This window comes from Manacus candei, unplaced genomic scaffold (genome assembly GCF_025592945.1).
Source record: "Manacus candei isolate 608988 ecotype Guabito, Panama unplaced genomic scaffold, ASM2559294v1 h1tg000088l, whole genome shotgun sequence".
NCBI classification, from domain to species: Eukaryota; Metazoa; Chordata; class Aves; order Passeriformes; family Pipridae; genus Manacus; species Manacus candei.
The window spans coordinates 2,666,819-2,801,393 of NW_026138136.1; the positions used below are offsets into that span (position 1 = coordinate 2,666,819).

General features: G+C 41.9%; 3 protein-coding genes across 3 annotated transcripts; all 3 read left to right on the plus strand.

Moving 5' to 3' along the window:
• The first annotated feature begins 22,152 nt into the window (after positions 1-22,152).
• On the plus strand, positions 22,153-88,429 carry PARD6G (par-6 family cell polarity regulator gamma). The gene is made up of 3 exons (XM_051812801.1): positions 22,153-22,298; positions 34,897-35,119; positions 85,246-88,429. Exons 1-3 carry the CDS (start codon positions 22,227-22,229, stop codon positions 86,103-86,105), a joined length of 1,155 nt encoding a protein of 384 aa, XP_051668761.1. The 5' UTR covers positions 22,153-22,226; the 3' UTR covers positions 86,106-88,429.
• An 805-nt stretch (positions 88,430-89,234) lies between these two features.
• Positions 89,235-95,490, plus strand: BLOC1S4 (biogenesis of lysosomal organelles complex 1 subunit 4). Its single transcript, XM_051812833.1, has 5 exons — positions 89,235-89,476; positions 89,801-89,872; positions 91,017-91,118; positions 91,785-91,919; positions 94,471-95,490. Exons 1-5 carry the CDS (start codon positions 89,261-89,263, stop codon positions 94,567-94,569), a joined length of 624 nt encoding a protein of 207 aa, XP_051668793.1. The 5' UTR covers positions 89,235-89,260; the 3' UTR covers positions 94,570-95,490.
• Positions 95,491-106,797: 11,307 nt separating this feature from the next.
• On the plus strand, positions 106,798-131,425 carry GLIPR2 (GLI pathogenesis related 2). The gene is made up of 5 exons (XM_051812839.1): positions 106,798-107,441; positions 118,773-118,881; positions 122,716-122,819; positions 128,680-128,757; positions 129,822-131,425. The coding sequence occupies exons 1-5, from the start codon at positions 107,429-107,431 to the stop codon at positions 129,980-129,982; spliced, it is 465 nt and encodes a 154-aa protein (XP_051668799.1). The 5' UTR covers positions 106,798-107,428; the 3' UTR covers positions 129,983-131,425.
• The last annotated feature ends 3,150 nt before the right edge of the window (positions 131,426-134,575 follow it).

The following is a 134,575-nucleotide window of genomic DNA, read 5'->3' on the forward strand; positions in this document are numbered from 1 at the left end:
TTTGGTGACGCAGCCCACCACGGTTCAGCAACAAGAACTTTGGGGTTTAATTCTGCTTCTTTGACTGGTTCAGATTCATGTAGCAGTACCAACCACCAATACTGTAAATAAGAGGGAGACATGAAACTGAGTGGGTTTTGGGTGCTACCATAAATGGTTATTTATTTTCCTTTATTTTGTGGTCTCACTGGCATGCTGCCTGTCTCATTTTACAGTTAAGAAATGTGGAGCTCCATCACATGGTGCTTGTTACCTAAGTCCAGACAAGCTCTGATATCTCCTTTTGTTACTTCTAGATGAATAAAGTAGAAGAAATGGCCGATGTATATGGAGGAATTACACGTCTTGTGATTTCAAAAGAACAACAACTTCATCTGGTCTTTATGGAGAAGAAGTTTTGCTGCTTTGGGAGTCCTTGGACATCTTCCATCTGAGGCTTGGTGGATCCTGGCAACATCCAGTGCCTCCCTGCTCCTCGGTGCTGGGTTCTCTGTCTGCTGAGTGAGTTTTAACAGTGTGAGAAACTCAGAAATGGTAATTTATGCTTACTCATGGGAACAAGCAGTGCCTGCAACAAGAGCACTTGCTCCTGAATAAGACTTTCCACTTTACAAGGTGTTCAGTCCTGCCCATCCTTCCTTCCTGCACTGTAGTATAGTTAGTACCTGATTTATAGTTGCCAGGGAAATTCTAGTTTGAAAGTTTGCACTGTGCTTGGTGGTGGACCACTCCAAGCCCTTTGATGCATCAGATGAAGGAAAAGGATTAAGGCTTGTGCAATAACGCTCTGCTCAGCAAGGGCTGTAAGTCCCAGCAAAATCAAGGATACATGCTAAAAGTTAGTTAGGTGCTTCCATATGTTATGGAGTGAAAGACCAGTCTTCACTGTCTGTAACAAAGTGCAGCAAGTGCCTCATGGCACTTGGGGATCAGTGAGAATGTGGATAGAAACTAACTACTGGAGGAGGTAAAACAGGGTAATCTTAGCCTCAGAGAACAAGTCCAAAGGAAGAGGTAGTATTTGTTTTTTAAATTGTTATTTACCAAATAGGCCACGTGTCTATTTGAAATTAACAGCAGTGTTGGTCAGAAAATCTGTTTAAATCTGTTGGAGGCAACAGAAAAGAGGGTCAGCCACTGAAATATCTCCCAAGTCAGAATTCACGCCTGAATATGAAAGTAGATTTGAGATTTAAAAGGACAGTGTGTACCAAAACAGGGTAGTCCAAATGCCATATTAAATGTATGTTAAATAGAATTTTCTTTTTCTTCCTGTCCCCACTCTTGCAAAAAATTGGTAGGTGGGTAAATAATGTATGGCTCTTTTCTCCCTTGGATACTACTTCTGCTGGCTAAAGACAACACTCCTCAGATGGCAAAGGCAGGAGGAATTCCTTTCGTAACATTTGCCTACGTGAGGGTCCTGGAATTCGCATCTTCCCTGAGCCTGCTTTAGCTCACCTCCCTGCCTTCTTGACATGCCCCTCTTGTCCAGCAGATAAGAGCACATTTTCAGAACCAGTTTTGCAATTACCCATCTTCTCAGTTTTCTTTCCTGACCTTTAAAGGGGATGCACCAAATAAATACCTTTGTACAAGTGCCAGACTTTCTGCAGGGTGGCTATTTCAAAGGAGCAAATATGATCTTTTCATAAATACCATGTCAGGCTCATGTAACTCACAACTTATTTATTACAGTCCTAATGCACACCGTGGAAGCCGGGGCTAGCGTTGCACAAGAACATCCATCTAAAGCATTTCAGAACTGCAGAGCAAGGTAGACAGCTAAATTTTTGTGCAAGCTGCTTAGCCATTGCTGAATTTAGCTTTTACTTGAGTTTCATGAAGCATTTAGAACTATTCTGAGTTTAGATGAAAATGATAAAAGTACTGCAGCCTGTGAACTGTCTGTTAGGCATCTGATCTTGGCATTCAAAACTCAAACTGGTCACCTAGCTACAAGGACAGAAAACTATTCTGTCACATTGAGTGTATCAGTTTGTCCCCACTGATTAAATATTACACGTCCCCACGGGGCTCATCTGAACTGGACAGAAAGCAGTGTTAATTAAAAGCTCACCCATCTTTCCCATCCTTTACTGTCAGAATATCCTCAAGAAGAAAAAATGGCCCCTTTCCTTTCTTCGGTGTGTATTGGCTCCACACTTGTGTCCAAACCTGGGCAGTGGGAGGCCAAGAGGAGTTCCTTGTTTTACTGAGAAGCTCAGCATGGACCTGGGGTGCCCTTACCTAGGTGGCAATGAAAAAGTAATATTTTTGGGAAGCATGGCAGGGTCACAAGCGTCATCGCTTCGGTTAACCCCTTCACTTCCCAAATACAGCAGTGTATGGGAGGATTTCACACAGTATGGAAGAGCCATGAATTCAGAGCATCACACCCTGTGTTTGACTTTTCTGCCATGCACATGCAGCATAAATAGCTAAATCTTCCTCCACTCATCTGTCTTCCCCTGGTGCACACATGCCTGGTAGATTGTGAACCTTGAGAAGGTGGTGGGTCCCTGTGCTTCAATGCAGTTGTGTTCAATGCTTTTGCTCACAGTTTCTGCTGTGAAAACTTAGCATGTATTTCTAACACATTAGGGACAAATATTTTATATTTAGTAAAAGCAAAGAAACTGAGGCATAAACCAATGCCTTGGCATTTTTACAGGGCTGGATGCTTCTTGTGGCTCTAAGACCTTTGGTGGAGGCAATTTGTCCTTAAGACGCAAAAATGACCAAGGCCATTTTTGTCTGCTGTAATCCCACACAAAATCAATAACATTTGATACATCACAAGACAAAGGCTGGCATACCAATAGCAAATGCATGAGACAAAAATAGTTAATGAGCAAATTGCATAGCACTTGCCTTGTTTTACTCTGTGCTTTATGGATAGCCATAGACAGATCTTAGTCTAAAAAGCACTGATGTAACATACAGTGCTGTCAAGGGTGAAAACACTTGTGTACTCTTCATCTGACATGGCCTGATTTGGTTTATCAAGACACAGTAGGTATCAGCACTGGACCCTTAGCTTTCACCTTTAAATATGGCTTTCAGAACTAGTGGCCAGACTCCCTCCACTGTTTTGGTTTGAATTAAACATCAGTTCTTTTTGGTGATGAAAGTGTTTTAAAAGCAGAAACTCCTCCAAGAGTTTTCAGGAGGCTCGAGAGTTACCATTCTTGAGATCAAGTATAATAAAATTGTGAATAACTGCACTTTTTTCCTGTAATTTTCAGATGGGAAGAATAAATCAGAACCACAAAAGGGATGTTAGCAGAGCCAGAGTCATTTAGAGTTTAGCCTTCATTGAGCCATTCCTTCTATTCTCTGGCAGAGTAATGTATTTTGTGGCTCTATATCAACCTTTTCATGAATAATCCAGAAAGTTGTATTATCTACTGAACCCAGGGGTAACTTCATTAGTACTCACCACATCTTATTTGAATTACACATTCAGTTGGGTATTTAAATTACAGGAAGGCTTTGTGTTTAAGAGTTTCCGCATCATGCCGAGGCTTGGGAAAAAAATCAGGTTTGACACATAATAGGGATTGATGTGCTACTTCAAATGCTGGTGTTACTGGAAAGGAAGGAACTTCCACAGGAAGTGTAAAGGAAATTATACAGGAATCAATAAAGGATGCTAAAAATAGTGCTTGACTTTTCTTCCATGTGAGTCAAAATACCCTACCGAAGGGATACACATGCTATGTCTTGGCTGGTATATCCAAACTGCTCTTACTGGTGTACAGGCTGTCAGGATTTCCTCATAAGTCAATGGAGAAAGGCAAGCGTCTCTAGAGGACAGTTCATCCCAAATACATAAGGAATTGCCAGCAAAAAAAGAGAGTGCTGCAGAACCTGCCGTTTTCCTAATTGCCATCAGCTTCACATGCTTAAAGTCAAGCATGTGCCTAATTAATTTCATGGAGAGCGCTCGGGGAGCTGAGCACCTGGCAGGACTCAACAGCTAGCTTGCAGGAAAACTAAAAAATTTGCAAATATTCTGGATAAACTTGATGAACAAAACCGGGAAACACGGAGACCTTGCCTGCAAGGATGACTAAGTTACTAGCTCAGAAGCATAATAGGTCCCAGGAGAGAGAATATGATTAGTCAAGTAATTTACAGGTAATAGTCTTTCATCATTTTCTACTTAGCATTAATTTTCTAAAACACTGGGCAGGAGCTTGCTCAGAAGGGAGGAGGGAAGTAGCGGCAGAGGAAGAGGCCAGGGTGGCACAGCCCTGGAGGCTGTCATAGCATGCCATGCCTGGCATGGAGCAGAGCTGCGGTCCCTGATCCCCACCGTGCCCAGCCTTGTGCTGGCTGTGCTTTTGCTTAGAAAGAAGCTCTCTGACAGCATCCATGAGCATCCTCTTTCCATCCACCAGGCCCCTCTGACAGCATCAGCACAGAGCAGTTGTGCTTGGAAAGGGGAATCACGACAGCCATTTGCCTACACATTGGAAAAGGCTTGATCTTTTGGGACTCGAAGAAGAAACTTCAGCTCAGGAATTCACAGGGATTTTGGCTGAGCAAAGCAGAAGCAAAACTGAGCAACATGAGTTGGGAGATGCTGTTGTTAACCAAGGCACTAACGAACAGTGGATATTGTGCCAGGGAAAATGACGGGTGTACGGCTAATTCTAGGGGGGAGGATGTTACTCGTCCCTCTTCACATGTGGGATTAACCTTTCTACACTGTAATTGCTTTTATATCTGACAAGGAAACTGGTCAGATCTATGAGTTAGATCTGTCTTAAGCCCATGTTTACATGATTACTCTTAAAGGACAACAGATTATATGAGGGTAAAATACACTAGTTCCCAAAGTCCTTCTGTAAAATGTGAGAAAAGATGGTGTGGGCACAGTTGAGAAGGAGATTTTTGTTTCTTAGATGCTATTAAAGCCTATTACACAAACTCCTCAGGGCTTTCTACACTCCTTAATGGGGATTGTGTGACTAGACTGAGAGCAGTACAAGGCTCTAAATTTGAAGATTATAGCCTGTACCATGTCACAGAAATTTTTTAACATTGCCCCTGTTAATAAGCACCAGGCAAACATGTGCAAGAAATAATATGCTCCCTGCATGCCCCCCACCTCCAACCTCCCCATCTTGCAAACAAAAAGCTGCAAAAGCCAACAGAGCTGTTCTGGCTTGTTTTAGTTCACTTTGAGCTTATTAAAATGCTGCATTTGCAGTTTATATTTCTTGGCGCATTGTTATTTCAACGACACTTAAACAAGAACTGCATAAGCAACAGGCAGACAGAGCTCATTTTATTCCATATTTTGGAGGGATCTTATGTAGTCTTATAGTCTACAATTACATAATCTGTGATATTTATTTGCTTTTGATTTACTAACTTTAGAGGATTAACACAAGCTCAGTTGTTTCCCTTTGTTTTCTAGTAGTTTCCGCTTTCAGTTTCTCAAGTACCAACATGACAAATAGGGAACAACCAAGTTAATATGAAGCAAATGTTTACAACCCAAAAGGACTGTCTGTGTCAATGTTTCAACTAAATAAAAAAAAAAGAATCTTTATTAAAAGCAGTGTTTGTAATGTGCAATTTCACTTCCTTCTCCTCCATATAGCCAGAACTTGGTATATCTAAACTCCCTGGCACTGGTAAGTACTGCTGCAGTGACTGGCCATCCCCCAGCTGACAGCTGCTTGCTTTTCCGCATGAGTTTTTGACAGAGCAGCAGCAAAGAGTGCCTGTGGCCCTTCGTGGGTTGGTATCATCCAGCACACTGCTGCAGACCTTTGTTTTGGCTTGATAAACACTTCTTTTTAAATTACTACTCGTTCCCAAATAGGTTGATCAGAAGCACTCAAATCAAGCTTTGTTGCCTTCTCCTCTGTACAAGTTGTAGCTATGTCTGTACGAGTAAATTTATTGTGCCCAGCTCCACTTCCTGGCACTAAGTGTCCCCTGATCATATATTCAAACTCTCCTATTCACCAAAGGGTGTTCCTGTACTCAAGCTACCTTCTGGGAACAGACCCTGGGCCAGGAGTTCTTTGGAAGATGCTCTTTGGTAGGAGCTATGCTAACAATTTAACAATACTTTGCAATTGTTCAACAATTTGAACAAAATTGTTGAACAGTAGAACAATCAAGTTCTGCCTCCTGGGAATGGTCCCAGCCATGGTAAGTGCTTGTGTGCCTGGACTAGTAAATTGTGATTCCTCTTCCCGCTGCTTGGCAAATCTTGGCTTTGTCCCACCCTGAGTTCCAGCCTTGTGCTCCTTCATCCCAGAACTGCATGTCCATAGCCAGGCAGCACAAACTTGTTGTCATGCAAAAACTGCATAAACTTCATCCCCTTGTCATGTCTTTCAAGCAGTCATCCCATCAAGTGGGACTCTACTTTGAATATCCTTAATAAATGAGCCTTTTTTGTGAAGTACTGAGCTTATGCAATTCCCAGGTGATCCATACAACTTTTTCCTGAACTCAGTTCAATTGACTTCGCTGGTCCGCAGCTAGTGTCACAGCTCTGTGGATCCTCTGCTTCCCTGGATACACCAGTGCCTTCATATGGTAAGGAGTCGAGCTCCAGTTAGAAAACATCAGTTGTAGGATAAGCAAATTCATCTTCTGTGAGCTGCATAAGGCAGCTTTATCTTTGTCTGTCTGCGGAAACCAAGCTGAGATGAGAAGGCAAAACGCTTCCTTTCCTGTAGCCTAGCAATGATAACATTTTTCATATCAGGTTCTTTTAGGAAAAAAATATATTATGCCTGTGTATACAAGAAATTATTTCTTCTGATTATTTCATCTCCATAATTTCTTCCCTCTTGTCAGCTTCGTTTTTTCCATAAGCTCTGAGAAATGAGCAATTCTTCCCTCTTTGTCACTGGAAATAAGCAACTGTTCCACATAAGCTTTTGCTTCAGGAAGCTAAGCTGAATCTACTATTCCCCTACACACTGATTATTGATTGTTTGGTCTCTTGGGTGTAATGGAGCTTTCTCTGCCCTGTCAAGGGTGACTTCAATGGTGAAACATCTGACAAAGGTCAGTGAAAGTTTGAATCCTGTTATATATATACAAGCCAGCATAATTCCAGGTCAGGCTTCATTGTCTATCAAGATCTCCCTCATCCTCATTGGGAGCCCTGAATGTCTTTCCTGTTCTCCACTGGGAAACATAGGCTAGCTATCTTCTAATGGTTAAGGAAGATGGAGTGACAGCTAAGTGCTCTGCAGTGGACCTGATGTAGGTTAGCATAAAAGTGCTAAAATAAGGGAACACCTCGTTCTGCAGAAGAACTTTGCCTTCCTCTTAGAAACAGAATGTTTTATACCAGATTACCCAGATAGGCAAGGAAATGGGAAAAATAGTTAGAAATCGTTAGGACTTGGTGCAATGAACACAAGATGTTTGGACAGTGTGCTGGGTCTGGCTGAGCTGGAATTTATTTCCCCATAGTAGCCCAGAGAGAAAAAACCAGCAGCTTCTTTTCCTGTACTGGGGCCTGGCCTGTGCTTATTGAGCCACAGTTCAATACCCTCAGAAGACTGTAGTGGAGGCAGGGACCCAAACCGTAATGGACACTCTGGGTGAGACAGGGACTCGGACCATAACACCTACAGTCATTGCTCCAGTAGTGAAAAGGAAGAAATGGATAAGGCCAGCTACAGGTCCATATCAGCGATTAGTAAGAGAGGAAGAGGAAGAAGAAGAAGGAGAAGGATTAGAAGGAAGGGAGGGTGGGGGGAAGGTGTTTTTAAGACTGTTTTATTTCTCACTCTTTGGCTCTTATCCTGTTAGTAATAAATATAAGTATTATCCCCACTTTGAGTCTTGTTTTGCCCATGAAGGTAATCAGCCACTGCCCTCTTCCAGCTCTTATCTCTACTCATGAGTTCTCAGCTGTTTTTTTTCTCTCTCCTCTGTCCAGTTGCAGAGGGGGAGTGAGAGAGTGGCTTTAGTGGGGTACCTGGTATCTGGCCACGGTCAACCCACTACAGACAGTAAGTGGTCTATGGCCTGAAGGAAAGAAAATCTTGTATCAGGAAATGACAAGATGATATGTAAATGCTGATGAAGAAGGAATGATGAAGTTTAGGGTAGCACGTTCTTAAAGGCTGGAGGAAAATCTCATCATGGAGTGAGGTCTGCTATCAAGGGCTCAATCTGAAATCTGAGGAGGTGAATGCAGTCCAGTCTGATGTCTTGCCACTGAAAAGGCAGAAAAAAACATTTCCTACAGCCTTCCTTTCTAGGAGGAAGTCCTAGCAGTATCACAAAGTCACTGGGTTATCCCCAGCTGGGGAAACAGGGAGGTGAATCAGGCTGTCATATGGAGAAGAACAACAGTGGGGAATGCCAAGGTAAAAGCAAGGAGCTGCTCCATGCTATGTTGGACTGTGCCTCAGCTATGATCGTCACTTCAGTGCCATCATCAACCTCACAATAAAGTGATGGTGGGTAGCAGAGGAGGAAAAACGCAGGGCATCTGAAAGGTGCAGTTGTCTAAAGCTACCTATTTCCATCATCAACAGTTTTGAAGTCCTTTATTCAGAGGTGGGATGATACTGGATGAAACCTGAAGGCATCAGACAGCAGTGTACTAAGCAGCTTCAGACAAATTCCTACAGGAAGAAATAGGCAAACAAGAAGGACTCCCGGCCTCGTTTTGATGTTCTTTCACTCATACAGGTTCATTAACCACCAAAATCATCCTGCAGGCAGCACAGATTCTTCTTCATCACATTGCTTTTCCAGCTTCTCTGACAGGAGATAATGACTTGCCAACTGTTTTAGGCTCACTAGCAGCATAATTTCACATGTTTTAGCTTTCCTACTACTGTGTTTGAGACCCAAATCCTGGCTTCTCAGTGCCTGTGAACTAACTCTTCCTGTTGCAAGAAAGCCCTTGGCAGTGTATTAAAGGGGAAAGACACCTTTGGAGATTTTTTCTCTCTTTTTTTTATTTTTTCCAGGAACACTCTTCACTCATTCACTTTGAAGCTGATTTAAACTGGGAGACCTGCTTCTGTAATCTAGTGACTGGCTTAAAAACTAACAGCTTCTAAGGTACTGCTTCTCTTCTCAGGAGTATTCAAATTGCACGTGACAAGCTCAGTGACACAGGGTTCACCATTCTTCCTTTATATTTATGCCTGTCACCTACTCCTGTACTTAATCTATTTTCGGAACACCTACAACTGGTAGCACATTTTTCAAAAAATAATTTAAAATAGCAAAACTAGACATTTCCTATGAGAATCCCCAGGAAGAAATATGTACGTTTTATCAGGATTAATTCTTCACTGGCACTTCCTCCCGAGAATTATTGTTCCCATAAGAAGGGATTTTGAGGCAACTATGCAGCATAACTTAAAACATACTGCACATTACTCCATCTCATCCTTTTTATGAAGAGAGAAGACCAGCATCCATCCAAAGCATACTTTGTATTTGTCTTGTTTATGACTATATTATAGACTGTAACCTTTATAAAGAAGCACAGTCCACCAAACCTAACTGGAAAGACTAGTGTTCCAAGCAGTTATTGTAGTTGAAAATGAACAGTAAAAATTGATCCCTGATGTAGTTCTGCTGATGCCACATTAATGAACATCCAGCCCAGAGAACTTCACCTTGGCCACGTTGCTTTCCCCAGTTGCCTCAAATGATAGATGGTACATTTTCATGGCTGTTGCACTGTAAGTAGAACAGCCACCATATGTGTAATGCCACTCAGCCTGTAGTCTCTGAAAAAAGTTAGGATTGCATACAAAAGGAATAAATTTAAAAAGAGAAAAAGAAGAAGGATTAGGACCAGCATACAGTGCTGCTCCTCCTGGTGTGTTATTCTGGCTTCTAGCAGCTGGCTGACCAAGGTTTCTAGAATCAAAGAATATATTTGCATCTCTGTGTTTATTAGCCCTGATAGCCTTTCTTCCATAAATCTAAGTGCTTTCAAACTAATTTAATCTTTTAGCCTTCACAGCATCCAGTGGAATCTCACTGTTTAATGAAGCACTATGAGAGAAAAAATACTTTCTCTTCTTTGCCTTAAACCTCCATCTGAAGCTTCCTAATTTTTTTCTTGTGACAAAGTGCTAACAACTACTCCTTATTCACTTTCCTGTCCCCAGCACAGGAAGGACATCGACCTGTTGAAGCAAGTCCAGGGCCACCAAGATGATTAGAGAGATAGAACACCTCTCCTACAAGGAAAGGCTGAGAGAACTGGGTTTGTTCAGCCTGGAAAAGAGAAGGCTTAGGGGTGACCTAATTATGGCCTTCCAGTACATGAAAGAAGCCTACAAGAAAGACGGAGAGGGTCTATTTACAAGAGTATGTAGTGACAGAACAAGGGGGAATGGTTTCAAACTGAGAGTAGGTTTAAATCAGATATTAGGAAAAAATTCTTTATTGTGAGGGTAGTGAGGCACTGGATCAGGTTGCCCAGAGAATTTATGGATGCCCCATCCCTGGAAGTGTTCAAGGCCAGGTTGGATGGAGCTCTGAGAAACCTGGTCTAGTGAAGGGTGTCCCTGCCCATGGCAGGAGGTTGGAACTGGATGATCTTTAAGGTCCCTTCCAACCCAAAGCATTCTATGATTCTGTGATTCATTCACCTAATGATTTTATAGCCTCTCCAGTTTCTCATCTCAGTCATCTTTTATTCCAGACTGTGGAACTTCAGTTCATCTTCTATATTAGAGAAGCTGTATCACACTTCTGGTCAGCTTTGTTGGTTCTTTATGCACCTTTCCAAATTCTGCTATGCTATCTATGAGACATGGTGTTGGAGCAAGACACTGGATAATTAAGAGAGATGCTCACTGTGGGTTTATACAATGGCATTGCTGAAGTTTGCCCTCCCACTCCTAATAAACCCAGGAGTTCATTTGTCTTTTCAACTACTACTGAATTAATGTCCCAGGAAACTGTTGTTTTAGAAACTGGGTACTAAATCTCTGCATAGTGATTACCCAAACAAATGACTACTCATGTAGTCTTTACTGCTTCCCATGATTCATATTGCTTTCTGTTTAAAAAAAAAAAAAAAGAAAAGAAAAAAGTCGCTGGAGCTGCTTTTCAGGTGCAGGCTTGCCAGCAGGAATCCATAATAGAGGCTACCTGCCATACACAGCCAACGCACCCAGAATGCAGTGCCAAGTGTCCAGGCCAGCTCAGCAGGCAAGACAGGTAGCCCGCCTCAGATTCAGGTTGCCTGGCATTTCTGGCATGAGATCTTGCCTTTGCTTCCTTACGGCACTACCAAAAGTGAGCGAGCTGAAATCTTCTCTGGGTGCCTACCTCAGGCTAGTTTAGTCTTGTTGGGAGTTGATTTCAGTTTGGGATTTTTGTGGTTTTGAGGGGGTTGTTTGGGCTTATTTTGTGTTGTTTCTCCCAGGCAAAACAGCTCCACCATTGCCAAGGAAGAGGCTAGGGAATGTACCTCTTATCTATACTTAAAAGAAAAATTGTGTGATCTTTCATTTGGAAATTACTAATGTTAGCAGGATTTGAGAAAAGATTGCATTCATGCAGATGGCATTTGTGCAGTTTTGCTGAGTAGGAGACTGACAACATTGCCACTGACATGTACCTAACATTTTCCAAACATGTGAGGAGTCCTAGTTCGAACAACTTTCAGAGACTTGAATGCTAAATCTGCAGAAAATCTTTCCTGTGTGAGCAACTCATAGCTCGTGTGGGTCACATTAGGCCAGGGTACCCTGGCAGGGTAAAAGCCCCATCAGTCCTGTGAACAGCAGAGACCCCAGACTTGATGGGAATCAGGTCCAGGCTGCAAGAGTAGAAACAAACATCTGGCTAAGGAGGAGAATGCAATGAAGCAAAGGAGGCAGGGGAACTTTGAGGAAGCAGTAGGGGAAGAGCAGGAGAATCAAGCCTCACCTTGATGCAAAGGACTGACCTGCTCTGGAGAGGAAAGAGAGTAATGAGGGAAGTTGTTTGCAGGATCCTGTTTTATCTGTGTCCTTCAGCCTAGCTCCAGACCAGGAAGCTTCCAGCCCCCACCTAGCGTACGCACTTTCAGTTTCCTTCTGTCTGTGTATGTCACTACCTCCAGCACCTCAGATACCAACAGGCTGGATCCCTGCTCTGTAGGCAGGCATTCTTCTAATAAGTTTCAAGTTTAAAATATGGAACTGCCAAAAACAAATATCATCACCTCTCCCGACAGACTAAAACCAGACTGGGGCGCATCAGTGTTTTGCTGACTCCTCCCAATCACCCACTCTCCAGAGACTGCTTTCTCCTGGCACCCTGGGGAATAACATCAGACCCCAGCCAGTTACATGGCGCCAGTGCAAAGGGAACAAAAGCCAAGGCAGTTGTGGGGAAAAGGCCATTGTTCCAAAAAATTTAAATGATGTCACTCTGCTCCCTAACGGCATCAGTAAAACATGCTTTCCAATGGCAAGTGCCTCTCTCCACAGTTGCCTACAGTGAGAGTAGAAGGCATGGAACAGATTAATCTGCTTGTCAGAGGCTGGATGATTATAATAAAAGACCATTTTTTAGCATAATCTGCCTTACCCTCTGGACAGGGAGTTAAGTGGCACCATGGTGTGGGGCCAGGTGCCTTGAAGGGACCTCACCCAATGTGAGGGTGTGTGGACAGCAGTGATGGCATGAGCATACCTGTTTTCAGAGGGAGGAGAGCTGCTCGTGCTCCTCATTATGGTACTCCCACTTACTAGTCATCACCATTTGCATTGTGACATCTGCTAGAAATCTTAATCATGGGTTGCAGCCCCAATGGAGTAGTCCTGAACAGATGTAGGAGTTACGTTTCTAATTATCTTAACACCTTTTCAGCAGGGTATCATAAACACAAGTTAATTAAGCCTTGTACTAACCCTGTGATGCAGAGAAGCATCTATTTCTTTTCATTCTGATTTTTAAGTGAAGAAGCTGAGGGACCAGCTTATATTTGCTACTCAGTCCTGGAGCCCAAGCCCTCCCCTGGCCTCTCCACCTTAGCCACTAAGTGCTGCCCCACCTGCCAGAAAATCAACACATTTTGACCTATTGCTGATAAAATTAAAAGACTACATCCTGTGCTCCTGCCAAATCCTAGGAAAGTTTTCTTACAAAGATGAAAATCATGAGGAGTTTCAATATTTGTTACTTTTCCCTACAATGGTACCTTGCAAGGTGCCTCCAGCCCAGGCTGCCCCCTTTCAAAGACCTGAGGGCCAGTCATAGCCTCATCATGGATGCATTCCTGAAAGCACCCATACCATATGAGCCATTTATCAGGCAAGGGATGACTCTTGATTGTCCATAGGTCATATCTCTCTGTCATTGCCCAGCACATGGCCCTCACGACACTTGCAACTAAGGATGAACCCAAGGAGTGAAAACCAGACCTGTCTCCCTTGCACCCTACAAAATGCCCACGCTGAACTGCCTCCATCGTGGCAGAACCCAGACAGCATGAAAATCTGTGGGATGTCAGCTGCTATGTCTTGTGAGAAACATCTTGGGCCATCAGGATGCTGACACCCTCTGGTGATACATCCCAGAGCTATGTGTATAAGAGGACTACAGGAAAGAGTTGGCTTGGCTGTAGAGTCATGCTGGTGCACCAGAGTGCTCAGGTGGACTTTGGGCAGGAAAGGGTGGAATAGGGCTTGTTAGATATCCTGCCCTCCCTCTGAACTTTCACAGGAAAGGAGAAAACATCTTCAGCTCCTGTCTTGGAAGACATCTCCCTTCCAGCCCTCTTGCTACTACCCATGAGCTGCGTACAAACATTTCCAGGCTCCTCCAGCCATAGGAAAAGGGCTGGAAAGAGGGAGGTTAGGACAAACCAGGTTTAGTGGGCATCGTTCCCTGCCCACACGCAAAGCATGTGTACCAGCAAGGCTGACTTCCCAGACAAACAATGATCCCTCTCCATGGGCAAGCATTGAAATTGCAATTAATTTCTCAGATCAGTTTCTGTAAGAAAAAGCACAAGCAGAGCTATCAGGGAAATCTCTAACAGTCAGATGGAGTGATGTTAAAAGAACTTTAAGGTAACTCAAAGCAGACACTCAGAAATGGACACATGCAGAATTAAGCAACTATAAAACCCTTACTTGGAGTTCTCAGAAGTCCTTCATTGCATTTGCTAAGAAAAACTCGGTTATGTTCATGGTGATGATAAAAATCCCACGCACCAGCCCTCAGTTAGAGGAATCTCATAAAGTAAATCCCCTCTCTTTTATTATTATCTCTTTGTTGTAGAATCACTGTGGTAAACTAGCCTAAACCAAGAGGGCTGCATTCAAGTACCCTTTGTTCAAAACTCTTCAAGCCGTCAGGAAAAAAAGTAAAACAGTCTATTTCAGCCCAATTTTAATCCATCAGCTCTGAGGTTAATGCTTTTATTATTTATTGCAGATTTAGAATAACTGGAAACATTGATCACAGAGAAAGCTTAATTTAGGAGTGATTGCTGTAGCGCTATACTACTCTGCAGTGGCCTTTCCAGTCAAAACAGTATTTAAGAAAATACATCTTGGCATATGTGCAAATTATTATGAAGCCCTCTCTAGTAGCGTCTTGTATTTTGAAAAAAACATTATCATTTAAAACTGAGGCTTCTTTGTTTAACTGCTTACACTAGTGAGATACAGGCAGAACTTAGTGGGAATGCTGTTGAACAGATGGGATCCCTGTTTTGCACATGATTCTGGAATGCAGTAAAATTGTTTGGTTCTGGGAAACAGTTTTTCCTCCCATGACACTGTCAAAATGACCAAAAGGTCTGATTCTGAAATCCATACTCCCATGAGTAATCTTCATTCATGTTTCAGGAAGATGCAAGTTATGAAGGAAAAAAAATTACAGCAACATCCCCTCTGCTTAGAAATATTCTCATTTCCTGATCTTAAGAGGGTGGAAAAGTTAACTTGCTTTGGGATTAAACAGATAAAAAGAACCTATGTACACTGCTAGCAGCAGAAACACAGGAAGGAAAATAAGTAAATGCATCACAATCAAAAACCTGTGTTGACTTCAGCAAACTGGCCTGGAGAAGTGGCATCAGGAATCTTCTGAGAGATTTCTCTTTTCAGCACCTTCAGTCAGCAGTCTTGAACACTTCCCACCCCTTCTCACCTCACAGAGAATGTCAAGGCCAGATGAAGTTTAGACCAGGGGTTACAAAACCATGCTCTTCAGCAGCAAAGGTCAAGGAAGTCAATTGGCTGAAACACTTAGGGTCAGATTCTTGGCTGGTATAAATCATTGTGGCCCCCCAAAAATTGTCACACTGAGACTCTGTCACTTTACACCCACTGAACATCTGGCCCTCAGCCTGTGGGAAGAGAATATAATGTGCCTCATGCTTCATGCATTTCTAAACAGTTGCTCTGAAAGACTTCTTCAAGCCTCACATGAGACTGTTTGCCCTCACCGAAAGCTCTGGAAAGGATTGATTGTACACAAATGATTTAAACTGTAGTGTTTGCAGGGCACAAAGGCATGCTGAAGGACATCTCCAATGTAGTAAGCTGCTTCTTGGCAAATTTCTTTGCAAATCAGGTGGGTGAGGAAGAGATTATGTCCAGTCCCAGACAACTAGAGCTTTACAGTGCCTTTCCATACAGGAGTTTGCTTCAGTAGTTCTGACAGGATCAGGTGATTTCAGCCTGGTACAGCTATGTGCAGAGGTTTGGCAAACATCAGATGGAGTTTGCTATGTGAATATGTGACCTTTCCCTCTAACCTTTTATTATTATTATTATTATTATTAATTGGGAATGACATCTTTGAATCTATCTTTATCTTAAAGCTGCCTCTGGTCTAGCAGATCTGCCAAAGAATTCTTGCAAAGAGCGAACTTAAAAAGTCATCTGACAATTTTTTTTTTACTAAGAAGCTTTCAGCTGAAGCTTTCAGCTGCAGTGTTACATTTTTTAATAATTCAAGTTAGCAAGTGAACAGTCAACTCACATGGCTAGGACAGTTTCTTATTATTTTCCCTTATTAGCAGGTGAGCCCACAAACCACCAGTTCTGGGAGGGTTTGACTTAATAGCTAGGTATAGTGCCTTACAAATTGCCTAAAGCTGCAATTCAAGACTGTTGGGGTTGTTTATTTAAGGTGACATTTAGTCACTTCCTGAATGTAAGTTGTCAATGAATTACATCCTCATGAAAATTCTCATTGCTCCTTGCAGTTAATTGCATCCTGTGAAAATCTAAAAACCTCTCTGTGCTTTTGGGACTGAATTAGTCTAGGCAAAAGTTGTATCTCTTACCCTGTTATCAGATCCCATGCTTCAGCTGTCAGGTCTAACAAAGATGGTGGACGGCATTCCGATGAGTTAAATGGTTGCCCAAAAGAGATTAAAGCCAGTTTGTGATTGAGAAGAATGGCAGGTTTCTCTGTTCACTTTGAAAGTTAGATAAGCACTTGAAAGGAAGGCATGATTATATCTTAATGATAACAGCTTTCTCTTAAAGACATTAACTTTGCAAATTAACAGTACTACTTTTCAGATCTGGTCAGCGTAATTCCATTAGAAAATTTGATAACTACTGGGAGACACTGGAAAAATTTCTCCATTGTCATAGTATGTTTGAATAGCCTGTTCATAGTTTCACACAGAAAAAGTGCTTGGGAAGATAAAGATGATGCCATCTGCATAAATTATTTGATAGCATTGGATTAATTAGAAGATGTATGCTGCACTTGCCAACTTACAATTATGCTTCAGTTTCCTGTAGAAGTAGGACCAACAATCAAGGGACAAAGTGAAGTATAACTTTCTCTTGGTAGAAGAGAACCAGGCAGACCCTCTCACACCCTAGACCTAGTACTGCCTTTAAATCAATAATATTTTAGAAGTATTTGCAGTGATCATTCTAACGTCATAAGTAGCTGCAGAGCAGCACATTGTAAACAACATTTTTAACCCATCCGTAAGTAGAAGGAGCTACTTCTGGACGCTGGTAGAGGATGATATCTATTTTTTCTGCTGAATGACATCTGGGAAACATTGCTTTTTCATGTTTTTCTCCTTGGTTAAGAGTAGAAAACCAAGAATCAAAGCAATTGAAAGAGAGATGAAGATCATTAAATTCAGCAGATACATGTGCAGAACAAATACAGTTTGAATATTTCTGTATTTCATGGGCAATGTCACATCCTGGCAATTCATGTAGCTAGAGCACACTTGGGCGGCACAATAAGGAGCATGATCCTCTCTCTTCCCTCCTCCCACTCCCAAACTCATCCCTGCCAACCAAATTCACCTTTGTCATCCTTGTTGCTTTTAACCCCAATTTAGGTGTAATTTGGCAAGAGGACAATCAATCTGATAACCCACCCTACTCCCTGTTTGGTGATGCTCAGAGTTTAGCTGCTGGGACTGTGGTATCCCAGCAGTTTTGGTTCCTGAATTATTTGCACGCTGATACATATCAAAGAGTAACAGGTTATATGATATCCACCAATGAAGCCAAAGGGGAAAATTTTCAGCTGACACAAGAGCCCATTGGTCTGATCTGCTGAAGCCAGGGTACCTGTGTGCAGATAGCCTGGGGACCTCCACCCACTTCCCCCGGCACATTTCTCTGGAGAAACCCTGGGAGCTGCAACAGCAAATGCTCATCTCTGTGCTTGCTTACAAGCCCTGCAGTGCAGCTCAGCAGGTGCCATTCCCTCAGCAACTGCTCTGGTCTCGCCTCTTAGAGTGTTTTGTAGTAAAGCCATGCAAGAGGTTTCCTTGATGTTTTATCATCCTTGGTGGAAAAGAAGCATCAAGTTTCCCACCCCTTGAGAACAAACCCCTCCTCTCTCTTTGCTCTTTCTGCTATTAAATGCATGTATGTCTCTTGTAGGCCTGAAGGTGAACGCTCTTAAACACAAAGAAAAAGAAGACACTTCGCTGCCATGAGGGATGGGACAATGGAAAACCATTAGAGCAGCTGGTCTCCTGTCCTGGAGCATCCATTACTGCTGTTGCTGGTTGCATTATTCTTCTTGCTCCCCTCTAGGTAGGCTCCTGCAGTAGGGCAATGGATGTTCCCTGGCATTGTCCTCTGAGCTTGATGAAGTAGAAACCATCCTGGCTGCAGCAGGAACACTGTTTGCTACAAGCAAAACAATAGTTGTCATCCCCCCTCTTCCCTCCTTCATGCTATGCTTCATTTTGGTTTACATTTAAAGAAACCAAAACCAGTCTGTCATTGCAGCAGCTCCCCCAAGCCCTTAGGACTTGCTCTTTTATAACTCTTGCAAATTCAATACAGGGAAGCGGGGAGAAAAATAAATCCTTGGACGTGAGTCTGGAATATTTTTAAACCTCTCAGAGCATGTAAATTACTTATTAATACTAATGAGGCGTGCAGCGAGTCAGAGCGAAGCCCCTCGCATGCTGAAAAACAACATTGCAGCAGTGAGAGTCAGGTGCATGTTGCAGCACCTTTCATTAGTCTGATAAATAAAAAACTTTGAAAACAGAAATATATGAATATTTTTTAAATGGCCTGTTAGGATACCTGGGCTGTGGCATCCCTGCCTGGTTTAGGGCAAGAAACAAAAGTATTTGGTGCAGTGCTGCATGCAGGAGGGGGCTTTATGGCTGGGCGAGAGCAAATGTGCCCCCACGCTCCGGATGCACCTTGCAAAGCTGCAAGGAAGGGCTGAGAGATAGGCACCCAGGAAGAAACAATGATTTAAAAGCTCTGGCAGGTCAGAAACAGGATAAAGTAACCACAGATTACTAAAACAGATGAAGATTTATAGAAATTGTCAAAGGAATGCTGTGCCCTTGGCAAGCGATGAGAAAAAAAAACAGCCCTAAAAGGTGGCTGAGCAAAAGCAGTTAAATTAAAACCATCTGTGACTGAGTTTGAGGAGGAAAACAGCTGGTAGGGGCTGCAGTGCTTGGTGCAATGTGGGGCTGGGGCAGCCTGAGAGCACATCCAGTGTTTTGGGTCCTGCTGGTGTATGGCTGAAGTCACTGCTCATTACAGCAGAGCATGGGCATGGAAAGAGGAGGCAAGAGAAGAAGGAATTTTCTCAAGCTGTCTTAATCGTGCCTCTGCTCTGCTCTGGAGGAAAGGGACTAAACCTGTAACCAATTTGGAAGCGGAGGAATAAAAATTGTATTTTAGAGAATTTACAAGAATGGACTGAACTGGATTTCAGTGAAGCTTGATTGAGAAGCATTCATGTTTAATAAATTATTCAATAAATAATATTGATAAATCCTACATAATTTAATACTTATATAATGTTCTATTCATTTAATAAATACTTAAATTCTATTTTTCTACTAATGAAAGTATACAGCCAATTTGTCATACTGTGACCCCCTATTTTAGCCTATCCCCCTATTGAGCTATCCAGAAACTGATAATTTCTTACATCAGAGTGGGTAAAAAAGTGTTTATATTAATCTACAAAAGTATGAATATTTAACTCAAATTGGACTTACGAATATTTAACTCAAATTTGACTTCTTTTAACCAAAACACTTGCATTTTAAAGATCTGCTCATCATTATGTTTGAAATCATGCCAACATATATTAAAACCTGAATGAAAATAATTGAAATTAAAGTATCTTTTTCAGGTTTAACAATGGATTTTTTTTAAAGGCAAACAGATCGACTGAGAAAAAGCAGTAGAAACCAGATTTTGTTGAAGTAGTTTGAAAATAACCTTTGCTAGTAATAGCCTCTTTGGAGGTATAAAGAGCATATTTCCTCATATCAGTGTATTCACCTTGATTACTGTGATATGTTTAATGCGAGATTGAAAAAATGTGCAGGAATGAAACCACAGAAAAGCAGCTTTTCTTATGGGTGAAAAAAAAAAGGAGTGGCAGTGATCTACCACTTCTAAATTCTTGTAGGATAGAAGAAACAGAAACAACATTAGCTCCACTCCCGAAATACAGTAAGTTCTGTCCTCAATACACCTGTTAGCTTCAAAAGACGGGGTAGATTAGAAGAACAGGATTGTGTATTCATGTGGTGGTGGAAATATGAACAGCATATGCAATGACTGCACTGACAGGGCAGGGAAAGTGGAAGTCCCCTTAGCCCTGCTGGTAAATAAGCCCTGTCTTACTCTTCAAAAAAGATATCTTTAGGAATTCAGTGTGGCTTACCAGCTTTCATTTCACCCAAATATATATATATATTATTCATTTTCATTGAATTCTCGTTCTGGTTACACACAGCTTGGTAGGCATTATTAGTTTGAAGAGTCTATTAATATAAAAGAGATGGTAATGAAGCATATGTGCTCCCTGAAGCATAAAATAAAAGACAAGTCTAATCTGTACTTCTCAAATGAGCATCACAAATACAAGAGGTACCAAATTTAAAACTAAGACTAAAATTGTTTGTTGACCGCCACCTGTTAAGAACTTAACTTTTTTTCAGAAAAAAAATAAAAAAAAATTGAAACAAAAAATTAATTCAGAACTTTCTTCTCTGTGGTTGTGATTCTGAATTCAACCACATCACGTGTGTGAAGTGTAAGTCCCAGGGTACTTTCATGACCCAGAAGGTAAAGCAAGCAGCAGGGTCTCTTTTCATGTGTCAGCTGGAGGACAGGTGGGCTGGAATAAAGTCCCCCTGATGCTTCCAGCGGTATGAGCAGTACCAGCATTTCCCCCGTCAGAGGTGACATAACTAGATTGGTCCTTCAGCTACTGATTAACTTCATGCCAGTGAACTGGCCTTGTTGCACAATATGTTGAACCTCTAAACGCTCGAATCCAGCTGCTGGATTTCAAGATCCCTCTTTACATCAAAACATCCCAAAAGCGATGTTCAGCCCTTGAGCGCCCCAGGGATGCTGTATCTCCACAGCTTGGCCTTGGCCATCACAGCAGGAAAGCAAAGCTGCTGCATTCCTCATACTAAGATGAAAAGAGGAAAATATCAGGTTCACACAAGCGTTTCCTTTCTCAGCTATCTAGACTTTATTTTTCCAATTTAACTTACAGCAAGCCTTCCAAACCCGGTGCAAGCCCAGAACATGTGGCAAATGTTCATTTCAGGTCCATTTTCCAATAAGATGGAGCTAATTTGTAGTTGGGGCATATGCTTTGATCCTCCCACTTGGAATCACATGAGAAGTCAACTCAGTTCTTTTTTTTGCCCTTAAATTCATGGGTATTCCCCGTCACTGCCATTGACATCTGCTCAGTGGGTCTGGAGAAGGGATGGGTGATTTGTCATGTCTTTTAGGACTTTATGCTCCTTGCTTAGGCGGGCAGACAATCCTAGGAGACGCTGAGCAGCAGAAAACTGGTTGCACAGGTCTGTTCCATGTCCTAAGTTTCTGATGTTTTGGGCAGGACTGTGTAGGAAAAAAATACCACTTTCAAAGGCTCTCAGTGACTAAAAGAAGTTGACTGAAGAGAATAGGTCTGTTAGAATTATAAAGGTCCTTGGCAGAAGATGGAAAGAAGTAACTTCCTTCGAGATTTTCAAATTAGTAACCTACCTAATTAATAAGACCTGCTAGAAGAGGGAGGCAGTCTGACGGTTTATTTCAAGGACAGAGTGGTGGAAACTCTCCTCCCAAACCTGATGATCTGTGGTCTCAAATTAATGACTCGCAGCACTTTTCAGATCTCAACACTCTTCGATGAATAGTCAGCGCTGTCTGGAAAGTTTGCGCGGGTCTCCTTTGTGCCACACAACGGGCACCTCCGAGCACTCGGCGAACCACGGTCCGGCGGCTGCCGCGGATGCGCTGTCTGCTTCCTGCACGGCCTCAGCAGCCAGACCTTTCGCCGCCCGGGAAAACAATTCCCGCATCATCTCCCGCGGCGCGGCGGCTCCGCCGGGGCCGCGCTCGGGGCCGCGCACACGCGCGCGGCGGGGTCGCGCGGGAGCTCCGCGGCGGCAGAGTGGGCGGGGCCCGGCCCGGCGGGGTGGGCGTGGCCGTGGGAGGGGCCGGGGGCGCGTCCCGGCGGGCCGAGGCCCCGCCCGCCGCCGGCGCAGGCGGGCGCGCGCGCGCGCGGCAGTGTCGGGATCCGGAGCGCGCGAGCCCCGCGCGGATCCCTGCGGGCGCCGCCGCCGGTCCCGTTGGAACAAAGTGCCCGGAGGAGCGGAGCGGAGCGCGGCGGGAGCGGGGCCGTCGGCTCGTGGGGACGGCCCGGGGGCGCGCGGCCCGCGAGCAGGCGGGAGGCAGGGAGGGAGGCGGCGGCGCGGGAAGGGAGGCAGCGGGGCCGAGAAGATGAACCGGAGTTTCAACAAATCTCAGACTCTGCGGTATCTGGAGTGCAGCGCAGTGGAAGTGAAGAGTAAGGTGAGCGGAGCGCGGCGCAGCCTCGGCCGGGAGCGCCCCTGCCCGGCGGCGCTCCCGAAAATGAATGGAGCCCCCCCCCCCCCCGCCATCCCGTATCCCAGCTCCCCGTCCGGTGCGGCCGGAGCCGTGCCCCGGGCACAGCCTGCAGAGCGGTGACGGGCTGGCGGCAGCTCGCGGAGAGGCGGGATCGCCGCTCCCGGCGAGCCGCCCCTGCCCGGCGGGAGGCGGCGGCGCGACCCTTCCCCGCCCGCCCCCGGCGCGGCGCCCGCCGCTCCCGCTCCATCTTTTGTTCCGCCGCGGGGACTCCGGCGGTAACTTTTCGGGGCAGCTCGGGGAGCGCCGTTGGCCTCGCCTGACGGGCGGGCGGGGGCTCGGCCCGGGGGCGGTGGGGGACGCGGAGGCGGTGCCGCCCCCGCTCCAGCCCGGGGCGCTTCTATTGCCGCTGCCTCGGTGCTCCTGCCGGCTCCCGGCGGCGGGACGGCTTCCCCAGCGCACTGGCCAGAGGAGCGGAGGAGCAGGAAGGAGATGGGCCGGGGGTCCGAGCCCGAGGAGCCAGAGGGAAGCTTCGACCTCCTCGCAGCGGCGGCTGTGCCGGGTGTTACCGGGGGATGCTGGCACCGGCATCAGCTTGTGCGCGCTGGTGGTGTTAGGGAACGAGTTGAGATCGGCAGAGCTGCCGTGTCCGCAAACAGCCGTCTGCCGGAGCTCGGTGGCCTAAGATGATGTGCCTGAGGTTGGTCTTGCTGAGCTCTCTTCAAGAGCCTCTGGTCGCTCTTGGTTGAACCAGCACGTCAAAATCTTGCCTGCCACCTCTGAGGGCAAAAATAGGTAGCATTTGAGCAACACTGAGAAATCTCCCTGGAAACCTTGTTTTGTACACATACAACGGGCAAGGTGTAGGTAATGCATAAGCTGAAAAGAATACAGATAACTTTAGCCTGTTCTGGAGTCCCCAGTCATCTGCTGAGTTGGTGTTGGAGGTGATGAGTTTGGGAGTTAGTGCTCAGTGGTCCCCATTTTTGTCTGTTGCTGCTGGTAAAATTTGCCTTCAGATCAAAGGCCTTGAGCAACATACAGAGCTGAGGTGACTTCAATGGGAGAAGTACCTTGTGTCCAGGGGAGCCTCCAATAATTTCTAAATGTGGCACCTGAAATGTACATTGAGGCCCTTATTTCCTAAGCTCCTGTTGCAACTTGGAAGGGCTCAACTGGCCTAGAAAGTTCCATCCTGCTTCCATTGCTGGAAAGTTTTGGTTCAGTTTGTACTGGTTTTAAGATGTAACCCACCCACAACATTCATTGTGGCTTCTAAATCCTGTTTTCTGTCTGCTGCGTTATACCCCGTGCATTGTGTGAGCTTTACACTGAAACACAGGTAAGAATTTTTAAGGTCATCCTCTCTCATCTACTTTAATATTGCCGTAGCTTGAGTTTGTTCTATTAACAATTAAAAAACAACTGTATAATGAACAGCTTGTAGCTTCCTCTACAGCTGCAGGAATTCTGTAAGCAAATCTTATGTGGCTCTATAGACACAGAGTGATATAGGGAGGTTGTAAGTATAGCAATGATAGCAGATCTTTGGAGGGAAGGAAAATAAGTTTGTATGGGTGGGAGGGGTTTACTGGAGGTCTTCTGTAGCTCAGGGTTGTCACTGTTGATGACCCAGAAGTAACTGTAGAGGACTGTACTGCACTGGAAAAAAAACTGGAGGAAAAAAAATAGAGGCTAAAGTCAAAATATCCTGCTGAGGGCCTGTGCCCAGTGATGATCCCTGAACCTGCACTGTGGGTCAGTGGAAGCTGTGCTGCTGAATTTCCTGGTGCTGGTGGGTTTCACTGACTTGGGCACAGTAACAGCCAGGCTGTCGCTGTAGCAGGCTGTTGCCAGTTGCTGGCAAACAGAGGTTGGTATGGATGGTTTTCTTTTGTCTGTAAAGCTCATAGATTCCCTCTCACGGAGTTACTCTTCAGTGGTTTGAAGTGAAAAGCTTTGGCAAATGATACTTGGCACAGTACTGTGTCAAGGCCTCATACGTCCTATTAAATATCTTATAGGGTCGGTTATGATGCTGTCTGTCTTGTCCCTGTGGATCACTGTGTTGTCCTGCTGTGATCAAATGGAAATACGGATTATTGAGGCTTTTTGTTTGCATGGACTATCTAAGGCTGGGGAAACAAAAAGATTCAGTAATGCTACTTTTGGTAGCCATATGTAGTCAGCTCTTAAACATTTAGTTGCCTGTGTTTTGTAAGTATGAGGCCTGTCCCAGCTTGCCTGAGAACTTGAAAGTTGAGTCTGAACTCCTGCTTTTGCAGCTATCGCCTGAGAGCACAAGCTGCCAGGTGAGTGAAGGTGGGTGCAGCTCAGCCTCTGCGCTGGGGCATGCTGCTGGCCCCAGATCAAGGGATTCTTGGTGGCTTTTCAAAGGCTGGGGAAGTGGCAGTTGGTGGGCACGTGGAATCCCTTTTAGCGGAGGAGCTGTGTGAGAGAGTGCTGCTTTTACACAGTGGTGTGAAATATCTTCTCTGAAGATCGAGGTCGATGGAAAGGAGCTCTGGAAAAAATGGTTGTGGGGAGTCGGATGGGTGATAGTCTGCAAATGTTACGTTTTTGATATCCCTGCCTCTGTTATGATAGCCAGGTGGTTCCTTTCTTAAGGATAAACCACTATCCAGCTGGTGTGTCACATTAGTCACAATTCAAAAATGGCTCCTGTGAAAACTGAGGTTTTTCAGGTTTTCCTGGGTTTCTTTCCTTTTCTCCAAAATAAAGTTCTCTAAAGTTGTTTTACGCCCTTGGTTATTGGAAGGGGAGAACTTATCAGAGCTTAGTACCATACTGGGTAAGACACTTCTCTGTAAATCCCCGAGTGGATCCTTAAGTTGTAAGGTTCCTGATGTGTGCCAGAGGATTATCAAAAAAAAAAAACCAAAACAGGGCAGAGCGGAGAGAAGGAGGAAGGGAGCATCTTGGTGGCTGAACTCACTCCAGTTTTTCAACATTCTTCTTGTGTCAAAGGGCCCAAAACTCCAGGCAGTATTCTCTTCTTGTCCAGTAGACTTGTGAGCTTTGTGGTTGATTGGATGGATTTCAACTGGTCTGAGCCAGCCTGTACCTTCGCTGGACCTAGCCTGACCCATCATCCCTGCTGGGAACGTGTCCCAGAAGCACGCTTCAGCTGCTGATGCTTGTGTCTGTGAATTTTTTAATGCCTTGTGACTATGATCATTGGCAGTGATATGTTCCCTGGCTACATGTCTTTTTAGAAGGATGAGCTTCGTGACACTGTGTCATGACTCTTGGTGTACATCAGGTTGTTTTTTCTTTGTGTGACTAAGGTGCTGCAAAAGCCTCTTGGATCACTGTGTTGCAGCTAATACTGAAGGGGAAAACAGCATCTGCACCTCTGTTTTCAGACATGGCAATGATGGAAATTGCTATAGTCTTCTGCTTTAAGAAGTCCTCTTCTGTCGGGCTCCCTGCTTTCTCCCTTCCTCTGTCTCCTCCTCTGAGAACTAGTTTTAAAATCAAAACACTTTAAAGCTTATTGCTAGGTAGGAAAGTGGAAGGGTAAAGAGAAACCCACTTAGAAATTGCCACATGTCATAGGAAAATATTAATTGAATTGTAATTACACCTCACCCCTCCTCTCCTGTGTTTCACGACAGAATAAATTAGAAGCTCAGTTCTTATCTAGGTGTTGTCTCTGTAGCTCAGGATTAATGTTTCAGCCCTTTTAGACAGGATCTGAAAACACATTATCTTGCTGGCTTAAAGCAACTGTGTATTCTCATGTGTCTAGTACTCACTGCCTCTTTTCCTCTGTTGGGTGACAAGTGAAGTATCTGTCCCCTCTGAAGAAAATGTCTCTAATCTCTGAAAAAGTTTTCCAGATGACCCTTTCTCTCCCCTTTTTTCCCTTTTACCAAGAGGTCCAGTGCCTGCAGCGTGTGGGGCTTTTTTTGTTTGTTTTGTTTGGGATCTCGTGGCCACAGGCAGGGTTCTTAACCTATTTTTCATTTTCTGTCTTTAGCTTTACAGAGAGGTTGCAGGCTTGTTTGCCTGTAAGTATAAACCTACAGAAGAACAAATACTTGTAAAATAGGAATTCCTACATTAATGGTGAGACTTCTCTTTAATTATAACTCCATGTAGCCAATCTTCTTTTGTCTTGCTCTGAGTGAAAGGGGATTTAATTTTTTGTCCTCTTTTTTCAAACAGGGAAGGTAGCTATCAGCCCGAATATGTATTTCTTTTCGAGTTACTTAGATATTCTGGAATAGCAGAGATATAAGATTGCCTCGGGCCTTTGAATTGTTAGTGAAAGTGTGTTTTTTTTTTTTTTTTTTTTTTTTTTTTTTTACTTTGAGACTGACGGTTTTCTGTTTCTGGCTTAAAAGCAACAGAGCACTATTTTTCTGCTACTACTATTTAAATTCCTGCCAACTGTATATATACAAGTAAGAATTAATTTTCATGTTTTTGAAATGGGCTAAATGTACTCATGGTTCCCCAAAAAATAGCCCTTTGGAAAAAACCCTTTGTTGTTGCTGAACCCTCTCAGACAGTGGAACTTTTGGTAATGGCTGAGGATTATAAAAGCGCAGCTACCTGATTCATGTGCTGACTGTGACATTTCTGCCTTATTAATAGTGTCATGTTTTCTTGCATTACAAACTGATTTACAAATTAACAATAATGTGACTAACATCCTACTACTATAAACAAACCCATTAAGATAAACAGAACCAGTTAACTATAACCATATTTTTTTACTCTCTTCTCCTATCCTGTTTTGACTTTGTTCCAGTAAATGTTGGTGTTCAGATGGATGTTGCAAATGGATTTTTAATAAATATTCAATCTTTTTTGATGTGTCCTGAATAGATGTGATACAGTTATGGTTTTCAAAGACAGACAGCATGTTTAGGATCAGCCGTGCTCCATGTTCTTACAAAGTCACTAGCAGCTAAAAGAATGTGCTTTAGTTTGAGGCAAGTGTAGAAGTCAGTGCTTCAGTAAGCCTGCCCAGCTGCTGGATAGACGTAACATCCAAACAGCTTGTGAATGGTTTGTCCTGCTCGCATGTTGTTGCCTCTTCTTAGAAGTGTACCTGTGCCATTACATAAAGATTGCTGGTTTAAACCTTTTGCATCCTTTTTTTTTTCCTCCTCCAGAAGTTGCTGATACTGCATGTCTATGTGACTGTTCAGCTATTACAGTATATGTACACACATTGTGTTTTGGAAAGGTATAAAGTAGAACATCAAGCAGTGTTATAACTGTAGCAACAGCAGTAAGAACAAACTTACTTTTAACAGTCCCCTGTGAAGAGATTTTAAAGGTCTGGTTCTATACTCTCTGGTGTTAACTAAGTGAGAGAGGTCTACAAATAGTGTTTTCCAGCCTTTTGTACTTTGTTTTCACTCTAATCCCAAAGCCTTACAGGCCTTCTGAAATTTTAAGAAAAGTTTTCCATGTGTAGCACTCTTCAAAATAGATCAAAAAGCAGCACTCCTTTTAAACCTACAAGATGTTAAAACAGACTTTAAGTCTGCTTTAAGTTTTTAGGCAGTACTTATTCTTCCAAGATGAAGTCATACATGTCATACCTAGAATAAAACTAAAATAAGTGCAGTGAAAAGCCCTGTAACCAGCTGATTTAACTTTTGGTTTTAAACTTCAAAACATATTTGATTATATGCAAACCAAATGTGGCACGGACTCAGAAAACTGCAGTGCTTCCCCCTCTCAGATGAAGACAATGTGCTACGGTAATAGCAACTTGAGATGGTCTGGATTGTTGCAAAAGGTGTCAAGAGAAAGAGACTGTAAACATTAATCCCTTAAGAAGTGTTGCCTCTGTTCCTTTCCCTCCCAGTTTGCTGGGCTTCTCATGGCAGGTATTGCACTTATTCTGATGTGCTAAATAGCACCTACTAAAATCCTGGTTTGTCTGTTGTTACAGATCTTTGTTTTTCATAGTAGGATGACTTTCTGAAGTGATCATACCTAGTAAACTTAAGTCTGTCTTTAAGTGGTTAGGTGACATTAGAGAAAGTGGCCGCAGCTTTACAAGTTACCATGCAGCAGCTGAGCCACAACAGTGGGGGCCCTGTGCATGCTTGCTGCCCTTCACAGGGAGAGGCCAAACCTTTCAGCTGGAAGGTGTTGCACAGACAAGTCATTTTGTTATAGTTCTGTTCAGGTGACAGCTGCAATAAGCACCAGCACAGTGTAAGTATCTTCTCTGACCTGTACTCGGACACTATGTGAGCAATTGTGCCTGTAGGAGATACAGGGAAGGCTAGAACCTGTGCTTTGAGCTGCCTGGTGTCATAGAGCATGGTGTAGAGGAGGATATGCTCTGGTGCTCAGGTTGTATGTAGTCTCAGGTCTGTCTAGTTATGGAAAGATGGTTCCTCCGATAATATTCCCAAAGTTAGTACACTGTTACGGCCTTGGGTGCTAGCTGTGCTAACTATATGGTTATCAGTGTCCCTGTGATGCGTTGACCAGAAGGGCTAGGACTGCTACCTTGTGTTTCAGTACTTCCCATACTCTCCTGTTCTTGATCTTTCCTCCAGCTTCTCACCCATTTGTAATAATTTTTAGTCTAGTAACTTGGGAATTTCTGATTGGCTTAAAACTTTGTCCAGCCTGTCTGTCTTATGTGAGTTGTCTTCTGAAATTTAGTCTCGCCACACTGAAACAGTCTTAAAGGACACTGAACAATAGACCTTTCAACTTTGAAGAGCACCTCAGAAAATTAAATGCTGTTTACAGCCAAGTCAGAAAGGAATGTCTCCTGTGTGAGATTAAAATACCTGTGGAGGCTCTGTCTGACAGGCTCCAGAACTAGCCACCTCCAAGGAATTCTTCAGAGGTGCAATTAATGGTGCTTTCCTCTGTAGTCCCTTATCATTCCCTTTGTAAGAGACTGCACTCAATCTGAGCTTTAGTAACCAAGAAGGATTTTCCAAGGATTGACTGCTTGCCCCTAACTACCTTTACAATGGAGGCCAGAAGTTAAAAGATGAAATGTACCTTTGGAGACATTCCCTTCCTCTAAGTGAAGGCAAAATCTCCCAAGTAGTCCTGTTCCCATTGGAAATTCCTGCAGTTAATTCAAGCAGAAATGTCTGGGGTAGGATGTGGTGCACCAGTCCCAGGGCCACCCAGCCTTGGGCCATCGCTCCTGCTTCCGCCCTGCACAGCTGTTCCCAGTCCCCCTTCGGGTCTGGCCAGGGGTTTGCGTGCATGTGCATCAAATTACTTCTCTGCAGCTGTTGTTGGCACTGAGCTCATGGGGAAACCTCTGGCGGAAACTAAAAGGGTCTTAAATAAGTTTGCAACCAGCCAGAGCCTTTACTGGTTACAGGTTTCTTGTATCCATGTAGATATCTCTTATTAAATGTTCAGAAAATGTTTTGATTTTGCTAGAGACCTGTTATTTGGCAGAGCTACCTTTCTGCAGAAAGTTAGGCTCACGGATTTATCTGCTGTTGGCAGTGTTGACCAGACCTGATTCAGTGGTCCTTTGTCTCTTGGGGTGGCAAGGTGCCAAATCTTCCTTTTTCTCTTGTCCTGATGGTGACATGTCATGGATGTTTGCATTCTGTGCTGTATTTGTGCTTAAACTCTGTGGCTTTAAGGAGTGTGTGATGCTTGGTCTTCTCTTGAAAAGGCAGGACCATCTTGGTCTACATCATTTGCAAACAGAGTTTGGTTTCTTCCCAGAGATATAGGCGACTGGCATAAAAAAGGAAGAGATTTTCTTTTGGAAAGGTGGACTTTGCACTTATTATTTATTTTAAAGGCTTTGCTTTGCTGCTAATGACTGTTCCTTGAAGGAGAACAGCAGTGGGGGTTTAAATATCAAGAGGTGCAGCGGTGACAAAGGCTGGCAGTATGCTGCTTGGAGGCAGTACTGAGAGAGATGGTAGGCAGGAAGCAGCTATGTGGGTGATCTAATAGGAGAGGAGCTACTGGAGCAGAGGTGGCAAAGAAAGGAATGATGGGTTCCAGTGAACAGGCTGATAAAATTGCTTTCATGGATAGCTATTTTCACAGACCCCACATGGTAATGAGGCAAGATAGTGTTTAGGAAAGCAAGGATAAAGTACAGAGCAGCAGTCCAGGTGTGCAGATGAGTAGCTGAATGGTGTCCATGGGTTTATGATATTGGGCAGAAAAGATCTGGGTAATTAACACATAAATATATGCAACTGCCTGAATGAAAGGTAGCACTGGAGTTAGAGATGCTGGGGAAGGCAGTGTAGTGGTCTAGTTCCCAATAATCATGAAATAAAGTAGGTGAGGCAGGGGAAAGGATCAGCTTGTCTTTAAGTTGCCCTTGAGCTGGCAGCTGAGTGTCTATGAAGAGAATTTTTATGAAGTTGAATAGGAGGTGCATCTCATGAACAGAAGTTGAACTGAGGGTGATGGGGATAGACAAAGAAGCTGACTTTCTCTTCCAAGTAGATGCAGAAGAAAGAAAAGTATTATCATGAACTGAGCCTTACAGACTGCTGGCGAGGGTTAAAGCAGTTACAAAGGTTGTTCTTCAAACAAAAAGCAGAGATGTGAAGCATTGTATCCAAGAAGTATGAAAAAGAAGGGGAACCACTGGTTTTCTTTGGGAAGAGAAACTATTCTAAGATTTTTAAGATACTAAAGCCTGGCTGTATTTTTATGGGAAAGGAGGGAATAGAAGGAAGAAGGGTAGGAATATGGCATGATACAATCAGGAAAAAAGTTTGGGGGAAAAGGTAGTGAAATGACATCTGTGATGTCGGTTCTTTGAAAGGCAAATAGAAGAGAGTGTGTCTTGCTCTTGTGACTGTCTCTTGGAAGAATTAGCAAGGTGTGAGCACGGAACAGCAGAATGTGAAATCCCACACTTCTACCAGCTTGATCATTGGGATGAAGCAGAGTTGCTTTGGGGCAAGCAGTTGAAGAAAGAACTTGTTGCAGAGAACATCTCCGTGTTTGGTGTTGTCTTTCCATATTGACAACCACTGTGAGACCAGGAGGAGAGCAAGAGAGTGCTGAGTGAGCTGGGGGAGACATAACTGGGGGAGAAAAAGGGAATGGAGAAACAGACATAAATGTGACAGCAGAGCTCTGAAGTCCCAGGTAAAGTCAGCAAGCACAAAACCATTTACATTGTCTTCCCTCTTCTTTCTTGCCCTCTGCTTCTTCTTGCTGATAAAGCATCACTGATTAGGTCTTCCCAGTTTTGAAAGTCTCACAGGTAAGCAGAAATTACAGTCCATGCAAGGATGAAAGTGTTTGTTTTTCTTTCTGTTCTTGGCTTTTTACTCCATGAGAGAACTAGGTGGCTAACATAATTCATGTTTATTGCTAAATGTTGCTCTTTGATGTCTTCTTATTATAATACCCTGATTTCAAAGCTAGCAATAAACTGGAGGGATGGCACTTCATAAACACAGGGATTCATTTTTGGCCCTGTAAACTTCTTGAAACTTAAAATTTAAAAAAAAAAAAGTTGATCTCTTTTACTTCAAAATAACTCTTTCATTTTACAAAATAACAGTTCTCTAAGTAAATAAACCTCAAAATCTTGTTTCCTCATCTCCTCTGACCTCTCGTACCCCTTAGCAAGAAAAAAAAAACCAAAAAAAGCAGTTGATTGCTCTTGGTCAGACTGTAAGTTTTGATCAGTTAGCTGTGACTTCCTTGTTTAAGACAACTTTTATCTGAACACTTTTTTGCTAACTTGGCATCTGTTTTTATCAAGGTTTCTGCCTGATGTATTGTATTTCGTTGTGTGCTTTTTGTCATCAAACTGCAGACAGCAAGTATAGTGGTTGGCTGATACTTTGAGGATCTTGGGACAGAGGCTGGTTTTGTGAAAGAAAACGTACAGTTCTTTCTAGCTTGGTTTTTTTCAGTCATGATTAGCTCTGTCAGACTAAATTCTTTTAAGTTATCTATGCCCCTATCGTCCTCTGACTTCTGCAATACCAGATGCAGTATTTGTATTAGTTAAATAGGTCTGAATAATTTACTTCATTCTGGAAAACTAATCTGCCTGTTAAAACTGTTAGCAAATCAAACAGTGTAATACAGTACTGTGCTGGCAGAGACTTTACTGGCAGACACTAGTCCCTGTGTATCTTTCTGTGAAGAGATACTCTAAAGATGAACTTTGTAGTTTAGAGAAGCAGATTAGTAATCTTGGCTATCTGTGCAAAGCCCTCAGATTTTGTAGTTTCTGTAAGATACGTGGTGGATGTTACCTCAAAATCCTGGCTGAATACAATGCAGAGCACTCAGTCTCCAAGCTGTGTGGTACTGCAAAACCTATTATTACTGCGATACTTTCTATCAGCCTCATTAGTGATGATGAATGAGCTGAAGCATTTTTTCCCCCTCTTCTGAAAAGACCCACTGACAATGGTTGCTGCCTGTGTATATGCACAGAGGGAATTAATCAGCTAGACTATTACTACAGTAATACTAACTTCAAACAAAAACAAAATCATCCTCTTTATCTTCTTAAATCTCTTTTGAAAAAGAGATTTTCTCTACAGAATCACCTTCTTGCTCTCTTGCTTTAAAAGGCTACGTCATGCAAAAAGTACAAGTGAAATCTCTTGCATTTATTCACTTTTGTCCTATTCCTAGGCAAATGAAATTGTCTTTTGGGCTTTCCTAAGGCTGAACATGTGATCAAGTTAATTTGACTGTACAGCATTCGTGTCAGACCACAGTGCCCTAAGTCTGCAGTTGCATTCCCACATGTCACGCTCCACTGATCCAGTAGTGTCATGTCCAGCATGCCCACGGGGGTTAGGCTGGGGGGCCTGGCCCTTTTGCCCCATATCCTCTTCTCATGTGGCAACTTAAGCTGAGCTTTGGGTCATAGCAATGTGCAAGTAACCATCCTTACTTCTTTCCTCTCTCCTTTTCCATGTCACGTTCCTGCTGGGTGTGCTGTCCCTTTGCAGGAGCTGGCCTCTGCCTAGGCTTATGTATTGGGCAGAGCAGGACCGATGGATTCCCCCAGCAGACCGTGCAAGGCAGGTGTCTGAGGGAGCTGTGTAGGATGGGTGTTGTGCTGACTGGGTGAGACTGCACAGCAGCCACATCCTTGTGTGTGCTAATGGTCCTAAACAAGTTGTCCAGTAAACAAATGGTTCCTGGAATTGGCATCTGAATGTCCTGGCATTTTGGCTAAAGGAATCCCAAGGAATCCCAGGTTCGCTCAGGTGTGCAGAGTAGGAGATCCAGCTCTAAACAAAGCCTACGAAGACCTTGTTCCTGCCCCCTTAGTTTACCATGTAGATAAACTTGTCACTGGAAGATGGTTGTTTCTTGCTTGAATCTAAGAAAAAGAAAACTTAAATAAAAATACTTAAATTTTTTTCAGTTTGAAATGTGTCAATGGAAGTAAGTTGCCACTTGGATTTCTCTGGAGAGGAGCAGGGGGTGAAGGACAAAGGAGGACTGGTTTTCCCCCATTGGAACCAGCTGTGGTTTGTTTGCCTCTTGTGCATTTGGATGGGCACTCTGAAATCCAAACTGGAACTAGCAGTTAATATTACAAACAAGCAGCATAATTTGACTAAACAAGCTTTCAGATGATCACAACTAGGCTTTGATGCTGAAGGGTGGGATTTTCATAACTGCGGAAGTAATTTGAGAACATGCTTGTGCCCAAAGCCATTAGGGTTGTCATGGTTTTTTTTTTTTCTTTTTGCTTGAAGATGATTATAGTGATGATTCATACTTTTGTTAGTCTCAGCAAAAGATTGGCTTGCATGTATAGTTGATTTAAGAGCTGAGCACCTCTAAGCAAGTCATTCTTCATTTTGATGAAGAATTTATCTAGAGAACATTCTCCCTTTTTTTGTTTCTTTTTTTCCTTCTTTTTCTTTGTGTCCTTGTTAGTTTTGTGTCTTCGGTTTCTAGCCCTTGTATTGACTGACTTTGCAAATGAGAACTTCCATGAGATCCTAGTCCAAGCCTTACTTGTACTTGGATGTGTGGCTATGGTTCCTTGCTTTCAAGAGTGAGTTAGGATGGTTTTAGAGGTTCAGTTGATGAACAGTAGCTTACTAATACTATACAATCTGAGTTATTAAATTAAGTGTACCAGAAAGATGATTTAAGCCATTTAATTTAATTAGATGCCCATTTTCATTCTCTTAATTTCTTTCATTAGACAATCAAATTTTTCCTCTCCTGTTTAAATCCTACAAATGCAGTTATTCTCTAGAGGATTTAATGAAAACTTAATGTTTTAAAAATGTGATTTCTTCTAAGATGGAACACTTGAGCATATCTATTGTCAAACAGAGTGGTGTCTTGGTAGTCATGTTTATGTTCTAATGTAAGGACCATTTGTAGACTTGTAAGAAACGACATGTGACTATATTCACCATGGAATATGTTGCAATATGTAGAGGTTGGACTCGATCGCAGAGATCTTTTCCAACCTAATTGATTCTGATGTTCTTGGATTCTATGAAAAGAGCAAGGTGATGTATACCATCTTTGAATGCCAAGCTAGAGCACTGGCCTGTGTTGACACATCTGCTGATGCTTTCTTTGCTTTCTCTTGCAGTTTGGGGCAGAGTTCAGAAGGTTCTCTCTGGATCGCTACAAACCAGGAAAGTTTGAAGACTTCTACAAACTAATTCTTCACATTCATCACATAGCCAACCTGGAAGTGATGATTGGATATGCTGATGTGCATGGAGACCTTCTCCCTATTAATAATGATGACAACTTCTTCAAGGCTGTTTCAAGTGCTCATCCACTGCTCAGGGTTTTTATACAAAGACAAGGTAAGATGCAGTTTCATTTCAGTGCCTTGAAGTGTGCTGGGGCGAGGTGAGGAGTGGATTTGTGGCACCAGTCTAAAGACTGAAATGATGTAAGAGGGGCCTAGGAGCCATCTTGCTCCTGCTCTCAGGCACTTCATTGCAACTTGCAGGAATGGCATGGCTTCAGGGCAGGTGGAGGGACTGCATTGCTACCTGTAAGGTATTTAAAGGATAACATGCTGAGAATCACCATGGGCCCTGTATTTTCCAAGGGGAGTGTACCACTGGTACTATGTCATCACTTCAGCATGCCAAGTGCACTATTCCACTTTTTTGAGGGAGCTGTGAGGAGGAAGGGGATCCTGGTACTACAACTTCACATTTCGAAATCTTATCTATCCATCTTGATAGTCAGTGTCATACCCAAATGATTCATGCCTGTGTAGTATGGGAACCCACAAAGATGTGTAGTTATGAAAGGAAAAAAAAAAGTCATAAATGACATCTTGTTTGACTATGTTGACCTGGCAAACAGACAAATGATGATTATTCCCTCCTTACACTAAAGAATGCTGATTCTTCTCATTTTGATTCATCAAGCAAACCTTGGGCAGAATTGCCCAAATGTCAAGGTGACATCAAGTTTAAGTGGCTGTGTGTTGTTCTCCTTAAAGACCATGTTTGGCAGTTGCTTCAGATGAGAATTGGTTTTTATAATAAGGTGTCTTCAGCACAGAGCTCCATAAATCCCAGGGGAACCTAACACTATGTTAACGCTTTCTCCATGATTTTTTTCAGTCATATAGTGATTTATAGCACATGGAATTTGGAATTAAAGTCTTGTCAGCAACAGATTCAGAAAAAAGACTTAATCTGAGACTTTGAGCAGTCATGTAGCTTTTTTCACCTGGACTCTTGCTGTGTAATGATAAGGATGTAGCAGGAGGCTCCAACCTTCTCATTGATATAAGCTGGTGTAGTGTGTGGTTCAATTCAGTGTCCTCAGGTACATCCAGGGCTGTGTGGCTCTTGTCCATTCAGAGCATGTTGTCTGCCACCTTCTTTTACATGTGATAAGTACTCAAGGAGACAACTGAGAAGAGGGTGTACAGCAGTTTGCTTTGGTGGTGTGTCTATCAAGTGAATGAATATGTCTGTGGGAGAGGACTTGCTCTCCCTTCTTGTGCAGAAAATACAAAGGTGGATCACAAATTCTATGAAATCTTTTTCCTGTGATGCCTGTTAGGGCTGGTGTTTACGGTGGGTCAGGTCATGAGAAATCCCTTACCATGCCTACTTCAGTTCAACTTTATTCATGTCTCTGTATCAATCCTGTTCAAAATGCAGTTGTCCTTGCTCTGCTTTGAACAGACTGCTGAAACCACTGAGTATCCCTAACTCTACATTGGGAGGGGGTTGCCACCAAAATGCAAATCACAGAAGTAGGCAAATGAGAGAACTGTTGACTACAAATAGAAAAAGTGCTCCCTCCTTTTCTTCAATAGGAGAAGTATGCTAGTTGTGAAGGTTTATAATTTTAAAATTTAATGGAAAAGGGCATTATTTCCTTTTTAAAAAGCTTTTCTTTTGCCTTTTGCTCAGTGAGAAGAATCATGCTGACAAGTAAGAAAGCTCCTGTAAGAGGGAAGACAGGCTCATGCCTCCTCGCTTGTGGAAAAGCCTGAAAACTTTCCCAACACACATTCTCCTTCTATAAAACTGAAGGGAACAGTAAATTCTGGCCCATCTCTTTGCTTAATGGTACCTCTCATAAGGGACTCCTGAGGTTAACATTTGAGATTTATACTTGTGGATGGTCCCAAGTCCATTTCCTTTGCTTTGATGAAGCTTTTAGAAATTGTTCCCTTCAAGAATAGTAGGAATTACTGAAATCTTGTTTATCTCTTTTTCCTTTGCTCCCCTGCTGTTTTCCCTCTCTTCAGATGGAGTTGACAGAGCAATGCTGGTCCTTCTGTTGGAGACTTGCGTGAGAGAACAAGATGACTAGGTCCAAGAAATCATTGTACCATTCAGGGGAATGTGGTGTGCCTGCAGTGCTTCAGCTCACACCCTAAACTCTGACTTCAGAGGCAGGAAATTAAGGTGACAGGGATACTGGTAAAATATGAGGGTAGTCCTCTGCTGTGACTTTGAAGGAGACTGCAGAGCATGGGCTCTCTAGGCTTTTGGATCAGGGTTCACTGCTCTTCAGTGGGAGTAATCCTGGAAGGTGGCTGCCAGAGGTTGTTCTCACAGTCTTGTTTGAGGGAACTAGGCAGAAGTGTGCAGACATAAAAGGACTGAATAGTTGAAGTACAGGTCTTTTTTTTTTCTAGCAGAGCAAACTGTTTATCAACTGCTTGATGAGTCATCTGTTTTCTCAGTTTATAGCTGGGATATCCTTTCTCTTGTCAAGTGAATGATACAATCACGTTAAAACAGCCTGTTTGTTCCCAGAGTGGCAAAATAGATAACTTTTTGCACAATAATCAAGGAACACTTTGCTAGTTTGATTTTTGTTTGCCTAGATGTTTTTTATCTGAGCTTAGTCCTGTACTTTTTCAGTTCAAAAGCCTTTCCCTCACTTGTCACCAGAGGAAAATGATGTGCTCATTGCTTGGACTCTTCATGCCAGGTTGGTGTCCAGGTGTGGGATGGCTTTATTCCACTTTCTCCTTTTTTGTTCAAGTCTCCTCAGCCCCAGATTTTTCAGGATCACAGCAGCTGTTCCCTTCGCAGGCCAGCTATGTCAGTACTTCTTAGCTAGCTGTTTTAGTAAGAACTTGGATTGCTGTTTCCAGTGTGCTTGCAACAATTACTGTTCATGGGTTTTGGGGTCTAGAAGAATCTGGGACATTTGTGGGTTATGTTTGAGTAAATTCAGTTATAGCAAGTTTTTATAGCTCATGGTGATTTGTCTGCTGAAAGTATGTGGTGCTCTTTTCTGCCTTTTTTTTTTTTCCCAATACCAAATTACAGTGCAGACAAAAATCCTAATTAGAGAACCAGGCTATAAAAAGAAAAGGCAGTTTTCTTTTGACTTGCTTTCCCAGGCTGCAAGTATGGGTCATGTCCTGTATTGTAAACTGATGTGGCTCTTTTGGCTTCATTAGTACAGTAGTGATTTATATCAGCTGATGCTTTGAGCTTGAGGATTTGTTCACTCAGCTGTAACTGATACCACATATACACAGAACTCTCTATGGAGGGTGCCCGCTGCTGTGGAAGGGATGGATATCCCAAAGACCTTAGAGCAACCCAAGAAATCGTGGATGTGCTTGACTTGCTCCATAATATCTGAACTCTAGTACTCTAGCCAAGACCTGCATAGAGGAAAAGCTTATCTGATGATACAGTTGATCATCATTTTTTCGGTAATATTTGTTCTGTGTCTGAGTCAAACTACAGCACTTGAGACAATCTCTTGCATACTGCAAAAATATTTAAGCGCAAACTATGAATTCAAGCAGAAACATAGAACAGAAAAACTGAAAGAAGTTAGTGTTACATCCTGTCTGTAGTGTTTCTTGTATGATTAAATGGAATTAAATTATTATCAAATCTTACTTTAATGCCTGTCTCACAGAGGCAGAGGCCTCCAAGATGTATTGGAGGCTCTTAAATAGAATGGAATAGATAGCAGAATTACAATATCTTTATTGTAAATCTGCCCAAAACAACTCCTTGAACTTAGCAAGTGGGGTATAAAGATGTAAGTGGAGGTCTACCAGGTAAAAGACATTTCAGGATTACTCTTCTTTTGCTTGGTTTACCTGCTATGGTGTGTTCGACCTAGAAAGTTCAGAAACTCAGGGAAGTGTTGCAAAATGAACGTGCTGATTGCTCTGTAAGTACTCTGTGCAGTGCTTTTTTCCAAGGAAAAGTGGTATATCTAGGACCAAGATGCTGAAAGACGGCAGCATAGTGAATGGAGTGATATTTGGATCTTAATTCGAACTGAGCATACCACTGTAAATCCAGACTAATGACTCTGATTCTGGGAGAAGTGATGAAGGCTGATGACAACCAGATCTACACTTCTTACCACTCATTGGGGTTTATAGACTTTACATGGGCAGTAACAAAATCTGCTATAGCTCAAGTTGCAAAGGAGGTGACAGAGGTGGTGCACAGCCTGTTGGGTCTCATCTTGATCCCAGACTGAGGTCAAATGAACTCTTCCGAGAAGCCTTTTTGTTTTGTCCCCATTGCAATAGGAGGTCTGTTCTGATTCTATAAATAACAATAGCAATAAAATTGTTATTATAGAGTATTGTTATTATAAAATAACAATAAATTAATGAGTGTGGGGGCACTTTGTCAATCCTAAAGCAAATTCTAAATCAAATTCACAATCTTTCCAACAATACAATTAATTTTGAAGTTCTCTAAAGGTTTAAACGGTTTCATGATAAGTGCCCTCCAAGTAGGAGGCAGGTGAAGTGCTGAACTGTCAGGTGCTGAATCTGTATTTCATGTTAGCTTTTTCAAATATTACACTTCTTTCAGGAGCATAAAAGGCAAAAAAAATCTGAACAAACTGAAGGGCATTCTAACAGCAAACAGTCCTAAAACACACTCCACAGCTAACTGGAGCAGGGCTTTACATTATAATTTAGTAAATGCCACAAATGAACTGCAGCTGTTAATTAATGTGGCTGGAAGTTGGAGAAGTCTGACTTCTGATACCTGTATCGTCTTGCATTTTGCAGTCTGAAAAACTGATTGTGTGTAAAAAGCCATCAAGTGTCATCTTCAGAAACTTGCTATAAGTTTTTTTTCTTTTGTAGCTATATTTTTTTAATAGTCTGTTACTGTAACAGTAAACCAGTACTGAACACCAGTTGTTGTTTTCTTCCTTGAGTGGTTAGAGCTGCTGTCTACCATCAGTTCTCACTTAGGGCTTGATCCAAAATCAACAGGGAAAAATGTGCATTTACCTGGTTGGGTTTTGGATTTGGCTTGTTTTAATTTAAAGATTGGAAGATGCTGTTTTTCTTCAACTGCATGCAGTAACTAATGTATTTGAACTGCTGTACCATGAAACATATTTCTGCACATTCAGAAGCAGTTCATAACTCTACAATTTATTTACCTGGCAGAGTTTTGTTCAGCTCTAAGTACCAACATCTGTCCTTAGCTTTCTTGTATTATAAAATCAGAGCAGTCACACACAGTTTTAAAATAAAAATGTGCTAATGGGAATCATGCCCAGATCTGACTGAAAAACCGATGGTGGGTTGTTTTATTGTCTTTCATACTCTGAGCAGATAATCCCTAGGAATGGTTGTTGGCTGTCTAACCACATGTGTTAAACAGAAAAACTGGCTTTGAGGCAGCAACTATTTCCAGCTACCTAAAACCTTTAACTCTCTGCTCTTCTAGGGTGGGGACAGTTGGAAAAGTTTGAGTTGAAGTCTTTCACATCTTTTTGGTTCTTCAGTAACCTTCCTGTTCATTTTACAGCACAGGCATTGACTTCACCTTCTCAAAATGTATTTCCCAACAAGAACAGTGTGATTTTACTGCTCTTGTCAAAGGCATCTGATTGATATATTAAAGAATAAAGCAGGTTGCACCACCTACTGAGGGAAAATACTGAACTGCTTCTGATCTTGCTTTTGGTTGACCTAAGCAGATTTTCACAGTGGTCTTCAATGAATGAGGGAATAAAATAAAGGGTGTAGAGAAAGTGGCTTCAGTTTACCTGCTCCTGTGTAAAGATGGTGGGAGGGTGGAGAGGAAACTCTCCTGACACTTAGTGTAGCTCATGGGCGCAGTGGAGGATGTGGCCGTGCTGTTGGTCAGACTGTCCCAGGGCTGCTACCCTGTGTCCTCTGCCCTGGCACTAGTATGATCCAGTGGCTGAACTCCCTGAACCCATTCTTTGGCAGAAAACGAGTTGTTTGAGTGAGGACCTAGCATGGGATGAGCAGCATATTTTAAAGCAGCTTAACGCTGCCATGAAGCCTCTGCTTCCTGGGAGGAAGAACTTGTCTGCTTCTAGCCTTTGGAAATGTGCAGCTCCACTGTATTTGGAAGGGGGGCAAAGCATCTTGTCTTAGCTTTGACAATATCAGAGGATGGTAGTAAATTTTGTGCTAGTATAATAAGAATTGCTGCTAGGCTTAAATTAAATCCTTTCATGATTTTCTTCAGAAACATCTCTGGTTTTGAGCTGGAGAGATCTAGGAAAGCTTGTCAAGCCAAGTAATCTTTGTCCCACTCAAGTCCTTTGATATCTGAAGATAAGTAAAATGTAGCTATTTGTTCCAGTGAAGTCTGGCAACACCTTACTGTAACTTCTCTGCTCCACCTTCCATATGCAAATGATGAGACTGAATAATCGTTATCTTTCTACTAGTTTATTAAGCAACTTTAAAAACATAAAGTTTTTAATCTGGCTTGTCAGACATAAACACAAAACAGGCTTGGATTTTGTTGTTCGCATGGTTAGTGATACCTGGTGGCTGAGCAGAGCCAGTGTGAGGTTGCTTCTCTCCTTCTCCTTGAAAACTTCATTTTTAGAGTATGAGGATATTTGATTTTCATCACCAGTTATTTTAATTGCAACCAGAACAGCTGCTAAGCAAGAATTTTCCGGGAAAGGGGGTTGAAAGCATGTGGAAATAGCATAGTTTACAGATAGGCTTCGCCTATAGTTGATCAATAACTGGTAGTGGGAACTGTCACAGAAATATGTGCTGCATAAATATTTGTAGCTGCAGTGTACAGCAAGGACAGAACAGAAGCCTAGCAAAAACAGTAAACATTTGTTGCACTTGTATTAAAGCTACATGGGATTTGGTTTCAGTTTCAGAGTTTAATATCTTAATAATAAATACAAATAACCAAATATATTAATAATAAAAGTAGACTTTAACAGTTGATGCTTCTTAAAAATCGTACCAAGTTGGTACCAGTACCACAACATTGTGCTGAATTTAGACTAAAGAAACTTGTTTACAGTGGGAACTCATGCAGCCTTTAATAGGAACTTCTGCTCCCCTCCATGCTTAGCTTCAGCTGGTAACCCACATAAGGACAAGCAAATAAACACTCTTCTGTCCCTCCGAACTTCTGTTTGTTGTCTTACAGTTGTGGATTGCTGCTCTGACAGTACTTAAAAAAGCAAAATACAAGAACTCCCCTATTATGTCTACTCAAATACAGTATCAAGTGAAACTATTTCTTGTTTTCTTCCTTGGTCAGATCCTTTTTATTTAAGATAGTGAAGCTACTCTGACAGGTGCCTTGGCTGTATAAAAACAGTGGTAAGGATGACTTTTCAAATGATCCACCTCTATTAAGATGCCTATAAGGGAAATTTTCCACTATTTATCTTTTCTTACCTTAGTAGTCAAAACAAGAGATTCTGTTTCCTGCTGATGGCTCAGGTTTTTTCCTGTTGTGCCTAGTTGTCATTTCCCTTCTGTAAGTGTTGGAAACAAGTATAATGTGCAGATAATAATGAAAGTGGACAGTCTCTTCTTTGGCACTGAATTTTACCTGACAAGACTTCACAAGCTCAAAGAAGCTTCCATGTAGTAAGGGGAGGTAGATAGCACAGTGCAAATACAAAGACTCAGACCTTCAGGAACAGGTTTTCTGCTAAATTTTTGAAGTACTCCAAACTCTTAAGTACACTAAAGGGCTTAGGACAACTTAATTGGTAGACTCTTGCACTGAAAGCAAGCATGCAATGAAGGGTATTTCTGCTAGGTGTTTGTAGTAGGCATTTAAAAATTAACTCCAAATGTAAATCAACAAATATAACTCCACTCAAACTATTTTTTAAGTGACTGAAAGCTTCCTTTTTGTCTTCAGACTGCCTGCGTTGTTGGGATTGCACGTTCCAAATTTAAAAGTGTCAGTGTAATTAATACTGCGTAAGAACTCTGGATATTTTTCAGCTCTAAGAGAGAAAGCAGCTTGAGGGAGGTTGAAAGAACTCTTTATTGAACCTGCCCCTGCTGATGATCTACTTGGATCTTATTTTTTCCTCTGTGCTATGTTTAGAGTAGCAAAGAATCCTGTGGGAATATTAAGGAAACTATTAACCTAGAAAACTTCACTGTTGTTCTTGCTCTTCAGTCCCCTGCCATATGCTGATATTAAGTAACCTCTAAAAACTTCACATGAACAACTTGTACGCCACTTATCTGCCCCACCACCCCCAATTTTCTTGTATTTTTTATCTTTTGGTTCTTTCTCCCATGTATTGCTTTTTCTTCCTTTCAGCTCTCTGCTTTGTACTGTTTACCATAGCTTTTTAATTGCTCTGCAAGGCTGTTGCTCCCCAGGCAGGAGAGCATGGGTTAGGTGAAAGCACACAAGTGCTGGTGATATTTTACTCCTAGCATTAGAAGGCAGCTTGGAGAGCGTTGCCATCAGGTGGGCAGAGCAGCAGTGACAGAACAGGTGTGGAAATAGCAGTTAGTGAGGAGAACTGACCTTTTACTGTGAGTCTTTTACTGTGAGTTTTCTTCTCTGATTATCCTTTTGCATTAGAAACAATAAATGGCTTGAGAATTTAAAAAAACTAACATTGTGAAATTTTGAAGGAGAATGGTTATTTAATTTGAATTTATATATGAATAAGAAATTCTACACTGCTTGGTGTCTTTGGAAATTGGAGAGCTGGAATCCAGTGGAGTTGGTTAAAAGCAACATTTTTACATGGCAAGGGCATTGCAAGGCTATTCAGCTGCTGGCAGCAGCAAACTCTGAGACAGCCTTTCTGCCTCTACTGTAGGTGAACTGTTTTCATTAAAGCTGAGGTACCAGTTAAAGATTTGAAAAGGCCTAAAGCTGTTTCCCTCATCCCTAGATACCACGGAGGTATCATAAGTTATGACCTTGGGATGGACACTGCTGGCAAACTGTTCACTTTATTAGCCTGGTTTAATGTGGCTTTGTTTTCATTCTGCCAGGCAATTCAGTAGTTTTAGTAGTATGTATCCACCAGATGAGGTGATTTTGTTTACAAAATAATGTAATCTGTACATTTTTGCTTTTGTGCACTTACTAAGGTCTGATTTTAAATGCAGCTGACATGAGTAGAGAGGGGAGGAAAAACCATTGTGTTAACAAAATGCATTGTGTTAACCAGTAAACCAAAAAGTTTCTTGCAGTTTGGGGGGAATTCTTTCTGACTTTGAGTGAATAAAGGAATGCTTTATAATAGAGCTCATAAATAAGTCCAAGGGTAGTGCCTTTGTGGCTAGTAAAAAGAAAAAATGGAGCTTCCTAAGCTTGCATTCCTTGAACGCCTTATCCTTTGTAGAGGGGAAAAAATAAAAGTTCAGCACATTTGGAGTACAGTATGCAGCAAGAAGTTTTAAAAATTTTGTTTCAGAGCAATTCTTAGCTGAGACAAAGAATATCAGTAGCAGGAAGAGTGACTGTCTGCTGTGGCTGCATTATTCTTCAGTCACTTAAAAGTGCACGTGGACACTGGTGCAGTGTACTGGTTCCTTTTAAAATATCTGCATATTAGGAAGAGGAGAGGATAGCATATAGGGGAGTCAACATTTATGCACTAAACTGTGGTACAGGATTTACCTGTACCTCTCACAAAATGTGAGATTGCTGTTTCCAGTGTTAAACTGAACTTGGGTCATACAGTGCTATGGTTCAAAAGTTGCTTCTTCATCCATGAGGTTCCTTCATGAGGGAGTTACTTGCCTGTGTGGGTAAACACATGATGTCTCCATTTATCAGCTTGTACCTGAAAGGTTGTATCCCAAGTGTTTCCCCTGGACAGACAGTAATTGAGGCCAAACAGTCCTCACGATGATCTGCTAGTGGTCTTAACATTTGCATGGATGACTGAAAATGCTAATTCTCATCACGATTTTCGTTAGATCTGACTAATACCTTTTGTATAAATAGAACAAGCCCAAAGGCACATCAGATTATTTTTTTAGTTGATTTCAGTAATTGTGTGGCTGGTGCCTTTCCGACCTCATCAAGGTATCTGTGCTTGCATTGGACCATGACTATGAAAAACAGGAAACTTTTTTATTTACTTTCAGTCTTCAGTTCATGTCTGCTGCTTTTTGCTTGTGGATGCAAAGGTGCTGGTGAGAGTATTGTGGAATTTCCCTTTCCCCGTTTTTTTTGTCTGACTTCAAAGGCAATCTGACAGCATTACCTGGCAGCTCTTTTCACAGTGTAAAGTTCAGTGAGTTAACATTTCTTGCATTGAAAGAGAGGAATTGAATAGCTCTCCGCAGGCTGCCCTGAAGGTCCCAGCCTGCCCCCTAAAAGAACACTGTCCTGTGCTGTATTTTGTTTTAAGTGGGATTAAATTTCTCCTTCCTTGATGTATTTGGCTACCATACCACAGAACACCTTCCCTTGCCACACAGAGTTTCCCAGTCACCTGGCAGGGGACATGCTGAGTAACAAAGTATGGTGGATTGTAATGCAGGATCTTTGTTAAAGGTTGATCTTTGCTGCACTCTTGTAGAAGCACTGCAGGGCACTCTGGGGTGCAAGGAGGTTCTAAAGCTCGTCTCACAGGCGTGCCATGTCATCTAGAGGGAATGGAGAGAAGAGGAGAGGGGGAGCTCTGGGAGAAGCTGCAGACTGGATATCTGTTGTGATTTAACATGTGCTGCTGTGGGCAAAGTGGCTTGGCAGTGCCTCAGAACCCATCTCCTGTCTCTAAAATATTCCCAGAAGCAGCTGACCACATGAGCCAGCTCATGGGTTGCAGATCACAGGAAACAGCTTGCTGCAACAAAGTTGTCTTCCTCTGCTCATATGACCCCTCAGCAAGGGTACCTGTCATCTGCATCAGCTCTGGCAAGTGCATAGTGGTGGTGAGCAAGAGGAAGGATGTTGTTGGAGGTATGCACAAAGCCCTGTCTCACAGTGGGCTTCACCAGTATTGATCACGAGACCATGTGGAGACCATCCCTGCAACTAACTGTCCTGCCTCTGGATGCCTGAAATAAGGCTAGACAGCAGTATTTCCCTGAGTTGTTTTTTTAGCACTGTACTTCATTGGTCCCAGTTCAGCTGGTATGCAGTGGCAATGTCCCATTCCCTTCCTTTTACCAGTTGCCAGATCCCTACTGCATCACGGGGAAGTACTGGAACTGCAGAGTGTGATGCAGGTGCCTTTCTACCATGATGGGTGTCATACGGTGTGTGGGTAGCATGCTCTTGAGTCTTGTTGGTCTAGTTAATGGGTGTGTGTGTTTATCTTGGAAAATCAAAGTTACTAGTTCCATCTGTCTTCGGAAATGTTATTGCCTCTGTCTCATACCGGTTCCATGTGGATGTCCCAAGGAAGCTGAAAGAGGCCAGCGTGAAGAAGATACATATGCACATCAGCAGCAGCTGTGAGAGGGAATTGTTTCCTTGTTAGTGTATAAACCTGGTTAGCTAGGTTGCTTGCCAGCATCTAGCATGGTACCCTTCCGTGGTGGACTCTTGCTACTGGTGTGAACTGAGCAATTCCAGAAAACCGGGTCTCCTTGCCTTGGAGACCCCCTGGCACTACGAGACATGTCAGTGTCGGTAACATAAATTGCTGGATAGCTGCTTGTGCATAGAAGTGACGCAGAGAGGTTGCATCCCTGTGAGGAGGGGTCACTGAGGAGGGAATGCTGTTAGAAGTGTTTCTGGAGTTGTGCTGAGATCCAAAGGTTCATAAAGGCAGCTTGCTACACTCTTGTGTCTGTAAGGTGCACAAAGACTCTGGCATGGCCTTGCATCCCTTTTGCGTGATGGGGCTGCGTCAGCTCATGTGGACTGGAAGGGCTTACAGAGTGAAGCGTGTTCGTGCTTTCTGCCATGCAGTTATGGGGTCTATGTCCCTGCTCATTGCAGTGGGGTTGGACTAGATGACCTTTAAAGGTACCTTCCAACCCAAACTATTCTGTGATTACTCAGATTTGGTTCCAGCTGTCTTGCTGAGACATTGTTCCCCGAGTCTTAGTGTTTGTACTGTTTCAAGGCAAACATAAGATTTGCTTATGTTATTAGCTTTCATGCAGCCTAAAATAAATCAGGAATGCTTGTTATTCAATGCAGTGCACCCTGTGCTCTTGAACACGGTGCTTGCCTACAGTGCATGCTGATGGGCTTCGTGAGCTGATCCAATGTGTGAATACCAGAGGTTGGTGCACTTCAGTGCAGAGCACTAGGGTAGAGTTCAGGATCGAAGGGGAAATCTTGTGTACAAGCTGAGTCTCTTTGGACTCACATGGCACTTAACTTGCAACTGTGCACTTGGCTGCTTTATTAGCTTGCAGAAGGTCTGATGGTTCTGAGACTGCTGTCTTCATACTTCTGAGGTTTCTTCCAGAATCTATCTATCCCCAAACATAATGTTTTAGTAGAATTCAAAATGCAGGGGAAGAGAGAATACAAAAGAAATATCTGTGGGAAAGATGGAGGGGGAAAATGTGGAAAAAAAAAAGAGGCCAAATCTTACTGGTTTAAAAAGAAAGCCATTAAGGACTTCAGTTATGAATTCACATTGTCTGCAAAACCTTGCTTCCTGGATCTTTTGCTTCAAGACTTTTTTTCAAAATGAATCACTTTTAAGCAAATAATCAGCTTAAATCTTTATAGCACTTAGTGTTTGCAACCAGCTGGCTTGAAAATGCATGTGCAGAAACAGTAGCTATTCTGAAAAACAATTTGAGAGGCCTAAGCAGCTGATATCTTGCCTAGAACAAGTTTTATAGAAACCCTACCAGGGAGGACATCACATGGATATTGAATTTAGACAGTAAAGTACAGAATATGGTTCAAATATTTTGTAGTGTCAATGGCACTGAGAATACTGGCACTTGGAAGAAACAGAGTGGTTGCATGTAATATTTGCCTATATTTGTTATATCTCAAATTCTTGCCAGCTCGAAGGGCAGTAGAATCAAGTTCTGCTGTAAGGTGTGGAAGAGTAGAGCTACTGCAACACAGCCCCTAAAGTTGTTTGCACTGTAGTGCTTCTATAGGGAACTTTTCTTTTTGCTGTTCAGAATGGTGCTTCCTTTGGAAACAAAGGGTGGGAGACGGATGATTGCCAGGCTACTAGTTCACACGAGTGGTGTGTCTGCCAGGGTGGTGGCATAGTCACTGCCACTAGCCACTCCTGAATAATGTAATCATTGCCCTGATAAAGCATATGAGCTTTTGCAACTTGCAGAATTCTGCTTTCCCAACAGCCGGTGATAGGTAAGCTTGCTTTTCTTTTTATACTGTGATGTGCAAGTTATATGCCTAACTCTTTATCATCCAGCTAAAAGCTGGGTGAACGGCTTTTGTACTGGTCCAATAAGCTTTTACTGAGGAAAACAATCATCAAGTGTTTTTAAGACACTTAGATCCCATGCCACTTAGTTATTTTTAATGATGAGGAAAAAAACGAAAGGGTTTGGGTGTGGTGTCTAGTGCACCTGCAACTGGAAATCCACATCAGCTGGGAAATAGTTGCCACCTAATAGTTCTAAAATACTTATGATTAGTAATCTGCTCAGAACACATATACATTTCTGAGTGGCTTACTTTGATTAAAAAGAGCTGTCAAATGCAAGTTCCACAGTTTTTTAAAAAGTTGTTTCCTGTCTGTTGTTTTCTCTCTCCGTCTCTCCATACACCAGCATGATACTGCTGCTATGCTTTGCTGATCATTTGTATCCTGTTTCCTGGCCCTCCCAAGGGGACAATGACCAATAACAATCTGAATAGGCAGCAGCCCAGAACCTTTGGAGGATGATGAGGCTCAAAGCTGTGTGCCAGGTTCAGTTAAAGCCGTATAAAGGCTCCAAGGAAAAGAATTGTTCCTCCAAATTGGTTTAGAAGATTGTGTCCTCATATATGGAGGTGGTTGTATCTGACAGCTCAGAGGAGCTGATGTGACCAATGCAAGACAAAGCTCTCATGTCTGTGGGAACTCTCTTGCCCAACAGATGTGTAAATTGGGAGCTGCTAAACAGCCTCTTCTCCTCAGACATGGTGTATTTGTCTGTTTTCGAAGTAAAAGATGATGTTTAAAGGGAAGTCTACAACCACAGTAATTTTCCTCATGGTCATTTATGTACATTCCTCTGGAAATGCTAAATATGGTATGTTGTGCCTGAAGTTTAAGCACAAATTGATAGGAATGGAGTTCTATTTCAACTGTTTTGAAACTGTGTGGCTTACAATCTTTTTTGTATTGAAATGTATTTACAAGAAGTCTTGGGCATATGTTACTGCCTGCTGTTCCTTGAGTGGCACAAATTTGAGAGAAACGTCAATTCATATATCCAGTCAGTAACTTTTTCAGCTAGGCCCTCTTTGACACGAAGAATTTTCATTCATTTATTTAAAAAAAACCCAACCAACCAACCAAACCTAACAGCAGGTTTTTTTGTATGTTGACTATCTTCTGCAACTGCTGAGAGGTGTTACTGTCCAGTTTTATCTCAGCAGAAGTTGGGTAAACAACTCCTGTTCTAGCGTGACACATTTAAAACAGTCAAAAGCTGCTTCAGAGCACATCACTTCTGTATCAAAGAGAGGAGCTACGTTATGGGTGTGTTGTCTCATGTACCTGTATTATCTTTGAGAGACAGGTGAGATACTGGCTCCTTAAATAACAACTCTGGTCTTAAGCAAGTGTTTCATAACAAAGCTATTTGACTCATCAGCTGCTGGGAATAGTAGCCCCGGTCCATTTTGCTTGTGGGGAAAGGGCTCCATGGGAGAGGCTTTGTGAAGGCTTAGCACAATTCTCTGCCTGCAACTGCATTAGTCTGTGTTTTCTCTTGTGGTTGGAATGCAGTGTGGTGGTAAATTGGTTAAGCTTGGGGCATGAGGTCCTCTCCTAGGCTGCTCTGTGCAGCTCCATGGTCCTTTTGCAGAAAAAGGAGAAAGAGACCTTATGTTGGAGTGCTGCCACTGTGTCTGCTGAATCATGACCGTGAAAACTGCTGAAGGGGGTCTGCGCTAAATAACAAGTGTTGTATGCCAATGGTTATTTTTGGTGGTTTCAATTACAATCCTCCTTTCTCCGAGAACCACGCTGGTGTTTGTGTAAATGGATGCTGAATAGCAATAGCAAAGCCGCTGAGTACCAAAGCCAAATCTGAAGAAGAGTAGACACGTTTGCAGCAATGTGCCTGCTCTTCTCAGCTGTTCCAGCCTGTGACCCTCAGACTCTTCCTTGTGTAAACATAGATGGAATCAGCCAGGGACATTTTTATTTAGGAGTAATATCAGGAGGCTTAGCTGGGAAGAGACAGCACAGAGGATGTAGCAGTTGTTAGGCTGTTCAGGCTTTGTCTCAGTGGGAAAGTATGAATGCATTTAATACTGTATTTGCACTCTTGGCTGGCTGGGACTGAGCCCTGACCACGGTGCCTGCTGATGCTGCAGGGATTGCTTTGGCTTTTAGCACATGGATGAAGGAAAAACATTTGGGGAGCTTATTAGTAAGTTGAGAAGAGCAACCTTAACTTCTTCCTTTCACTTTTTCTGTTTTTCTTTTTTTTCCTATTCTTTCAGCAAGACTCAGTGTTTAGACATCTTGTGAATAAATGGAGGAAACTTTTTGACTTCTGTTTTGAAGGGAAGCCAGGAGTGACTAACATTCCTTAATCTGATTTTATTGCACATTCTTGTCTTGGATATGTTTTCTCTTTTTTCCCTAACCAGAAGAAGAAAACAATCCCTGATGCAAGTGGCTTCTAAGCCCTGCCTTCCTGTAGCTCCACATGTAACTCTCTGTATCCATTTGGGAACTGACGTTGTGTATTGTTTTGGTATTTTTCATGCAAAAGATCTTTCTGCAAACTGTGACTTGCATAAAAGCAGGAGGGAGTTCAGATACTGGGAGTCCCTGGTGTCAGCTGAGGCAGGCAGCAGATAATCCCCGCTCTGTTCTGTACATTCATTAGCATTCTAGAAATACCTGACGTGTCTGTTTCCTGATTAGGAGATCTCTAGTCAAATGCTTATTTTCTCACAGGAAACAAAGTATTCAGAATTTGTCTGGAAAAATTTAGTACAGCCTTTCCATGTACATAGCTGTGGCTTTTTTTCATTTACACGTGTTGCTGTCCCCTGTTTGTCAGGGATCTCTCTGCATCCTGGTAAAATTTTTGGCACACAAACAGAGCACACTAGTTTGCTCCCTGCACTCCCATTAATTTCAATTTCTGCCTCTTCCTTTAATCGGCAGATGTGGGAGACAGGCTTGACAGGAGTTGAGAGAGTTGAAAATGATTTGAAGGGGAGGGTAATCCTAAAGAATTGTGATCAAAGCCAGCTGTTATCACTGAAATATGATTGTTGCTATTGATGCTTGTTTATAGCTTGTTAAGTCATATGTGTGCGTACAGTTTCGTTTTGTAGGCAGATGGCTTTTAAGTAAAATAACGACTTCTCAGTGCTCTCCTGAAGTGAAACACCACTTCCTTCCTTTCCCTCTGCCCCCCCCCAAAATGAAGTTTAAAGTCTGCAGCTAACCAGGAGTGCTCCATTCTACCAAAGACAAAATGTATCCTGTTTGTTTAATAAATAATCAACTGGCTTTGATTTTTTTGGCTTAATTTAGACCACGTGCCTGGGGGCGGATAGATGTAGTTGGGGGTGTAAACTTTGAAGGAAAAATTCAAGGAGTAGAAAGGATATATCCTCTGTGCAGTCTGGGGAGGCAGCACTGCAGTGCATGCTCATAGCTTAAAGAATGAAATGGTGATTTCCAAGAAAGTATATTGTAGTTAACATACTCTTAGTTAGGTAGACTTCAGCTGCTTTATTTAGCTGTGGCCTTGCAGGGTGTTTTTATTTGCAAAGCCCTTGCATTCTAGAGCCTGTGGTCAACTTCTGAGACACTTCTGCAAGTTGTCTAGTTTTCATAGTTACCAAGGAAAAAAAAATTTTGACCTGAAAACATAAGCAGTACAAGTATCTAAAGGCTTAGTTGCAGACAGTGGTACAGGCATTTGCATTTTGGCTGCTTCTGTGCCTTCTTGGCTGGACATGAACTGGTTTTGCTCCAGAAGCCACATAGCTGGGTTTAAGTGGTGCCAAGCTCATATTCCTGTGCCTGGTGTCCAGAGTGGGCTGGGAGAGCAGCCGTCCGCTGTGGACGGGAGAGCAGTGCCCTTGGCCTTGGTGCTGCGAGGGTAACCTAACAGAACTATGTGTATTTATTTTATTTTCCCTGTGCTGTGCCCCCTTTTCGGATGAAGAAGTGGAGGAGGGGAATTTACAATATGTGGCTTGCAGCAATTATTTCTTTATATTATAAACAGGTATTTGCTCTATTGCACTTTAATTTTTCTATGTGTAGTGTGAACTGTTCTTTACCATCATTAAAACAAGTACCTATGCACCAAAAAGAAAGGGTCACTAGGTGACAGTGAACAAATGCGTGCCCTCCAGGGCCAGATTTTTCCCAAAAAGTTCATATGGTCTCTATCACCAAGCATTACAGGAAGAAAGAAAACTGATGATTTCCAGAGGCTAACCTCAGTCCTTTGATGACTCACAGCCACAGGGACTAAAAGGAAAGGTGACCTCAATGAGAAGTGGGACTGAAGGAGGCTGCTATTTGAGGGCAAAGAAACAGACCCTTCTGAAAGCACAAAGGTCTGGCTTTGTTACCCCCACTGTTTCCTAGCTTGATTTCAATCCCCCTTTACATGCACCAGGTTACCCTGGACATCACTTTCTGAACCAGCTGTGGAGAACGGTGCAGACAATTGTTGTCAGCTTTGAGAGCATCAGTGACTAGGATGATGGAGGGAGAAAATGAAATGCTAATGTGTTGAGGTAAAACTCCTTTGGAAGAAGGGGAAAACTTACTTGATGCAGTTTTTCCACTTATACCCAGTTTTCTGCAGTACAGCAGTTCTTTGCTTGGCAGAATCAGATTGCTATTGCAGGGAAGTTTGTAAGACTTTGAATTATAGTATGCATACTAATAAGAATTTATTGGTTTTTTTCCCTTGAAATGAACAAAAACACTCCCACTTGGTATCTCTGAACTGGAGAAAAGCACACTGGTCCCCTTGTGCTCTCCTCTCCCCTATCTCAAGCACTCTTTTGTGCTGTGAGGAGTTGCTGCAAATCTGCTGTGTAGTTCATGCAGCCTGTTCCCCCAGCTGCCAAAAGTGTAACCCATGTCTGTCTTCATGCTGGCAAAGGTGGATCTTTGGAAAACTAGGAGAGATGTGCATGTGGGAAGGAGAAACAGTATATGGTCCTATATTAAGCTATTTAGCTGAGACAGCAGCTGGAAGTCTTGGGAGTGTTTTGAGTGTTGCTTGAAGCTTTTCAAGGCATATAAGGGGGTGTGTGTGTGTGTGTATGTGTGTATGTGTGCGTAATTTACAATCGCTGCCAAAGCTTCCCACAAGTTAAGGTCTCTTTTTTAAAGAGAGGTTATTGTGTAGGACCAAATTGTGCTTTCAGACTCTGCAGCCTAGCAAAGCATCCATCTTTTCTTGGTCCATGGTCCTGCACAGCATTGCCCTGTAAGCCTCGGCCAGGCTGGTAGTAATGCCCATTTTTGGGGGAGGTTCCTCAGCTGGGGAGCTCTTAAGTTCTCAGAGTGCTTGCTGATACCCCTCCCACCCTCCCACTCCACAAGTAAGCAGTCTCAGCTGGACTCTCTGTGTCAGTGTCCTTGCCCTGGCTGCTGCGTCCGAGCTCTTGGCTTCCTCCCTGCTCCAGCAGCAGCCCAGCACCTATCCCACACAATAGACATCACAGTGCAGCATCTTCGTCCTCCCTCACCGCTCCCAACCTTGAGACATTTTTGAAGCAATGCTGCAACTGGGGGGAGTACTTCAAAAGTAGCTATAAAAGCTGCTCTTCAAGTCCATACTTTCATCCAGTGTTGTCAATGGCAGAGTAGAGAGCATGTTTTTCTAAATGTGCTGCAAAGATGAGTGTGGTGGGATACATTCATCAATAAAACTAGCATACTGTCATCTGAGAAGCAATTTGGCACAGGGGAAACCTCTATTTAATGTGTTCTTTTTCACTGTTAACCCTTCATCTCATGAAAGAAAGGTCCAGAGGTGATCATCGAAAAGGTGAAGAGGAAAAGGTGAAGGAAACTTTTTTCCTTCTGTTTTTCCAGAAAGGGAGCAGACAAATTGAGGGAGGAGAAAATGGGTCCGATACTGGTTTGGGATAAAGGCATTGGAAGTTAGGTATCCTGCCTTGTTTGTTTGTTTGTTTGTTTTTGTGGTTTTAGTAGTTTTTGTTTGTTTTTTGTTTGTTTTCCTTTTTTGTTTGTTTGTTTGTTATAGCTGCTTTGCATGCTGTGATTGAAAGTTGTCAGGACCCTTTTTTCATCGTCTTGCTATTCTCCCTTCCTGGGAGAGAATTGATTTTTGTCTCATTGTAGAGAATTGCACTAAATGGTCTCTTGAGGGGCTTTCTCAGGCCCTGCATATCAAACTCCTGTATAGGTGGTATGTGGTAGTTTTTCTTGGCTGCTGTGTTCTCCTGCAGAGCTGTTTACCCTTTACCATAAGCATATGATTTTGTTGCAGGCTGAATGTATTTTGTCCAGATTGAAATGATGGTTAGGAGAGTGAATAAGAGAAAAATTAAACATAAAGTGGGGGAAAAAGAGGCATGCTTTTCCCCAGAACTGGGTAAGAAAGGGTAGCATGAGAAAGATTGATCCCACTAGAAGTGCAGTATTAGCTTTCCACATGCACTGCTTGTTTTACACCAGCAAGGTGCAGGAAGAATTGGTGCCATATTTCCTGCATATGCCACAATTTGTCTGCAGCCAGTTTTTGGCTGACCATTTCTTGCCTGTGTGTGACTGCATGGAGCAAATAGCATACTTCTGAGAAGTCAACTTTTCAGTTGCCTTCTCAATTGCAATGGTAGATTTTGTTCCAAAACAACATAGTTTAGATATATGCTAGAAATCCTGTGGTGCAGTCTACTGTGATCTTGGAGATGGATCTCCTCACCCTTTCCCTTCTATGTGTCTGGATGGCTTTGTTTTCAAACTTGCTTGATCTAAAGAGATATGTTAGTCCAACTATCTGAAGTCCAAGTCTGCCATTTGCCTCATGTAACAAACAGCTGGCAACTTGGAAAATGCAAGTAAACTTCTTGTCCTTGGATTATGATCTCACTGCTGAATATAACTAGTTGCTTACTGTTAAAACTGAAACCCCAAAGCTGCAAGTCAGGTTATTTTAGAAAGATTAGATACGAGGAAAAAATTCTTTACTGTGAGGGTGGTAAGGCACTGGAACAGGTCACCCAGAGAAGTTGGGGATACCCCATCTCTGGAGGTATTTAAAGTCAAGTTGGATGGGGCTTTGAGCAACCTGGTCTAGTGAAAGACCTCATGGCAGGGGGGTTGGAACTAGATGATCTTTAAGGTCTCTTCCAACCCAGGCCATGCTATGATTCTGCTTCCTCTTCCTTCTCCCCCCCACATTTGAAATTGCTTAAGATAGAAGAGGAGGGAACATTATTGACTGATGTGAATAGTCAATAAATAAAACCTAATCTGAATTAAGGATGCTTTGCTCTAATTGGCACACACCTCACATAAGCTCATTAAGCTGTATGTTTAAATTTGGCTGGCTCAGGAAGCAATTTTAACCCTTAACCGGCCATTAATTGTTCTGTGACTGTATGGTTGGGATACACTCCTGACACAGAAGAGAAAGATTCATTAAAGGCTCCCTAGTTGTTTTGTTTTGAAGCTTCAAGGCAGATATGTGTCAGTGTTCCTTAAACCCTTGGGGGTGTCGGTGACACGGTGCAGTTCCACAACTTAGCAATTTTGTCTTTTGCAGGGCTCTCCATTACTGAATTTGTAGCTTGTGCTTTTTACCTTGCCTCTTCTTGACGAGCTTGCTGTTTGCAGTGGCTGTTGGCCATGGTCTGCTCCATTCAAGTACACCAGATGTTTGCTGTGAAGTAGCTGAGTGTGAGAAAAGCCTCCATCTTCAGTGGCTAGACTGGTTTTTGTACTGATGATGACTTCATCTTCTGACTATGCAATGTGTCTGCGACTAGGTCTGCTGGAGACACACCTGAGTAACTTCAGTTGTAGAGATTATTAAAGAAAAATGTTCCCCCTCTAGTTATAATAAAACTACTGCCATCCATTTCCTGAGTCTTAGTGTAAAGGTAGTCTCTGAGCGAACTATTATGTTAAATTTTTTTTAAATAATTTCTCCCTTGTTGTTTGACCAGCACTCAATGCCAGCATTGGCGGATCAAGTTAAGTTCAGAAGACCTAGTTTTGCTGCCTTTTTATGAGGGAAGGAAATGTTATGCTACTCTGTCCTAGAAAGGGAAATCCTCCCTGGATTGAGGCATAAAGACTTGATTCTGTTTAAACATGGCATGTTATAGCAGGAAAGGGCTGGAGTGCCTTGAACTTGCTTGGGTTTAGTCTTTTTACTGTCCAGCCCTGTTTCTGTTAACTTCTTAGAATGGTCTCTGCTGGAGCTCACTTATGTTGGAAGCTGCTGTTTACTTCCCTGATCTTTCTACCTTCCTAAGTTGGCGATTGTAAGGTGTAAGGAATTCACAGCAGACTCTTGACTTAGTCTGTTGTTTAGTAAGCAGAAGAGACTTCAGCAATGTCCTGTGAACCTCCAGATTCAGGATTAACTCAATCTGAAATTAAGGTTGCATTACATTACATCCTTGTGGCCACCTGCACTGGGCCAATTTATAGTGTACCTAATTTATAGTGTATGCTTCTACCACTGCTTCTAAAGAAGCATTTCCTGGCTGCTGCCTCCATCTCAGGGCTTGTGGGATCTGGCATCAAATGTTGTTTGTGTTCATTTATAGGGGTAGAAAGGAAAGGTGTGGAGCTCATCCTGAGCTCCTGAGCCAGATGCTTTTGCATGTGGCCTTAGGTGCAAAATCGTGTTTCAGCAAGTTGAATGGAAGGATTAGTAAGAGCCAGCTGTTGGCAGGAAGGCATCTTACTTCAGTGTCATGGCGTGAAATCGATTGGATAAGTATAGCTCTTGCGTCTTACTGGGTAACTCTTCTAAAATGCGTTAATCACTGTGGGAAATCTGGAATCAAATACCAAACACGTTTTTCCCCCGCCTAAACTGGGGAAAATCCTGGAAATTCTTTGGTTTGTTTTTGAGGACTGCTATATGAGATAAATAAGGACCCTGTCGTTAAAAATGCAGTAGGTTTCCATCTTGTTTTGTCTTGAGTAAAGCTGCCCAAAATGTCCTGCTTTGGACTCAGAAACACAGTTGCAGTCTTGCTGCATAAAAATCACGCACCTCATAAACGGCAAGATTTTGGAGAATCTGAGGTGTCCTCAGGGAGCTGCTTACCGTAAGAAAATTCACCTTCCTTGTTCACTCACTGCGAGTGTTGTGGGGTGGCTGCTGGCACATGTGAGTTCTGCATTTCTCATGCCTGATAAAATCATACAGCACAGTGTTGCAGAACTGTTGACCTTAGCTAGCAGGCAACATGACTGCAATTCACTTGGTACTGGCAAGTCTTTTTATAAGAGATTAAAGGACTTTTAAAATGGTTCTTCAGATGCCATTTAGGTAGAATAGGTAATGGTTGTTTGTCCTGGTGTTTTTAGACTATAAATTTGGCAGCATGCTTTCCAAGGTAACTTGTTCTTAAGTCTGTGTGTGAGTGCTCTGTAAGCCAAATATTTTTATATCGTCCATATGAGTAAAGTGAACTTGAATAGGCTGATCACTAAGATATGACTGTGGTAGAGGCAGTGGCTAAGGTGGAAAAGCAATGGGTCATCAATGTGTGGGCTCTCTTTGAAAGAGCATATTGTTTCTCAGAGTTCTTCCATTGTGCACATTAGGGTGTTTATCTTGGTTTGCAGTCATCAGTGATTTTCTCCTTAAACAAGTGACCAGTAGCTGAGCTGTCGGGCAAATGATTTCATGCCTGCAACGCCCAGGCTGGGCACCGAAATAAGAACCAAAACCACAAACCTAGGGCAGCATATTGTGTGGCTGCTGCATTTTATAACTGCTGTGAAACAATCACAGTGGGGCTTTTCCTTTATAAAATGTCAAGACAATAGAGATATTTCTTCTTAAGAAAGAACAAATGGAGGAGGAAGGCTCTAATTGCCCTTTTAAAACAAAATCCCAATCTTGCTGTGCTGCTTCTGGTCTAAAATTAAAATGTTAGATTAATCTTTGAAACAACGCAAGAAATCCCAAGTGATTTTTCTCTATCCACCCAGCACATGCCTGGGTTTCCCACTTGGTTTAGGAGCAAACCTCTCTTAGGGCTGAGCTGAATTTTGTTTGTTGTTGCCATGAGCAATGAGATGGATTCAAAATTGGGGAGGCAAAGGGAGTAGCACACTGATCTCCCTTCTCCTTCTCCAAAACAAATAAAGGTTGGATTTTTATTAAAACCACAGTTAAGTTTTGTTTCTTAAATGAAAACACACGCTTTATTGACTTTTTAAATCAGGTCTAGCTCTTCCGGTCATGTTTTATTATTAAGTGTGCCCTTCTCCTAGTCTCTCTGAAATCACTTGCAAGTGGAGTTTAATAAAGAATATGTTTTGATGTTTTTATAGTAAAGAGGGAGGAGATCATACTCTAGTTGCTCTGCTAATGAGACTCTTCGAGGAAATCTATCCCCAGTGTTCATCTCTGTTTCAATTACTTCTACGATGGCTGACCTTCCCCTGTGCCTTGGCAGAAGGGCAGCTGCTTCGCCAGCAGGCAGGGGATGAGATGCTGAAGCTGTTCTGATGTTTGTGTTGCTGATTTTGGCAATACTGCTCCTTCCGCCCTCTGCTTTCCTTTAGCAGCTGCCTCTGCTGAATGAGAAAAGCAGCTTTCCCCTGTCCTGCTATGTATGAAGAAGGGAAAATTCATTTTTTGTTTTTATCTTATTTCTGGCTTTACTGAAAATGCCTTTGCTGTCGGAGGGGTGGAGTAGAAACGAACAGGTTTTCATGTTTGAAACATCCAAAAGGAATGGTTTTCTATTTGTGCTGTAGGAGTTAGTTAAATCCTGTATGTGCCTTTGGAAAAGTGTTCACTGGAACCTCACTTGCTTGCAGGTCTGAGTTAGAGCAGCAGGTGTTAACCACTGGTTTCCCTCCAATGCTTATGCCACTTCGGTTTGCTGGTTTTGGCCACTGTTTCTGCTTGCCAGCATTCCGTAGGTCTCCTCAGCACATTGAGCCAAGTTGTGACTTCAAAAGATGAGTAGGTGGACATGCAGTGGGTTACTCAAGCTGCTTTAATTTCTTCACAAATATGTGTGTGCTGGCAAGATGCAAGCTAACTGTCACAGTGGTCTCACGGGACCAAGACTATATGGGACAGCTGACTTCTTATCCTATGAAGTAAGGAACTTCCTGGTGACTAGAAAGACTGCAGTTGTGGAATGTGGGGGAGGCCAGTGGCAGATACTGTGAAATGTCTTCTCCACACCTACTTGCTGCAGAAGAAGCATCGTGTTTTGCTGATGTGAAACTGTGACTTTGTTATTTTGTTTTTGTTTATTTTTTCTCAGCAGACCATCCTTGCTGGGAATCCACAGGAAAAGGGGTGGCTGGAGGTGTCTCACTACCTTATGAAAATATGTCAGTTGTGTCATCTCTACTCTTTCAGCAGGTTGTGCTTTCACAATGAATAGACTTACTTGGGGTGTAGGAGGGCAGATTGGGTGAGGGGTGGTAAAGCTGATTTGACATACTTGAAAATGCTCAAGCAATTTGTTGGAGTCTTTCATGATCAGGTCTGGTGTGACAAAGAATGTCAGGGGAGCCAAGGGGAGAGCAACAGATGCCAAAGTCTGGATTACACATACACACCCCCTGCCCTAAAAATAGGGCAACATAAGCAAAGCAATAAACAAAGGACCTGATTTTCTTCTCTTAACTCCTGTGAAAGTAAAGGGTGAAGTTTTAAATATAGCCAGAAAATATGAATGTTTTCTCAATAAGTTTCTCATAAAAATATGAGAATCGTACTTTTTTTTTTAACTTGACATTGTCCTGAGCTTGGGCAGACACTCACTGCAGGAGATGGGTCAGTTTGGTGGTGCTGACTCAGGAAAGGCTTGTTGGTAATCTGAAGTCATGACCATATTTATCATGTGAGAAAAGCTTTATAAATTGAGTAGCTTTTATAGTGAATCCTTTCAGCCTTTAGCTACAAGGACAGTGGGAGAGGAGTGAAATGGCTGATTAATGCTAACCATCCAGCTGTTAATGAAGTCTATGCTTAGTTTTTCAAGTTATGCAGAAGAATTTTTAAGTGGGTTGAATCCAGTATCCAAACTTGAATGGGCATGTTTTCAGGCTAAGTGTTGAGTACAGTTGTACTGGAATACCTTATAGCAAAGGTAGGGTGGAAGATCTTTTGTCTTAATTACCTAAACAAGCTAAGGCTGGAATATGTTTTTGCAAGGCGGTGTCATGTTTTGTGGGATTAAGTCTGTAAGCTGGTGTTAGCTGGCTTGCTTTTTTTTTTTCCCTAGGAAGCAAGTTGACCACCTCTTCTGGATTGCTGAAGTTATGGACAAAGTGGATCCAAACATGCGTAGTGAGCTAATGGGGATAGTTCAGCATCTAATTCTCAATCTCTTGTTCCACAGAATGGCTCTGTGAATTATTCTCTTTTGACAGAGTTGCATGACTTGGAAGTCAACTGAAAACTTGCTGCATCCTTCCTTCAGCAGCTGTTTGTTTCATAGATTGCAACTGAGCAGTCACACTCCTGAAAAAGAAATGATGTTTTGGGAGAGTCTGATGTAAGTGGGAATATGAAGGAAGTCAGCAATGCGATGCTGGTTGTTCAAAGGGGGTGAGATAAGAATTGTTCCAGGCAGCAGTATGGCATATGGGCATTCTCTATATCTTGCCTTTTCCCAAACGTAATGTTTGTACTGCTTCTTATTCTCTCCCTTCTGCTCATATCTGCTCTTGTCTTCCTGTCTGTTGAGAGCCTGTTAGTCATCCTTCAATTCTTGTCTCTTTATTTCTCAGGAGTTCAGTAGAGCATACACACACAAGTGATTGATAAGCCTTTAGTTGCAGAACTGCTTTTACTTCCACTACTCTCAGGAGACTGTGGTGTGGTTTTGGGCCAGCCCTGTTCTTGTTCAGACATCTCTTTACATGTCTGTAAGGTGCGCTTTCTTTCCTCTCCCTCTCTCCTGTTTTTCTTGATAGCTGTGTGAGCTCATCTTTTACTACCACCCCCACCACCCTTATCCCTCCTCCCAACACCTAGCGTTACTCGAGAGAATAGAGTTGCAGGAGTTAGAGATTTTTTTCTCATCTCTGAGGGTCTCATCTTTGCAGGGAACAAGAGTTCTCCACTTGTGCAGTGCAGCAGCTGACCCAACCTCCCGTCTCCTCTGCCATGTTTTTAAGCTCTGCTGTAGAAGTGGAGCAGTACAACTCAATGACTTCAGTGGCTGAGAAGAGAAGCATGGGGAGTAGGCATGAAATGACTTCAGGGCAGAGTCATAATTTATTTTGCACAATGTGTTGCTGGATTGGAAATGCAACACCTTTTCCTAGTTTTAAGCAATGCTCCTGTCTTTCAGCAGCATCTAAATGGAATGATGTGGTTCCTGCCCGCTTGTAAGTTATGCTTAGTCTTCATAGAGAAGTCACCCAGACATGATGTGATAGATCTATTCCTGTAGGCTAAAGAGCTTACAAAGCACTGTTCCTTGAACACGTGTGCAGACTTTGGGCCATGCAGTCCACCCGTCTTCATGTTGCCAGGAGTAAGTCTTCATTGTGGGGATGGCCTAGCCGAGGCTGTGGGTGGTTCAGAGAGGACACCTCAGCGCTTGCTTCTGCAAAAGATCAAACACTAGGGTTGCAAAGGGATGGTTGGTGCCAAATTCTGAACGGTTGAGGTGGGCACTTTGAAGGCTTCCAGAAGACTAGGCCCAGACCTTGAAGAACTGACCAACAACAAAAATCAGGATTCACTGTCTCGGTAGAAAATAGATAAATCTCTGAAAGGTAGATAATATTTTTTTCTGCAACTTGACAGCATATCAGACTAATGTTTAAACAGTGAAGCTCGTGACAGATCCAGCTGCAGCTCCACTGCAACTGACTTTGAGGATGTGATGGTGACACATGACAACTGATGATGGGGCCCTGTAAATCTAGTCATAGCAGATGGTTGCCTTACAAACTAGAGTTCTTAATGTATCATTTGAAGATAAAAGCTAAAGCTTTCTCATTGTAGGGGCAAAAGTGAAAGGTTTTGGTGTCAGTTTGGAATAGTTTTCTGCCCAAATGCTGTCTTCAGTGGATAGGAGGATACAAATAAATTAGCACTTTGTGTTTAGGTGGTGTGAACTGTGAACTTTTTCTTCATCTGCTCCCTGGAATCTGCATTAAGGAAAGCATATCTCAGTCTGAAGTGAGATGTCTGAGGAAATGTATGTAAGTCTATTTACAGAGGTCCTTTCAGTCTTCAGCAATCATTTTGGTTCCATCCTCTCCCAAATATGAATTTCCTCTTTTCTCAGTGCTGGCCACAGTGCTCTTTCTACCTCATGAGCTCAAGCCTGACCCTCTTGTTTTTTTATCTTCTTTTGCTGTGGCTGGCCTTCTAAGGCTATACAGACTTTGACTCTTGTAAATGCACTTAGTGCTTCTTTTTCATAGCAAGTGCTCCTTGTAATGTAGTCATCAGCTCAGCACTAGCTCCCTCTTTCCCCCTCCCTCTTCTGTTCCCGTTCATTTTGATTATTTCTCTTTTTCTCCTTTGTGCTCCTCTAAATATCTCTGTGACTGAGTGTCCATGAAAGCCTTTGGGTCTCTGTGCTGTACGCTGGACTACTGCCTTGTATGCCTCTGCTGGGAAATCCAAATTCTGAGTGGATATCTCTAAGCTTAACAGTCTGAAGAACAAGCTGTTCTTGCTTTTGTTTTTCTGGAAGTTAATTTTTTCACTTAAGTAGCCACCGTTTTAGTGAGGTCAGCAAATGCTCAGATGCTTTCTGCTCCCCCCTCAGTAGCACTTAACACTGCTTTCATCTGCTGGCCTTCATTAGTGACGCTGGCCAGAACATAAGCATTGCTTTAAGCTCCTGTCAGAACCTCCCAGGCCAAACAACCCTGAGTTTTTTTTATCTGCTCCTACTCCAAATCTCATTCAACGTCAGACTCAAACTTTTCCTGTCTTTAGAAGATGTCCCTTCAGAATCTGACCAGATTGTCAAAGTGAGCTGTGGCACTGCCCCTTCTCCAGGTTCCTCTGCTCATATTGAAGTAACTTGCTGTCAGTTCTCTGCTGACTGGACTGAGAGGGTCACCAACATTTAGAACAGAATCTAGCTTATAGCCCTGTATTTGGGAATTTGGGAGTTGTATCCATGAGTGCTAAATCCACAGGCTGGCTTCTCTTTCTCGCTACAAGTCTACAAGCAGCCACAGAGACAGCAGTCATCCTTTTGGAGCAGAGTGCTGGCCTGTAATGGGTCATGCAGTCAGCAATCTCACTTTAAAGGCCTTTTTTATGGAGATCTATTCACACAGGGTTTACCGCCCCTCTGATGTTAGCCACATGGCCTAGCTCCAGGGACTGCTCTGCAGAGCTGCTCATCATCTGTGCCCCAGTGTGTGTGTACATGTACGTTTCTTCTTCCCAGAAGGAGGTCGATGGGGGCAGAGGTTCTCCACTGTACTTTTGATCTGGGGCTGCTTGAGGACTGGTAGACAAGTTTCAAAGATTTATTCTAAAGCCAGGACAGATGAACAGCCAGTTACTAGCTCACTATCACTGTGATTTTTGTTAATGGTCCTTCGAGTGTTTTCTTCTTAAGTCCCTTATCTCCAAAGCAAAAGTCATTACTTTGTTCCCTGCCTGCTTTCCTCAGTAGCTCCTTTAGCGGTGGTGTCTGTATAGCCAGGTGATGATATCTCTAAGATCACTGTAAAGGCATCCAGAAATAGCTGATACAGAGCTATCATATGTATTTGACTTTATTTCAGGCCTCTCTTGACTTGAATACTTTCTAAAGCAAAGCCTGCAAATTAAACATGGAGCAGCCTAGGCTCAGGCTTTTGAGCTAAGACAGCATAGGAAATATTTACCATTAAGGATCAATGTTTTCAACTTGCACTATAACTTACCGGTCCTAAATTGGTAGCCTTCTACTAAAAACTTGCACATAAACTGAATGAAATAATTCTGTATGAGAAAATTTATGGGATTTATTTTTATATTTTTTTTGTCATCCCGGGAACTTCTTAGGAAGGGAGCAGGAAGACAGTGAAGTCGAGACTTTATAATTATGATAGTAATTTTAGGAGAGAGCTGGCTGAATTGGAAGCTTCTCTTTGTTTAGCTAGGAGAACTAAAAAGAAGAACCAGTTCATCATGGCTAGATGCACTTGAAAGTACACACTAAAAAAAAGGTAAAAGGTTAAGTGAAATAATTTTGTTAATACTGGTTTGTGAAACTGCTGGAAACATTATTGCTGGGTGTTAACCTGATGAATCCTGAACCTCTAGACTCACATGGGGAGAGACTAAAAGCCATAGTTGGTGACCTGCAGGAACTAGCAATGACTTACCAATTGTTCGGAGGCTATCAAGGAGAAAGTGCTCTTAAGTGGCCACAACACCCACTATCCTGGGAAAGTGGAGAAAGATACAGCAGTGGGTTTGGCTTGCTGCAGCAATTCTGGGATCAAGCTAGGGTCATACTGTGGCATGGCCTACTGCAGCCTCAGAGGTTAGTCAGGGACTGATTAAATTAGCCACAAAAGACAGAAGTATGAACAAGAAGTCTACCCAAATGCAAGCTTGAGTACAGCAGGTGTAAAGTTTTTAGTTTGAGACCCAAACTTGTAGCACAAATCATGGAGGCATGCTGGAATTGCTCATGGATTGAATCTGTCCTTACTGCAGAACTACCAACAGGCTGGATGTGGTCCTCATTGCTGACATGTCTGTTTGTAGCCCTTCTTCAGAACTTAATGGTATTGATACTTCTTTCCTACTGCCTCTCAAGTGTGTTTTCCATGCTCCTTTTCTACCTTTGGCGGTAGAAAAAGAGCAAAGCTTTCACACTGAAAGTCTCTGTGGCCAAAATGGGATGTGACTGATATGGGCCTTCCCTTCTGTTGCCTCTTCACAAGCAGAATTGCCAATAAAGTTCAATCAAGGCAAAGTTGCTTTTTGAATTGAATCCAGATTGTCTTTAGGCCTGTTCTGCCTAGACTTGGAAACTGTGGAATGTTCAATGCAGTATGACTGTCTTCCAGACAGCACTAGGCCAAAGCAAATGAAAAGGTGTGATTGAAAATTGTGAAATGCACATTCATACGTATGTACGAACGTAAAAGATACTACATTCTTTTTACAGGAAAATTTTCAAGATCGTTTACAAACCAGTGCCTTCTGTGCATGCATTTCCTCTTCCACAAGCTTCAGTGATCTCTGTGTTGTGTTTAGAATTTGAAGACTCACTGTACCAAAAATGTGGATCCAGTCCCTGCCCTGAAAGAAGTCTGTCCAAAGAGACTAGACAGAAAGAGTTGCTGCATGAGCAGAGTGAACCAGGCCAATAGCTGACAAATTATTTGCTTCTCTAGGTGGTTCATCTGTCAATGACGCTCTTTTTTATTGGTGTGGTGATTGGGTTTCTGTCTCCTCAACCTTTCTGTGTTGTGTGGAGCCAGTTGCTGAAATGCTGCCTGTATTAGTACAATCAGCAGTAATCAAAAGGAGTTTACTTATCAGCCTAGGGCATCCCGGACAAGCTAGTCTCTTGTTAGGATGAAAGAGCTGAGGGTAGAGTTTAGTTAGCAAAGATCAGATATGTCCATGGGAAGCTGACAGTGTTGTAGGGTTCAGACTGGGCCTGTTGGGTGGTTTTGGCAGAGCTGTGCTATTGGTATGAATCGACCATCCATGAATAACCAGAATTGAAATGTGCTATATGTGTCTTACTGCTCAGTCATGAGCCAGGTAGTGTTCCAAGGCTCTCACTGCCGTTACTTGTGAGAGATGTGGTGACATTCTGAGCAGGTGTCTTCTTTCTCAACACTGGTTAGGAATCTGGCTTTTATTTAGGTTGGGAGTGCTCATGAGAAGTCCCCCTGGATGTGTCTACTTTCCCTGTCCCTCATTCTGCAGTGAATAATTGGCTGAGATAGGACAGAACTGTGCTCAGCTCTGGCTGGAGCAGGTGGCACCCACTTGTGCATGCTGCAGGATGTTAGTTATGTTCTCCTGACAGTGGCAGTCCCAGCTTTGCCAACATTATTTGACTCTCAAACTTGGAAACTAGTGACTCTTTGCTTACATTAGTATATAGTCAAGTTTGAGTTGCAAGTCCGAGGTACCTTTTAGCAAGCCAACTCCAGCTAACAGTTTGGGATTTAATTGGAAGGACAGGTGAACTCTAAAAGTAATATAGCATCTGAAACACAGAACGTCACAAAGTCAGGCCTGTCCTAAAATAAAATGACATCATAGCTTTTGTAAGCTGAGGTCTCTGCATGCCTGGCAGCTCAGTATCAGAATCCATATAGCAGTCTGTATGACTGCTGAGCCCTGACAATGACATTTGGGAGTGCGATAGCATGACATAGCATACACCTGTCTGCACAGGTGTCCTCTGAGAGGACAAGGCCACGTCTCTCCTCTGGTATCATTTCCTATCCTAACAAGCATTGAGCAATGTCTTCCTGCATGTCCCATTCCTCTCATGTTAGTCGCTGCTCACCTTCTGCAGTGATTCTTCATCAACAAACTCTAGGTTGATCTTCTAGATAAACATGTGTGCTAATGACACACAAATTAGTGTGGTATTTCAGATGTTAGCTTTTAATTGGAAGTCCCCTCCCAAGTAAGTTTTCAAGTTAAGAGTAAACAGGAATTCCTCCATTTTCTGCATCCCCCCGACAGCATGACTTGTTAGAAGGATTCTATCTGACATATTTTTTTTACGTTAAAGGTGCTGACAGGTTATAATACAATCTGTAAATTTTAGAACTAGAATCTCTTCGCTGTGTTGCTGGCAGAGTGCCAGCAGAGGGGACAGAGCAATAGCTTTCATGCTCCATTACATGTGTCAAGAGGGGAAAATAAAAATGTTGGACAGAAGTCTGATACAGTAGTCTTTCTTCTTCTTTTTTTTTTTCTTTTTTAACGTGGCTTTCCCTACTACAGCAATTGAGAGAAATCAGTATTGATCTTGTGTAAATTCAGAAAAACAAAGGAACTACTCCTTCATTCTGAATCATTGTGCTCCACAGTGCAAGAAGTCTGAATTTTGTTGCCATGCTTGGCTGCCTTACCTTGCCCCTAGACTGCAAGGGTTGATACAGAAGTTGAATTTGGAAGTAGTTTTGTCAGGTGGTGGCAGTGGTGGCTACTGCTGAGCTGATGAAAACTGGCAGTAGGCAGCAAAACTGGCAAAGCCCCCTGTGAGAGAAATTGTGGTTCAGAGTTTCAGCCAGTTTCAGTGACAGCTTAGTCATCATCTAAAGAGAACTTGCTGTGCAAACATTCTGTGTAAATCAAGTTCTCAAACTTTACAAGATACTCCTATTGTAAATGCTCTATCAAGATGGTCACTTACATTTGTTTATCTTCCTTGTATTTTAGGGATTTCTTGGAATGGGTGTAGTGAGAACACTATTATAGAAAGACAGCAGTTTTTTTAGGAATCTGCAAATAATTATGGTTGGTGATATGTGTGTACTGAGCAACTAATACAGTGTGCAATAACTGCAGATACCAGTTAGGGACACACTCAGTGTGCTGCTGCCCCATGCGCTGATACCTCAAAAATGGAAATCTAAAAGTGAATTTCAGAAAACTGTTTCCTCGTGAGAAGAAATGAACACAGGTCTTCTAATGCTGCTTTCCTTGTGTTTGCAAAGACATAGTTTCTGTCCAGTTAGAAAATAAGAATGTTTCAAATGCCCTCCCAAGTGGGCAACAGAAACCTCGTATTTTATTAAAAGATAGTGAGGCTCGTGCAAGGCTTTTATTTTGTGGGTTTGGGGTTGCAGTGTTAAAAATGTATGACACCTTCATTTCTGCCTGTTAATAGGCAGCTGATAGGGCATAGAGTATACACAGTGAAGGAGATAAAACCTGAGAATTGAAGCATCTCAGTTAAACTGTTGTGCCTTATTTTAATTCGTACTTAAGGCATCTATAAATTTTAAGGAGGAAAAGGGAAGACTTTGCACTCATGGTTACTTTCTTCCATTTGAAGCCTTAAGGAAAGCATCCTAGAGACTTGCAGTATTACACACAAATAAAAAGGCTAGAAAGGATGTTTATGTAGTCTACTATCAGAGAGTTTTAAAACTTCTTAGGATGGGGCAAAGGTAAAAAGGTATGTCTCCTGCTTTCTGAATCAATGTAATGGAAGGGGGTTGTATCCTCATTTTTTGCAGACCATTTTAAAAACTTGCAGTTGTTGTATGTGATATTTGGTCATACAAATGTCCAGCTTTTTATAAAGCATTTCTGGCAATGAAAGCAGTTGACGTGCTCTGGAGAGAATAAATCTTCTGAGGATATTAGATCTGTTAGAAATAGAGAAAAAGCAGCTAAGCGTCTTCTTGCTCCATTAATACACTTTCAAGTGACTGCTTAGTGGTATTCTCAGAGCTTCCTATCCAGCCTTTGGTCTGATGTTCATCCTAACTCTGCCATGCCATGAGCTTGGCTCTGTGCTCATCTCATCACTCTCTGCTTGAAAGGTGCAGTTGATGCATCTCCATTAGTCCTTTTTAGAAGTGTCCTTTTAGGTCACAATGTGAGTAAGTCACATGAAGAGTTTATTTGGAGTGAAGTAAGGAAGACTTCCTTAAGAGCAGTGCTGTGTGCCTTTAGCGCTGCTCATCAGACAGGTAGCATGGGTGTACATTGCTAGAGGTTATGTACTAAACAGATGTGTTGAGAGCCCTTAATTCCTGTTTCTTCTTAGCTTTAGCTAGTGAATAGATGCCACCTTGTACAGTATTAAGCATCTCATTTGGTACATAAGCAGTCTTCTCTAATTATTCATCTCTTTTATTGATATCTCCCTCAAAATTCAGTTTGACCGCTACAAAATGGGTTTGGGTGGGGTTTCTTTTGTTTTGGTTTGTTTTTTTTTTCCTAGCCAGTTTGCTCACACCTTGTAAATTCTTGATGATGGTCAGCTCTAGCTGATGAAAGCTAAACCTTCCTGAGGCTGTCAAAATCACTCAGGCTGATAGCTCCCCACCCTGTTCCTGTCTTTGCTGAGCTGCTCTGGTTACTGTCCTGTGGGTGCCTGGTGCCACCACACCTGGCTCCTGTTTGTGAAGGCTTCCTCCTGCTTCCCAGAGAGAGGGCAAGGTGGCAGCTGCTCTGGCCTCACACCAAATGTATTTCTAGTATCCGAACGTCCCACTCTGCTAAAGACGTTACAGACATCAGGCCAGAACAACACAGGTATTCAAAAGAATTTGCCACTTAGTGTGATTCTAATATCTAGTGTTTTTCTTCAGTGATTGTGATAACTTCTGAACATCTCTAATTTTCAGTCATATGAAATTGTGAATTACTTCTGAACTGAAAGTTTTATGACTTGTGAATTGGAGATTCACTGTTGGCCATGCCTAACTAGAAGTACTGAGACACAAGCTTGTTTAAACTGGTAAACATAGCTGCTGCCTTACCAATTGGTGACATTAGTTCCCTCTGGATATTGCCTGTTGGCCTGCAAATCAGTGCCAAGGTATATAGAATGACTCACTCCTTGTAGCGCTTCCAAGATGGAAATTCTTAAGTCTAACCTTGGAGGTGACAATAGTAATATTTTTCACTTGTTAGGCAGGGGTTGGGGTGAGCCCAAAGGGGCCACACCTATATCCAGTAACTCCCTAGCCAGCAACTACCTTTTGTTTATCGAATGGATTTTTGTGGGGCTGGCTTTCTGTTTGGGAAGTTTGGTTAGACAAGCTTGTAGTTTTAGGGAGGTTCTTATGTTGCACTTCAGCAGAAAGCTCCCACTGTGAAGGAGCTTGGGCTGACTCTGCATAATGTGGCGAGTCTCCTACACAGCATCCTCCCACAGCCTGTCAAGCTGACAGCACTCTGCGTAGCAGTGGTGAGAGTGCTGGGAGCTATTGGCTATCATGATTATGAAGCTAGGAATCTCCTCTTCTCTTCCTGTGGGCTGTGTAACACAAGAGCAAGACTTTGTAATTAGCACAACAATCCGAAGTGAGCAAAAGAGCAGAGCTCAGCTAAAACAGTGTTCTCAGCTGTTTGGGCGAGCAGATGATGTGAAATCTGGCATGTTAACTTTATGTTGGCCTTTGACTGATCTGACATGAGAGGCATAAAACCGAACAGGACAGTGGTGCTTTCCCAGGAGAAATTTGTGTTACAAATGAGATTCTCCCTTCTATGAACTGGCTTTTTGATATCTATGATGCCTAGTTCGTCTTGAATGCCTCGCCACTCTTTCAGTATACTTCAGGTACTCTTAGTATCAGGATTTTCCAGATCTCTTTCTTTCCCAGACAAGCAGGTGATTCATAGCTACAGCCTTTTGTTTTTCCCCGTTTTTTTCTTAAACTTTCAGACCTGTATCTGTGTATTAAAAGAGGGACACTAAGGGTTCAAGGTGATTCCTTCCAACTAACATATCTTGATTTGCCATGGTCGAAGGCCTGACTTGTGTGAAATGAACTGATACAAAGGCGAGATGAGCTGTCTTGTGCAGAGTTTTAGTGTGGTGATCTGGATGTTAAATTGCATCCATGCAGAAGGAAAAATTGAAGCTGAGTAGATAAATACAATGTGGATGGGTAAGGAAAAGCCCAGAAAGAAAAATTTCTACCTCTCTATTTTTTTTTCTCCTCACTGCAGCTCTCTGGATTATATGTGGTGTTAGCTGCTAAGCTAAGGGCAGGTGTCATTAACTTTGAAACTTGTTTAGCCTGTCTCCTTTGATGCTCTGTATCTATCCCTCAGCATGGGAGGAAGCATTGAGACCTTTTCAGTTTCTGCAGGAGGTTCCCTGTGCTGATGCTGTACTAAACACAAAGGTTCTACACTTTGGGTGCTTGGCCACCTATAAACATATCTGTAACACTTAACATAAGCACAAAGCAAACTTCTTTAACCCTGAGAGTGAGTTGTTTGTTCTTAATGCTGATCTCTACACTGCAGCTGCAAAACTTTGTTAAGCTGGAAGACTTTAAATAAGGTGTTTGATTAGCTACTATGTTAATGAGTACATGTTAAAATACAGCACAACTTAGTGCTGAGTGTTTATATCCCTCCCAAGAGCATCTTAGCAAGAAGACATATTAGTCACGTCAACTTCTGAGCCATTGTTTTTGTTTTATATGGCTATTTGTCTTCACTTTTCATGTCCTTGGAACAGTTTTTTTCTGAAGTTGGAACACATCATCAAATAAAAATTCTTGTCTTGGTCACTATTTGGCTTCTGTTGTGGGAATTTAGTATGGATTTAGTAATGCTGACTGATCTTATTATTAGAGATCTTGCCAATTCCTGATGCTGTCTAGCAATTTAAGAGAGTAAGGTGAGGAAAGACATGGAAACTGGGACACTGGGCTTTTGTCTAAAGAAAGCAGAAGGTGTTTTTAATTCATTCTTGTTTCATACAGGGGGTGATGATGTGAACTGGCTGCTCACAGTAGAACTCCATGAGGGATTCGAGGTAGTGAAAGGTCTCACAAGAAGACAGAAGAAGTGGAGAGTGGAGGTTACTTGTAGCAGTCCACTGTCTCTGGGCTGTGATGCAGCTTGTACTGAAGCTTGTCCAGCATCAGCTTAAGGAGCACTTGCCTATTGTATTGGGAGGATGCTTCTGTTGAAAGCATTCTTGGAAACAAGCTATGCAGTGTAATGAAAATTAGTCCTAACATACGGCATCTGTTTTTCCTGCCTTTGAACCCTGCAAATCCCTCCTCCTTCCTTTAAAGCTGCTGGGCTTTGCATAACCTCTGATGTATTCTCCAGGTTTTTAGCTTAACTATTCTTATGGGAGCTTAGTCTCTCATGAACAGTAAATTTTTATTTTTAGCACTTCAGGATTCACAGATGAAAAGGACTTTATGTAATTAGCTCTCTTGTGTGGGACACTTTTCTTTAAGGTGTGTTTTCTGGAACTTATAATGGTAGTAAATCAGTCGGTGCACACTAAGGAGTTGCACAGCAGTAAGTTCTTAATTTTTCCAGGTACAGTAAAAGCCATGCCCCAGCACAGTTTGTGCACTTCACTCAGAGCAGGGATCAAGCTGTGAAGGCTGTATGTTCTTTGAGATACCTGTCTGCCCCTACCCTTCAATAATGTCACTTAACAGGCAAACGTGGTGATGACTCAGTGTTATCTCTTGAGTAACAGGAAAACTGAGATCATGAAGGGAATTCCCAGTGGCATGAATAGTGGGTGTACCCGAGCGTGGCATTGGGAACCTCCGTTCATTGTGACAGGAGATTGCTAGTAACAGAGATGAGGTCTGAACTTGAGCAGTGTCTGTGTTCAGCATCTCAGGAGCAGCCGTGTCAGTCAAACCATGAGCAGCAGTGCCATTGCTTGCTGCTGTTACTGGCAGAGCTATGTTTTCTTTCAAAAAAACTTGTTTGGGTAAAAGATTGAGGTCTGTACTGAAGTGTTTGGTATAACTTTGCTGGTGAAATACATGGAGTAACTTGTGCTCCTCAGGAGGCAATATCGATGCTTGTAGCTGCCAACACTGATACTAGTTAAGGAGACAAAATGCTTGCATGAGGCCTGAAGTAGGTTTAGTAAATAAAGAAAAGGTTTTCTTACATTTGAGCCAGTAAATGTCAGCTTCACTTGCCATGTGTCATGTTTTGTTCTGATATCGTGGAACCTGATCTAATTCTATAATTTCTGAATAATCACTTCCTGTCTGCCACTCCCTTGTTTGTATCATGTGCTCATAGGGAGAAACACTTTTTAAAAAGAAAGTACACCCTCCACTAGCTTACCACACTCACATAATGATGGAGCGTCTCAAAAGTTGCTTGAAGAAAAAAGCCAGGCTTTTTAAGTGGTGTAAAGCATTGGTGGTGTATTTGGGGGGTTTTTTTGCCTGTTTATTTTTCAGTATTGCAGATTGCTACTTGATATTCTAGGAAAAAAGCTTCACAGTCCTGTTAGTGGTCATCTGAGGGCTAGACCCCTCAAGTATGTAGGTGCTGCGAACATTGACAGTTCTTGGGGAGTTGCCTCAGGTGCAAAGTTTGGCCAAGCTGCAGCCTTTAATTAGTTTGTGTACATAATTGAGCATGAAGCCCTAGCCAGTGATGGAGAAAGGAATACAGCATTATAAAAATAATGTTGGGGAAATCATTTAGCCAGTAACTCTACGTAGCTGATCCTTCTGCCAGACTCGCCATGATCCTTTAATCTGCTTTTAAGTAAAACATGTAGTTTTTACTGACAGAAGAGGGATGAGAGTTAAATGCCTCTTGCTTTCTGATGATGGCCAGGAAAAGATGTTGCTAGTCTAACATTGAAAGTAAAAAACTATTTTGTTCTCAACTGTAGAAGCCAAGGTAGTGTATGTTGGGCAAGGCTTCATTTCTGTTTTGAGGAAGAGGGGTGGGGACATTGCTCTAATCCTCCTACTTTATAGCAGCTATGGCAGCAAAGGAAACAAGGAGGGTAACTTGCTGCTCTAGCCCGAGTAAGGGCCACCATTGCAGCAGGAGTTATGGGTACCACAAAGTAACGCACAACACGTGTGTATGTGTGTGAAGACCACAGGGATTATGCTAAATGTCACACTGAGAACCTGTGAGATACAGTTTTATTATGTAAATATCGACTGTTGTGCTGAAAAAAAAAGTGTATTGTGGAGCTTCTTCCTCCACAGAAATGTCCAGCATGTGCTTGGCTCTGTAGGGAGGCTCTGCATGGGCAAATATCAGACAGGCAACCCTCCTCAGACTGACTTTTTTCAGCCCTTCCTTAGCCTGTGGGCAGAGACTCGGGATACACCAGCAGCAGCATTCAGCTGAGGGGCAGCTGTGCATTAGGGATGAGGTTGGCATTTTATTCCCTTAGTGGGGAGTTCTTTCTGGCCCCTCTCTGTATCATAGATCAGCTCTGCACTGATTGGCAAAGGGCTGGGCCTCTGCCAGAGCGACTGGGCTCTCAGGAAAAGTAGCATTTGCTTCTGCCCTAGTGATTATTCAGGAAAAAGTTTTACTTTGCACTCCACAGGCAGTTTTACTGTTTTGCAACCTGTCATCAGGAAAGAGGGCTTCCTGGCTTTTGCTTTGTTTATATCTAGAAGCAGCAATGATTTCCATTTGTGAGGTGAGCTATCATGTCCTCTGAAGGAGGAAGAGTGCCGGCAACTCGGGGAAGTGTTACAGACGCAGTTTGAATTGTAATAGATTGGGTTCTTGACCTTGCTTCTCCTCTGCATTAGGAAACAGACCATTAAATAGATTTATATAATACGTGTTTGCAGCTTTTCTGCTTGGTACCAGCAGCTCTTCGAGGTTGCTCCTCCCTTGTCCCCTGCCACCTGAGGGGCCCTTAATTTTGCATTAATTCTTGGTGCTCCTTTTCAGTGCCATTGTCACCATGTCTGACGCACAGGGTTGCATTGGCCATTGCTGAGGATGATGACTGGCTCAGACCTGCTTCTGCCAGGGCTTGGTGCTGCTCCTTTTCCTTCTGCCCACAGGCTTGCTCCTGCCCGCCCTGGCCTGCTCCAGCCTGGGGAACAGGGGACTGGAAAACATGTCTCTGCAGGGGCAGTACCACCTGTTCCTGTCCCATCTGAACACAGGAGATAAACTGTCTGGGATTCCCACAGCTCTGCAGTCCCACCAGCCAGGAGGGCATCCTGATGCATCTGGGAGGCCACAGGTGTAGGCAAGAGCCTGTCAGTGCCGTAAGGCCGGGGTATCCGGGGCAGTGGCTGTGTGGGGCTGATGAGTGAGGGAGCAGCTGTGCGAGCCCTTCACAGGGCTGGCCCACGAGGGGTGTTTATCTTATGACTAATCTGACTCCAGCCAACAAAGCTTGGGAGACTCCCAGAGGTCGGGACTTGAAAGACAAGTGTTGTAATTAATTTCTTATGCCACACTTGTTGTGAAACCTTTTTAATTCCATGATAAGAGGCAGAATCTGGATTTTGTTTACCATCAGCTGGGTTGGAGGCAGGAACCAGAAAAGTGCTTTGTAAAGCACTGCAAATGTTTTTCTCTCCCTCCCCCCCCTTTGCAGGATGTATGTGGTATTATCACACCACAACAGTGAAGCTATAAAAACATTATTGCATCCTTTTTTTTGAAGAGAGAAACCAAAACCTAGCAGAATTTTAACTGCTTAAAAACACATCTTTCTCTGAGAAGGTCTGGTAGGAACTTCAGAACAATCCAAGATAAAGAGTGTGGAAGAGATCACCATTTATTTCTTTGATACTTAAATCTTCATTAATATGTACTTCTGCACAGTTTGGGGATTTCTTTTTTTATTTTTAGTTATTTTTACTGGGGATTTAGAAGAATAAGACACTTCCTAGCTTGCTTGTCTGAACTAACTTGGGATGAATAAGGTGTTACTCAGCAAAAGAATGCATGAGAAAGAATTACTTCAGAACAGAAAACAGTCTTTCTTCATAGTACTCTTGTACCTCACAGATTTAATGTTTGTAGCAGTTCAATGTCTCATTTGTCACCTCTGAATAAGCTACTAGTGCTCCCAGCTCTGGAATATCTTCCTTCCAAGCAGAAAAACTGCCTGCATGCTACAGAAATATGATTAACCTGACCACACGGTAATAGAGGATTCTTGATAACTGCCAGTTTTAGCTAAGGAGGGTTCATCACTCTAGACTGGAGAGGAGGAGAGCATCTGGCAGAGAAGGTGAGGGTATGTGGCAGAAAGGAGCAGAAGGGAGTGTGTAATACCAGGCTTGAATCAGATTCCCTTGGGTGAGCTACAGTCTTAACTGTGTTAACTGGGTAGTACAGGTTCTGCCTTCCTGGCACGGCTCACCTCTGCTAGCTGTTGAAATGGCCTTCAGTGCTGATGACCTTACTTCTGAACGGAGGAAATGGCTGTGTTTTAATATCCTGTCATCTATAGGATGATGGTTCTGATCAGGTTCAGTACTGCAGCTCTTCAAAACCTTCTCCTTTCACCTATGGCTGTGTAAATACTCTCCTCATACAAACACACCGCCTTTATATTATGTTGCCTAATGTCGTGCTGCCTTTCCAAGCTTCATTTGCAGCTTCTTCTGAGACTAGTATGAGACAAAAATTTTGTTTCTTGTCAGAGGTGTAAAATTCATATTTTGAATGCATATGATCCTGAGGTGAATTTTTTTCATTATTTGTAGTGTTTTTTTCAAATACTGCAGTTATGAAAAACAGAATGGTATTCTCCTGAACTTGCTCTTTGGTTCAGTCTGTAAATTCTGTTTACATTTCATACCTTCCACACTTTAGATTTGTGGAAAAAGTAACTATTTTCTGCTACCAGTTTGGAAACAGTTACATTCAATACTTACTTTATAAAATCTATCACTTTTTGTGTCATTTAATAAGATTTTTATTGTAGCTGCAGTGCATAATAAGAGTTATTGCTGTTACTGCTCCCTTCAACTGCTTGATCTTCGGAGTGAATAGAAGAGCGTGTTTGTTCCAGGTCAAAAATGGAGTGGGTGAAACAGAATAATTAATGGCTTGCTTTTTAATAACCTTAAATCTTGAAGTTTGTAATCATGACTTGTTGTAGAGATTGCATGCAACTGTAGGTTGGAAAGTGGTGGGTTTGGGGGTGATTTTTTTTTTCTCCCTAGGCATCTTTGATTAGGATTGATAGCCCTCCCATTTTGATACCATCGGCTGAGTGAACACAGTTTTTGATGGTTGCTAGGAGTTGTTGTGTACATATAGATTTCTTTGTCAGGCTCTGGCTATCAGGAGAGCTGCTTACAGGTGATGCTATTGCTCTCTGCATGCATCACCAACCCACTACTGCTGCTGGGTGTCCGGTCAGTGCTGACTGGCCTGGGAAACCATCTCACCAATAAAACCTCCAAAGCAGCACCTGTGACCTTGGGATGAACATAATAATGATTGATGGCTGAGATGTGGAAGAAAAACATGACTTTTCCCAACTTCCCACTGACCTACTGCAGGAAATGAGAAGATTAACTAATACTTTAAAAAACCCAAGCAAAACAACAACGAAGCCAAAGCTCAAACCCTACAATTTTCTAGTGCTGCAAAAACGCAACCTTGGCATAACGTGGTTTGTGGAAAAAAACAAGGGGAGAAGGGCTGTTTCTGTCATGTTTTAGGGTAGAAGTCACATATGAAACCTAGAGGAAAAAACCCCTGACAGTCCTGGGAAACACCAAATTTTACAGGTGAAAGTGTGGATTGAGTCCTAAGTTAGCTTATGGCTAGTTTGGGGAGCTGGGTTTGGATATTTCTGAGGGCAAGGATAGCTTTGGGAGGTACAGGCCTGAGTGCTTACTTATATTTGGTAGCACCCTTCTCCTCCAAAGGCCTCACTTCTTTCATGGGGCAAACTTGGAGGTCCAGCAACAACTTTTGCTCCATTGCAGCAGTGCTGAGTCAGAAAAAAAGGGCCTGCTGCTGGGAAGGGAAGAGGTTCAGCAAGGGAACAGTGGCCTCTGATGACAAGCAGTGAGAAGTGCAGGAGGCCACACCAGCAACGTAGACTTAAGTCCCAAGGAATTGATTGTCTCCATCCTCAAGGCAACTGGCAGAAAAATATTTTTTATACATGTCTGACACCGTAAAGAGCCTGAGGCTAATGCAGTTCAAGTTTTGCTTGCTGTAACATGTAAAACCAAAGAAAAAAATAACATTCACTTTCTTGAAAGAAGGTAGGATATTTTAAATTTATAAGTGTTGGAAGTAGAGATGTTAATGTTGGAAATACATTTGTGTTACCCATGTGTGTAATGTTACACATTTGTATTAGATTTTAGTCCTAACCTATGAGTGAACACTTCCTAAGTAGGAAGGCAAATTAATATCTTTAGTACTGAATCACTGTAGAAGGAAGGTTGCCTTTGGCAAAACTGTAGTTTACTAGGCCTAGTTTGTGCTTCCAAAGCCCTGTTAAATGTTATAGATAAACCATAACATTTAAGTAGTCTTAATGTTGATGAGATTGTTTCCAGTTTCTTGTGATACAGCGATATGAAGGGAGAGAAAGGAGTAAGTGCTGTGTGTGGGTCTGTGCTTGTGCGGGATACATTACTTCACTTTTGATGGAATAGCAGCTACAACTACTTTACCTACAGTGTGTTTTTTGGGTTGGTTCACCCAGAGGTTGCTGGCAGCAGTGATTGCTGGATTTTTTTTTAATATTCCTGCAACATATAGAATGCAATGCTAGCATTCAGATAACCTTATTTTTCCCGTTATTAAATACTCCTTGATGAGCAGTATTGGCACTGATCCTCCCCCCAAGTCAAAGTTCACTTCGTATCTGTTTCCTCTTAAATCCCTTTGCATGTGGTCAGCTTTATAGGTCATAAATGAGAGTCTGCCAGCTTATTTGTTGTCTGATTGTTTTCACAAATGCTTCTGGTGTTGATCTTTCTGAGAAAATAGACACTGATTGCAATTTGTGTCAAACACAGACAGTGTTTTGTAGCTGGGACACAGAATGGTAGAAGGGTTAAACATGACACATTCCCTTGAAACAGTTTTGACTGCTGCTAATTTGAATGTTCAGTAATGGAGATCTGTTGGATGGAGGGGTTACCCTTCACTATTAATGACTCATTGGCCTCCTTCCCAAGCTGCCTGAAGTGCTGCTCTCCCTAGTGGAAGTAATTTTGTCTTTGAAGTACTTTCCAGAGCTGTCAACTAATGTTCCACAGTTCCCAGAGGAAATAATAAGCCATGAGCGCATATACACTGAAAATGTAGAGTCTGAAATGAACTGTTCCTATAGGAGCCTGACAGTCTGCTTCTCTGTGGAATTCAGCTTGTTTATACAATCTTATCTGGCTAAGCTTTGGTATTTTATCTGGCAGGCAGTTCCTATGAAAAGCAGCTGTCCAAGCAGTGGGAGTGGTGCTCCTGTTGTTTTTTTCAGAAGGTCTATAATTTCTTGTTTCATGTAAATTAAAGAAATACAATACTCTCTTGGCTACAACCAAATGCTCTAACCAGTTTTCTTTCCCTTATAAATAGCCCTTAAACTATGCTCTGCTGTTACGTCCTGTATGACTTAATGATAGAATCATAGAATCAAAGAATCAACTGGGTTGGAAAAGACCTCCAAGATCATCAAGTCCAACCCTTGATCCAACACCACCGTGGTTACTAGACCATGGCACTAAGTGCCACATCCAGTCTCATCTTAAAAACCTCCAGGGATGGTGAATCCATCACCTCTCTGGACAGCCCATTCTGATGTCTGATTACTCTCTCCATAAAAAATTTCTTCCTAATATCCAACCTAAGCCTCCCCTGGCAGAGCTTAAGATCATACCCTCTTGTCCTACTGCTGGTTGCTTGGGAAGAGACCGATCCCCACCTGGCTACAACCTCCTTTCAGGTAGTTGTAGAGAGTGACGAGGTCTCCCCTGAGCCTCCTCTTCTCCAGGCTAAACAACCCCAGCTCCCTCAGCCTCTCCTCATAGGACTAGTGTTCAAGTCCCTTCCCCAGCCTCATTGCTCTTCTCTGGACCTGCTCCAGCACCTTGACATCCTTCCTGAAATGAGAGGCTCAGAATTGGACAGAGTGCTCGAGGTGTGGCCTCACCAGCACTGAGTACAGGAGAAGAATCACTTCCCTGGTCCTGCTGGCCACACTGATCCTGATCCAGGCCAGGATGCCATTGGCCTTCTTGGCCACCTGGGCACACTCCTGGCTCATGTTCAGCCTCCTGTCAATCCAGACTCCCAGGTCCCTTTCTGCCTGGCTGCTCTCCAGCCACTCTGTGCCCAGCCTGTAGCGCTGCAGGGGGTTGTTGTGGCCAAAGTGCACAAGGACCCGGCACTTGGCCTTGTTGAACCTCATCCCATTGGAATTAGACCATCTCTCCAGCTTGCCCGGGTCCCTCTGCAGAGCCCTCCTGCCTTCCAGCTGATCAACACTTCCCCCCAACTTAGTGAAATCTGCACATTTGCTAATGGTACACTCAATCCCCTCATCCAGATCATCAGTAAAGGTATTAAATAGAACTGGGCCCAACACTGATCCCTGGGGGACACCACTAGTGACCAGCCACCAACTGGATGCAGCACCGTTCACCACCACTCTCTGGGCCCGGCCATCCGGCCAGTTCTTAACCCAGCAGAGAGTGCCCCTGTCCAAGCTGCCAGCTTTTTCCAGGAGTATGCTATGGGAGATGGTGTCAAAGGTTTTGCTGAAATCCAGATAGACCACATCATAGGATTTATGGTGCCCACCTGGAAGGTGTAATGTGTTCTGTGAAGTCACAGGCTGACTACAGAATTGTTAGAGGAGTAACTCAAAGATGTTACCATCTGTGAATTTACAGGTATGTTTTTAACCACCACCACTGTTGTCAAGAAAGTGAGCATAGGTGAGCTTCCTATGTGAAGAGGTCTGTAGATCTGTAGCGTATATCGATCGTCTCTAACAGAGAAGTCCTTATGGGTAAGCAGGTAGTGACAAGCTATTTAAAAAAACAAACAAAAAAACCTACCAGCAAGCACATATTAACTGAAAGGATGCAGCCAAAATACACAAGGTTTTATGTTCAAGGATTGGACTTGATGATCTCAGAGGTCTTTTCCAACCTGGTTGATTCTATGATTCCATGCAGCTCATGCTAGATAATAAAATGTTTCTTAAAACTTACTGAAAGCTGAAGCTTTTTTGGGAAAAGAGTGACAATAATATTCAGTGTCTGCAGAAGAGTTCGAGGTATTTTTTGTGTAGCTTTGGGTTGCAGGTTCAAGTAAGAGAGAACGGAAAATCTGAGGAGTCCTTCTCCAACTGTGGTAAATTGTGTTCTTCATCTCTTTTACGGGAATAGTGTTTTCAGTGGGAAGTAAATTATGGGGACAAGTAAAATTCAGGTCCAAGTCTCAGAATTTAGTGGCTATTCAGGATTATCTGGCCAGTTCATAGTACATCTTTGTCTGAAAGCACTACATCTTGTAGATGAAAATGGTCCATGTAATCTGCCCCATTCTGAGAAATCCAGGACATATTCAAGACCTAAAAGGTTAATTTTCCCTCTGTCACCTGTATGTAAATAACATTTCATTCCAGCCTCATTTGAGACTTAAGAAGACATGACACTTGGCTTCAAGCACTGTTCGAATGTCCCATTTGATGACACTTCTCAAGGCTGTACACATGCAGAATTTTATAGACCTTTTGCTCCACAAAAGGAGAATTTGATATTGCAACAAATGAAACATGAAAAATGAGCTCTGCCTGGTTCCATATGGTATATACTGGTCTTGCCTGAGACCCAGCATCAAGCACAGTCCATTCCTTTAGCTGAAGTGGCATTCCTGCTTGAAATTCAATACAGTGAGAAACTCAAAACCTAACAAGAAGTTGCTGACCTTCATTAAAAGTCATCATAAATTATGCAGTGATACAGTTTTCAGTTCAGTCTGACACATGCCACCAGAGCAGTTTAGTACTGGTTGTGGCCACCCCATAGCTGGTAAAAGTGAATGATGTTGTCTGACCTGTCCCAGTTCCCTTGTAAAGAAGGAAGTTTTCTTTTTGCTGTGCTAGGGATTAATGACTTTCTGATACTACAGAAACAGCTGATGTTAAACTTCACTAGAGATACTTTGCTTTATTCCTACAGCAAGAGTAGTGGTTCTAAATACCATCGAGGAGGTAGCTGTTTTGTTCTGCAGGATTTTTTGTTTTGTTTTATTTTTTTTTATTTTAAGGTGATGTCCAATTGAGTATAACTGCTAATGAGTAGATTATCTTGAATTCACATAATCTAGTAATCCCTGTATTGTTAAGGAGCATATATTCTGTACTTGAACTTTTTCTGGAAAATAAAGTTAATTAGTGTTTTTTCTTAAAAGCTCTTCAAATTAGCTCTCATTTCTCCAACCTGTAATAGCTTTCAGCAGTTTTACCTGTTAAAATTAGGACTTCATCTTCCTGGTATGGAATCCTGTTTAGAGTCAGAGTTGGAAACTAATGCTTGGCATTATTTTAAAAACAGAAACTTCAGTCATCAACGGGACATGGACTTCATTTTTACCATGGTCTAGCCCTGTAATACTAAATCCAAGAATGGTCAGTGGTCCAACACTGAAGGTAGCCTGTATCACTTGTAATGTAATCCTGCTTTTGCCTGGTTCATGTTTGGAGGGAAAAGGTAGCATTTTTTGTGGTAAGATGGGCTTTTTGTTTTAGAGGAGGTGGTTGTCTTGAAGCTGTTCAGAGGTTAGGAATGCTGGCAGTCATCTGGGGGGGCAGGTTAGTGGACTGAGCACAGGTGAGGAGGTCACAGGCATAGAACAACTACTTCTTTTGTTCCACTGCCCTGATGCTGGCCCAACCCAAGAAAGCTGATTCAGAAATGACCCGTGTGTCTTAGGAGGACCATCATACTTGTGTGACATTACTACTTGATCATCACAGACTTGCATGTGAGAATTAACTCTCTGGATTGTTGTTAATTTAAGGGGGAGAAAAGAGTGTTATCAACAAATATTCTCAGATGAACTATTTGGTAAAGCTTTAACAAGTTTACCTTAAAGTAATTAAGTATTAATATACTAACATAGAGAGGAAGGGAGATAACAGTTACCTGAGTGCTTTCAGGGGACAGATGACTAACCAGGGCATGTGCTCATTTTACCTACAGTGCACTGAACTGTACTTGCCTACCTATTTTTCTGAATCTTTAAGGGATGCAGATTTTGGTTTAAGTTTGGGTTGCCAGTGCGGCAGGAGACGGTCTTAAACACATAGACCTGTAATGTGTATGTAATTTTAATTGCCATCTTAAACTGAAATTTTGGGGTAAAGGTTCTCTTGGACTCTAAGGCACAGCACTGCTGTTCTTACAGTGCTGTGTTTCAAGTGAGGAAGAACTTATATTCTAAATCTGAATGCCCAAGTTGTTTTATTAGGACTGTCCCAGAAATTTATCCTTGAATTGTGAGGGTGAGCAGGGCACAGTGTTTGAGACTGTAGTGATGAAAGATATCTCTTATGGACCCATACTTTACAAGGAAAAGGTATTTGTTGTGAACCTTCAGAATCATCATTCAGAACTAGGTGAATGTAGATGGTGATCTTCTTGATGAAAGAAAAGGAATAATACCTAGCTTTGGTTCCAGAAGTTGGCTTGTGCATTCAAAAGAGTAGACACTGCAATGACTGTTCACCAAGTGAACTTGAGAAGGTGCCCCCTCTACAAAGTCACTGTCTTGGCTGTGAATATGCTTCCAGAAACGAGTTGGGAGCTTCTTGCATTTGAGTGATTTTAAGGACTTCCAATCCTGTGCCTTACCAACCTAAATAACTCAGTAAGGCCTGTGTAATTGGTACAGCTCTGAACAGCCTGGGAGGAGAGAGAAGAGGCAAATGTGAAGTTAAACACAACAAATTTGTTCAAGGAGGATCTTTATTTCACGGGAACTTTTCCTTTGGCGCCACCTTCTAGATGCCTTATATGTCCTCAGGGTTAGTATAGCCAATGTAGATAAGTTATAGGAGAATGCAGAAATAGTCTTTCTGAAGTCTTCAAAGGACTTTTTCTAGCCCAATAACTGTGTAGGATCATGGAATAAAGTAGATTGGAAGGGACCTCTGGAGCCCAGCTAATCTAACACCCTGCTCCAAAGAGGCTCAGTTTGATCAGGTTGCTGCTTAGCACATTTTTTGTGTCCTTTGATTAGTGTAACTTAATGTCATTTAACTGAAGTCTGTCAATAATATGCCTTGAAATTAGACTTGAAAATGTGACTTGCAAGACATAGAAATGCAATTATAAACTTGTTTTTACTAACACCTTTTTTCCCCTAACCTATGTAAGGTTAATTTATCGGAGAAAAAAATGCTTAGTGGCAGTTCTGTGAATGTACTTTTGGATTATACTGCTTGTTTTCAACAGTAGAATAAACTGGAAGTCTGTTAGTTTATCTGAAAAGTGTTATCATGCTAAACTCCCCGTGAAATAATTTTCCAGCTAGTGCATGTTTCATGTTTAAACTATGCACAGTATTTTTAATGGGAAATGCAGTGACGCAATTTGTACACTAACAACTTCATGTCTTAAGTGTTTTTTATGCAAAGCACAACATGAGCTTCTTATATGGAATAACTTCTTTTACTTGGATAATTTAAAAGTGATTACTTTGCAATGCACTTGAAATAAGTGCTACAGAGACTAAAATATTTAAACATTTCCTTAAACTGAAGACCTTAGAAAGGCAGCTTTCCCATGGATCTTCCTCTCAAGGGCAGGAGTCCATGTCCATTCTATGATGTTTAGCATACGGACTAGGCAGCAGAGCAGTTTCTCCCTGCATCTCTTTCTGCCAGGCTGCTTGCTTACACAGAACCTTTTGTTATCTGGCACTTCTAACACTTTTTATTGCTGTCAAGTTCAGCTGAAATGAAGTAAAATATTCCAAAGAGAAAAGTGATGTACCAAGAGATGCATATTAACTAACAAAGGCTAGGCAAAAAACGTATCCAACTACTCTCTTGCACTCTGCTATCATGTTTGTACCTAAGGCCTGCTATCAGTTAAGGCTATGTATTGAGTATTAAAATGCACCCTAATTCGGACTTTCAGGTTAGGAATACGCTCCTTGGCCACTTGAGATGTATGTGTAAAATTAGAATCCAACTCTGAAAATACAGTCTCATGTCCAAGATGGTATATCAGGCCTGCAGCAAGTAATTGCATACTACATAGCTGAAATAGGAGTTCAGAAAAAGAAGGGTTTTTTTCCCCAAAACATGGAAGTGTGGGTAGTAATTATAAACAACTCATTCATTCTGAATGTTGTGCGATGGACATAAAGTGAAACAAAAGTTAGAATAAGTGGGAGAATTAATTTGGGTTTTTTCCATATTATTAAGAGTGTACCTTCACTGAACAAAATTTAAGTGTAAAATGCCCTGCAGATTGAATTATTCTGTTTGATTGATATGCATCGGTACTGCTTCTCTTTCAGATGAAGTGGACTACAGCAATTTTGGGACCAACACGCTATCAAGGAAGAAGAAGGCTCTGGTGACACTCCGCAATGACAACCTCCGACGGCGTCCTCACATTAACATCAGCATGCCTCATGATTTTAGACCAGTGTCTTCCATAATTGATGTGGACATTCTTCCTGAAACGCACAGGAGAGTGAGGCTGTATCGACACGGGTGTGAGAAACCCTTAGGATTTTACATTCGCGATGGCACCAGCGTAAGAGTTACTCCTCATGGACTGGAAAAAGTACCCGGTATCTTCATCTCTCGTATGGTTCCTGGTGGCTTAGCAGAGAGCACAGGCTTGCTGGCTGTGAATGATGAAGTCCTGGAAGTTAATGGCATTGAAGTAGCAGGAAAGACTCTTGACCAAGTCACAGACATGATGATTGCCAACAGCCATAATCTTATTATCACAGTCAAGCCAGCAAACCAGAGGAACAATATTATTCGGAGCAGTAGGATGTCTGGTAGCTCTGGCCAGTCTACAGACAGCACTGCGAGTCACCACAGCTTGCCTACATCCCATGTGCTGCAGAACTTCCACCCTGATGAAATGGAGAGTGATGAAGAGGCTGACATTGTCATTGAGGGTGGTCTGGAGCCACAGCACATTCCTAAACTGCACAGCCTTACTTCCAGTAGCCTCTCTCGAATCAATGGCAGCAGCCTTAGCCACAGACTTCAAAGGGACCTGGTGCTCAACAACAACTCTGGCCGAGAAAGCAATGGCAACATCCACAAATTACTCAGTTCCTTAAAAACTGATCCCCGACACAGTCTGGTTATCCCCAGAGGAGGTATCGAGGAGGATGGAACAGTCATTACGCTTTAGTAGCAACTTCTGCAATTCTCCTTACAGTCTTAAGTGCCAATTGGGACAATTAACTCGTGCAACATGTTATGCACAAAACAGGGAGCTGATATTCTCATAGACCTCACGGGTGCAGAAAATTGTTGCTTTCTAGGAAACGTGGCATCTGGAGTTAGACATAAAGCTGTCATGCACTGCAAAATTTGTCAGGAGAAAGCCAGAGTGCAAAATCTGGTTCATATCCCAGCCCTGAAGTGAGAACACAAATTCGTTTTAGTTGTTATAAATCTAAGCAGTCTTACAGGCTCCCCATGGCAATGCTACATACTTGGGTTTGAATACATGGGTGGATGTATTAATACGTGCATGTATATGAATTAGATTTTAATAGTAACAGACATGTCCATTTGAAGTGGAACCTGGTTTTCTTCTAATACTGGCTTAAAGGGGGCGCTTCTTAACAGCCATCCCATCTACTGTTACACACAGCCCTTCTGCTAACTTGTTTACACCATATTTTCAGCCTTATGTCTAATCCAGACGAGCTCTACATAAAAGTAGCTGTTTCCTACTCTGGTGGTAACAACGTTTGGGAGATGCTGCAAATACATTTTCCAAAGGAAACTGTAGATTCTATATATATAAAAATAAGTGGTTTTAGAGGCCCGAGGCGGCCGTGTGTAGGATGTAGCCGTGACTGCTGGGGCACGGTCGCCACCTGCGGGCCAGCGCTGGGAACGCGGGGAGGCACCGACACGGCGGGGTCAGCGCCGCTGTGTGGTGGTGTATTCTTTTCCGATATTTATTAGCTAATACCTCTTGGTTTTTTCCCCATCATCTCTCTCTTTTTTTTTTTTTTTCCTCAAAATCATGGTTCACGTGAATTTTTAAAGATGCAAGCAAGAAAGCAGCAGAAGTGGAAGAGTGTGCTAGGACTGTCCCCTTCACCTCAGAGCTGACACAATCCCTGTACCTTTGGGGCCACCTAAATCCACAAGGTCTTTCCTTACAAAAGGTTGGCTGATTGCCATGCAGAGCTGGAGGGGGATGCTGACTGGCTCTCAAACCTAACTGTTATTTTTGGACTCTTATAGTAATAAAGCTTAACATTTACACAGGATTTCTAGAAACTTAAAATATAGTGGATGTTTGCGATGGTCAGACACCTTTACTGGGTGCTGGCTGTTGGGTGACCAGTGACTGTTGAGTCACAACCTGTCTGCTTCTGAAAATGCCATGAGTCTAAGAAAGTGATTTAATCCAAAATATTTTGTTATATCTCAATCAGTGTAAGAAACAAAATATAAATGTTTTACGATGTATTTTTCTATTTTTAGCTTGTGTCATTTGCTCTTTGTTTTTAACTTTGTAGTACATTAAAGCTTTTTTTATATGGTGGAATAGACATTTCTTAAATATTGTATGGATATGAAAATTCAGAAGTCTTGGTTTGAAGAAATTACATTCCATTTTGGAATCTGTAATGGCTAGAAAAAGGTTGTGCGGACTAATTCATTGTTGCTAATTTAGAATACCTGTGGAACAACCAGTCTTCTGCTCATTGTTAAATATCTTTGGGACATTGAACTTAGTTTATTTCTTTTAGATTTGCTTTAAAAGTTTATTTTAAAATTCTTTCACTTACTCTAATTAAATTTCTTCTAGGTATCACAGCAGCTATAGAGCTGTACTTATTTCTACTGGCACAGTAAGAATAGATCATTGATCTTGTTCGTCTTAAAACTGTGTTTGTACTTTACCAAAGGTTTTCATTTTTTTAAAAAATCTGATTATTGGTGCAGTAAAAAAAAAAAGAATAGCTGGATATGCTTCAGTCAATCAGACCATCTTATCAGGAAAATTTTGTTACACTTTAAATAAGACTACTTTTATGAATAAGTGATTTGTCTGGCTGAAGTTACTCGTTTTTCCTTATTTAACTGATGACAATGTGACCTATCTGCAATAAAATGTGCACTGTCTTACTTCTAAGCTATATTCTTTCCCTGTGCTCAAGCATTTATGTGGAAGTATATCCCATCCCTGTGGAAACAAGGTATCTGGGTTGGATGGCTCTTCAACTATGTAACCATTTTAGTAATGATTTTCTCTGTATTAGTACAGACTTTGATCCCGCTGCTTGATCTCAGTGATACTGAGTTTCTTTCCATAATGTTTTTTTTCCCAGTACTGCTTTTACTAAAGAGTACTGCTACACTGATTTCCTTGGGAACCCTCTCATAGCAGTTTTCCCAGTACTGCTTTTACTAAAGGGTACTGTTACACTGATTTCCTTGGGAACCCTCTCATAGCAGGGCTGGCTGCAAACCTCAGGGTTTTGAGGGTTAATTCTGACTCCTCAGAAAAAGCCTAGGGTATCTCTGGCTTAGTGATCTGCTGCTGCACTGCACTCCTTTGCCTGGAGCCTTCTGGATGTCACTGTCCAAAGAAACCGTGCAGTACAGTCTACTCGTCGCAGGGGATAGGAAGCGTAACTTGTGTTTCACACGCATGTACCCAAGATGAATTACAAACTGAGAACACCCAAGTATTGATGTGTCAGCTTTAGAGCCAGCACTTTGTGAAGTAACTTTTAAGGCTTGCAGACATTTTGTGCAACGTTTTGGGGTGAGGAGGGGTGGGGGGTGGCAAAAGCAGCTTCTCTTTTGAATGCCCCATACTGATGCCTGAATCTGTGTTATCCCAATTATCCTCTCACAGCGAGCTCCCTTCCCACCTCAGGCCGTTATCAGAGCAATCTGCATGGAAACGCGTCTGAGTTGTTCGGGCTTCACAGACCGGGACCCCTTCGGCTGTGGGATTAAATTGCCCAACTGGGCTGTAAAGGTGGGCGGCTGAGGGAACAGAGGCGCGCCAGCCCTCCTTAAGGGGCAAATCCTCCATAAGCGCTCCCGGAGAGGGAGCCACGTTTCCGTCCCAACGCTTCCGAGAGGCGGCGGGGGCAGCAGGGCCTGAGCTTCCAACAGCCAGGCGCGACTCCGTGCCCGGACACTGGCGATCCGTGAACTCAGTCCCGGAGCGGCCGCTTCCCGTCTCCCGGGGCGCGGGGGCCGGGGTTGGGAAGGCGGCTCCGCCCGCCGGGAGCGCGGCTGCGCCGGCCCGCCCCGGTCATGTGAGCGGCGGCGACGGCCCATCCCGGCGGGAGCGGGGGTGGGATGGCGGCGGCGGCGGCCGGAGCGGGCGACGGGGTTGGAGCCGACCTGCTGGGCACCTGCCCCGGCGCGGACAGCGGGAACGTGTCCCAGAGCCACAGCAGCGCCTCCGGCCTCGGGGAGCCGGAGGACGAGGACGCCTCGGAGGCGTCGCTGAGCGCCACCGCCGCCGCCTACTCTGCGTACCTGCTCGCCGACCGCAGCCTCTTCAGCGAGCAGGTGGGCGAGGGGCCAGGCCGCCTCGGGGGGGTCCTGCCCAGCTCCCTGGGGACAGGGAGCAGTGGCGGGCCCGGCGCCGGGAAGGGAGGGGGTATCCTGGGAGCGCAGCCCTCTGGAGCTGGGCGCGCTCCCGCTGTGGTGCTGTGCAGGACAGGACGTACCGGTGTGTCGAGTCCCTTCTGCTCAACAAAGACAAGGAGGGGAAAGCTGCGGGATTTCTGCGAGGCTCGTTTTAATGTAGACCATGTCTGTACTCGGTGGTGGTATTTCTGAGAATCCGGTTTTCGTGTTTTCAAGTACCTTTAAAGGATTTCTGTTTTGCAGATAGAAAGCTTAGACAAGAGTCTAGAAGACTTACTGACCAGAGTGGATGAATTCGTGGGAATGCTGGACATGGTATGTGTAACTTGCATGTGGTTGCGTTTTTAATTAGTGCTTGTGTAAATAAGACGTGGAGAGGAAGAAGCCTTCTGTCTAGGTAGGTTCAGTATGAACACACATTTGGTAATTAGACAGCTTGTGGATAAAACTGCCAAATTTCATGTCAGAGCAAAATACGGCCATATAGCTTTGTGGTCATACAATCATATAATTGTTTAGGTTGGAAAAGACCTCTAAGATAGAGGCCACCTGCTGACCTAGCACTGCCAAGTCCACCATGAAACCATGCCCCTAAGCATCACATCTACATATCTTTTAAATACCTGCAGAGATGATGACTCCACCAACCAGTTCCCTGGGCAGCCTGTTCCAGTGCTTGACAGTCCTTTCAGCGAAGAATTTTTTCCTAGCTGTATATTTACATAGCTTTATTTGTATACTTATCCATATACCTACAGAGAATCCCATTTTGAATGGTGAAATGACACCTCTGAAAGAACAATATGATATTCTGCTTCTCCTTTAAAATACGTAAAGGTATGCTCTGTGGGTTTTATAATCAAAGTATCTAATCCGAGTTGCCAAACCTCCAAAGCTAGAGGGGAGACCCTCTTATCAGAAAGGCAGCTTTGTTTTCACTTTTGCATTGGGTTAGATGGGGGAACTGAATATAAAGTTCCTATAAGCTGACACTGGTATACAGGCTGTCTTTTAAAGCGTAGCACATGTAGTTCTGCACAACTATAAGGGGAACTTCAACCAAGACTTTGTGTCCTGACTTTTTTAACAAACCTAAGGAAAAGTACGGGTAGTAGAATTTAAGTAAAAATTTTAGTTCAATGTGTCTAGTTCTTTAGTATGTCTTGGAAAATGTTCCATCTCAGTTCTAAGGAGATGTAGTAGCCTACTTTTAATATAATTATAAAGGTAAATATTAGCCTATGCAAAATAAATTTTCTTCAAAATTACTTCGAAATTATACAAAAAAGCTAGTGTTTTGGTTTTAATCTAGTATTTCTGTACTAATTTTAATCTGGTGGTTTTAAACTCTGAATTTTAATCTGTTGATTGGAGCACAGTTCTAGTTTCCAGAATGAAATCTATTAAACACTTTGTTTTATTCATTGATTTTTGTATTATTTCTTTGAATTGTCTTTAGATTCGAAGTGATTCCTCTCAAGTTGTCAATGAAAGTATACCTCAAATTTACACAAAAGCAATAGAAATGAGGCAGATATATAGGAAGATTGACAAACTGGAGGTAGGTATTTGATATCTCTAGATGCATTCTGTTTCCTAACAGAAGGGGGGGAGAATCAATGATGTGCCATGTGTGTGTTCATGCATGCATGTGGAGTGAGCTCAGTTTTGTTCTCTATGTCCAATCTGGGTTCAGTACTTCAGGGTTAATAACGAGAACGCAACTTATTAATAATTTCTGGACACTGTAAGCATTCTAAACATTTTTGGACCTTTTTTAACATCTTTTTTAAAAACATCTATTTAAAGAAAAAAGGATTTTTGTTTATTGACTGCTCAAAGCAAGGCAGTTTTTATAGTCTTTCAAAGTTACTGTCCTCAGAGACAAATAGAATGAGAGGTCTATTGATTTCTGATAAAGCTTCAAAATTGTGATACAGATCCTTGGTCTTTCTTTTAGCAGTAGTAAGTCTAGATTCTAAGAAGTTCAAATGAGTTACTTGACAGGTAAATAGAAAGACTGATTGTTTTATTAGATTTAACCTGGTGTTCAGCCTTTTAAGTGTTTCAAGTAATTTTTAGCAATAAAATGGACTTGTAGGTGGAAGAGAGCATGAAGTTTTTGACTCCTCATTTAAGTAATGGATCGTTCACCACTGTTGTGCAATACATAATCCTGTTTTGTTAGTGAAAAAGCCCTATTTCTGTTGGTTTTCTATCTCACTAGGCTTTTGTGAAAATGATTGGAAATAGCGTAGCTGGACTGGAAGAAAGGGTCATAAAGGCAGAAACAGACCTTGGAGCTTTTCCAAGCACATTCAAGAAGATCTTGCACACAATCAGCATACCATCCTTCCTTAATGTAAGTAAACTTTAGTTACCACATGACCAGCTTAGTTGCTCTACTGACTAAAGTAGATTATTAAATTAATAGTAAGTTTGTTACATATGCATCTGAATTTAACTTTTATGCACTTCATTAGGATTTTTACAAAGTTTTCAGGCTTAATTAAAAGAAAAAAACCCCAACCAAACTTAAAAATCACAATTCCTTACAAGGATTTGTGTAACTTAGCAAAACAAGTCTGAGACACAAAGAAATGAACGTGAAGGGCACAAACAAGCACGTAATGCACAAGCCTTTATACTGAAGCACCCCTGATCTCTGATGATATGCAAAGCAAGTAGGAAGAGCCTGTACAGGCAAGACTGTTAAAGGATAGTTAGTTAATTTCTCATCTCATTCCTTCATTTTCCTTGATGTTTAAGTTTAGAGTGCTGTCATTTTTTTCTTTTCAAAAAAAAAAACCCAACACAAAGCTGCTATTTATAGGCCAGTTACAAAACCAAACAACTACATAAGTGGCCTTCAAGAATATTCAACAGTATTTTCCGTTTGTTTTTTTGTTTTTCCTAAAAGCAGTTATCAAGCAAGGAAATATAATCTTCAGTTGAAAAGTTTGGTAGTTCTAAGAAAGTGCCTTCTTTTTCAGTGTTGCATGGGAACACTTCATTAGCTTAGTTGTTTTTTCACAATTAATAACGAGAAAACTCTTAAGAAGTGTCAGCAAGCTGAACCTGTCATGTCCAGTGGTTTCTTAGTTTGAGTATGGATAGCAGTAAAAGAACACTCAGAACTTACTGGCATTAATTGATTAGCTAAAAGGCAGGTTACTGTTCTGCAGTGCTACTGGATATTGCATAGTAAAATACCTACTTTCACTAGTAAACACAAGCATATCTGAATGAAAATGCCTATAGAGATTTCTCCTTATGGTTTGGAAAAGAAGGCTTTTCTCATGTCATGATTTTCATTGTAGCTGTAGTTTGTATTTTCCAGGTGCAGTTTTAATTTAGTCAAGGTCCCCCCCCTTTCCCTTTAAATGTATCTGTTTCTTTATAAAAAGGATGTATTTTGTATTTCTCAAACTGTGTATTTGTAATCTCACTTTCAGATTTTGCCCAAAGTTCTTCCCTTGTGAATACCAGTCAGTGTAAAGTACAGTACTATAAGACTTCTGGTGTCACTAAGGATGTAGACTCTGAAAAGATAAAAAAGTTTGCTAAGCAGCTGCAAAAATAACTAATCATAAATGTGTGCTTAGGCAACTGTGGGTACTGTGCCTGTCTATGAATTTCCTCACTGGATTGAAATTATCCCCTTCTTGCACATAGGCAAATAGAACACCTCTTAAATCAGTGGATTGCAGAAGACCTGTGCCCTTAGTTTCCCTTTCTTGCAAGGTGTTTTCTCATAGGACAGTACAGGATAGGAGATGATTCTAAAAATCAGAACTTTGATTTCAGAGGTTGCTTTTGCATTTGGAAAAATTTGTGATGTTGAGAACACTGATTATATCTACTATTTATAGATCAGATCTTTGTTTATATTTTTTAATTTCATCACAACTTGAATGCCAAAACAAACTTAGAGAAATTAATATTATTGTAAAGTTAACAACATATAATTTAATAAATCAGCAATTTTGTATATAACAGGAGTTTATGTACTTATTTCATATGGAGTACAAGTATACAGTTCAACTGAATATTCCACTTTGCTGTTTTGTAGGTATTCTTACTTATATCATCATCTTGGTATTGCAAAAGCATTCCAAACTCCAAGTATGCTAATAATATTTGGTATGCTTTTAACTTTATTGTTGGTGAAGACTCTAACAAATCTTGATTTCAAGCATTCTATTTAAGGCCAGTTATTGAAAACATACACTGGGTCTGTGTTGTGTTGCAGCATTATTTATACACAGTAAGACTGATGCAGTAATGAGTAGTGGTCCTTGTCTCCTTAAATGAGCCATTTGGTATAGCAAAACAATGTATGGTTAATATTTAAAAGAAACATGCACTTTTCCTGAAAAACAGTGTAGCAGCTCTTTTCCAGTCCACTACCAGATTATTTTTAGCTGTATGTCATATGAAGAAGCTCAACAGGAGCAGCAGCCTTCTTGACAGCAACATCTACTAGGTGTGTTTCTATATGAAGACTTTTTTAACTAACTAAATGAGAACATAGGCCTAGGGTTAACTCAAAAGAAGCGGCTGCGGAGAACTCGAAGGTTGGAGCAGAAAAGGTAAAGGTATTTGGCTTTGAGAGGATGAGGATTTCAACAACTATGCCATCAGCTGAATGGTACAGTTTGGCTCCTGCAATACTGGCATATCATACACCTTCCAGGACTGAGTCTGTTTAGGTGCTGGAATGGCAAGCATTAAAACCTGCATTTCTTCAATAACATTAAGAATATGCCAGACTCATCTGAGCTATGGTTAAGAATTCACTTGATTAAGGAGATACACCTTTAGAACTTCTGTTGTTTTGCATTTTAGCTCTGTAGGCTTTGTTTTAAAATACTTTTTTAAAAAGGCAAAAAATAAACCTGTCTGATTTTCAGAAATCGTCTTCCTCGCGACAACAACAGACGCTCTATGAACCTCCAGTCCTCTTCAAGACTGAAGACTATTTTCCATGTCTTAATGAAGCACCTTATTGATGATTTTTGCTTTGGGATTGATATGAATCTGCCAGAATAGAGACAGCCAAGTGAACAAAAGAAATGCTAACCTCAAAACAGCGGCATTTCTGGGCACTATTGATGACGTATTGCCATTCTGGTTCTCATTGTCTTCCTTCAGACAGTATTTTCAGGTAATCTTTGTTTGTGTTCATTATTTCAAAAATCTTCCTAAAACACCATATAAATTTTCAGATTATTTTGGGGAGAGAATTTAAGAATACTTTGCCATTCATTTTTTTTTATAGGAAAATATTAGGAAACATACTTTTATATATAAATTCTTTAACACGTAAATGTTTGTGCTGCTGCAAGTGTAAATAGCTATACCACAAGGATGGTTGTTATTTGGGTTTTTTTTTCTTAATGTAATGATGGAGGTGAAAGAAAAACTATGCATAAAACCATCTACTCCAAGGTTTGAGGCCTGGTCCCTGCAGTTTGTACAGAGAAATGTACCACATTGGGGTATACTAGTTGCAAGGGGAGGAAGGGGAAGCTCATCAGGGACATGACTGGATCATAGAATCGTAGGATCAGCTGGGTTGGAAAGGACCTCCGAGATCATTAAGTCCAACTCTTGATCCACATGACCTAGTCCCAGTTCACAAAGCAAACATCCTGCTCCCACTGACCATCCTCAGATCACAGTGACCAAGCCTCTAATTAGTGCATCATTGTATTGTTTGATGTGTAGCCAGGTGGACATGAGGTAGATACATCTATGTCTATAGATACATATAAAACAAACATGCTGAAAACTTGAGGCAGGGATGTGCCTGACTGAGCCTTAGTCAGGCACCTCACCAGACTGTTTTCTTTTCCCTCACAACTCTCCATGTGGTTACTGGGACTTGCTGATTGCAATTTATATTGTCAATAAACTAATAGCTATCTAAACCCTGTTGTGGTCTTGCATTTCACCGGACAGTATTGGACTTTCTTTCTGAGAACCTTTTTGCATACAGCCTCATATAATACCTAGCAGGTGTTAATCATAAATTGTCACTAGAAATACCCAAAATTCAGATTTTGGAGGAATAAAGGAATGCTTTAGGGAAACAGTATGTCTGCAGAGAAAAGGGTATGGATTTGCAGAGCAAGGATTATATATTAATAGATAAGGCTTTGAAAAGCTTATGTTCTTGTCTCCAAACAGCAGAAGGGACTGGGTTGTAAGCAGTATCTGAAACAACCTTGAGTAAAAATGAAAACAAAGATCATGAAGTCAGAATCAGTAGTCTCCAAAAGCAGTCCTGATGTAAAACTTATCTGAATTTTAACATAAAGAGTCTAGAAAAATAATTGTATGTAAACATGCAGAAAGGAACAGGCATGACATTGAAGACGGGCTCCTCTTCCACCTCCCATACTCCTCACTTTCATAAATAATTCACTATTTAGATGTTTCACTGCAGCAACAATTGCATTTCTAAAAGGTATGGTACCTTTCAGTTTATGCATAAATAATGCTTGAAGGTTTATCCCTCAGTGAGATCTAATGAAATTATATACCTCTAACTCAGTATAGCAACAGAAAGCTACAGTCAAATACTCTCAAGTGCACTAATGCTGGCATGGAAAAAAAAAAGATAACTTTAGAACAGCTTTCTAATTAAATGAATCAACTGCTCAAATAAAAGCTTTGTCCTCTGCTAAGGTGAGCCAAAATGGAGTTGCATTTAAACAGATAATATTTTAAATAATAAAGTTTTCAGTAAGTTTATACAGCTGAGTATTTGTCTTACAATTTTGTTCATGTTAATGAGAGAAAAAAATCATATATTATGAAGTGGGAGTTTATGTTAAACAGCTGTATGAAAAAAAAAAAGGGCTGTATCTTCAAAGCACACCACAAACAAAAATCGTGCAGTTCCTGTAGTTAGTATAGTTCTGTGTGGAAATGGTCCAAAATATTTTTTATTACTGAAAATAATGGACATGGAAGATTCCTTAAGAAAATACTATAAAACTACAGACAATAAATAAAGTGTGGCTTTTTAAAATACAGAATAGCAAGGTCACAATTCACCTGTGAGCTATAGTCTAGAAAAGTTGTAAAATTAAGGCATCCTCATAACACTGACAAAATGCACACATGCACTCTGCTGTTGAGTTTGTACCACCTTGGCTGCCTCCTTATTCATGATCAGTCTCACAAGCAGGAATTACACAAAAAAATCCCAAGTGTTCACACTGCATAAAGAAAGACTGTGAATATTCCTTTGTTCTGACTGCTGTAGTTACTTTATATTAGTGTAGAACCAGTAACTATATTGTGAATTAGGCTCAATATTTACTGTTTCTGCCAGCTGTAAATAAAATCTAAATCTCAAAATCCACTGATACCAGTATTCATAGACCCAGAAATCCATAATTGTGTCTTTCATTGCACAATGTTTGTCTTTCTCCTTTTGCTTGAGTTCCAAGATGCAAGCCAGGAACTGTAGGGCTTTATTACTGACTTTTAACATGAAGAGGTCTTCAGCTCGAATTGATGTGAAGCAGGATTTGATTACTGTGCTGAGCTGCTAAATGTTGGTTATCAAGCATATGAAATGAGCTAATGTTTAATATCAAATTATTAAAATCAACACAAATCTTACTTTTCTTCTATGGCATGAAGCAAACATTTTAAAGCAGTCCTAGCAGAAGTAATGGTAAAAGTTTTTATATCCTTATAGTTACATACATTTTAGGCTAATGTTACTTAGCATTAGCCTAATGCTAATTTAAACTAATGCTGCAGCTTTCTAAAAGATACATACATCATTTACTCTACGATATATGTAAATATGTAGCAGAAGCTCTATTCACAAGCTGTGCAGATTGGACTGAATGTCAGAAGTCTACATTTTTCATAGCTCCTGGACAAAAATCAACGTCATCTGTCTTATATAAATATTTAGTTATATGATAAACTATGGCTGAAGCAGGCACATAAAGATCGATATTTGTATTTAATTATTTTTGGACCGACATATTTTGTTCCACTTGAGCAGTGCTGCAATAAAGCACAAAGAAATTACAGATAAATGCACATTATGGAAATGAAAATATAATAAATAGTTTAAAGATGCACTAGATTACATTGACATCAAAACCTGTGGCATTTCATTACTTTTGCTGACAATAACTATCAAAGTTAAGAAGTTTTACCTGCACTACTAAGAAATTAGTAGCAAACTTAATTTGGACTCTGTCCTGCACAGGAACTGTTTCCAGATACTAAGCTCATAAACTGTAGAGGGTGATCCTGAGTGAAAGACCTTCCAGAATGAGAAAGAAGAGCTTGCATCTTCATCTATGAAAAGAACTTTATATTTGAAGTTGGTAAATATTTTAAGATTCCCTTAAAAAAAAAAAAAAAGAATAGAAAACGTTTTTTAAGTGATGACATTTTTAAACTCCCTCAGTTTCAAAGAAAAGAAAAGAAATCTAGCCTTGGACCAGCTACCAAGAAAATCCTATGTACCAAGACCGAAGCCCTGCCTTGAAAAGCCAAAATCCCTTTCAGATATATCTATGGTCAAAGAGGATCATAATGGAGGTCAGTAATCTTTCTAGCCACTGCAGCTAAATCCTTCAGGTATCCAGAGTTTTAAACGGCTGGGATTCACATCCCTGTAGGAGCTGAGCTGCTGTGGCAGGCTGTGCTGCAGTGGCAGAGCAGAGGCCTTGTCCACATGGCTGCTTTTGTTGATGCTACTTTAGGCCGGTGGGTGGTAGTATAGCCTAAAGGTGGTAGTACAACTGATCAGCTCCAGCTGATCTCGGAGATTAGGGGAGTTTTCTTCACCTTTTACTTGGGGTTATCTACTCGCAAACTCTTTCAGTGCTGGTCATTTTTATGATTTTGCAAAACAGTGTAAGTAGTATGCAAATGGTACATGATGATCACAGTTTTGAAAGTGCTAAGTAACAAGCAAAGCAAAAAAAACGGGAACAGAAGGTATTGCTCCTGGGCAGTACAAAACAACACTGGGGAGACAGAATGCAGTCACCTGGAGATACAGAATGTGAAAAAGAGAAATTGAAATAATGCCTTCGGAATTATAGCAGACAAAGGGATATGGTAGGAAAACTGAAATATCCACTGTCTAAAATCCACCTGGAAGACTCAAAATGACATTTAATTTTTGTCAACTTTAATATTGGCTGTACATTATTTGATGGACTATTAAAGTAATAAAAAAGACATTAAAATTGCATAAGCAGTCATAAAATACGATGTTTTCAGTCCAATGTGCTATCTATAAAGGATCTTGAATAGTCTTTAAAAAAAGTATTTTGAAAATACAGGTAACTAACTGTGCTGACATAAGTAAGAAAAGGAACTGAATGTTAGCAAGGATTTCCTTAGAGGGTTCTGAGTGAAAAGACAAAGGAACGAAATTCACGAGGGGGAAAAAGCACTCGCTGAGGGAAGAAGGATAAGTATCCAATTTGATTTATCATCTCCCATGGTTCAGAAGCTGTAGGTTTCTTGAGAATAGTTTAATGCCTACATTATTTAAAAATAAATTAATTGCCATCTGTTCCTTACAGGTGATACCATCAGGAGTTTCTTTACAAGCAAGAGGTCTAGAAAGCAACCTTAAAGGAAAAGCAAAAGCAGAAATTCCCACAATCCTAAGACTTTAGAAATGAGGGCTGACACTAAATATGACAGGAGTACCTGAAATGTTTCTCTGAATGTGAATCTAAAAGGTTTGCAGAGAACTGCAGGATGGCAGAAAAACTGGTTCTGATTGATTCATACAAAAAAAAAAAAAAGAAAAGAAAAAAAGGAATGGTAAGAGCCTTATTCAGGAATGGAAGAGGCAGAAAATAGCATAGCCAGGAGATAAGCCAGGACACATTCTAAGGTGTAAACTTGCAGTGACACAGCATGAACAGATAAGGGCAAGATCCCTGAACTGGGAATTCTGACTGAAGATCCACAACATACATGACATACACATGATATTGTTATTTATTCACAGTTTAGGACCTTGTTTTTATTTTTATTTTCATTTGTTCCAGGGTGCACTATTCCCAAGTACAGTTTTAGGAGGGGCTTTAACTGTGCTTGAACTGTGGACTAGTTCTGGTTTGTGTGTCTGGACTGGGTTGCTGTTATTGCCTCTTGTTACTGCCTCTCCCATGAAAGCAGTAGGACTTGCAGGTAGAGTTAGCCAGACCATTGGACTGTTCTGGCTAAAAATCAGTCCTGCCAAGCCAAACAGTCCAACCCCAGTGTTGATGACCTGGCACAAGGGTGGGGGGTGACACTTCTCTACTCCCAGCCATCCCCCTGAGAGGGCAAGCAAACCACTTTCCCTGGCAGTGTCTCCCCATGTACAGCCTGGGAGATGCCTGCTATGCAATTAGCATCTGTTTCCCTCATGTTTCTTTGATTAGCCCTTTCCTCTACAGGAATGGTTTTGCAATTTGTTTGGAAGCGTGGAGGGAAAGAAGAAAAAAAAATTAAGCATTGGGAATAGCTTTTTGGTTGTCATTACAGAGATGTCTGTGTGCCTGCTCAGATGCTTGCTTCCAGCGATGTTTTATCAACTCAAATACAGTGGTTCAACTGCAAGTGATAAGCAGTGCCCTTATTCTTGGTGTCAGAGGTTGTTGGGAATTTTTTGAAAGTGCCTGTAGCATCTAAAATCCAGTATATTATTAAGGGGAAAAATACTAAACAATATAATTGAACAAAAATTGTGTTTTCTTTCTGGATTTATTAACTTGACTTTTCCTGAGTTTAATTGTGTTTCTGTAGTCAAAGGAAGGAAAACACAAAGCCATAATGCCAGAGAAGTCTTGCCTAAGGAAGATCAACTATGATGTTGTTAGCTAACAAGGTAGATGAGCAGTGCTGTTGCAAACTCACTGCATGTACCAGTGAGATAAGTCAAGATTCTGACAATTGAGTTAGATGAAATTATGAGAAGGATACAGAATCAACAATAGAAAGAGGTCAGCAAAAGCAGGGTTATATGAGACACCACTGCCCATCTCGAATAGCATTCTGGCTCTCATTAGCTTGCACCATGGAACTGCCTCTTTAAGTGGGTGTAAGATGGGTTCTCTTGGGATTGGATATAGCCAAAGACTTGCTCAGGAGTTTAGCTGACATGCTACAACTGCTCTTGGGTATTCATTCTGTGCTGCTGGCCATGTGCTACATTTAGGTCAAGATGAAACTCAATGAAACATTTAGCTTGAACATCAGGTTTCTCCTTACAAATCTGCCTGAACTACTGTGCTGAACTACTTGGTAGGACAGGCATAGCCCCAGGGTAAACCCCAGCACCATGCAGGAGTACAAAGACTGAACCAAAGCTGTGTGATGAATGCAGATGTGATGGTGCTGGTGTTTACATCTGACTCAAATGGGTCACTAATATGGATATTGCAGGGATTGTGAAAAGCCTGATATGTCAGGTAGGAAAGCTGCTGGAGAGGAGATGATGGGGGAGTGACATGGAGGGATAGACATAGACCTTCTAACTGCAGTGAGTTAGTTCAGTTCAGGGCCACAAAGACAATTAAGGGAATGAATCATTTCCTATGAGGAACATCTGAGAGAACTAGGACTGTTCAGCCTGGAGGACAGAAGACTGAGGGGCAAACTCATCAGCATGTGTAAATACCTGGGAGGAAAGGAGGGAGTGAGGGGAGAGGGACACCGACACTTCTCAGCAGTGCTTGCTGGTAGGACAAGAGGCAATGTGCACAAAAATAAAATCTCCTTGCCAAAGCATCTTCTCTGTTGCATCCCACGTCCGTATTTTTGAACTATGTTCCCACCAGCTTCTTTTAATATCCTCTAATTCTCTTATTGGAGGGCACAATCAACAGTTATGAGCCATCTCTGTTGCTCATCCTCTTCTAGTAATGTCTGTAATTCCCTTTCCATGATCTCTTCCCTTGGCTGAAGAATCGTAGAATGGCCTGGGTTTGAAGTGACTGAAGTTTTGAAGCCCTGTCGTTTTGTGTATGAAGCTTCTATGACCTTGTTGCCTTTCTCTGATCCTTTACCACTTCTGCTGTATTCTATCTGAGGTCAGAAAACTAGGACTACCCACATAATTTAATGCACAAGCAAATCAGAGGTTTAAATAGTACCACAATCTGCCGCCTTCTTGTCTCTTTTCTAATTATTCCCCAATATCGGATCTTCTTTCTTGTCTTCTTCTGAATATTTAAACTGCTGATTTCCAGGACCTACCAAAACTGTGTGATCTCATTTGTGAGTAACTGCTCAAATTTAATTTCTGACTCATATAGTGGTTCATATACAGGGATATTTTAATGTAATGGCTAAATATGTGGCTGTTAAGCAGGAGGTGCTTCCAGTTAGTAGGATGAGGTTTTGCTAAAACAAAGGTTACTGCCTATGTGGATCTTATATAAAAAGTAGTAGATTTCAGCATTATGCACAGAAGTTAAAATACAGATGCTATGGGAGTCAGTCTGTTTGTGTGTGAATACGCCACTACTAGAGGTCAACAGCTGATCTAGTTGTCTGACCTCTTGATGTGTTTGTGCTCACCTGGGCTGTTGTTTAACTTTTGTTATCACAACTACAGAGCAGTGGTCCTGGAAAAATGGTGTTTAAACTCAACCCGAGGTACTGTGCTGAAGCAGAGAGCCCATGAAGTGTCCTAAAAGCATGCTCCAGATACTCTTCAGCCCACTGCAGCCTGACAGAAGCTCTCTTTAGTGTTCCCAAATCCTTTTTTTGTGCCAGAAGTCCTTTCAGGGTACACTTTCCTCCCCCTTCTCTCCCTTAACTTCTCTGTACCCAGAGGCTGCATTTCCTCTTACTTTCTCCATGTCAGGGATGCAGGGGAAGCACTCCAAGCATTTGCACAGGTGGAGAGTGACATTTCTTATGGAGGCTCCTGCTTCAAGCTAGTTGAGAGCAACCATGCTGAAGGTTTTCCTCTGATTGTTTTCTGAAGCCAGAACCCCAGTAGTCTGACCTATGTTGAGGAACATCCAAAATCTGAAGTTGGCACTTCATTGCCATGTTCTGGTGAGATTTGTGTCCTTGTACTCTTAAACATTTAGATGAGCCTGAAGAATGTCAGCTGGGGAAGGTGCTAGGCCCCTTGAGAGAAAGGTAGTGCCTGTTCAACACTCCTTTGGACAGCAGTATTCCCACAGTTTGTCCCCCAAGCTTGGAATCTAGCCCTTAGGACTGTTGTTTGTTCCAACTCCTCCACCTGCTCCCCTCCGGTGGCAGAGGGCTTGAATGTTTGGAACTAGATGATCTTTAAGGTCCTTCCCAACCTAAACCATTCTGTGATTCTGTGATGATGATTAATCACATGCTACTTTTATCTTGCAATGTGTGGGAAGAAGTTAAGTCAATGACTATTCTGCAGTGACAGTCCCCTGTTTTCTCTGTAAGGGTTTTGTGTTTGTGGTCAGCTGATAACAGTACAGTGCTGAGAAATGAGGTATAGCCTTGCTTTTGTACTCTTGCTCTTTTTAGCTCAGTTCTTTTCATTTTTTTCAGCATCTGAGCATTATGGTCAAACTAAAAAGCAGCATACTGTCTTGCAAGAAAAATTAACATTTCTAACTGTGTTAAAGTTGAATTTTTTTGATCTGCTACCCAACCTGGATTACTTCGGAGGTGAAATGGCAATACCAATTTGGGTCTCACAAGCAAAGCCTGGCCAAACTGGAACAGGTTGAATATTCTCAAATATTCTACCACAATTTTTTGTCCCATTTTCCTTTTACAGTTTTAAAAATATGCAGTTTTCTAGTTGATTGATAGAGCTTTGGGCATAATTTTACGGCTCACTTATGGTTCTTGTCACTATATATGATGTCATTCATGTGTGATGTATTTATAGTCATATGAATACTGTTGGACCTTATTACTGTTGGACCTTACTGTTGGGTCACTTATTAAGAGTGTCTGGGAAAAACAGATTTGTTACATTTAGAATTACTCACAAACTTTTTGTCTGAGTGGTTTTACTTGTGGAGAAACTGCTTAGAGTTGTATGTAGAAGAAGGCTGCGAGGCATACACACCTCCTCGGCTGGGCTTACGTGTGACAGTGTTGTCATAGGTCTGTCCTAGTGTCTGCAGACACCTAATTGTATCTGATAGGTACCAACTGATGGAATGAATTAATGATTCAAAACATTAATGATGACAGGCATTTGCATCAACTGGACTCACCAGAGCATGCACATGTGAAAAGGTTCATCTCAAGCCTTCTTAAATGTGTCTAAACCTGCCTGCAACCAGTTGGGGATCTGCATAGGCAGGAGCTGGCTGGCTGTTCCTTCATCACTTGCAGTGTTGCTGGAAGAGAAATCTGCAGGCTGAAATCCACGATGCTGCTGAGGCCCTCACAAATAGGCACATTGCTGCAGAGCCCTGCTTAGGTGGGCTCCCTTGCCAGATGGAGGGGAATACTCAGCTGTGTGCATGCAGACCTCTGAGAAGACAACAGGTGACCTGAGATCTGCCTGGGGTTCCTTGCTCCATCAAAAAAACATCTGTTCAGTCCTGAGTTTCCACAGATGTAGCCATATATGGATGGCTGGTGAAAGGTCCTGGAGGAATACTGAAGGCTGTCAGCACATGGCTGTGAAGACTAAGCTGTGCGAGACAGCAGGCAGCAGCAGCACAATCCCAGCTGGGCCCAGAAACCCACACTGCCACTTCCACCACACTGGCCTTCTGGGTCTACATGCCCTGGGGCAATCTGTGGGGCACCACAGGAGTGCCTGTGCCTACCCAGGGCCGGTAACAATGCAAACAGCAGGTCTCACAGGGCAGACTGGGGTACAGGAAAGAGAAACCGAGATGCAGGAAGCTTCCAGAAGAGACAGGGAAGCAAAGCAGGGGAAGGATGTGGGTTTACATCTGGTGGCATCAGAGGAGGTTATGAGACAGCATGCATTAGGGTCAGTCACATCAAGGTAAAGAGAAGCAGTTGATGTGGGTGGGTAAAATGGATTTACTTTGTTGGGAGTAAAGGGAAGATAGAATAGAAGGAGGAATGTTTTGTTATCCGAATACCACATAGTCAGTTTGACACCAAAACTTTAGCCACAGATTTTCAGGATGCAGATGAAATAGCTCTACTGCAGCTGAATTTTACTAACTCCCTGATTGTAATGATTCAAGCACTTCCTTTCAAATTACATTTTTCCTTCTCATGGGCTCTATATAACCTATTTCCAGAAAAAATATTTATTACAACAGTCTTTACTAGTTAAGTGTTACTTTTTCTAGCCAGCTGTTTTTGTTCTGCTTTCCTCTTAGCAGGAAGATGAAACAATTAAAAATTAGTCAGTCTATGTTGTACTTTTTTTTTTGCATCTTCTCCAGAAACATTTAGTAGGTGTTGCTATAGGAGGCAGAATGCTGGACTCATCTGACTGTGCAGGGCATTTCTGTTTCTGTAAGATAGTTTCCAATGCCCACCATTGGATAATACCAATGTCATCCTAGTAATTTCTCTGTGTAAAGGAATCATGCAGTAATTAAACAAACATGCATTTGGTGGTGCTTTGATACATCATAAAGTAAATGGAAAATCCTGTTTGTTTCCACTCAGATTGATTTGTTTGATACTCCCTGAAACTGGTAAAAGGATATTAATAATTTACAGTTTGCAAACGTCACCAGCAGTGGCTTTTTTATTTAATCATTTTCATTATTTTCAAAGACTTGTTTGCATTCTTAATTAGTAGGGTATATACCTCCTCCAAATTTCCATCTGATAAGATCAGTAATATTCTTTAGTGTGGAAATTTCAGCAGGTGATGTTAAAATGCTAAAAAAGCCCAGCTCCTTCCTTCTTCTTTGCTTCCGTATGTCTCAGCTTACACTGCTTTCCTGTCTTTGATGAGTCATTGCATTTACTTTGTACTGGTACTTTTACATTTCAAGCCTGAGCAGTGATTTTGATTTCCTTGTTTTCTGATCAGAAAAAGCACCCTGTAGGTAACACGGGATTTTTGTCAAATCAGAGAAACCCTATTTTCCAAGTTATGATTGCACAGGATGTTGTGGAAATGTTATGCAGTTGTATCTGATTGCTTTTGAAGATACTTGATGCTTTTTCCTAGTAGCAGTCCAGGTCCTAAAGGATATTGCTTTATAGTTCAGCTGAATATTTTAAAGACCTAAAACATAAACAGTGTAAAATATAACAATCAACTGTGAGAATATAAATGAGCATTTCGAATACCAGAAACTCCCAACTATGCAAATATAAATTCCCTTCTTCTCCTCGTTATGACCATGAGGTGGCACTGGCTATTGCTGAGCACTGATGTATGGCCTAGGAGTAGTACAGCCCAGTGTTTCAAGTTTAGCAGAGCATTTTTAGAGACTAGGGTTCTCAGACTAGCCCACGGTTTTTTCACTCCTGCAAGCAAATAAAACAGCAGCTTTCGCCTTGATAGGGCTCTGATAGAACAAGCTACAGCTCTCCACCCTGCTCCTCAGCCACCTACTGCCAAGTGCAGCAAAGGGAGTGGGAAGGGATTTCCTTCTGCATCTTCTCTGACCTCTTTCTCCTGCTCTGCTACCTGCCTTGCTACCAGCAAGGGTAAACATCAGGCAGCTGTGAAGATCAGTGTGTTCTCATGCCCTGCAGTTTCCTCCTCCATGGGTTTCCCCCTTAGTTCTTAGTGATCCCGTCAGCTGTTAGTGACACACCCTCAGCCTCTGTTTCAGCCCTGCCAGTGAAACAACCTCAGGAGAAGCAGTGTGTTGGTGAAGGGATGTTGTCTTTCCCCACCTGCTGCTGCTACTTGTTTAAAAAAAGCCCCCAAACCCTACATCTTTGTATTTCTGAGAGTTTTTTTTCCTTTGTTCATCATGGAACTCACCTCCAGAGGTGGGTAAAGGATAATTAAAACCCGCTGAGCCAGCAGACTTGGCACAAAACCAAGTAGAACTTCGAAATTTTGAAAGGCGTTGTGAAAAATTGGGAAACATTAACCTCAGATGATTTTTCACGGTGATGAAAAGATGAAAGTTGGAAACACGTAACTGAATGATTGTTTGGAGATATGCGGCACTTCTGAAGTTAAATCGAAGTATCCTGTTCACTGTAGTTAAAGTAGTTAATATTTGCCAGATTAGCTTGAGGCGTTTCGATGTAATGTGAAGATAACAGTGGCACAGTGCTTACACAGATAAAATGAGGTGTACGCACATCCAACTCTTTTTACAGAAACACACCATCAGCACAGCTCCGCTTTAACCTGCAAAATTTTATTTTACTAATACCTTCTACAGATTATGTTGCAACAGTGCAGGAAGTGATTCATTTTAGACATAAAAACGTACTTACAGTTCAAAGTGCTTTATGACTTCCTGTTTTAACTTAACGTACAGTAACTGGATAAAACTTCAGCAGCATTTATGTTTATGAATTAGCCTTGTGGGCTATGCCTACTGTGGCAGCAGAATTATTTGTCAGCAGAATTTCCTTGCACAGCCTACTCTTATCAGAGGACAGCCGCAATTACTAAGATAAACTGGTATGTGAAAACATATGGTGTTTTGGAGCTGCTTGGTTACTGTGGAGGATAAATAGCTGCTGACCCTAAACAGGATCTTTTTATGAAAAAAAAAAAGAGCGGTGTCCCTGTGCCTTATAAGGCATGGGCAGGCTTATCGCAGCGCTGAAGGAGGGGCAGTAGCGGGTTCACGCTGCTGAGTTCTCTCCGGCAGCGGTCGCAGGCGACTGAAGAAGTTAAACTGAAATTGCAAACGCTTCGTCCCGGCACTTAACGGCGGAACTCAGTCAAGAGAGGAGGCAGCAGGTGAAATTAAAAAAAAACACCACTTGGGCATGGGAAAATCAGGTGAGCATGGGAAAATCAGGTGAGCATGGGAAAATGGTGCGGTTGGCTGTGTTTTCATACAGTGTCTGTGCCTGGTTTTGTGCTCGGAAAGCATCGCTAAAGCGTTAGTGGCTTTCCTCTTAGAAAGCTGCTTTCGTTTGTGCATGGTACAGTCTGGGAGGAGCTTTCTCTCTGACAAGGAGTTAGATTAAACAAAAACCAAGAAAAACGATCCCCCCCCTCCCCAGCCTGCACAGTGCAGAGGTAGCTGTATTTTATATGCAGTTTATATTTTGTAGCTTAAATTACTTTTGCTTTGCTGTGTAAAATACTTGTAAGCCCTATAGCTTTAAAAGTACTTCATGTCTAGCTGTCTGACAAAACTTACCAGCCTTGCAGATGGGCAGCAGGATGCTTTGAGACGGGGGAAGCTTTTTATCGCCCTTCATTGTCAGAAGGATTTAGATTTAAGATTTGGTTGCCATTTAACTGAGGACATCTCAGTTCCTAAGTCTCTCCCCAGCTGTGCACATACCCTTGGAGGTTCTCCCTGCTGTTGCCTATGCTCTTGCTCCTTTTCCCACTGCTGCCAGCTGTCTGTGTGCCCTGCTTTGGCAGTCTGGGCTGGGGAATACACTTCCGAAGCTGCCAAGGAGCCAGAGGTATTAAGAAGGGAGGACTTATGCCCCCTGTTTTCTCTTACCTTGTTCTGTTAGAGTCATGAGTGAAAATCTGTGCCAAACTTCTGAAACGGCTATAAAACTGGATGGAGGGTTTTTTTAATCTTGTGGTTAGGACTTTACTTCTGTGACAAATTAGAGCCTGGTGGCATACTGTCTGTCTGTCCTGTGTGTAAACAGCACGTATGGGACAGGCTCAGCAAAACCTAGTACTCTATTCATTCAAAAACAAGGCCTCTTCCAGAGGAAACTGAGGAAAATCTTTGTGTGGGTAACACTTTAGTGGGCCTCAGCATGGGTATGTTGATTTTTTTTTCCCTTTTTCTTTGTTTTTAAAGGTCAGCTTCTTAGATGAGATCAGAACTGACTGCAAATGTGACTGTAAAGGGTTTACTGGTATGACATCCAGTCCAGGCAAAGCACTATGTGACTGCCAGTGAGTTTGGCCCCGTGTCCTGGCAGCTGCATGTGTTTTAAAGTGGATTGGGTTTTAGTAATTAACCTTATAACAATTTAAATAAGTGTAGTTGCTCAGAAGTATCAAGTTCAGCACTTCCTATACTAGTAGCATAAAAAGTACAAATACCATAGAAGCTCCCAATTTCAGAAGGAGTAAAAATCTCATTTTGTTTTAATACATGCACACTGCTAAAACAGTCATAAGGCAATCACCATCTGTTTTTTCCTGTACATTTATTGCTGCACATTAGTTGATTTTTCCAAACTTAGGAGCAGTTACAGACGAGAAACTCCCTTTGCCGAGGCTTGGGGAATGTTTGCATCCCTAAGTACTTATACAAATAAAACTTGAGATCTAGGTGCGTATTTTGTCACTTGTATCACACTTTTCAAATAAAGATTAAACTGAGTCCAGGTCACTATCTTTGAGCTGTGTGCAATATTTTTAGATGAATCATCAGAGATCCTGTCCTGACAATTGGTTTATTAACTAAATCCCATCCACCCTTTCCAGTGCACTGAAGTCTTCAAATTCCTGTCTGAGATCATTCAGTGTGGTTTGCCTTTGAATGAGGAGAGCAGCTGTTTTACAGAGTACTGCTTCCTCTGTATTTTGTGTGAAATGCCTCACGTTTCCACTGTAGTACTCTTGAGGTGCAACGTGGGCAAGTTTCTCTATACTAGGGTACATGAAAATGAAACAGATTGGGATCTGTTTAACCTGGAAAGAGAGTCCTTGCTCCTCTCCTGGGTCAGAAAGATTAAGGCAGAGGTTACCTGAAGTCTAAATTTGAGGATGCTCTAATTCATGTAAAGTGGGACCACTATTTTAAAATAAATGTCTTCAGAGCAGTCTCTTTTTGGTTTTGGTAAACCTGTCTTGAGGTCGAAGTATCACCACACAAAGAAATTCTATTGTTGAAAATCGCAGTTCTTTGATAAATGCTCTCCAATAATGTTATATTACTAGCTGTTACATTGTATTTGAACCAATGTTCACTGCGAGTAACAGAGCTAGAGACTTAGCGTTGGTTTTGCTTCATTGAATAGGGCTCAGTGTTGCAAGATATTGGTACTTCTGACTCAGCTTTCTTCCTTGGAAGCTGCAGGCTGCTGAAACCAAGTTTGTGCTGAAACCAAGTTAGTACTGAAACTTCCTTGTCAGGTTTAGAAAAATGTCTCTCAGGTTTAGAAAAATGTCTCCCATCACCGTGAGTCCTGCAAATACTTAAGCCAAACATAGAGACCTCCTCTGCCCTTCCCATGTATTCTCTTTTCAGACAGCATTTGGATTGGGGGGGGGGTGCAGGCAGCCCTCCCCACAGGCGCTAGAGAGTCCTAACCAAAAAGACAGGGATAAGTATTTCTGCAGGAAATGAAGGGATGGCGAGCCGGCTGCTCCTCGTTGCCCTGTTGCTGAGTGCCGCGTTGACGGGGCTCTGACCCCTCCTGCAGCTGTGCGGGCCGGAGGCCGGGGTTCTGAGGGCAGCCCTTGCCCCAGAGGGGATATCCATTCGAGCAGCTGCAGCCGATGCTCAGGGAAGCAGCTGGCTGCAAGCTCCACTCCTCCGCTCTGGAGCACGGGGATTCCTGCTGAGCAGTGGGAGTCTCTGAAAAGGCTGGGAGGGTGGTAGAAAAAGGCTGCTAAAAGTCTCATTTCTTCCACTTCCCCTCTGGCTCAGCCTGGTGGGGGAAGGGAGCTTGCTCCGTTTAGCCCCTAAAAACCCAGTGGAGGTGATGGCGGGGGAATCGCCCTCTTTACTCTGGCAAGTGGCTGCAGACGCTATGAAAGACAAGGACAGGCTCAGTAAATACTATCTTTTTACAGCGTTTGGATTACCTTTTATATTTTTTTTTTTTTTATTTCTCCTCTCTTTTTTTCCCCTTCTGAAAATGTGGGTGGGACTCAGAGAAAAGACTGGGAGTTGCCCACTGTTCTACTTGTTGAGTCAGTACAGAAAAAAAAAAGACTGAGAAAATGTTTTGACAAAAAAAAAAAAAAAAAAAAAAAAAGACAGAAACCAGACTCAGTGCAGTTTTCCACGATGGTTTTAATCTATCTGAGAAGCATGTGCTGTTTTTTAACTCTCAAGAGCACAGTAAAAAGGACTGTTGTGTTTCCTTCAGGGAGAGCTACATCTTCAGCTGATCTGAAGCACTAGCCTGTACTTCAGCATCTCGGTAGGAGACAGCCGTGGCAGGTCGTAACAAAAGTACAGGCATACTAGAGAAGTGACCTGTTGTCATTTTGGCAGCTTGCAGGTATCGCATTTCTCAGAAAGCCAAAGTGTTTCGTGCTGGCTGGTTTTACAGGACTGGTGGGAATAGAGAAAATGAATTGGTCTAAACTGCTAGCAACTGAGCGCTTGCATTTGGTTACATCGGGACATTTGCAGAACTTGTTGTTGTCTTTTTTTCTTTACACCAGAATTGAACTGGAGGTGGGGTGAGAAAAGGGCCTTTCAAAAATGAGGTTAATTCAATTCATAACCCCACACCTCCAGTTTTTGTGTGTGGAAAACACTGATTACTTGCTTCAAGTTCAATAAATATCAAATAGAGAAAAGTCTGACAGAAATGCATTAGGCTTTGACAAACAATATTCTGAGCCCGATTTTTACCTGTCTTTTGAACCACCAGGTTTTGGTGGAGGAAAGGAGGGTAATGCAGCAGTTGTTGCTCCTGTTGACTGCTAGATTAGTACCCTTAGCTCCTCATGTTCAAGTCAGATAATGCCAAAACAAGTGTGAAGGGCTCACGAAGAATTAAGATAGAATGTGATGGTCTGTAAAAACCGAGACACCTGCCAAGGCATCATCTCTTCTTTCTGAATCCTCCAAGAAATCTTTCAAAAAAAAAAAAAAAGTTAAGCATGAAAAAAGCTTTTATTGCTGGGAAGATACAAACTGTTAGTTTTCTGTCAATACGGTTGTAGTGTCTATCTTGACTGAGTTTGAATTTGCCTCTGTTGCTGCTCTATGTGCAAGAACAAAAAGTATGAGAAAATGAGTGTTTTGATTTTAACTGTTTTGTTGTTTATGTATCTCAACAGGCCAGAAGGCTATTTCAGATCTCTGTTTTTGTGGAGGCCTTGCTGTTCTCCAAGAGATTAGCTGGAGCATATCTATGTTCTGTTTTTACAGACAGATGTAGGCAAGTTCTGCCCAGTCTGTGAAGGTCTGAATAGCAGGAGCTCTGCCAGAGCTGGGCTGGGTGGCCCTGCAGAGGGGGATGAGGTGAGGCCACGCAGGTGGCCAACCTCCCTGGTGCAAGTAAGGGTGAGAAAATGGGATAGTAGTCTGGGGTCTTGTGTAGGAAGACACTATGGGCTTGTTTAAGACCACCACAAACATCATTTAATATCCCTGGAAGTGTACAAGGTCAGGTTAAACAGGACTCTGAGCAACCTGGTCTAGTTGAAGATGTCTCTGCTCATTGCAGGGGAGTTGGACTAGATGCTCTTCAAAGGTCCCTTCCAACCTAAACCATTCTATTATTCAGGATTTCATGAAATACATACCTTTTTGCCAAGATTTTGCATTATGATAACTGGGGTTTAACCTGTTGAGTAGAGGGATGAGAAAGATATGATGTAATTGATAGTTAATATGAGTGAAGAAAGCTCTGTGTTTCCCTGCCTGATTTTGGCTACTGGATAGGGTAGTTTACACATCAGTGATCAGAAGAAATGTTCATGGCCGTATTTCCATGCCTCAGGGAGGTGCATAAATAAATATACTTTGGACATTGCCCAAGTTATCTTGGATGTCCTTGGCAGAAAAGCATGGTGGGTGGGTATTGAAACTAATGAGATGAAACCTAATTCAGGTATGCCTACCCCAAGCAATGGTAGAACATAAGTGGTAGAGGTATAAGATGACAGAGCATATCCCAGGAGACGTGGGATTGTTCTACCTCTTTTCAATTCTTCTTTGCAAAATTCTTCACTTCGCAAAGTCTTTGGTTGGCACCAAACAGCTCACAGTGCTATGTAAAATGAACTTGGCACTGGGTACAAACAAGGTTCTGTCTATGGCTGCCCATCCCATAAGAATATGCAGCATCCAAAATACGAATAGGTGACCTGTAAAAATTACTCAATTTTAATTCAATTACTTGTTTTCGATTACTCAAAACAATTTCTGCTGCTACTCATTAGTGAATATAGTTGCACCTTATTTTCTTCAGAAATTACTGTAATTATAAAGTCTAAGCAGATACAATGTTGAGGACAGAAGAGAAGAAATGGAGAAGTTTGCTTGAATTTCTTCTCTTGCATAGTGTGGTTCAACACATGCAGGTCACTTGTGGCTTTGTATTTGGAAGTGTATGTGCCCTAGGAATTGCACGGCAATTAGATTTACAAATAGAAGACCTTACAAATGAGAGAGTCTCCTTAATCTTTTTAAAGGGTTACCAGCATACAGATTAAATGCCTACTAGAGCTGTGTCTGTGGGTGTGTGGAATGATTACAATATTCACCTGTCCTAATTGGCAGAATAGTAATAAAAAATAATATTTTTTTATTGTCTTTTATGCAAAGCCAAGACTGGCTGCTCTAGATATGATAAGCAGTCAGTTCCCACCTTATGTGAGAAAATCACTCTGTAGTAGTGACTCTTGTTCTGACTGTTGACTTGTGGGTCTGTTTGGAGGAGAGGGGCTATGAGCAGAGGACTTCTCCTTCCACCCTTGCCTCCAATGGAAGTGAAAACTTGCTTCTGTCAGTGCTTAAGACTGGTGATTAGTGTTGCTTGTTTTTTAAATGCTTATATCATGGAAGGCTCTGCTACTTCTCAGAACTGAGCAGCTTCCAGTTTACCAGGTGTTCCTTTTTAATCAGGGCAGTCAATTGCCTAACAGTTTATAAAAGGCCTTAAGTGAGGAAGTAATCAACAGTATCTATCATAGCAAGAATAGGATTTGCAATCAAAAGGTGACATGACTAATGTCATTGAAACATTATTACAGCGTTTACTTCCTATTCTCATGCCATATACCTCAAATTGGGTAAGGGGGAAAAGAGTGTGTTACATCAGAAGGCACAGGTAATGCAAGGTTTTTAAGTTGCTAGTTTGCTGTAGACTAAGCCCATATAAAAAAAATGAGTGGTGTCCTTGTCCATCAGACTCAATTAACTGAGACATCTTACTGTTGTCCTGAAGCTCACCCCTGTGGTAAGCAGGTGTGTGAACAAAGTTCAGGCAAAACTGAATGCTGAAAAACATCACAGAAACTCCTCCCTTAAAAAGGATCTCCTGAGCTGAAGGGAAAGCTATTTTGAGCAGCAAACATAAGAACGTTCCAGGAAACTACTCCCATTCAAACTTGTTCTAATTATAACTCCCAATTCCTTTAATTCTGATAAGCAATACATTCTCTTCTAGATTTTAGTAAGTTTATAGCATCATTCCGGTTGTAGGGGAAATAATGTACCAACAATTATGATATCCCTCATAAATGCCTACTGTATGGGATGGAGACATTGCCCCTTTATTGAATTCTTGATTCAAAGGCAAAAAAGGAGCCAAGGAAACCCCACCCAGGATATAATACTTTCTGAACATTGAATGATTTTATCTTTCCTTTCCTCCAAGATTTATATGTGATTTCATTTCTTCTGTGTATTTCCAAGCAGTCAGCCAGTTTTGTTAGAGAGCAGGGAAGTTTGGCACTGAGGGAGATCAACTTTTGTGGTTGAAAGTGATTCATGAAGTGGAGTATTAGGTCCATGCTCCCAAATGACGTATTTAGGAATAGCATTAAGGGCCAGTCTTGGGAGATGTTACAGTGCCAAATGTGGAGGCAAGCAAGTGTAGTCAAATAAATGGAGAAAGAAACATGGAACATTCACTCCCTCTGTCACTGCAGAGGCCAACCAGCACAAGACCACCCTGAAGCGTTTGTGACTTCAAACCAAAGTGCTGAGTCAAAATGCAGTAGAACGTAACTGTCTTCTTAACATTTCTCATATCAGTTAAACTATTCTCAGAGTGTAAAAGATTCAGCTAAGGCTAATTTCCAGAGAATAACATTGCAAGTGAGGATAAAGATTATTAATAATAAATGTCAGGTCTATTAGAAGAGTCTAGATGAAAATATAATTTTTATAAGCTGGGGTGTTTTTTACTCAAGAATTTTGTTTTTGTCCAGTCCTTTAGGAGGACTGGAGAAGTTTGTCAAAATAGAGGTATATTCAGTTTTCTGGGACAGTAACAAAGGACTTCTTGATGCAATTACTTTACAGTTCCCTGAAGCCTCTAATTACTTTTTCCACAAACCTGTTGGACATATTAAAAGCTGTATTTGCTGCATTCTTATTTCACACCCCGTTTCTGCTCTCAGAGTAGGGTAGAGCAATTCTGCAGAGTGAGGGGAGACTGAAAAGATTTCAGTATGAAAGCAGAGCTATACTAAGTCTTTAAAAAATTACTTGGTTACCTTTTATGTGTTTTCTATCTTCTTTGCATTTGTTTTCTCTCCATGTATTCTAGCGCTTGACTTCTTTCTGCCTGGATTCTGGGCTGTAAAGAGCGTGGAAGTTACATGCAGTGTCCTGCTATTGTATGAGCACATTTCTAGTTAGTTATTTTGGGGGCAGGATTGAAAGGGGGGGGGGTGTCATTATCTCCATTTACCTGTAATGCAAACATTGGGTGAAAAGTTTGAGGCCTCTGTTACAGTTCAAAGAGCAATTGAGACAGACATAATGGTACTCTTCTGTGTAGGATTCTACATGAGATTTGTTTCATAGAACCATAGAGCAATTTGTGTTGGAAGACATCTTTGAGGGTCATCTAGTCCAACCCCCAGCAATGAGCATTTCTGTTGTGTTGGGATTAAGTAGAGAGGTGCTTGGTGGAATAATTTACTGTTACTGTTTCCCCATACCATCTTGCGGCTCTGCAAGACCAGTGGAGTAGGTCCAATTGACAGCTGCAAAGGTGATGCAGAGCAGCTTGTATTGTGGAATACGTGTTCAGGTAACTCGCTTCTGTTTTGATGTCCAAACTAAAGGAGACACAGCAGGAGAAGACAGGGTTCAAACAAGAGGCAGGATGGGACTCAGACGTGAAGAGCTCTTCACCCAAGAGAGACTAAGTAGATTGGCATTGGTCAGAAACAGTAAGAATAGAGAAATAAGAATACTCTGAAAAACAAATCTGATGGGAAAAGGCAACCCAGATGCCTCTGCTTACTTTTCTGTGATCACACAAAGTTAATCAGTGAATCTGGGAGTCCAAAAGCACAACTGCAAGGTGTTCTCTGTACCACATCATAGCCTGGAAATTTACTGTCATATGCTATCATTATCTTAGCCAATGTTGCAGAAGAATACAAAATAGAGGTAAATAATTGAATAATGAGGAGGAAGCAATTGTATCTAACATCTTTAGTTGTTTTACTTATTAAGCTCTGTAATGATTCATGACCAAACCTAACTTCCTGGCAGTAGGAAATAATTTTTTTCTAGCAGCTTAAGCAGCTTACATGAAGGGAAAAAAGTACGTCTCCAGAGCTGTTGGGGAAGCTGTTCCCATTTGGGTGGGAGCCCAAAAACTCCCATTAACTCTCACTTTTAATGTCTGGCTTCTCAGTGTATGGAACATTGGTAAAATGGAAAAACTTAACATGCCTCCTGAAACAAATCTGAAATGTATCTGGCGGTTGGGCGTCCATCTCCACACATCATCAGGCACGGGAGAAGCTGTGCAGAGGGAGGTGGTTAGCACATGAGCTTGAGTCACAGAAGATAAGTATTTCTATAGCAACCACTTTGAGGGAAGGGGAAGATGGAGGTTCTCTAGGGACAGCATAGCAGTGCCTGCTGTAACTAGAAACAACTGAGTTTTGTTTATGATTTGTTGATCTATGTAAATCAGAATGTTAGTACAGAGCTGAATTATGAATTATTTCTGTTAATGGATGAACTGACTGTTGATAAAATCTGTATTTCAGTTGACTTTTTTTTTTTTTTAATTTTAATTTGTTATTGTCATTGAGAGCAAATAATTTGAATAGAAATTTTCATAGTTGCAGGTCGGATTGTTTGTCTACTATTCAATGCTGAGCGGATGGGATATTAAGTCCGGGTGATAACAGTCACAAGCTTTAGGATGGTCTCATGACAAAAAATGTAACCTGAAGTATGTGATGCAACTTTCAAAGCTGTGTGTTTCAACTTCTTTGATTTGCAGAGTGTCTTAACATTTCACTGCTGGAAGCATGGACCCCCTCATCAGTGAGTTTAAGTGAACTGGCTGTAGGCTTGCCTTCCTCAGTAATAGGTGTTGTTTCCTCTGTGATACATATTGTACAAATAGGTTACCCTTATCTACCTCACTGGATGTAGCAGATGAGAGGTTTAGGACTCTGGCCTGATAGAATCAGTGAGCTGTGAGCAATGGTAATAAGAGTGATGGGACAGGCTCATTAGCAAAAGGCGGTGGGGGGGGGATGACAGGGAGGGGATGCGGAGGATGTGCTTGAATACCAGAATGGAGGTGCCTGTTTTGTCTGATGATATGCCACTTGTGATACACAAAATTGAAGGAGAACTGAAGAGGAGGAAGGTGCAGTGGGCAGATCTCATCTCACTCAAAAGGGTTGCTGTGTTATACCAAAAACTTAATATCACAAAAAAAAAAGAGCCTGCAAGCATATTGATGGAGAATATATTAGGTATATGTCCACAATGACACTTTGGTCAGGAAAGAGTCAACCCAACTACAAACTGTGTTCTAAAGGTTTAACATACTGCATGGAACAGTAATGGCTTTCCTACGTGCACTGGATATTGAGATTATCTTAGACTGCTGCATTATCCTAATCCTCTTGAGGAAATTAGAGAGAACACCGAGAACAGCTTAAAACATGAGTGTGAGTTGGGTAATCACCTTGGGAAAAAGTTCTGAGAGCAGTATGTGCAAACTGACAGCTCTGTTGTGGGGAAAGTGCATCATTACAAACAACAGAACAGTGTACTTGCTAATAAAGCAGAGACTGATTGATTTTAGTTGTTAGGATTGAGTAGTAAAGAGGAAGTTGAGAAATCTGAGGTTAATAACTGGAAACACTTTCTAGATATGAGGTCTGTTTGGGCTTCAAAAGTGTCTTACAGGGAAAATGATGGTAGTTGTGCAGTTAGGATATTCAGAAATGAAGCTGGTGAATCACTAATAAATGTAAAAACCTGTATCAGGGTAAAAGCAGAGTTAAATACTTAAAGATTTCTCTTGCCCTGTTCAGAAGCTTCAGCAAGATAAAGTGAAAATTGTTTTGAAGATGCTATCTATACCTCTCTAACTGTCCCAATACCCCGTTTCAGGTTCCAAAATTCTCTTTAGGCAGCAAATTCCACAGAGTGACCAATGGCAGACTTTTTTTCCCCTCTGAGTCTTGAGAAAAATCAGCAAAGTCATAAAAGGAGGTAACATGAAATTGCTGTCAAAGTGAATTGCACTGTGACTGATTGCTTGTGCTGCTGAAAGCCTCAGGTTCACCAGGGTACAAACATAAGCTGTTTTAAAACTTTGCTTTTTCGGATGTTTACTGAATACACTCTAGCACAGGGGGAAAAACTCATCCCCAGCAGTTGTTTCTTTCCTTAGCATTTGCTGTTTGTGAACAATTATTTGTCTTGAGCCAAATAAAGGTGCATTTTGAGATTTCTATGAATTTGTACTATATAATGAATAAGAAGAATGGTACATGTTTCAAAGTACTTGCATAGTTCTGAACATTTTAGTATCTTCATTTCCTTTAGGTGGTGTCCTGACTAATACAGGTAATTTGTGGACCATAATTTGCATTTTTAATGCATCTCCTTGAAGGAGCTATTTGTCACTTACTCTGAGACTCTGCAGTGATGATGCAGAGCACTGATATCTTAAAATAAGTCAAACTGACTTTTCTTTTGAACTGACAAACTGACTGACTAACCTTAAATCCCCTTGCTGTTGAGGAAAGCAGTAAGGATCACATTTTTCTTCAACCTTTGGTGAGTCTGTAGCATCCCAATGGGAGTGTGTGTTAATTTCTGGATGGAATTCATTAGTGGTTCCTTTCGTCCTACTCCCGGGTACTGAGGGTGGTATTCTTCTGTTCTTCTGTCTAGCCTGCACCAGTGTCTTAGCTACAGGGTATGCTTTTTCTGTCTTCACCAATGTCTGTATTTGACAGACCTTTCCAACTTTTTTCATGTGATTTCAGCTTCCAAACAATTTGCTGAAGAAGTCTTGAAAGCACACAATGACTGCAGGAAGAAACACGGAGTTCCCCCCTTAAAACTCTGCAAGAAGTTAAACAGAGGAGCCCAACAGTGAGTTCAGTCCTTTCTTTTCTCACAAAAAGAGATTTGTGACACTTTTATCTGTTAGGTTCGACTGTGCATACAAAAATGCCTTTTGACATGCTGATACTCGGTGAAGACTTATTGGGTGGAAGGTGTGGGACTCCACTCTTTTGTCCTCTCTTTCTCCATCACGTAGGTCTAGCTGGTTATATGGACACGTCTGTGGTCACAGCTCTATAAATCTTTCCTGGACCCATTTTCAGATGCCGCTGTGTCGGTCTGCACTGGTATGTCTCCTCTGGTAGTTGCCTAAGCCATTCTTCACCACCAGTTTTGTCAGATGATGGATTATCATCTGCAGAAGAATATCCAGAGCTGCTGAAATAGTGAGATAAAGAACTTCTTCATGGTAAGAAGTGGTGACTGGTCTAAGATCAGTGGAATCAGAAGGAATCAGATCTAATTATCTATCTCCCTGCCCCAAAAGCAAAAGCACGATACATTCTCCATTCTGTCAGGAGGGAAACATCTTACCTCTTCTCCAGTGTTGAAGACTGCACAGCTTCTTGTCAGCCTAACGTACAGTGAATCCATCTTCCTGCTCTCTGACTTAAGTCTTTCTTGGACAAATTTGAGTCTGATACTGCTTGTCCTTTTTACTGTAGTTACGACAACAAGATTAATTCCTTTCACTTTACAGCAACCTTTTTCAAAAAGTAGATTTAAATCATCTTCAATTTTTTCAGGATGATCCTCACAGTGCAAAGGAAATATAACTGAAGGAGTAAATGCTGATAAAACTATTCAGAAAATAAATGTCTTCCCATAACAGCTAAACAGTGGCCAGTTTGATCCCTGCAGGTAAAAGATCATTAGGCTTTCTACCATGACTATTCAGACTTCTCCGTGCTGGCTGGCAGGGAGCCAGAGAGGGTGTAGTTTTGCAGAACCTGATTTACTGTCCCAGCATGGTGCTGTACTGTCACACAGATGCACTAGCTCCCACACTCGTAGACCAATCATCTCTGCCAGGTGTTGTGCTGTACAACACACCGTCTACATGGCATGAGGACATGACCTTGGCAGCAAGTAAAATCTTGGTTTTTCACTTTTTTTTTCTTGAGACACCATGATAACTGGATGCAGTATTTCTAAGAGATGGAATGCCAGTGACTCATCCATGTACCTTTGTAATCTACTGGGGCTTTTCTTCTGTTCTTCTAAGGCTTGTTTTGTTTCTGTTTTATGTGATGGCTCACAATGAGGAAAAGATTTCATTGACTTGTCAATAGCACTTCTTATGTCTCTGAAGTGCTGCGCTTAGTTTGAACAAGTCAGCCTGTATGAATAGTTCAGATTATTCTATCAAATATGCATTGCTCCACATTTATCTCCAAGTGTGCTATTGCCCTTGCAGGGTATTTTTAGATCCTTCAGAAATTCCTCACAGTCTTCTCTGGTTTCAGCTGACTTGCCCTGCCGTGATGAATAACAATAGGAAACCTTTGTTTGGTTGTGGTCTGTAGCTTAACTTGAAAGAATTAAAAGACATATTCAGAGACTGGTAAAACTGGTTGATACCAAGAACCAGAAATGCTTTGATATGAATAAAAGACATGAAATTTAAGAAATCTTGTATTTGTCAAGACAGATTTTTCATATTCCTAAATTCAAAGAAGAACAACTTTTCTTTAGGTGCATCTGATATTTGTTGATATGTATTTGGTGTATCTCTGGATACTTTTCTGTGCTTCTCTATCTGTGTTGAAAATGGTTTGTTTTCTACTATTTTTTGTTCCAGTAATGGTGACAGGTTAGATGAACTGACTATGGATCCCTACTTTAGTATGAGATGAGTCACCCTCAGCAGGTGTCTGTTTATCTCTGACTGTAATGAAGCATAGGGTGATGATCTCAGATGAAAATCTCATGCTTTCAGTCTCCAGCCTGAGCTGGAGTGTATTAATCACCCTTTGTCTCACATCCTTGGCAGCTTCATCCATCTCTAATGTGTACTTTGTTCCAGTCTTCCCTCTAACTTGGGATGTGGGAATCCTTGAAGAGAAAAACTACGGGACTGTGGTGATATATGGCATGAAGGAGCATCCAGAGATCCTCAGTTCAGGATCTAGCAGACTGATGTGAAGGAGCAAGGATCAGAATGGGAACGATTTCAGGAATGGAAAAAGATATACAGCGACTGAAAGGACTTTATTACAGTATTATGTGTTTTGCATTGTATGATTCCCAGAGATCTGTAATTCCTGGACTTGCCCAGGCATGCCTGCTCCCTGCTTCCCTCTCTGATTGGCTGAAGAAGCTGCAGAGAGGAGAGAGCTACCATTCATCTTTTCCCACCTCTTTCCTCCCTCTTCGCCTGAGTCCCTATCCCTGTTCATTTCCCTGGTTGTCTGTCTCATACTCCACCCCCTTTTCTGGTGCATTCCACGCAAGATTTATAAAACCCTTGTGCACCCCCATTAAAGGGGTATTGCATCGCAACCTCAAACTTCATGGGACCCCTTTGTGCAGTGCTGCGGCCTTTCTCCCCTCCCCCACGGCCGTAGCAGACTGTCAACTGACTTTTCATTTTTTCTAAATTAATGGATGTAGATAAATACTTGTTTGTTTGTTTGTTTTGATGGGAGGTTTAGGACAGAAGGAAATTAGAACCCAATGACTGAAGTACTAGATTGGGCCAAAATGTTCAGCTGGACAAATTTCCTTTCTCTGGCAGGTGCCAGTGATTCATGATTAGGAAAGGAGTAGAAGGACAAAACAAATGTAGTGATCCTTCCCCCGTTATCTTCTCCTGGAAATTACAGATTTATCCTGCAAATTGTGGTTTTCCTAAGCAGTAGGTCATCTCATTTATTTGGTGCTGTTGTTTACAAGTCCTGAAGATTCTCCCCCACGTACACACATTGTGATTTTGTCTTTCTCTTTTTCAAACCCACATGGGCTTCAGTGTCTGCATCATCCTGTGGCAATGACTTCTGCCACAGTGTGGAAGGGGTGCTTTGTCTCACTTGATTTTTAAATTTGTGACCTGATGGTTCTCCCTGTTGCCTCCTGTTTCTTGTGCCATGAGAAATAACAAATGGTCTTTCCAATTTCACTGTCTTTGTACTGAAGCCTTTCCAATGTTGAATAAACAGAATAATTGTTTACTCCTGATGTCCTTTTTAACCCTATTGTTGAAAGACAGTAAAATACTGACAGCTCTCACACGTGTCAACTTCTACCGAAAGACTGCTGCTTATCCCTATGTCAGTTTACACAGTTGTTGCCTCAGAATCTCCAGGTGGTCTCCTCTTCCATCCTATTGCCTGGCACACTGTTGTTTTTTTGCATTTGACTTTTTTTTTTTTTCATTTGTTAAGTAGGGGGTTTATGTTTGCTTTAACTGAATCCCCATTTCTGTCTTTTTTTCCAATCTCGCTGAGAACATATGGTTTACTCCCATGAGGAGCCTAGAAATGTCAGGAGGTGGCACCTGTAGCAATTGCTACAGGTACTTCCCTTTCCACCAGTGGCTGCAGCTAAGGATGGCCAGTGGATTTCCAGGTGATGGGCAGAATGTGGTGGGAGGAGACCTGACTTTTGATTTCTTCTAGGCCCTTCTCAGCAGTGATACAGATGCTCATGAAAGACAGGGAAATGGCCTCTGGGCCTTCCCTTTGCCTAACTAATAGATCTACATAAGGTTAAAGCATCCCTGGCTTCAGGGCTTTGCAACCTGATAACTTGACTTAAAGCCATCATCTTCCAGCAAAATTCCTTGCTTGCATCTCCTTCTCTTCCTCCTCGCTGCTCGTTGCAGCTATGGTCCCTGACCCAATGTGTGGATTCCTTTGCTAGGTATGCAGAAGAACTGGCTACCACAAGGGTCCTCAAGCACAGCTCTGAGTCTGCTAATGGAAAATGTGGCGAAAACCTAGCATGGGCATCCTATGACCAGTCAGGTGAGTTTTCTTCTCTTGTTGTCTCACGGACACCAGATAAATAGTTTGTCTCATGTACTTTGAACTCAGAGCATCTGGTTGCAAGGGTGCTGGAGTTTCCTCTATTTCAAAAATGTATCCACCACTGCCCAGCCCAGCCTAGCCCAGGCTCCCTGGGGGCAGGATGGTGGTTTGCAATCGCCTATGTGTATGGAGAGCAAGAAGCACATGTAGGCACAGAGGGGTTAAGGGACTGTGGTAGCGTGTTACGTTCCTTTGGAGGTGACACTTGGCAACTAGGCTGCTTCATATGTCCCTGCTATGGAGCTGTCTTTAGTGCTACTTGTAAGTCCATGGGAGGAGAGAAGAAAGACATCAGTGCTGTGTACTTCACCTTTGTCCTTAGTTTGTCCCAGCCAAAGAGAGGTCTGCCCACGGCTGTGGTGAGGAAAGTGGAAAAATGTCTATTGAGTGCTATACAGCAGTTCCTGTTTGTGGGGGCAAAAACGGGAAACTGGACACCAAAGTGACAGTGTTACTATGTTAGTATGTCCACTCTGTCAGCAAACAGGCTTTGAGCCCTTTTCTATGCCTTCATTTTTGAAGACAAATTTACTCCATATATTTTCTGATTGTAAACGTAACATGTAACTGGCAGCCTTTGGTTTGGATGCCCCAGGAGCTGAATTTTCGCCAGGCTGACAGCCTGCAGTGAGCCCTTGGAGAGAGATTCGGCAGGCTCTTCCCTCCTTGCTTCCTCCAGTGGGCAGGGCTAGTGCCTTAGCCTGCAGGGACAGCAGGTGGGATGTATTAAAAGTGACCACTTGTTTTCTTTATTCCAATCTACCTCTGGAATTTCCAGCACAGCCTTGAGGAAACAAAAGTTCATTTCTGCAGGCTGTGCTGGAAGGACCTGGAAATTTTAGTGAGTTTTAGACTCAGGGATGTTGTTTAGTTCCTCTTCAAGTGCCAACTTTAGTCCCAAGTGGGTACTTTTTCATGTTGAAAAAGAAACCCATTGTGGAAAACTACAATTTGATCTACTCATATTTGGCATTCTGTCCTTTGCAAAAGTGTGAGGCAAGGGTTCAGAGCAGCATGGGAAAACACAGATGTATGGCAAAGCTTGCATAGTGGCTATGACTCACTGACTGAGCTTACTTCTTTCTTCTTGTTAGTGTTAATGCCCTGCACTCCTTCCCCCTAGGTTAAAGTCACAGAATTCCCATTTAGAGAGCTGGAAATATAACACACAAATCCTTCTACATAATGGCTGTCTTTTTCTGGATCCAATTTGTTTTCTTCAATGCACTGTTTCCATACATAACTTTCCAGTTTTGAGCACTTTTGCTGGTTTTTTTTTTTTTTTTTTTTTTTTATCTACAGGATGGAATGCCTTATATATTCTATATCCTCTTTTGTTCTGTAAAACACTTCTACATTTCCAATGAAGCAGGACCACTCGAAGTACCAGAATGAGAAAGCTATTTCTTCAAAGAAAGTTATTTTCTCTTCTGGACTTAGTTTTCATCTCTGTGGAGCTAGTTCATTCTTCCTCTTTTTCTTCTATAGTTCCCTTTGGATAGTTAATTTGTATCCTGCTCAATGAGGCTGAAATTTGGATTAAGGCATCCATTCATGGGCTTAACAAAGGCAGGCAATGTCTTCCGGTTTCTTCCCCAGATAAAGCAAAACTCAATAAACCTCTAACATACTCTATATTCTCTCTCACAAAGTGATGCTGCTGTTTATTTTGGCTCTTACTGAGTTCTGTAATAATGCCAGAAGATGCATTTCTTGTTTCAGAGAAGATTTAAGCTTTGAACTATAAAGCCTTCTAGTCTGACTTCTCTCCTGGTACAAGAATACCTTGAATTGTATTCAGGATTTTGGAGTTACATACCCTAAAGCTGTTGCTGGAAATATGTTTATCCCTGTAATTCAAGAAATAGTTGACAGCTGTTTCCTCCCTCTAGTCCTGCAGGAACTGCTTCGTGGCAGACTTCTCTTTGTCTGTGTTCAAATAAGTGAGCTGTCATCTGCCACTAATGCAAGAGGCCACAGCCTGCCTTGGCAGCTGTAGTATGTCAGGCTTCTCAGGATGCCTCATCTCATTTTTCATGTGTCAGGAGGATGAAGGCAAGCACTGGATGTCTAAATTCTGTTTGGGATGGCTGGTGTGGTTGTGAAGAATGTGCTGTATTGCCCCTGTTATGGGAAAAACCTTGGTCTCCTACAGGTCAGGACTAGTGGGCAGAGTAGCACAGGCACCATCTGCCTCAGCCCTGTCTAACACCAAGCTTATACAATACTGTCAAATAAAACAAAGTAAAATAAAATAAGGACCTGCATGAGGAATGCTGAAAGTAGATAATTAGTTCCAAAACCCATTAGTATGACTTTATTCTAGGTAGATATTTTATTTCTGGGGTGAAGTTAAATCTTCTTCTACCTTCTTTCCCCTCGGACTAGTGGAAGGAATGTTGTGATAACCCAGTTTTTAAGTAGATTACCCAGGTGCTGCCCATCCTTGCAGAGAAATATGTCCTATGTGATTTTATTAGAATGTTTTCAGCAACTCGCTCAGTGGGGTTACTTTATTTTCTCACAGCTTATGATACCATGACTCTTTTAATTCAAGGATGATAACAGCAATGCCATAAAATGATAACCTGATCCTGCATGTGAAAAATGGAGCATAGTGATCAACTTCTAGGTTTTCACTGCCTGGCCTCAGTAAATTGCAAGTTTTCATCCTTGAAATCTGGGAATTAGCACATCATAGGCTATGCTGTCCAGCTATGCTCGTTGTCTTTCAGGTAGAGGATTGAGGTAGTCTTACCTGATGGCACTACCACCTCCCTTGAATTAAAAAGTTAAAAATTTTTCACATGATAGTGTTCTTTAAATTAAAAGCAAATTAATTATGAAGAGATACTGTGTTTGCTAAAAATTCCATGTGTCCTGCAGTACTCCCATTATGAAGATTTTTTTCTGTCACATGCAGCACACTTCTTTCTTAGAGCTACAGTAAGCAGAGTGGGAATGACTTTCTCTTTAAATATTCTTTATGCTGTATCACGCTGATACATTAACAGAGGGAATGAAGTGCTGGTAGCAGTGGGAATGCAGTCCTACATCTGTAAAAATACTACTTGTATAGTGTAGTTACTTCAGCACTTGTACACATAAAATACATGGGCTTCATAAGGCCAGATATGTCAGCAATCACATTCTGTACTTCTGTTCCACCCAACTTACTACAAACGCGTCTAAATCATTCAAAGCCTTCAAGTCTGGAGTGGGACAGGATGATCTGCTTGGTTTGTTGCAGGTTTTTTTACTATGTGCTTTTTCTTTTTCCCGTGTATTGTATGAAGATTACTCCCTGCACTTTTTTCAGTCTTCATTTAGCTTTAGTGTGAGTAACAAGTGAACAAATAAATGTGTTACATACTTCAGCCATAAAACAGCTCTCTACAGAGTTTGTTTGGCGCAGGGAGAGAGGGAAAGAAGAAACCAATTGTTATTCCCCTCTGAGAAGCAAGAGAGGTTTTGCTGCCTTTTTATGAAGAAAATATTATTTGACTCTACTAAGCACTATTCCTAACTAACAGTGTGGCATATAAGTTTGTGGGACTTCCAGTTCACAAACCTCTCAAGAGATGGCATTTCATTCAATATTTTCCTTTCAATGACTGCTCTGACAACCAGCTTGCCAGGCTAGCAGCATCATCCTTTTAGCTTCAATCATAAGAAAACGAAGTTTAAAGAAGTTAACACAGTGTCTGACTTCTAGAACTGCACAAGTTTAAGGCTTTTTGCTGCGAAATAGCAAAGCATGAGTCACTGCTGTTCTGCAGCCAACAGTCCACCAGGGACCAGCATTCTTCATGACGGTAGGCTTAACAGCATTGGCACATTGCTATGAAATCTACTGGCCTTGTGTTGATGATACATCTTGGAATGCTAAGCAGAAATATCATTATTGATGTAGCTCAGGGAAAAACCTTCCCCCCCCCCCCTTCCCCGCCCAGTGTTTGACACAACAATTTCCTAACAACCAGTAATGGAAAAGAAGTAACATTTGACTTCTGACTGCAAAGCATCTGCAAATTCTGGTCTGAGCTACATCCCTGGATATAGTCATGTCCTTATACAGCTGTTATCAGTGAAAGCCTTGGATGGGTTGAGACACATGGACTGCCACACAGACGCAGCATGTGTATTAGAGGTTTCTGGCTGTATACCCTGAGTTAGTGTGTCTCAAGATGGATCTTCACAGTGGCTGAAATGCTAAATAAAAACAACTAAAAATAAATGCACTCAGAAATATGAAGTATTCAATGCTGATGAGAACATGGGAAACTGGAGGACTTTAGAAGTGTAATTTTTCTTCGTTTTATCTGGAGCTGTAAGGGGGTCTCTTCATGCACCACAGGTGGGAGGCCTCCATGTGGAACAGGTCCCTGTGCCCTTTGCTTAGAAAATCTGGCATTTTCAAACACATTTCAAGAAGAAGGAGCTGGTGAAAGCTGTGTGTAGAAACCTAATGAGAGGAGCACTCATCCAAGATGAGGGAGATATGTGTTCGTTACCTTTCAAACTGAAAGTTAGAGAAGATTCTGGGCAGGAAAAAAATGTAAACTCAATGTGTTAAAATTTCCAGATGTTTCTTTGAGGACTAAAGGGATTGCTGGACCATTTTGATCCAAATGCTATGCCACACAGTTCTCTCTTGTAAAAAGGATTTTCTAACTTCAACCTTGAAAAGTTTTAACAGCAGATGAGAGTTGATGGACAGTCCTGTTTCCTGATCTGTTGGTGACAGTATAACACTCATCATCAACTCTGTCCTACCCGGTGAGCGCCTTGCTGCAGAGATCTTTCCTCAACAGGATGAACTCTACCTGGCTCTAAAGCTGATTCATGGGTTGCCTGCCCAGGCTCTGAGCCAGGCTCTGCTGGCCACAGGTTCCCTGGTACTCCAGTGGAGGAACTGATGGACTGTGTTTGCATCAAGCAGAACTCAAATCATTGATGGCATTGGTGGCATGTGGTGCTTAATTAGAAGCATTGGACTAATTCGTAATTTATTAAATTAATAAATTAGAAAGAGTGGCTGTAAAGCTGCCTGGTGGAAAAGGACCTCAGGGTGCTGGTTGACAGCTGGCTGAACATGAGCCTGCAGCGTGTCCAGGTGGCCAAGAAGGCCAGTGGCATCCTGGCTTGTATCAGAAATAGTGTGGCCAGCAAGACCAGGGAAGTGATCATCCCCCTGTACTTGGCACTAATGAGGCCTCACCTCAAATCCTGTTCACTTTTGGTTCCCTTGCTACAAGAAGGACATTGAAGTGCTGGAGTGTATCCAGAGCTGGTTAAGAGTCTGGAGCAGCTGAGGGAGCTGGGTTTGTTTAGGCTGGTGAAAAGAAGGCTCAGGGGAGACATTATCATTCTCTACAACCACCTGAAAGGAGGTTGTGGCAACAGGATGAGAGGAAAAGGCCTCAAGTTGTGCCAGGGAAGATTTAGATTGGATATGAGGAAAATTTGACACTTAAGGACCTGGTTTACTGGCGGACTTAACAGTGCTGAGTTAGTGGTTGGACTTGACGATCTTAAAGGTCTTTTCAAACCTCTACTATTCTGTGATTCTGTGATTAAAGTAGCAACAGCTACTGTGAAACAATAAACACTTGGTAACTTTTATGTACTGCCACGTTACCTACATTTCAAAAACTCTTTTCAGTAAAAGGACTTCCTCCATGTTTCTAGAAGTTCTTGACAGCTTTTAACAGAAGATCTTGCTGGCCAGGCTGTAAGTGAGCTACACTTCTGTGTTTATGTCATGATTTCACAGCATATTTGTTTTGTCTTTCAGGAAAGGATGTGGCTGACAGATGGTACAGTGAAATAAAAAATTACAGCTTTCAAAACCCAGGGTTTTCTTCTGGGACAGGTAAGTTCAAACTGGGCACTATCTCTTCACAAACACAGCTATTTTAAGAAGATTCTTAGCCAACTTGTTTGATATTTTTAAAAAATCTACTTTTTTTCTTAGAAAAAATATTAGAAAGGGAAAAAAATTAGAATTTCCCTAAAGTTTTGTGTAAAAACTGGCAGAAGGTAAAAGGAAACTGAGAAATGAGAAAGTTAGCAAAATCTAGTGGCTTTTTTTAGTACTGTATTTTTCCTCCAATTCCTAAGTTTTTAATAGGCAACTTATTTTTAAGGCAAATTAATTTGTAGGAAGTACTAAATTGGAATCATATAGGTGTCTTACTAAATGTACTGTGGTGTTGTTTATATTGACATGTGCCCTCTACTGAATGATATCACTCTGCTCACAGAGATCACTTGAGTTAAAATTTAGAGATCAGGAAGAGGCCATTGGCTGCATATTGACAATCTGGTGTGGAATGAACTTAAGGACATTGTTCCTGGAATTATGTTCAAGCAAGAGAGATGCCCGAGCTTGTTTCAGATGAAGAAAGTCATGTTTTTCTCCCATGGGATTTGTCTATGCATAGAGGGAACAACTGATGAAGCAGCACAATGTAGGGGTGGTTATTAAACTAGGCAGAAGAAGCCATAAAAACAGTGTTCTTTTGAAAGAGCTGCACATGCAAACACATGGGGGAGTATGAGGTGGTTAAAGCAAATGAATAATAAGTCACTCTCAGAATTGCTGCTCACACTGCAGAGAGTAAAGACCATGATATCTTTGTTGAATTTTATGTCAAATACTTCCCAAACTACTTCTTTCATGATTCTCCAAGTAGGTATTCTTATTTGGATATAGGACATGGAAATGGGAATAGTAGTAGGGAACCAGTATGGATCAGGGTTTTTCAAGACAAAATGCAAATGTAGGGTTCTTTTTCATGTCCTTGGTTTGTTTACCTGTCAGAAAAAGAAGCAGCTTTGTATTGTTTTTTTCTTTCCTGGCACTTCACATGGTAAAGGGGATGTTACAGATTTAGTACCTAAAGTGAATGCATATGTTTCTCTCTCTTTCTTCAGGTCACTTCACAGCAATGGTTTGGAAGAATACAAAAAAGATGGGAGTCGGAAAAGCATCTGCTAGTGATGGCTCAACGTTTGTGGTGGCTAGATATGATCCAGCTGGAAATGTAGTAAATCCAGGCTATTATGAAGAAAATGTCCTTCCTCCAAGAAAATAACTTTTTTTTTTTAAGGTCGTCTTATTGCTTAATGACAAGTGAACCTGGATTTGGACCTAACGGTGTTTGAAATGAAGCACTATTCAATGAAATTTCCTGTTTGATACTGCTGTTCACTTCTCATTACAGAGGAAGCAATTACATGTTGCTTGAGTCAATGTGCACATTAAGTCCCTATTGCTTCTGAGGGGGGCTCAGTTTATTTGATGATGAAGTATATGCAGCATTTCTGAAGGGTAAAATTTATAAGGTGGGTTTTTTTCAATAGTTTGCATGAACTCCATGTCAGCATGTGAGTAGGCACATGTTGGATGTCTTTATTTTTTTTAAACAAGCAAGTTTATAGCCTTCTGTATACTGAAGATACCAGCTTGTGATTATATGATTACTCTCAATATTTATGAATTATATGAATACTCTCAGTTTTCCAGTATTTTTTAATAACTGTAACTTCTTTCCTCTGTCTTTACCTCCTGCTACTGTGGGACCTTTTCTCTGCAGATAGAACATACACAGACTTCCTGTATGAAAGGTATACGTGTAAAATGTAGTGGCATTCAGACCTGCGTGTTTTGATTAAGAGGATCTCACAGAACACTAAAAGGTTGCTGAGAAATTTTATCCGTCAGGCAAACCATAATTAATGCATGAACTGAAATTGACCAAAATTCTTTAAATCCCATTTTAGGTGCTAATATATAAAATATGTTTGAGATGAGTGTATTTCAGATTCAAAGTCTACCTTACAGTTTACAGTATGTACCTTGTCTTATAATCAAATTGTTTACTTCTGTTACAGAAAAGTAAGATTCTACTTTTTGATATTTACACCAAAAAAAAGTTTCTTTGACAGTGCACTTTGGATTTTATTTCTCAGTAACTTATTTTTATTTCCTAAGGAACATTTTTCCCAGGTGTCGTGCTTTACAGACAATAACATTCTCAAATCATCTCGTCTCCTTTAATAATGTCACAGTAGGAGGTATTCACATGGTTATAATTAAGAGATGTTTGCTCTTTGTGCATATCATTCAATAATAGTGATATTTCACATGCTGGATTGATGCTATGAAAAAAATGAAGACTTAATTTCCTTAATAACAAGCCAAGCAAAAATGCTGAAGACACTATTTTCTCTGATGAAATGTGGATTGGGCCGTTTTGGCCAGGTTCATACACGTTGCTTCAATTTGTTGTTTGTTTTTTTCTCTTTAAATGTTTCTTTTGACTTTTGCTAAGATTCTGTATGCCATAATTTGGTTCATGAAGAGTGCCATTACAGAAATACTTCTTTTTGTTTACACAGTTATAATAAACTGCACTGTTATGGCTTGACTATACGTCACTGTGATGCTGTTTGTTACAATTTTTTGTTGTAACCAAGAATTTAATACATACCATGAACAACTGAAAAATAAATATTTTTGCATATGAACTACTCAAGCCTTTGCTCTTACCTGATTCTTTGTGGAATAATCTTCAAATTTTATTTCTAGGACATTAATGTATGACATTATTACTTTAGGAACATGGGGCAAATAAAAGTATTCTAGTCCAGGAAAGAAAAAAGAGGCCTTGTAAGAAAGGATAAATCATACAGCAGATCATAAATCATCCCTTTATATGAAGACTGAGCAAACAGTTGAAGCTGAAGAGGCGTACCTCTTTCTCTCTCAAACTCCTGCTTTGTATCTCATTTCATTTCTGCTGCTCCCTCTCTCGGCTGACGTGTTGCCAGTAAAGAATACCCACTCGACTCCCACTCAGGCGTGTGTGTTTCACTAACTGCAGCCTTGGGACCTTCCTCCCTTCAACCCTCAGCTGACAAGTGAGATGGGAATGAAAACAGGACTTTCTAAAAAACACAATAAGCTTGCTGCAACTGATGTAAAGCTAAAAGCTGATGTTAAATAAATTATTAGTATTAAAATACTCTGGTTTTATCCTAATGACATTCATGCTATTGGCCCTATAATTCCTTGAATGGTTGATGTAAAACTGTATGTGTCCTAGTTGAGTGAGTCAAGTCAGAATCTTTCTCTGCTGCCACCTAGGTTTTATTTTAATGTCGGAACTGGGAAGGTAGGTAAAGAGAGGACAAAACAAAACAAAGCCTGTAGTTATCTTTATTTAAAATGATAATGATGAATGAACTTCTGGAGGTTTTTAGACAGAGCATTTTGAGGGGGCTTCAGAGGTAATTAGGTATGGAAGAGGCACAAAGCCACTCAAATAACCTCAATGGGTCCATGTAAGTAAGTATGATTGTAACAGTTAAAAACCCCCCAATCTAATTTAATTCTTCATAACCCAAAATTATGATATTGATACCTTCTACAAATGAACTCTGGCTGCACAGCAAGCCATGGTGTATGTAGGAGTCCAAAGGGAAGGGTAATGTTGCTGATGTGACTCACTGAAAAGCCTATGATTTTGGGGAATTGTACACTGACACTCGACTTAGTAGCCATCTGTGTTACAAGACTCTGTGTGGGTATATTGCTCCACTCTCTACCACATCTTGGAGAGTTGTGGAAATTAGGAGAAAAGAAGGGTTATCTCCTGTTGTGTTAGACCAAAACAAGATGTTTAAGAGCTTCCTCAGATAGTTATACAGATACAAGTCACGTTTGCCCTGGGAACAAAGATTAGGCAAACTGTCAGCTCTGATACTAGAGGAAAATACCTATCTCTAGAGGCCTGCAGGTAGTTTCTAAGGTCTTTATGCAGCAGCAGAAGAAGAAGAAGGAGATGAACTGAGTTTCATTTCCACTCTTCTGGGTTAAAAAAGCACTTGGGGAAGAACTGGGACTGGTCTTTAAAAGGCACTGAAAAGGGAAGTCTGTATTAAACACTTTAGTTTGCCAACTTCTTTCCTTTATATTCCCCAAAGAACAAAACTTGATGGTGTTGGTTGACTAGAAAACTCAACAAGACCCAAAAACGTGCGCTCGCAGCCCGGAAAGCAGCTGTATCCTGGGCTGCATCAAAAGCAGTGTGGCCAGCAGGTCAAGGGAGGGGATTCTCCCACTCTTCTCTGCTCTGCTGATACCCTCTCCCTGGAGTACTGCTTCCAGCCCTGAGGCCTCCAGCTTAAGAAGGATATGAACCTGTTGTAGTGAGTCCAGAGGAGGCCACAAATATAATCAGAGGGCCAGAGTACCGCTCCAAGAGGCAGGCTGAGAGATTTGGTGTTGTGCAGTCTGGAGAAGAGAAGGCTCCTGGGAGACTTTGTAGCAGCCTTCTGGTATGTAAAGGGAACCTGCAAGAGAGCTGAAGAAGGGCTTTTTACCAGGGCATGTAGTTATAGGGGTAATGGCTTAAAACTGACAGCTGGTAGGTTTAGGTTAGATATTAGGAAGAGATTCCTCACTGTGAGGGTAGTAACCCACTGGAACAAGTTGTCCAGGGAAGCTGTGGGTGCCTCGTTCCTGGAAGTGTTCAAAGCCAGGCTGGCTCTGGCTTTGAGCAACTTGGTCTAGCGGGAAGTATCCCTGCCCCATGGCAGAGGGGAGTTGGAACTAGATAAGCTCTAAGGTCCCTTCCAGTCCAAACCACTCTGTGATTCTACGATAAAATCTCCCCTTACTCTAGCACTTAGTCTGCCTCTTTGACGATCACCTGCCAAAACCCTGTGAGAGGACGGCCGCTCACCTTTCTCATCACCACCCTGTCCGCTCCCCCCCGCCCTCCCAGCCCCGGGCTCGGCCGGAGCACCACGCCGGGGCAGGCCGCCCGCTCCAGCGGTGTGCCGGCCCTTTCCCGGGAAGCGCCGCTCCCGCCGTTCCGCGGCCCGCCGGCAGGGGGCAGCCTCGCCCCGCGGTTCCCGCCTCGCGCCGCCCCTGAGGGGCGCAGGAATTTGATTGAAAACGGAGTTTGGAAGGGACTGAGCTGAGCCCATCCAAAATACAGGGTGATGTGGCGATGGGAACGGGGAGTGAATTTATATTCGGTCCTTTTTTTTTTCTTTTTTTTTTTTTTTTTTTGGTGAGCCCAGAGTCTGCACCTGTGGCTCGGGGTCTGCTGCTCCATCCATGCTTGCATCCAAAATTCGCATTAAACTTCAGTGCCAGTAAACAAAGTAATAATGTGGAAAATCATTACACAAAAATCTTGTGTTTATTAGAGTGTCCCGGCTAACACAGTTCCCAATGTTTTTTGTAGTCCTGACTCAATGGCTAAATGTCCTCTCTGGCCTTGGGCAAAGGGAGAAGAAGGTGCTGGATACCTGTACATATACAGATGGCTGTCTGTCACTGTGTTGGGAGTGGAAGAACACAGAGGAGGGGATCTGTGGTCACAGCTCCAGGGGAAATCACTTCCCCCTGGTAGCAGGACCAGGGCCTGGAACGCTGCTTCTGAGTGGCTTGGCTGGATCTGTAGTGCTTCCTCCCATTTGAGGGAAAGCAATGTCCTACCTGGCCACATAGGGGATGTAGATGGCTTCCCCACTCCTTCTGCCTCCACTTTTCTTCATTTCTTCCCCTCCCCCTCCCCCCAATTTATTTAGGCTTTCTACAAAATAGAGAAGAAACACCCTGCAATAGTGAGCTGGCTGTTGATGGGGTATTGCCAAGAAGGGGGTTTCATTTG

What these genes read in the sequence shown, in the direction of transcription:
- PARD6G (XM_051812801.1), top strand. Translation starts at nt 22,227, where the DNA reads ATGAACCGGAGTTTCAACAAATCTCAGACTCTGCGGTATCTGGAGTGC. An exon ending in CAGTGGAAGTGAAGAGTAAG is followed by an intron (nt 22,299 to 34,896) that starts GTGAGCGGAGCG and finishes TTTCTCTTGCAG; the next exon opens with TTTGGGGCAGAGTTCAGAAG. An exon ending in GGTTTTTATACAAAGACAAG is followed by an intron (nt 35,120 to 85,245) that starts GTAAGATGCAGT and finishes CTTCTCTTTCAG; the next exon opens with ATGAAGTGGACTACAGCAAT.
- BLOC1S4 (XM_051812833.1), top strand. Translation starts at nt 89,261, where the DNA reads ATGGCGGCGGCGGCGGCCGGAGCGGGCGACGGGGTTGGAGCCGACCTG. An exon ending in GCAGCCTCTTCAGCGAGCAG is followed by an intron (nt 89,477 to 89,800) that starts GTGGGCGAGGGG and finishes TCTGTTTTGCAG; the next exon opens with ATAGAAAGCTTAGACAAGAG. An exon ending in TCGTGGGAATGCTGGACATG is followed by an intron (nt 89,873 to 91,016) that starts GTATGTGTAACT and finishes AATTGTCTTTAG; the next exon opens with ATTCGAAGTGATTCCTCTCA.
- GLIPR2 (XM_051812839.1), top strand. An exon ending in TTAAACAGAGGAGCCCAACA is followed by an intron (nt 118,882 to 122,715) that starts GTGAGTTCAGTC and finishes TTCCTTTGCTAG; the next exon opens with GTATGCAGAAGAACTGGCTA. An exon ending in AGGGTTTTCTTCTGGGACAG is followed by an intron (nt 128,758 to 129,821) that starts GTAAGTTCAAAC and finishes CTCTTTCTTCAG; the next exon opens with GTCACTTCACAGCAATGGTT.